At 38.4% G+C, this 144,179-nt stretch overlaps 3 protein-coding genes across 11 annotated transcripts; 2 read left to right on the forward strand and 1 right to left on the reverse strand.

Annotated features, from left to right (window-relative positions):
- Window positions 1–5,344: 5,344 nt before the first annotated feature.
- On the reverse strand, window positions 5,345–31,630 carry ZBED4 (zinc finger BED-type containing 4). Its single transcript, XM_082310374.1, has 4 exons — window positions 31,483–31,630; window positions 30,333–30,477; window positions 25,511–25,588; window positions 5,345–10,632 (listed from the first exon to the last, which is right to left on the reverse strand). The coding sequence occupies exon 4, from the start codon at window positions 10,228–10,230 to the stop codon at window positions 6,712–6,714; it is 3,519 nt and encodes a 1,172-aa protein (XP_082166500.1). The 5' UTR covers window positions 10,231–10,632; window positions 25,511–25,588; window positions 30,333–30,477; window positions 31,483–31,630; the 3' UTR covers window positions 5,345–6,711.
- A 206-nt stretch (window positions 31,631–31,836) lies between these two features.
- On the forward strand, window positions 31,837–52,082 carry LOC309589150 (uncharacterized protein). Of its 5 annotated transcripts, XM_082309050.1 has the most exons (7): window positions 32,286–32,413; window positions 37,973–38,067; window positions 38,684–38,942; window positions 43,655–43,758; window positions 44,324–44,433; window positions 46,054–46,220; window positions 47,770–52,082. In XM_082309050.1, the coding sequence occupies exons 1-4, from the start codon at window positions 32,382–32,384 to the stop codon at window positions 43,668–43,670; spliced, it is 402 nt and encodes a 133-aa protein (XP_082165176.1). In that variant the 5' UTR covers window positions 32,286–32,381; the 3' UTR covers window positions 43,671–43,758; window positions 44,324–44,433; window positions 46,054–46,220; window positions 47,770–52,082. The 5 variants fall into 5 exon arrangements, 1 of the variants encoding a protein (XP_082165176.1); XR_014227876.1 differs by lacking the exon at window positions 32,286–32,413 and adding an exon at window positions 31,837–31,887 and having other exon boundaries at window positions 37,973–40,268; XR_014227877.1 differs by lacking the exon at window positions 32,286–32,413 and having other exon boundaries at window positions 33,974–40,268; window positions 47,770–48,991; window positions 51,315–52,082.
- Window positions 52,083–52,508: 426 nt separating this feature from the next.
- BRD1 (bromodomain containing 1) lies at window positions 52,509–116,879 on the forward strand. Of its 5 annotated transcripts, none has more exons than XM_082309966.1 (13): window positions 52,509–52,875; window positions 57,214–58,594; window positions 72,174–72,330; window positions 77,332–77,463; window positions 81,176–81,304; window positions 82,138–82,450; window positions 83,259–83,519; window positions 86,417–86,905; window positions 101,973–102,108; window positions 103,832–103,959; window positions 110,182–110,288; window positions 112,064–112,218; window positions 114,979–116,876. In XM_082309966.1, exons 2-13 carry the CDS (start codon window positions 57,228–57,230, stop codon window positions 115,160–115,162), a joined length of 3,558 nt encoding a protein of 1,185 aa, XP_082166092.1. In that variant the 5' UTR covers window positions 52,509–52,875; window positions 57,214–57,227; the 3' UTR covers window positions 115,163–116,876. The 5 variants fall into 5 exon arrangements, with proteins under 5 accessions (XP_082166092.1, XP_082166091.1, XP_082166093.1 ...); XM_082309965.1 differs by having other exon boundaries at window positions 110,179–110,288; window positions 114,979–116,875; XM_082309968.1 differs by lacking the exons at window positions 52,509–52,875; window positions 72,174–72,330 and having other exon boundaries at window positions 58,507–58,594; window positions 110,179–110,288; window positions 114,979–116,879.
- The last annotated feature ends 27,300 nt before the right edge of the window (window positions 116,880–144,179 follow it).

The following is a 144,179-nucleotide window of genomic DNA, read 5'->3' on the forward strand; positions in this document are numbered from 1 at the left end:
GGGCTTGTTTAGTGTATTTGTTCGGGGTAGAGAAAGGTAAAATACAAGGAGACAGGAAAGAGGGATTGGATTGCAGTTTTGAACAGTGTTTGAGGTTTATTTATGTCCTGTTGCTTCTTGCTCTCCATATGTGGTTCTTGGAAAGTGCTTCATGTTAAGATCTGCAACATGGTTGCGTTTGTAAACAAGGGGCTAGATCATGCCCCATGCAGTGCCTGCAGCACCAGTGGCTGTATGACTTCTGTGACAGCACGGGTAACCTCCCCAACATAGGGCACAAGTGGTATGGTAGCCCACACCCTGAATAGGAGCGGGCATCTGTCTCAAACTGGGATGAAGATTACTGCAGTTTTTCCCCAAAGGCTGCTTTCAATAAACAAACAGTCCTTGGAATAGAAACTAAAGCCATCTCTCTCTTAAATGAATCTTCTCATCTCCAAGTCCTGTGTTGTCTTTCTTTAGCTCAACAAGACACATAGAGCTTATTTTCTCCTTTAATATAGATTAATATTCAGTGTACTTGCCTGGAATAAAGTGTGGATTTAAGTTCCCTTAGATATAAGAGGGCATTTAGGAAGTCTCTCAGCCCATCTACAAACTTGAAGTGGAGTATTACAAATTTTTCTGCATTTGGGGGACATAGGGTGAAGCCTCAAGTTCCTGCATGAGTGGTGCAAGTAAGGGAGACACTCTGAAAAGTTACTTAGTGGAATTTTTGAAGGGACTTTAAAGTAATAAATTGCTCATGACTATTCAAGTTCTTAAAAGAATTCATTTTGTCTTGACTGATTACAAATGACCCTAGCTTAGAGTATAGCTTTTCTTAATAAAAGCAGAAATAGGCTGAGCATATTCAAATAATCAAGGGTTGAATTAACCTGAATAAAGCAAAAGACAGATAGTACGGTCCATCTATAAATTATATTACATTTATGCCATTTAAACACAGAACAGAGTTGTAAATAATATGCATTTAACATGTATAATGCTGCTGTAGAAAGATTTATTTTAGGATGTCTTGTTAAACTTGCCAAAGGTCAAATGTTGCATAGCAACATGTGTTGCCTTCTGAAGTTTGACTTCATTTCTTACCAGCAACATTTGTTCCTGTAAAGAGCAAGGCTAAAAAATGATTTGGAAACAAACATGTCACCATGACATTTCATGTCAGAGATGGTGAATAATCACTGTTTTACAGCATGAGATTTAGGACACCCTGTGTTGTAAAACTAAATAAAGTAATTGCATGAAAAAAGTTGTGGAACTCACCGATAGAGGACATTTTTGGATGCTGAAAGTAAAAGCAGCTTCAAAACAGGGTTAAACAGATCACTCTCCCATCAAGAACTAGAAGAACCAAAGATCAAGGAACAACTTCCAGTTCACCAAGGCTCTAAGTAACAGAGCATTCAGAGCTGAGAAAAAGTACCAGACCGTATTTACCTTCTTATACCTGCCCTAAGTACTTGCTATGGGTCTTCTCTCTCAAGAGTGCATGTGGGGTGAGGGGATCTGCAGAACGGTTGTATTGGATCTAACGTAAAATACATTTTATCTGTTAACACTGAGAAAAGCCAGAGCGTGCCTCAGGTTCGTCCCTTTGCCTTCTGTTTCACTCCAGCCATCAGAGCACAACCTCAGCGCAGCGTAACTGCATAACACATTTTGAAACACTGATCACACCCCTTTTTCACACTCCCTGGCCATTTCACATACCCTGTTGGTGAGACTGGGTACACATTTGGGCAAACAAGATTGAGATGGTGCTGCCTCTCCTACAACTGTTCTAGGACGATTCCTGTCTTCCCAAATACTTCTAGTTCTTTCCGTAATGCTTAGGACCTAGAAAAGTGATACAAGATTTAAGCACTTGTTTGCTGCATCTCAATTTCAATGCATGTGTCCCTTGCATCCGAGAGCACTTCTCCATCCATCACAGACGTTACACAGAAGTCTAGTCCTGCCTTCCTCGCTTTATTACCTGTGCTCATTTTTAAATGCCGCCCTTCACCACCTCCCCTGAAAGCTTTCCTTGTAACTTAGTATTCAAAAAGTCGTTCTTGTACAAATGACTTCGCTTTCTGTTTGCAAGAAAGGAACAAAACCACAAGCTGCGTTTATCACCCATGTAAGCAAGTCTGTTTAGCCACAGCCTTCTCAGTTAGCTGGTTACATAATTAGTTTCAGCTGTCTTACATGAAATGTATCACTATCTGCTTAACATATGACACAGAAGATTAAAAGGGTGTTTGCAAAAATTCCTGAAGTGACAATGAATACCTCCGTGAAGGTTTTCTGTTGTTTTGGGTTTTTGGTTTTTTTTATTTTTATTTTATTTTTTTTATTTAAATATACATGATTCCTAAACGTAATCGATCCATTTCGCATGCAACTACTTACTTTCTATCAGCCCTTCAGATCAACATGAGCAACTACAGCTACTTTTGATTGTTCATTTCAGACCTTTGTTTAGGATAGCAAGGACAGCCAGTGTTTTTTTCTGAAATTCTACATCTTACTCTCACAGGCAGTCTTTCACCAGTTCTGCTTTATTGCAGCTGCAGCTGCCCTTGGTTCTGTACCAAGGCTTGATTTGTGTCCAGTTATGTCGAGTGTAAGGTAAAAATGCTGTCTGAAATGGAGTCCATCTTTTCCTTCAAAACTGCCAATTTAAATCAAGAAATTGGAAGAAGGAATTGGTTCCTACAGGGGAAGGGGAAGAAAAAAAAAAAAGGCAGTGACTGCTTAGGCATAGATCTAGCCCTTGGAACCCAAGCTGATACCTCAGCTGGGGATGTGGCTGTGGTTACTATTTCTGGTTGGCATATTCATTTTATGATACAAAGCAGTTTTGGGTCAGTTTTGCAAGGAAACCAAGAAGGTAAAGAATCACTCTTGTCGCTAAGAATAAAGCAAAGGATGAATATATTTGTGGAAAGACTAAAACAGTTTATAAAATCTAAATAATCTGTAATTAGAAAGTATTGTTTGCTAATTGTATGTTTATTTTTCCTGTGCTTGGAGATACCTAAATGCAAGTTTGTTACGACTGGTCCTGTGGCAGAAGAAAAATGCTACTTTAAGGCACAGATCTCCCAACAACTGTAAACATCCACTTTGAGCTTGTCATCTATATCTACATTTAATCAATCACATCCTTATGCTAGAATTTAAACTGTTCTAGATTGAGATTTTGGTTCTTTGTAAATTCAGAAGCTGCTCTCAGGGAGCAAGGAGAAGCTATGAGTATTCCTAGTAAATGCTCACTGGCCAAATTCTGGAGTCAAACAGGTTTACTTCACCTTTTCTGGGTGGGTAGAGAAAGGGGGCAAATGGAAAGGTGCAGCGTGGGGGGAGCACTATCACAGGTTTCCGGAGCATAATGATATCCATAGATAATATACCCTTCAAGACTGGAGTTCTTTGAAAAGGCTGTTACAGGTCTCTACTTCTTCCCCTTCCTGCCTTTAGTACTACAAAATATTTCTTGCAGCAGTGTGTAATTAGTGCCTACTCTTAAAAGAAGCAAAAGCTGTGAAGATCCTTACAATGACACAAAGTATCATTGTTAGTACCATCTACTTTTTATGCTACGAGGGGGGGAAAAAAAAAGTCTGCTTTCTAAATTTATTTCTAAAGTTGCTAATGTACTGAAATTAACTGTTTACATAAAATAAATATCACTGTTGCAGGTTCACCATATCATTATGCATTAGGGAACTGTCTGCTGCTGCAGGGATTGTTCCAGCACAAATTCAGCTTGGTGAAAACTCCTACTGTTAAAAGAACTTGCGCTTTATTACAGTCAGAGAGGGTAATGTAAATATAAGGAAGTTTTCTATACATTACAAATATGAGAAGGGTTGGAAAAAAATGTAAGTTTTAACAATCACTAAGAATTTATATTAAAAATAATAAAGTAAACCCAACACAAACCCCACCCACTCAATAACTTACCTCAATACTTCAATGAAAGCTTTCAGCCCTTCTTTTGAAGTCATTCTTTTCTCAAAGGCAGCAATGCCTGAACTGAAGATGGAGATGCTCCTGTAACTCCTATAGAAGCATCAAGGCTTACATCCGAAAAATAGCAGCTTTGTGCTTTCAGTCTCTCCTATTTTTATTTAAGTTTTTAAGAATTAGGTGTTTCAATTTTAAGGCCTTTTGGGCCTACATATTATCTTTAAAAAAATTTCTAACGTAATTAATAATTCTTAGCCAAACTGATACTGAAACAGTGTGGTTTTAAGAACTAAGCCCTTCAAAAAAAAACAAAAAGGAAATTGCAGGTGCCAATAAAGTAGACTAACTGATAAAATTTTACTTTTAAAAATAGTGACTAGTTCTCATGCTCTCAGGAAAAGTTTTAACAAAAAGCATGGCTATACAATTAAGTATCTATATGAATAAGATGCAAATTTGGGGCTACACAATGCTATACTTCAACTTCCCACATGAGAGTTACATAGGAGCTACAGTCAAGACTGCCTTCAGAGGAGCCAAGCTGCTTGTTTCCAGAGAACTGGCATTTTCAGGTACGTTTGTTCACTGCCAGTACTCCTGCTGGTATAATGCAGCTCTACAATGCTTTAAGCCAAAGGCCGTATTTACATTCAAGCCTTGAGTGAAAATTGTATCTTTTATCTATATATACTTGTTTAAAAAGAAAAAAAAAGAAGTTTCTTCATCCTCTGCCTCCCTGTCTACTGGTTAGGAGAGATTAAACATCTCCTTTACAAAGGTCAAGGTTACATTCACAGTTAAAATGTAGGGGAAAAAATGGAGATAATAATTAACCAGTAACCATTTAAACATGTTTCCCAATAAGCTGCTTCAAACTCATCTAGTTCAAACTATACATAAACTAGAACAAATTGTTTTATTACTGCAGAAAAAACACATGCTGTTCTCATTTAACCCTAGAAGAACAAAGAAATGCTGAGTGTTGATAGAATTAAAAGCTACCTTTTAAAATACTGGAGACAAAATGCAGTATTAGTTTTTCCCAAGTACGCTATATAATAATTTACTTAAATAGTAGAGGTGTAAACATAACTGATGGAATAACAATTGAAATACCTGAAACCATAAAATGTTTAGAGAAATGTGACATGGAAACCAAAGCCACCTGGGAAAGAATTCAACAAATTTTCCTGAGGTTGAATAGCTTGAGTGAAATGAAAAGAACCAGAATCCAGGCTTAAGTCCGAAGAGCTAGATGAAAAACCAATCCTTTCACATAGCATGTTCCGGGGTATATTTATGATTACAATTGTACCAATTAATTTTTATTCAATGGTTGTCTTAAATCCATCTGAAAATAAAAGGCAGTGTTGACTACCACTAGAAAATTGCAAATAAAATGTTTAATTTCAGAAACTGAGTTCACCATTTATAAATACACTAAAACATAGTAAATGCAAAATTAGATTAGGCATAGGTACAGTATTTTAACAAAGCTACAACTTTTCTAAAAGGTCATAGGCAAATGATGACTTGTTTCCCAAAAAGTATTCAATGAAAACTGAAATGAGAAGATTAATCTTTCTAGAGTTAAAAAAAACATGGAGAACATTCCTTTCAAATTAAAATGCTGGCTATTTTTTTCCAATCTTATTTGAAGTTTTGAGGGCTCTATATCCCATTTGCCTGATGGACACCAACAGTTAAGAATCAACCCTACTACATAAAATTCTAAGCAGTGCACCATATCCATAAGGCTATTACTGAAAATCAGAAGATCAGTTATTTCTGTACTAGGAGCTTTAAGACAGGCTGTTCTACACAATTGAAATTACATTAGGAGTAAGGGCTCAATTTTTACAATAGGGAACCTTATAGTTTCGATGCACTAAAGATTAGAAAAGGCTTTAGAATGACATTAGAGTCTTCATGGTAAATTTTTTGCCTTTTTTTGTACACGGCATTAAATAACAAGCATTGCTTCACAAACTTTGATAAGACTTCCAAAGAGCTTTTATAAATACCCAGAATATTTCTGTAGTTCAGTTAAAATGTAAAACCTGAACAGGAGAACCCAGAATGGGAAGTTTTATTACCGATTGCTGTGTAGCTGACATTCCGTATCATCTCAAATTTAAGATTTATTTTCAGATACTAAGTCAATAATCTCCTGTAAACACATCTTCCTCAATAACTCTTCTTAATCCTTTAAGTACTTTAGGGCTTGCAGTTAAAAACACCACATGATAAAAAGATGGCTTGAACCCCATCTTTCATGTACAGCTTTCTTTTGACAACTACAAAAGCTGTTTTGTTGCAATTAAAGCAATGTTCAACTAAAATACAGTACCTTTATGGTTTTTTACATAATAATTGAATAAAAAACTACAGAATAGAACTGTTTACATCTTTTTTTTTGCCATTCTATTAAAACAAATGACTGAGCTTTTTTAAAGTTCATTTACAATTATGGATTAAAACCTACGTAATTTTGTATATTTGACAAGACAGGCTATCTCTAGTGTGAACTTTTAAAAAACATATATACAATATCTGGCCTGAAGTACTATGAATAAGGCACATGTAGACATATTGAAAGCTGAAAAAAATGAAACTAAAATTTGGAATTATAGTCACTGATTAGATGTCATACATGGCCCCTATTGGAGCAGTTTAACAATCCAAGTTATAGATAGTTAATATCCAGTGAGCAACAATAGATTTAGTCTAGCAGTTTGTTCATTAGTTTCAATACTGGAAGTATATTAAAGGAAGATTCACTTTCAAAAAGATAAGCTTTTCAAAGTGTTCAATCATTAACCTTGACTGACTAAAGTTGTTGCTTTCATTGGATGTACTGAACAATCTCTCTGAAGGAACAATGCTTGGTGGACAACCCAAGAACCTGACAGCCAATTTTGACAGTACTGGCCAAGATGACTTCTTAAAGTTCCAGTAAGTTAAAGGATCACAGTTATGCTCAAGCACTTCTTCCTCCAAGTAAGAAAGCACCATTTCCTCTGGTAACTTTGCTCTCTCTTTCAGGTCTTTTGTTTTCTTCATGTCACCCATGAGTGACCAAAGATTATCTTCTCCATATGAATTTGTAGATGGTGAACCTATATCACATCCATTGGAAACAGGTTTATCATCATCTGAGGTAGAACTCATTATTTCCAGCTCCCTGATTAAGTCTTGTTTATATTGTTCAGCCTCCTCTTCTGTAAATAATGATGTTTTATACCGGGGATCCAGAAGCGTAGCAAAAATGTACCTTGGATCATGAAGCGTGGAGGACAATCTACTCACCATAGCTTCTTTCAAAGATTTCAGCATAGTATCTATGCCCATTGTTTCCTCAAATAGCATTTCTATTTTCCTGTTAAGTATATGAATCATCGGAATAACTTGGCTTAGAGTAGATACGTGTGTACTCATCTCCCTACTTGCAGCTTCGAAAGGCTTGAGAGCATGACACACCGACTGCATGACTTCCCACTGATCACAACTTATTAGCTCCCGAAAGCTGCACTCTATTGACATTTCATCAATTGCTCTTTTCTGTTCAATAAGACGTTCAAGCATATGAAATGATGTATTCCACTTTGATGGAACATCTTGTATTAGCTGATGCTGAGGCAACTCATACTCTTTTTGCAACTCAGCTAACTTTTCTCTTGCTTTTGCTGACCGATGGACGCGTTCACAGATCTTTCTTGCAATACTAAGCAAATTCTGAACCATTCTCTGGCTTTTAATAGCCTCATTTACAATGACATTAACAGTGTGACTAAAACATTGTACACTTGAATGATCACCTTCATTTAAAGTTTTTTCTATACTCTGATTATCAGTAACAGTAATCCCAATCTGAAGGCCAATGGAAGTAATCCATGTTTCCCACCAGTACTCTAACTGCTTTTGAATACTGATTCCATTGTAGTCGCAATCGATCTGTGATACATTTAATAGTGCTGAACAATGGTAATCCTCACACTGTGGTCGAAATGAAGACTCAAATGTTACCCAATGAGCTGTCAGCGTTAGATATTCTCGTGTTTGGTTGCTCATCCATATTCCAGACGTAAAATGGATCACCCCACTTTCAGCTTCTTTAAGATGTGAAATAATTATTTGTTTTACATTATCATACATATCTGGAATTGCTGTCCTAGAAAAGTAAGATGGAGAAGGTAAAGAATACTGAGGTTGCAAGTATTCAAGCAGCCTGTTAAAGCCAATGTTGTCTACAAAAGAATATGGCTGAAGGTCAAGTGCAATCATTTCGGCTACAAGACTTGTGATTTTTTTGGCAACTGGGTGAGAGTCACAAAACTTGTCATTGGTTTCATCAAAATTTGAAGATCCTAGTAATTCTGTGCTCAGTGGCATGTGATTATCCGTAGATGAGGATAATACTGTCTCTGAGACATCAGTTTTCAATACATTGTTATGAAACCGCTGCAAATGTCTTAGAAGGCAACTTGTGCCTAGATTTGTTGGCTTTTTCCCCCTACTTATTGTACGTCCACAGTGCATACATATTACTTTTGTTGAATCTGCAGAACAAATTGAAAAGTGATTCCACAGTTTTGAGGTCTTCTTACTATTAACAGGAAATATAATTTGATTATCATGTGTAACCATTGTAGGCAAGTCACTCAACTTTGAGGATGAACATTCTGCAGAAGCCAAAGTGGCATAAGGAGAATTTGCCAAACTCACATCAAGAAAGCTCTTTTGGTTTCCAATTACATCGGGATGGCGTCTATATAGATGTCTCATCAAGCAGCTTGTGCCCACATCTCCTTTTTTACCACGACTTATCATACAACTGCAGTATCTACATACTGCTTTTAGACTGTCTGCAGGTGACAGTGAAAAGTGATGCCAAACTTCTGATTTAAGCCTTTTCATAATCCTTTTATTTTGCTGAAATACAGCAGTAGGTTCAAATATTAGCGGACCTAATCCCTCACACTGTTTCTCAGGAGAGGAAACAAAGGAGACTTCACCTATATCATCAGAAGATGACAGCATTGAGTCTTCCACTAGAGCATCTCCAGAAGAGAGATTAGTATGGATCTCCTCAGAGATTCTGTCTGGAGAAGAAGAAACAGAAGTTGATTCTTTCATTAGTTTTCCAGGAGAGGATGACATAGAATTCAGATCACTATCTGAGGGTAGTAAAGAAGGCAACAGAGTTGGAGGTGCGGTGTAGAGAGGTGGTATGCTGGTACCACCCCCATTCTCTTGCAGAACAATGGAACGATGGGCTCTCCACATGTGTCTTATTAAACAACTCGTTCCCAGGTCTTTTCCATTTTTTCCTCTACTGAATTCATTCATGCAGTGGATGCAAACAGCTTTAGAATTATCTAGAGGCGACAAATAAAAGTGTTTCCAGACAGCAGATCTCCTTCTGGAACCTGATGTGCTCTTTGGAATTACAACAGTTTTTTCTGCTACATTCTCCACAGTGTCATCATACTGGTTGTTGGGTAGCTGTGGAGATGACCCAACCATGACTTCTTCTTTGTTGCACTTTTCAGAAACTGAGAGATCTGATATTTCTTCAGAAGAAACAATAGAAACAGATTCCTCAATTATTCGATCTGGAGACGGTATTTTAGAAGCCATTTTCTTGACCAGTTTTATAGGGGATAACATAGAACTCAGATCTCCAACATCTGTGGACTGAGGTGGCAGTAACAATGTAGGTGAAGAAAAGGAGGCTATACCCGGCATACTTCCGTTTTCTTGAATTAGTACAGTGGGATGGGCTCTCCTCACATGTCTCATGAGACAACTTGTACTCAGGTCCTTTTCATTTTTACCCCTGCTAAATTCTTTCATACAGTACATACATATTGCTTTAGTGCTATCTCTAGGAGATATAAAAAAATGGTTCCAAGCAGGTGACTTTTTTCTGGAGCTTATGTTTCTGCTAGAAAGGAGGCTTTGTGTCACAGCTTCCATTGCTACATCATACAGCGTACTACTATACTGAGAAAAAAGAGATCCATAATCATCTTCATTTTCTGTAGATATATATTTGCCAGGGTTGTTGGTAATGAAGTTCTTTTCTTTGTCTTCTTGTTCATCACTGCTGTCCACATGTTTGAAATCATCTTGTTCTGTCTTGATATCCATTCTTTCTAGAGTACAGTTAATGTTGTCTTCCTCTTGCTCTACTTTTAAGTTATTGATTTTACCCACTACAAAATTACCATCCATTCTGGGGGAAGCAGCTTTACTCGTGTCCATGGATGACAAATTCTTGCCAAGTCTTCATTTATTAATAAATATAGATAATTTAAAAGATTATTTAAAATTTGATTAAAATGATGTATCTTGTATACTGAATGCACAAACACAAATGTGCATATGTGTTAAAATAACTTCTGGTTTATGAATTCTGTATCCATGTTGTGAATAAGCAAATATGATTAGTCATAAAAATGCATTTAAAAATTATAGACTTAATTAATGGAATCTCTTTTTTTCCCCAGGATCAGGACATTTCAGGTCATAGATGAATGTTCTCAAAGACAGCTACTCTTAAATGCTTCATGTCGTAGACATAATCCTAAAAAATGGATGTTCTGTTTTCTTAAAGGAAGTCATTCTGTTCATCTTGATCGGGCAACTGCGATTCTTTTGCGCCATCTAGAAATAAACAAAATCAGAAGTCAAAGTTAACTAACACACTGTAAATAACTACAGTAAAGGTAAACTGAAAACATGCACTAAGTGTTCTGTGTTTTGTTTGTTTTTTTCCTTTGAGATAAAAACAATTCAGTGTACTATTGAAAAAAAGAAAAAAACAACATTTACTCAATACATTTATTGTAGGCAAATGCACATCTACACATGCAGCTCTGGTTCAGCTTTGACAAAATCAAGAGTCCAAGCATCACTTTTGTATTTGCTTGGACATACCTATGCCTCATCCTAATTCCACCACTGCATAATCATAGAATCATAGAATGCTTTGGGATGGAAGGGACCTTTAAATGTCATCTAGTCCATCCCCCCTGCAATGGGCTGGGACATCTTCAACTAGATCAGGTTGCTCAGAGCCCCATCCAGCCTGGCCTTGAATGTTTCCATCATACATACACACACATATATATAGAAAAATATACCATATAGGTGTCTATATCTACAGATACATATGAAGTCAAGCATGTATTTAGTCATGTTACCACAGAAATATGCACTTAAAACCAAATGTTAAGTTATAGTTTTGTACATGTGAGCCCTTCATTACCGACAGCAGTGTTTAGAAATACAATATTTTACAAGAAGCCTCTGTAAGGGTGTCCAGCATTTAGTCACATGGTTATATTCATGCCGTATATGGTTTAGTCTCACATGGTTATATTCATGCCGTAACACTCCTAGACAACACCATACTACAGAAACAAGCTACTTTTAGAGTTTCACAATGAAAAACTGAAATGCTTAATTTAGGATAACTGGGCTATGCAAATGCCATATATACACTGAGGTCTCCCAAAAGCATAACATCACTCAAAAGCAAAGATACATACAGCTGCAGACACTGGTGCCTGGTGCAGCACAGCCCAAGGGTTACACTAGAAAGCCAATTTACACCAAAATAGTTCATTTCCCTCATGGGTAAAGATTTCCCCCACCAACAATTCCAGTACAAACAGTAGGTTTTTGAAGTATAGCTGCATATAAATCACAGGGCAACACCACGCTCAAAAACCAGAACCCCCCACCGGCCCCGCACAAACCTGAAGAAGCTGTTTGCATTTGTCAGCCACTTTTTTTTTTTTTTTCTTTTTACTATCAGAATCCTAAATTTTGCCAAGCCCTTTCTCACTTATTCTCTTGTGTCATTAACGTAGTTATTGGTACCTTCATTCAAGATAAATATTTTTTGATCACACAGCTGATGCTACACTATGCACTCCAATTTGTACAAACTGGATTTTATGGAAGTCTTTCTCCCCAGCTGAAGACAAAACACAAATTTGAATTGGTTATTTTAAAAACTTCTCACATAATTTTCAAGTGTTACTCAGACAGAAGAAGGGTTTCAACAGACAAAAGGTGAAATTAGCCATAGTTACAAGACACAAAAAAAGTCTAGGTTGTACTCACACAGACATTTCCCCGCTGTATCAAGACCAATGTCATATTAGCTTTGTAACCTCTTTTAATTAATGTTTCTCTAAGGTCTGTTTACAAGAGAGATCAGAAACACTTATTTTCTGTGGATTTCAGACTTCTGGAAAGCCTACTGTAGCGATAACTTACTTTCTTTTCCAGTGCAGGGGAAGGGGCAGGGAAAAGGAGGGGCAATCAGCTTATTGCAGCTATTTTAAGGAGAGGGAGATGGAGCAGTCAGAACTTGCAAAGAGGAAGGCAGTAACTGGTTTTCCTTCTGTGAAAGTTTTAGTATTTGTGCTCTGCCTTTCTCTCTCCTTCTCAGGAGAAAAAAAAAAAAGATGTTTTCAGACACCAAAATGTATGAGGGTTGAGTATGAAGAACATCAGTTCTAACGAAGGGAGAGACTTGAATGAAAAGAAAAAACATAACACACTACACAGTACTTTCCACAAGTCTGTGAAATCACATCTAAGAACAACTCTGGCAGCAGAGACTAAATTTACATCACTCAGTATAAAACTGAATGAAACACAAGTTAGCGATCACACACATATTGCTGATATGGAAGCATGTGCATCTGGGACAAGAGAGAGCATAAGACAGTCAACATTTTTAATAGAAATCAACCTAAGAGGGTTTTTTTTTTTCCATCTTTATTTCGATCCAATCTGTGAATTTGGAGCTTGTACTGCAAACAGGAAAAGCAAGAATATATAATAAGGTGTTGTGACTTCGGATCACAGAACAGAAAGGCTCACAAGCAAGTGACGCCATGCGGAGCTTACAGAACATAAATTATGCATGTAAGTGCCAAGTTACAGTAAGCACATTACAGATTCCTAGCTAGATTCGTACAAAATGCATGCATCCATTGGCATCAGGTTCTGATGAAGCTGTGCACAATTTCTTTGCCTCAAAACAGGTAATCACATCCCTAGCCTGCAATTGCTGTAATTTCTTATCTATGTAAAACCAGTTCTAGGCTTTCAACAGAAAAATCCATGGAGATGCTTCACTTGTCCCTGTCCTGATGAGCAGTTACTGCTTAACACAGCTAAGCAAAAGGTAGCCCTGATGGGAAGATTTGGAAACCTGATAAATGAGACCAGTTGCACAATTCATAACAATACTTAACTAGATTGACATTCATTAACAATACACATCGCCAATGGTTAAGTTCTTAATCATCAGCAGCCATTATCACTACATATTCAAACAGTTAGGCCCTAATCATCTCATCCTAAATTAGCTTTGAGCACACAATACCACTGAGCTGATGCCATGTAGTTAAATACTGATGGCTATGGTCCTTGACGGCTGAAGTTGAGGTGAATGGGTAAGAGTGCTATTTGGACTCTGAAGGAGGAACCGTGGTGGTTCTTTCTTCAGACTTCTTTCTTCGCTATTTCTCCTTGCTGCCGCTGGGTGTTTTTAATGCTCATAATCTCCTCCACCAAGAAAGGCTGTGGGAAGCATTCTCATCTGCTCCTGACATTATTTATCTTCTTTTCTTTAGGACCAGAAACTATTCTGGTTCCACCAGAAACCTCTCCTCCTTATTCTGTATCCTTTGTTTTTGCTTGCAGATTTTACTACTTTGAATTGTTGATCCATGTTTTTCTGTCCCCTATTTGTGCGATTAAATATAGGTCTCCCTTTGCAGCTACATATTATTTCTATAGTTATGCTTAGCTGTGATATAAAATGCTTTTATGCTGTTAGGAGGGTTATGCTATTAGCAGTGTTACAAAGCGCTTATATACTGTGGCTAGTTACACTACTTTAGTGTACTTATGACTGAGTTTAGGACAATAAAACATGAATTATATCTTGTCCACTTTATGGCTGTTAGAGGTCTCTGGCAACATAGTACAGAATTTTCTGAGCATTGTTGCTGCCTTCTAGGAACGCAGAATAGCTGAGACTCTTAGAGGAGACTCGTTAGGGCTGCTAGACCACTTCCTGGGAAATCCCCAAAGTTGGATGCCCCTTAGATGATTTTGCATGAATTTTTTTCCATTTTCTCTCAAACATCTAAGCATGATCTCTATTACTTTGAGTGTTAATACATTGTAGTGTAAAATTAAGTCAACCTCCCTCCCTTCAAGCACCCTTGAGGGCTCAACCCAAATTTTCTTTACAATACAGTCCCCCAAATGCTCAAGGTTAGAAAGATAGATATGTTTTTCATCTCCCCCTCCCATGCCAACTCTATGTAAGAGTCAATCTGTTTTAAAAACAAACAATACACTCCACCCTATTTTAAAATTTTATAATAATCTAGAACAAAGTATGAATTTGGTTATGACCACCTTTACATAGCTTATTTACCCTTGGACACAAGCTACGCAAAGTTAAGGACAACTGCTAAACAAACAGGATATTCAAGGAGAAGGAAAATGTTTTCAAAGGTACAAAAGGCTACAGGCAGTGAGCTCAAAATTAAAATGATCTATGCCTTTGAAATCTCCTCAATTAGATACAGACAAGCAGCAAAACAAAGAGAATGAAGAGTCACCTTGCAACAAAAATCTTCAAAGAAAATAAATGGAACTAGAGAACAATTATCTACTCAAATGTACTACTCTAGACTATTAGCTCTTAAGCAGCTGTAGACAGTGGTTTACAGTGGTTTGCTGCGTTAAGAAGCCTGGAGAAACATTTTATAGGATTTTCCATTCAAAATGGGATTACTGAAAGTGTATGGTGGTTGACAAGAAATGTCAGGAGAATGTCACTGATCCAAAGAGTGCCACAGTGGACTGCCATGACCAGGAGAATCACTGGTGAAGGAAGGGGGGGGGAAGAGAGAGACAGAGAGAGAGAGAGAGAGGGAAACACTGGTGTCTTGGGATTGCAGAGACATACATTAACATACAGAGAAGTATGAAAAGTATGCAAGAACACTGAGCCACGAGCAGATTATTTGTTTCTAAAGCAGATAGCGGCCTGCAAGCCTTAAACAATTTTAGATTTTACGTTGTGTAGTCAGGCAGTAATCATGGACTTGATTATATTACAGGATCTTAGTGCAAATAATGGTCTAGAGAAAGTAGTTTAAAACAAAAAACTTGAAACTATTATACAAGTGCATATAGTGTAAATACAAACACACACACCTGCAAAATACAAGAGTGGTTGTTTCAAGAAAGATGCAAAATGTGGAGACAAAGTGAAAGCAAAACTATTAACTAGTTTGAAAAAAAAAAAAATCAAGAGTAGTGACAGATTTTGAGTGTAGGCAGTACACAAAAGCACATTAAAAACCATTTGCACAAACGGATGTCAGTTTTAGAATAAATAGTGCTAATCTTGTTTATTTTTGGAAATCTACAGGCATCATTAAGAACATTAAGTAAAAAGAAAATCCCTAAAAGCAAGCAATACAAGCAATAAGGAGGAGATGTTTTAAGAAATTACTATTAGCTTCCACTTCAATGGCAGGTATTATGTTACTTAAAGAATATTTGCTAAAAAAAACCAAAAACAAAAAAAACCAAAACAACACACACACAAACAAACCACAAAAACCCAAACAAACAAAAAACTCCAAAAAACCTGAAAACAAAACACACATCCAAAAACCTGTAACAAATAAGCAGAACATATGTTTATAAATATATAGCCTAGATGAACCTTACCACTTTTCAAACTTACAAATCCCTCGAAGAAGGAAAACTAAGAACAGTGACATATTATTTAATAGAAATTTCCTACGACAAAGTATCAGTACTAGCTCACCCATAAAGAACTGCAGAAGTTTGCAAGATACTAAGTGATTAAAATGTGATATTAGAAGAGACTGCAAAATTAGCATGTTAGTCACACTCTGAAATTAGGTGGGTCCTATGCTCAAGTCTCACTGAAGCTCACAGGAGTCTACACAGCCCTACAAGCATGAACTAGTGGATGCAACAGTGTAATTGGGATCAAAGTACAGAAAGTTAGGCTTAACAAAAGAAACAAGTTGTTTTGGACCTCATGGGAGGTATGATATGTAGAGGACTGTTGGGAGAGAAAAAAAAAGCGGGAGGTAAAGCCACCTTTACTATTCCCTTACTTTTCCAGTCACCTGAAAGGCAGATCTTACATTAATCGATAACTGTTGTACTTTTACAAAAGTATTCTCTCCAACTTGCAAAATAACCTCTCGTGTCCACGACCCCAAACACTCCATCTGGACACAAAAGAGTCAAGCGTGGAAACAGCACCACCAATACTGTACATTGCTCCTTGTTGACGGGAATAGTCTTCACCCTAACCGAATACTGGAACAGAATGTAACAATTAGGACAAGTAATAGTAGCCATTTTTATTAATTTTATATGAAAGAGTTGAAGTTTATAGGAATCTGTGTACTTAAAAGAAAATATGTTAAAAAAAAAAAAATCAGAGAAGCGTATGTTAATGGAAGGGGAAACATCATAACCAAAATCATATCTAAGTCAATTAAAAAACCAACCAAACAAAAAGGGCATACACAGAAAAAGAAAAAAAGACAGAAGCTATTACTTTTAAGTGTTCTCTTTTACTGGAGAGAAAAACCCTGATGTTAGAAACTGAAAGTATTTTTATTTAAAATTTCAACTATTTACTATGCTTTTTTCCCTACTCATATCTTAAAAAAGTGATATATGGAAGTAATAAAAATACAGCATTTTTGAATATTGGCTGAGAAATAATATCTAGGTTTAGCTCTTGTTCTGTCATAAACTACTGGTCTTGCAGAAGTCTAAATTTCTCCCTCCATGACTCCCTCCCAGTTAGGAGGGCTGTAATATTTTATCTTTCATCTTTTGTTTTTGTTCCATCTATTCCGCTATGAGTTTTACAGGGTCATCTTACTACATGGCTTATCCATCAAGGTCTCACTCTCACTACGGCTCCCTCAGCACTCCTGAACCACCTGTAGAATGAAAAAAAAAACCTTTTATAATTATTTTTAAAGTTCCATTTTGGAGTGAGACAAACATTTACCAAAATCCTAGTTTATACATAGGGAACATTCAGGAACAGTTTTATATGTTTCTGTAAACAAGAAAAGACTGATTGAGCTCTCGGACTAGCGCTGGTGGTGGGAAGAGAAAAAAAAAAAAAGGGGGGGGTATTATTTCCTCCAAGGCTGGAGCATTTCACAGATGTGCGGCCAGCCAAGCAGGATGCCACACGTGGCAGCTGTAACAGGCTGGGAGGCAGGAACCAGGCAGCTCCCAAGGATGCTGCGACTGCTGGGCTTCAGCTGCTGGAAGAAATGGGGCAGCATCCTGGCAGGGCAGCTGATGCCCTCAACTCTCTCATCCCTGAAGAGAAAAGAAGCTGGGAAAAATTACAAAGAGAAAACAACATATCCAGAGCAACGCACAAGAAAGGAAATGAAAATGTGCTTTGGAAAGTGATGGGACAAAGGTACATGCTCAGAGGCTTGGGAAGTGAAGCAGGAAGAATGAGAGCCCTCCAAGAAAGGTATGTGAGCTCCCTGGTGTGCTCATGCTACTTGTCAGGACACGACACTGAGACCTCCAATTTATCCAAGTATAAAGATCATTCACGCTTCTTCACGTTGCTGAAAAACTCAGTGCTTGGTGTAAGCTGGGGCCTAAATCAGTCCTTCCAGACAGAGAAAAAACAAGGTGTGGAGAGCTGAGTATTATAGTTTAGCTAAAGCAGAGACTGAAAAGTTTAAATACTACCAGCTAAATGCAAATATTTCCCCCTTTCTTGCCTCCTGTCCCCTAAAATATCAAATAATTTTACTGTGAACATGTTTTAAGCAGTAAAATAGACCTGCTAGTGCCAAGTTATATATTTTTTTTCTTTAGCGGTCTCTGGACTCCTCTCTATCTACTATTTTCCCCACCACCACTAAATTTGCAATAATGCAGGAAGATAACCATCAACAGCACATCTCAGAAGTGACAGTTTTAGTCTTAGACTATTGTTAAAGGGACAGTGTCAAGATAAATATCTAATCAGCACACAGAAAATGCCTAACATTGCACAAATTCGAACCCCTCAAACTCAAACTTAACTTCTTACTCTTTTAAAAGCCGGTTTATTTTGTACGTATGTCTTCTCCCCTTGCTGTTGTAAACATCAAAAAGTCTACGGGACTCTGTTTACTGATCATTTTCAGATATTCCCTGAAACCTCAGGGAAGATTCAAGAACTAAAAGTCCCAGCTTTGTAAAAATATCTCCATCTCCAACCCTAAATCATCTGCATCACAGTGTATGGAAGAAAGTGTGTGCACCAGTTCTCCCTTTACAAAACTACACTGGCTCTTATACTGATGAGTAAAAGGAGTGAAATTAATTAATGACAATGGCAAAACTGAAGAGAAAACGTATGATTTCCAGATTAGCATGATTTAAAAACATACTTTGAAATAGACACAAAGCAGAAATGAAGTAAGATTTCGTTTTAAAAATTAATATTTTTTAAAAAAGAGGGTCTGGTTCTTAGTTCAATTTTTCCACCCGTATATCCTCAACCATAAAACTTCTTAAAAAGATTGAACTAATGCTTTTTAAATATTATACATTTCATATTCATTACTTTTGAAGTTGATATAAATAAGGATGTTTATGTTAGCATGTGTATTATTCACATCTGGCTGACATTTAGTTCTGGCATCCCTGTTTAGCGCTCAACCGGATTTGCTAAACATGCTCAGTACCCAAATGTTTCATCAGACCTCAGTGATACAGGCTGACTGCTCAGCACGTTTAAGAATCAAGCAGATGTCTGATATACGGTAAGGAGCCAAAACTCAAGCTTATTTCTGGAGAAATCAGTCTTCATAATTTATTTGACAATTTATTAAGCATGTATCTATTTGAAGCACCATTCTCCACCACCTAGGCTTAAGCAGCACTGTTAAACACTATGAAGCCTATGGCACAGAAATCCCCATTCCACATAATTCCAAACAGCATTTATCTTAAAAGTAAATTAAAAATGCAAAGCTAAAACAACAACAAAAAAAATCACCTCAGCCAAAACAATGTCAACTCCCAAGTTTTATACAAAAAATAAAGAAATGTCAGTGTTGCATGTACCACCATACATTATATATATCACCACAAATAGTAACACTACTCACACCTACAACTACCTGATAAGCCTTTAATTGTTGCTATTTTTTTTTCTTAGTGCACTAAAAATACCATCAGATCTCAAACGGGACTTTCTTCCTTCACATGTCCGTTGCTAACTTCCCATAGCAGCACACTATAGGAAAGGAGGGGAAGAAAAAACAGGTTGTACACATGCTAATCATTTCTGTCCCAGCTTTTACTAAGAGATCACTCAGAAAAAAACAGATCCATCACAATAAGTAAATTATGTCAACATTTGTCTAGGATCCAAACTGTCTCTTAAGTGTTGAAGTGTTCTTTCTCATTATCTGGTATGATACTACTGAAGCAATACTTGCAGGATATGTTTCTATGCTATTGTTCACACCTACCAAATGTCAGATCTGCCTGTCATTTGTTAAAATGCTGATGTTTTAAACAATAATTTCATTAAAACTTTAAGCAGGATTTTCCTAAGTCTTACGCATCAGTTCAATGTTGCTACAGGAGATTATACTCTTATTTTGATATTTTTATCATTTGCAACTTTTGACAAACAAATATTATATGCTAATAAGATGGGGCAATTCTTAATGTTACAAGAGATAAGGTGGTTTTCTTAAGAAAAAAATTTAGATTTTTTTTAAAACAGCTGAAGTATGTATTGTTTGGCTTATAGCATTTTTAGTGCAGGACATGAAAGCTGCTTTTAGTATCTCATGCTGTGCAATTTGGGGCTGAGGGGAGATGAACGAAGGTTGCAGTAACACAACACGATGGTAAAATGCAGGAGAAAAAAATAAGAACAGAGTAGGGAAGATGCATCAGTATTATCATGGAACAGGAAACAACACAACCAAAAACACAGTAACAACAGATAAGCTCCGAAAGAATGAAAGACAAAAGACAAAACATGTACTCCATGTTGCTAGAGAACAGCAGCCTGCTTTCAGAAAAGCATCAGAAATTCAAAGCAAAGCTCCTCTGACACTTCTTTTCCCCAAGTGATAAATTCCTCTGCCTAGCCTACTACACTCTTCTCTTCTTCCTCCTGTGCAGTCTATACCTGACAAAATAAATGGGATAGGACTAGGACAGGAGATTTTTCTGACTAGTCCACCTTCCTAGCCTGCAATGTACTAGAAAACATGCACTTTTGTTATTTTTTTTTAAATGTCTATCTTTAAACTCGGTAGAAGTGAAACCTTAAGCACTTTAAGGATGATTTCAAACAGTTAAAAATGAAATACCTGTAAAGGAGAAGCCTGAGGGTTACAAAGCTGAATAGGCAGGATGATGAAGAATGAAAAAGCAGTTAGGAGAAGCACGCCATGTCTTGTGTACAGCGAGTCTTCTTGGAACTCTTGCGGAAAACATCCATGTAAGTATAAAGTGAGAAAACCCTCACAAAATGTAAAGGGTCCTTTACAGAAGGTAATACCACATTAACCTGTTTGAACTATAATTTTTCTAAAATAAAAAAAAAAATTAAACAATATCTGTTGAACTGCTAAGACTATCATACATTAGAATCTTTTTTGATACTAACCACATCAAGTCTGAAGAAGTCTGTTTTAAAAACCCTTCATAGCTACCCATTAATCCAATTCTGTGTTCATATTGATGCCAGTTAGTTCCATGTCCTCAGATAGTTTCACTTGTGCTATAGAGAGGTTTTCCATGATTTACATATGTCGTATTCGTATATGTGTAATCTGACATAGTACTATGCTTATATTATAAGTTTGTATCCTGGAATGATTGTGCACATAAAGGCAGGTTAGAAAGAAAATGCAGATCATAGTCCCTGAAAAGACAAAAAATATTTTCAAGAGGATAAACAGTAGTTTAAATACGTCGAAGAGATTTTTTACAGCTAAGCTTAATCATTCTTTTGTCACAAAAAAATTATTTCAAGTAAGAAGATACCCTCAATTGCAAATGATTCTCCAAATAAATGTTTTTTCTCTGTAGCAGATATCTTTTCCTCATGTAATAATTTGGAGAAATATGGCTAGATTTTACTTGAAGCAAGGAAAAGACCATCTCTTTACTAAATATATTAAATATAAAAGAAAATAGTAGTCACAATCCCATCCAAGATAATTTTCATAGAGTTCAGAAATACTCAGTTTCATCTTGCCAACGAGCACAAGAACTGCAACAAAAACAACGAAGTAACTTTAAAGCCAAGCTTCCATATCACATGCAGGCATAATCGATTATGTCCATGATAGGGGTGAACTTCTTATGCTCCTTTCAAGTATTTTTTTTTTCATTTGGTATTTTCTAAGTAAATTGTACAATCATCAGTAGCATCTGACATTTTCACCTGATATCCCAGTTTAAAAAGCAATGACCTCAACTCTGTCCCTTTCAAAACAAACATTCCTATTCATAAAATGGGAAAGAGGGAGAGAGAAATTAGTATACAGATCTCCCTATTCACTTGTCCACCAGCCTGTCTCTAGTCTCCATGACAAGGGGTCTTTTCCCTCTTAACCTCTTTTAGGGATATATTCTCTTTGCTTTCTTCAAGGCAAGGTGAGACTTTGCAGCAAAGACCCAGCTGACACGGACAACCAAGCCAGGAAAGCCAACATTGTTTCCACTAGCACCACATTGAGCATTAACAGGAAATCCAAAGAGACACTCCTGTCCCTGGCAAACAAATAGGTCAGTCTTCTTCTCCTGAAGGAAATGGTTTACAGGAGAACCATCCTACTGCCATAGACACAGATTTTAATTTGAGCAAATAAGGTTTTGCTTGAGGAGCTAACGAAGAATACAAGAAAAAATTTAATTAAGAATGAAGCTTTTTGTAGTACCTATTCTAACCAGTGCAGTTCACAAGTTTTAACTCATGTAATGCAACCTGTAATTTAAATAAGTTTTACAGAATAAGGTTACACGGATGTTTTATTCAGAGCAGGATCCACAACATTTTTAGTACAAGAGCAGGTAAAGTAAAGGATAGCCCTTGCTGTTCCCATTTGCTTGATTTCTAGTATTATACAGAAGCCATAATAGTTATTTTAATAAACTGAATATTTTGTGAGGTGTAGAAAAGGGAAAGAAAAAAACATTTAGAGAAAGGAGAAGGATCAGGAATCTCCCTGTTCTTTGTGAGCATCATTGTATTTCCTGTCATAAATGGATTATGGTCTCCTCATAATATATGAGGCTCATAAGCCACAGAAGACAACTCAAAATCACTAGGAAAGGAAAAGAAGAGTGGAACCTCAATTCCTTCTGTTTCCCAGTGTCGAAGGCAAAGATGCTGCTGACAGCATGGTCTGTGCACTGTTTGACTGACCCACTCTTTCTACTGTTTCAGCGGCTACTAATGTAAGTTGCAACAAGTGAAAACCTTTCACGTCATGAGTATTACCCTGTTGTCTTTTGGCTGGTTTTTCTGCCTGTCTGTAGATATGCTCCCACACTTAACTAGCATATCACGTTCCCACCTTTAATGCAGAAGAAAGAAGAGGAGCCACAGAGTAAAAATAGAAAATATATGATATGATTGCTATTAATCTATGCCACATTTTAGCCAGGATCTGCAGTCCCAAATCTTAAATAAGAAAAGCTCTCCAGAGCTGGGAGCCAGTAGTTGGTGGGAGTTAGAAACAGGCAGCAGTTTCCACACTGCTCTTTCCTCTCCCACCTCCTCATGGCATGTCTAACACTGCTAGATCCCTTAAATCAGTAACTAGATTTTCTTCAACAATCTAAACTGCACATAAAGGCTACCACATAGCATATGCACTGGAAGACTTTAATTCTTACAGTAGATACTAAAGGATGCAGACTTAGAACATTTCTGACCTACCGAAACTTAAAATTTTAACAGAGAAGATAAACCTGGACAGCAGAATATTCCCATCTTTGTTCTCAGGAGACTCCAGCTCTATGTAAGTACCCGTTCTACCAAAAGAATGCCTTCTTAATCACAAATGCAAAAAAGCATCATGGACAGAAGCAACATTTGCAAAACGCTAGCTCTCGGGGCCACACTACTCAACTCCAGGAGCTAGTATGCAATAACTTGTTCATAATACGCTGTGTGGTGCAATCTGTACTGGTGAATACATCACATATTGCATATTGATACACTGAAACACAGAGGAAAAACAAAGTCAGTCTTCAACTACCACGCCGTGAAGGAAAAATACCCCAGCAGGAAGTAGTATGAGATCACTTATAAGATTATGTATTTGATATATTCCTCACATTTCCCAAAATTATTTCCCAAAATAAACATGTAAAAAAGACTGTGTTCTATAAAACCTTACAAAATATTTAAAGAAAAAAAATTGTCACAAGGAACTCAAAATACGTTCTATAAATGCATTTTTGAGGCTGACCAAAATTATCTAAGCTCTATTCCAGAGCGCTTACAACCTGAATTTCAATGAAGCACATAAATATGACAAAAAACAGGTAATAAAATATATATTTTTTTCTGTTGGAGCTCATATTGGCATTTAAATTCTTTAAAACTAACCACTTACAGATTCTATTATCTATCAGAACAACTGAACTTGAAGTCAACAGTTATTTCCTCTGGGATTATAATTCAAGAAACAGTTCTTGAAGATACTAAGACCAGATACTCATTGTCAGTAGACAGGTAGTATTAAAGTTGATATTTTCATTGAACACTTTTAACCTTGAGAGCCACGTTAGAAAGGCACTTTAGGTAGAACTATAAAATGCTACACTGCTTGACATCATGTAATGAAATGGTGCAAAGCATACAGTGACCCTGAGATGAGCATATTAAAATTCAGCATTAAATACATGAGAGTGAACTTTTGGATATTCTGGCAAAAGCAAAATTGTCCCTTTTATCAGATTTCTTTACAGTGGTCTAGAACTGACTCAAAAGGCTGCTGCAAACGACGACTACTCTTTCCTGCTCTTTTGCTACACTATGGACTTGGAAAGCACTAGCAGTTCGTTTTTGCTTAGACTCTGATGAAGAATGATCCACAAGCAGATTTAGTATGTAACAAAATCCCCCACACCTTCTGTATGTGTCACCTAGGAAAACTTTCCTTCCAGAAATGAATCTGAATCATGTTTTTATTTTTCTTTTCCTACAGAGGCCAGAGTCTTAAGAGGAAAGGCTGAGAGAGCTGGGGTTGTTCAGCCTGGAGAAGAGAAGGCTCCAGGGAGACCTCATTGTGGCCTTTCAATACTTAAAGAGGGCTTATAAGAAAGATGGGGACAGACTTTTTAGCAGGGCCTGTAGCAACAGAACAAGGTGTAATGGTTTTAAACTAAAAGAGGGGAAGAAATTTTTTACGATGAGGGTGGTGAAACACTGGAACAGGTTGCCCAGAGAGGTGGTAGGTGCCCCATCTCTGGAAACATTCAAGGCCAGGCTGGATGAGGCTCTGAGGAATCTGATCTAGTTGAAGATGTCCCTGCTCATTGCAGGGGGGTTGGACTAGATGACCTTTAAAGGTTCCTTCCAACCAAACTATTCTATGACCCCACCAAGACTTCCTAGCTCAACATTCTACCTACCTTAAACATTTTGTCCACCTAGTGCTAACACGCATGTTACCCAATAATATAGGCAGCTTAAAAGTTAAACTATTTTATTTAAGGCAAGAGGGGAGAAAAAAGTAAACAGAAAGCTCTGAAATACTATACAAGATAATTATATAATATATAAAGTACAAGATAAATATATAATAATTATTATTATAATCATATAATATAACAACTATTGTTAATCTACATAATGCTGATCTGCATATGAACTTTTTTTTCTACTGCATCTTAGTCAGGAATCTCAGGCTTCCGAAATATCTGTATTCAACAGCTCAAATTGAATATATAAAGAAAAAAATGTTTCAGACAAAAACCCTAGAAGAAAATATTAAAATTTACTCTATCAGTGAGGGCATGAAAATCTGAATAAGACAGGTGTAATTTGAGTATAGTATGAACGTAGCATGTAACTTACTTCCCCCTTTTTAAGAGGCAGACTGCAGGGTAAGGATATATATAATCCAGCTCTTACCAGAGAGTAAGAGATGCCCCACAAATCATGAACTAGTTACTATTACCATTACACTGTAAAGATATCCAGGCTTCCAAACTTAATTTTTAAGTCTCAGGCACTCGTACAAACCTACTGCTAAATTATTAAGCTCCATACAAGTCAATGCACAGGTATACAATTATTCATTACCTTTATCCATTGGCTTACTCTAAATTAGTAACAACAACGATACAAGTCCCAAAACAAACAAGCTGCCCACTAGTTTATTGGGGCGAAAAAAAACAACCAACCAACCAAAAAACTTACACATCTGCTCCACTGCATGCAGGTAGCTTCATTTGAGGTTAAATAATTGTTGCTCAAACTTAATGATGATGATTGTATCTAAGGAAAGAAAAACAAAGTAATTCCTTTTAATAAATTTTCTTAGTCATGTTAACTGTCACAGTGGCAAGACATGGGATGTTTCAAGTTTCTCTTTAGGCAATGGACACTTTCAACTCTAGAGCTCCAAAGCAAAAAAACAAAAACAAACAAACAAACAAAAAATCAAAATACCTCCCCCCCCCCCAAGATGAGTAATAAAAAGATTTAAAAGCCAAATTTTTGTACTTGTCTTGGCACTGCTTCATTTTTTTTTTTATGCTTAGGGGTGACTACATCTCATGATGAATGAAACCAAGTCTATACTACATGTAATATTTCAAAGGAGCTTGCTGACACCTTTGCACTGCAGGATTCATCTGGCAGCTTGTTACACCTTCTCTTCATGAGGTAAACATACTGCTTACACAGTGCACACAGCATGTGTATTAATCTACATGCAATAGCATAGGATCAACACAAGATTATCATTCCCCATGTATGAGAAAGGAATGATTGCAAGTGGAGCATATTAAGTCAGATATTTTGACTTAGCAATAAAACAGACCAAAACAGTCTATCGCAGGACATATTTTTGGAGTTTTGCAACTTCAGTCCCACTGACCATTATACAGACATGAATGTCACTGTGCAGAGGACCCAGCTGTTTCACTGTCCCAGTACACTAAAAAAAACCAACGAAGCAAGAATTTTGCCATCTTAAAAAAATCCGGAAAGTAAACTTTGCCTCCAAATCCAAATTCAGAAAACACTGGACTCTGCAATGCTTAGTGGTCAGGATAGTACTTTGTCCTCTTTTCTAAACTTCTTACGGACCAAGCATCAACAGGGATTAAATCAGCAAAGCATTCACCCCACCAGTCAGTACTTACTGCTCTTACTCAGATTGTGAGACAGTGATTGATATGTATACATATATACACACACACATATACATATACACACACACACTTTTTTTTCTTCCCTTGAGAAGGGGAAAACCTCTCAGAGGGTGGAAAGTCCTGATTGCTGGCTTACTGTGCATTATGGAATGAATTACATGTAACTTCTTTTACTGACATTTTCACTTAAAAATACTTCCATACTCCCTCTTAAGCAAGCGAAATCATCTCCAGAGCTGTGCGGCTGGCTAATTTGACTGTTAAGATGAGACACTTCAGCTGTCCCTACCACAGCAAACATTTAAATAATGTACACAAAGAGGAAGGTGTCAGCCAAGGAGACAGAGACCCACCCCACGCAGGGTGCTCAGCAGGAGCAGTTAGGGAACTCTCCCGAGATGTGGATTCAGCTCCTCAGGCAAAGCAGGGAAGTGAACCTGGCTCTCCCACATTCCTTGCAAGTGCCAGAGCCATCAGACTACAGGCAAGACAGTGTACAAATAACGCATCTTTATACTCCACGATGTCTTTAAAAAAACTACACCAAAACCCCACAACCCTTCCATTCCCATTTTCCCATTCTTTCATTTGTTAAAGATGACTATAAAATAGTTTCAAGCCGGGCCAAACATTTTATTCAATTCAAATTAATATTTGGGTTTTCTCAATTGTTTATTTTAGTGAGAAGAATAACAAAGACAAAGTCATTTTAGCTCGATCTGAGCTTATTTTCTTTAGAGGCAAACACTGCATCAGAAAATAGCATACAGAATTACAGCAGCATAATTATTGAAATGCTAATTAAATGAACCTATTTGGGGCAAAATTGGTACAAATTCTTTGATCATTGTCATATGAGACAAATATATGATTAATCTTAAATAACTTTTTCCATATGTTTTGTAAAGAATTGCAAAAGAGTATTGCTAAGATATGTCACAGCTGTTTAACCAAGCCTACTTTCAGCCATAATTTTCAAGCCACTGACTACTGAAATCCAGAACTGGCTTTTGTATTAAACATACAGAAAATCTGAGCACTCAGTGCAAAAATTACTCTAACACACTAAGGGAAAAATATATGTATGACACTAGTGAATGTAAACTAGCAGACATGACTCAAAAAAAAAAAAAAATCCAACAAGTTTTCAAACAGCTGTAACAGTGAACTAGTAACCTTCTAAACCTTCAAAGAGGGATTGTCCAGCCCTACGTGTCATTACAAAGCAAAGGGGGAAGGGAAAGAGGTGAGAGATGGAAGGGAGGTAAGTGTGCAGTAATAGTTAAACAGAGCACACAGGTTGCAAGTTTAAATAAAGATTATGGTAATATCATAATATTTCCTATGTCAACATCCACTGAAAACCAGTCTTACATGGGTTATAGGAAAGATTGATACTTCACTTTCCAATATGTTGTTCAATATAAAAAAATTACAATTTGTTCTGAATTATCATACTGGAATGAAAATAAGGACCTTAAAAATCAAGCTATTTCCCTGTTGTTGCTTTAACAGACACATTATGCTCCGTCTCATCACAAAAAAAAACCAAAAACCAAAAAACAAAACCCAGAACAATACTACTATGGTTAAAACAATACTAAACAATACTACCATGGTTAAACTATGTATCACACTAATTTAGCATAGAAGTTCCTCCACTTAGGCAGAAAAAAAAAAAAAACCAAACCTATAAACGCTTTAGTTGTTCTTACTTCTTGCTGTGTGTGATTTAAACTCTAAGCTTCACTTGAAAGCTATCTTTATGCCACAGAAACTACTCAATTTTTTCACTAATTGGTTGAAATCAAACAATCTCATAGTTGTGATTTGACAGATATTGATGATGCCAGTAGCAAATGCAAAATAAACAAAGTTGTACAGAAAACAATGCACATCTGCCCCATGCAAGAGAACACTTTTTTTGTGAAGCCTGTTTTGAAAGTGTACACTAGAACAGATAATATTATGTCAATTACATTAATTAATGTCAATACTACTAAAATACCTAGATTGTCCCTACTTAGGAAAAAATTTGATGATGAGTTAAACACTGTGGTCTACATTGTGCAAAATCCCCAACTAAACTATCTATAATACTGTCTTCTATCTAAACCTAAGCCAATATACATGTATCATCACACCCATATGCATAAAACTGATTATTTTAACATACAGTGGCAACCCCATAGCACAACATGCTCATTCTGAAGATGAGAACTTCTACAAATTAAAAGCAAGCCTCAAAAGACAGGATTTACAAAATCCTCTTATCCATTCACTGTGAATAGTGGCAAAATGCAGCAAGGTGTTGGGAGATACATCATCTGCACTCCTTAATTCAAACTTTCTCAGATCCACAAAAAAGGTCTAAGAAGTTACTGTATTTAGGGTTCTAAAAACCAGAAGAGAACAAATTCAAAGAAAAACGGGAGGGAAAAAAAAATACAACGGGCTCAAAGGCCACATAAACCAGCAACTATTCCCTATGACCTAAGAGTTTGCCAGGACTTCCTTCTGTAATACCTAGCTCTCAAGAATCTTTGATAGGAGGATATTCTACTTTACGGGGATAGACAATTTTAAATAAACGTGTGAAATTCAGTTGCCATCCTGTATTTCCAAAGGACCTGTTATAAGCCTTAGTGATGTATTATGTGTACTGAAGTAGACCCCCTCTGCACTAACCACCAGTGACCCCATGACACTAGCTGTTCTGCAAACACAATTCTTGCTCAGGACATTTGCAGTCTAGATTTAAAATGAGCCAGAATAGATGAAAACAGCAAACAGAGAGGCTGTAGCAGACAAGGTAACAGAAAGACAGTAAGCATTACTCTAAACTCATCCCGTGTAGCCTTCTGTTATTACATACTTCGCCTTTCACGTTATCATTGAGGATGCTGTACCTGTCACAGTTTTGCTTTATATAGAGTAACAGAGTTACAGTTATTCAAAAGTACAAATGTTTAGAAAACTTTTCTCTGAGATGCTTAGTTTAGATATTTCATTTTACTTTCATTTTATTTATTCTCAATCAATTCTTACATTTGTCTGCTCTGGAGAACTTCTATGGAATAAATTCCTCAACATCTGTTAAAGTTGGAAGATACTAGCAACACTTTAAGTACTAAAGTAGACAGACATCCAACCGTATAAAAACTTGCAGCACCTTGCCTCTTGGTCTTATACCTAGCAGACAGCACTCAAATTTCTTAAGAGTCCACAAAAGAATTTCTGCTGCTTTTAACATACAATGAAGAGATGTAAGATTTTTTTTTTTTTTCTCCACAAAACCCATCTCCATAGTAAATAATAACTAGAATGCCCCTGCCCAGTATTTGTACAAATACAGGCTTTCTAGTAGCAGTGTGGTATCTTGCGGATAGTAGATAAAGTATTCCAGACTTCACTACCCCCAGTATGTTCTCCACAAACATCCTCCCAAGGGTGCACGTCTGCGCTTTAAGTGAAACTGCGCTTTAAGTGAAACGTTGCTTTACTGAAGATAACCTTTAGAAGAAAAGAACTGCACTCACTCTCTTGAAAAGCATAACACATGCACACAGATAGTGGGCCATACAGACAACAACACATAAGGAAAGCCTGAGAAGTATGTTTATGTTATGGGGGCTTGAATGACTTTCTCCGCTTGGGATTATAGGCGTAGCATGACAGCTCACGCTAAATTATTGAAATCTCTCAAAGATACCCCCCAGAAATAAGACACAACTGCTTCTAACACATAAGCACGAGGGAAAAAGGATTGGGAAAGAGGACCTTTTTCTACACTGCAAAGCCAAACATGACTAAACTAAGCAATGATAATTAGAATCACTATTAATGCAAAAGAGGTCTTTTACCTTTCATTGCATTAATAAATCTTTTTACACTTTTAGTAGACTGCATGTGCAGTGGACAACTTTAAGTGTATCAGACACCCTCCGAAATCCAGTAAGCATTGTGACACAGCCGGTCTCTACCATCAGCAGCTGTCTCAGCGTAGATCTAGAAGTTACAGAAGACATTTTTAAGCAAGATTACCGCGTCCCGAGCAGAAAACGAGAGAAGCAGTACACGACAGTTAAATTCTGCAGCTTTTCCATATGCACCTCCCTTCAGCGACTCTGCCCAAGACAGACGGGGCTGGGAACTTCACCCCACACAGGAAGAGATGCGGTGTTTACGCCACGGCCGAAGCCGCTGGCGGGCGCCTGCCCCCCTCGTGTCCCGTGTTCTCGGGAGGGAACGATTCTTAGGATTTCCTGGGCTTTTCAGCCCCGGCGCCCGGCTGCCAAGCCTGCGCCCGAGAAGCCCGCCCGCCCGCCGGTCCCCGCGCAGCCCCGGCCCGCACCGTGCGCCCTGCGCGGAGCCGCGGCCGCCCGCTGCGGGGGGCGGCGGGCTCTCCGCCCCCGGGGCTGCCCGGGCCATCTTAGCTCGGGATGGCAGCGGCCACATGGTCACCGCTCCCTCCGCGGGCCCGGCTGCCGCGGCCTCCCGGCGGCGCGGCCCCGCCAGGTGGGAGCGGGCGCGGAGCCCCGGCGGGTCCCGCCGGCCCGGCCCGGCCCGCGCACAATGCCGGGCGGGCTTGGGGCGCGGCCAGCGGGCTCGGCGGGCACCCCTCCCCGGGCTGGGGGGCAGCAGAGCCTGCCGGGCGGTCCGGGCCAGCACCGAGCCCCCGGGGACCGGCGACCCCCGCCCGCCAGGCCCCCTCCCGGGGCCTCGCAGACAATGGAGCCAGCACCGCGGGCCTAGTCCCCGGCTTCCTGCGCCGCCCCGCCGCCACACGCCCCCTCCCCGGCCTGGCGGCGCTGTCCTGCGGGCGCTCCCAGGCGGGACGGGGCGCCGCCGGGCCCGGGGCGCGGGGCCCCGGCCGCGCAGGCACCGGCGCCGCTGAGGCAAAACCCGGCGGCGGCGGCGGGGGGGGGGGGGGGGAGGGCGGCGGGGGCCGGGGAAGGGCGAGCCGGACCGCCCTGCCCGGCCCCCTCCCGGTGCCGGAACGGTGCCACTCACCTCCCCGGGCGGCCGCCGCAGGGGAAGCCGGAGGTCGCCGCCGCCGCCCGGCCGGGCCCGAAGGAGTTAAAAGGAAGGGCCGGGCGGGACCGTCCCATTCATTAGCCGGGCGCTTTGTCTCCGGCCGCCGCCGCCGCCGCGGCGCTGAGCAGGCTGCCCCGGCTCGGCCGCCACGGGGCGCGGTGCGCAGGCGCCAGGCGCGGGGGGCGGCGCCGCGGACGAGCGGCGGCACGCACGACGCGCAACATGTCATCCGGGCCGGGGCCCGCAAAATGGCTGCCCCCGGGGCCGTGACGCCCACGGGGCGGCGGGGCGGCTCCGCGCCCGGATCCGGATCGGGGCGGCGGCGGCCGCGGCCGCAGGGAGCCGGGTGTCCTGCTGCGCCGCCCCCGTGGCGCGGCCGGGGTGAGACGCGAGCCTTCTCCGCAAAGGCGCAGCCGCGGCGGTCGCTCGCCTCCGCCCGCTTCGTTTTGGGGGCGGCTGAGGGGGGCGGCGGCGGCCGCCGCGGCTCCGAGGGCGGCGGGGACGGAGGGGCGCCGGCCTGGGGGTTTCTGCGGCGCCGCAGGTCTCGGGGGGCTGCCGGGGCCTCTGCCCGGCCGGCCGCGCCTTCCCCGGGAGGCCGCGGGCGGGCGCCCCGAGCTGCCCCGGGCCGGCCGCGATCGAAGCGGCCGTTCCCGTCCTCGCAGCGGGGGCCGGCGGGCGGGGCAGCGCGGGGAGCTGGCGCCTGGCGAGCGGCGGGCTGGCAGCGGGCTGCAGGCAGGGCCCCGGCCTCAGGGAGGGCGGCAGCCTCCCCGGCCGAAACCCCGAGGAGAGGCCTTCGTGGGCATCGCTCCGCTGGAGCGCGGGGATGCCGCTAGCCTGAACACAGCCCTCACCTTTTCAGGGATTTCATCTTTATTATGCATAATTGTATTGAGAAAAACCCACCTTGGTATGTATTTGTGGTCTAATGCACGCTCGACTTATTTCTGGGCTCTGTTTCGCTGTACTTGCAGCCACTGTCTGCCTCAGGAGGGGCACTTTACCTGACACTTCAGTCTGATCTCCTGTGTAGCCATCACAGGGAAGGCTGTTCATGGATGAAGGATATGTGTTTGTCACGGATGAGTGGTTAGGTGGCTTAAAGAATTACCATCAAAGATATTTGCAAAAAGTGATTTTAATAGAAATTTATAAAAGTGGGATTTAACAAAGTTCAATGGCAAGGTTCACTCTTTTACTTACTAAATGAGTGGAATATATATAAAGAAAAAAAAATCGAGGTAGGTGCGAATTAGAATGATTTATACAGAGACTGAAAATACAAGGGGGTAAAGGAGGCTCTCCCGTTGAGTCACAAGGTTCAGAATGGATCCCCTTGCTTTCTAAACTCCTTCTCAGAGAGGAGCCTAGGTGCGGCTGGATCCAGACTTCGCCTTAAACTTTATCAATGGTTTATGTGTGAGGAGTATACATGTCTAGCAACAGTTTAAGGTTTTTTCACAGTTAAAGAGGGAATCACAGGAATTTAGCAGCAATTAGTCACTGGTTAATTTTGCATTTACAAAGGGATTAAACAGGACTTACTACAATATTTGGATCAATTCACACACACACATATAATATGCATATAAAGGTACCTGTCAAAAATCCCCCTTGAGCTAAGTGAAATACTCACTTGAAATGGTTGTCTCAACGGGCGAAGGTCGAGCCTCAAGGAGTGAGGAGGCCCCCGGAGTTCAGCCCAGGTCCTGTCGCCAGGCCTCTGAACTTCCCAAGCTTGAGAGTTCGCAGACTCTGAGAGGCGTCCCGCTCGGAGGGAGATGCTGAGTGCAGGCTGCTGCGGTCCAGGAGAGCTCAAAGGGTCTCCCTTGGTACCGCTGTTTGTAGGGTCGCGAGATGATTGACTTTAGGCATCAGTAAATTTCCATCCTGGCCACGATTCGGGTCAGTTAATTACTGGAGTTCTCAAAAATTCCAGTAATGCTGGTACGATCCTCCCGTACAGATCCGCCTGAGTTACGATCCACAACGATACATTGCAAGGCTGTCGGGGGATGGCTGATTATTCCCGCTCTCGTTCCCCACCTTGGCCAGGCAACCGGGGTTCCTGGTTACGGTTAGTGCTACTCTCACCTTAGCCATGCAGGAGTTCCTGGTGCGGTCAAGGGATGTTTAACTGCCAAACTCATTGCACAAAGGTCAAGTCGTGATGGGAATTCCTGTGATTGTAAAGCGGTCCAGGAGAAGCAGGGGGGGAAAATGCACCACCACAATCGACCCTGTGACTAAAGTCAATCCATCTCTTTCCCACAGAGTGGCAGTGTGGTTGCCTCTTGCCTGTGTGTCTATGAACAGATAAATGTTATACTCCAGTTGTAATTTGAGGGAAATTTTTGGTTGGTTCCCTTGATTATTAGGTTTTTGTTAAATGTGACTAAGCAATTTCATATATGTGAGGAGGGTTTTGTAATAATGCTATTTGTCTGCTACACCCCACCGTGATTCTGTTGGCTCTTGATGTTTAACAACAAGCATAATATAATGAGAGCCAACAGAATCGCGGTGGGGTGTAGCATCTGGTTCAGTGTCCCAGTTGCTGTTGGGGACCATCCAAATAAGGTATCCTACCCGTGATGCTCTCCATCCTTCTTCACTCTTTCTAGAACATGGTGTATCTTCTCTGTATCACGTTGGACAGTAATTAGGGTTCTTTGCCCATTAGCCTGAATTTGTTTCAGCAATTGATTCAGGTCATCATGTTGTAACAGTTTTCTTACCAATGTGAGATTCATCCCATTAGGGGTAGGTGATAGATCTTGATATGATGCATAGTTGGATTTCAGCAATTGTTGGGTTGTGACAGGAGCTGAATAGTTGAAATCACATCCTGTAATTTTAGTAAAATTACAAATACAGGTATTTCAGTGCTTATATATATCTACAGTGGTGTTGTCTATAAATGTAGAATCAAAGAGGGTTCTCATGCAAATACATCTATTTCCAACATATATGAGTATAGTTTCAGGGGTTTTGTTAGGATGTATCTCAAAGTGACAAATACTTTGTTCAGTGTCAAGACAAATGTCTTGGGCCTTAATGGTATTACTTTTACAAATAAATCCCTGTTGTTCCTGCACAATGCTTGCATCAACATTGATAGTTTGCCATTTATTCCTCTTTTGTTGGGCCCATACTCTTAATTCTAATGTATAGACTACAGTTCCATTGTGATTTAATTCCAGTGCAATTATTGGGTATATAGTATATACCGAAGCATTGTTTATTGTCAAAACAAAAGCTGTGGTTTTACTGGTAGTGGGATCATAGGTGAAATTAACCAGTTGCCACCATGATTGGAATTCCCTTTCAAATTTAGTTGCATTATCCCAAATTATTTTTTTAATTTCAGCGGATAAGGTGCCTTCTTCACCTTCTCTTATAGTTGCTGCCATAGTAGATTGTACCCACAGTTGAGCTTGAATACAGCTAAGAGTGGGAGAGACATTAATTTGGGTTGCACCTAGTGTGTGCAATATGGCAACACTTGCTGTTGCCCTGTGTTTTTAATTATGTAGGGACCAGTGTTGTAAATATGAGGAGACAGTTTGATAGGAGGTTGAGTTGGTGAATATAATTATTCAATATAAATTTTAAATTGAAAACCGAAGCTGGAGCGAGAGTTGAGACCTGTCCAAAGGCACATTATGTGTGCTGGATGCGGTATAGTGAGAGTATACCAGCATTTGTGTTTGAAAGGACAGGCATGTATGTGTTGTTTACCGTCGACATACTTTACAACAATGTGTAAAGTTGCTGTCATGCATTTAGTGTGATTTCAATTCGACAACCTACCAAAATGGTGTCTCCTTCAGTCCCCTTTAAAGATGGAATTTATTCATTTTTACTTTCACCTTTAATGCTCTATTCTTGTCTGAGAAAGGTGATGTTATTGTGTAATACTGTTGCAGACAAATTGAGATCAGGAGCAGGTACGTCAAAAAGTACATATGCTTCATCCCATGGCCACCCCGTTGTACATGAATTCCACATCTTGCACTCGGTAATCATGACGTCAAACAACAGTTCAACACCACGTTTACCCCAGAGGCAGAATGAGAGTATAGGTCGTGTGAAAGTGAAATTGTACCAACAATCTGGTTGTGGTATCTTATAGCAAGATTTCTCATTGTTTCTTGGTTTAGAAAAATTGGTATAGCATATTTTAATTTCAGTGGGGTTTCCATGGGTAGACCCATTGATTTCCCAGCACCCTATTTTTACTTCTTCCCCTGGTGTGGCCTGAAGTGATATTCGATGAATGTCATTGTTATTGTGAGATATTCCAATTCCTGATTTGTGTAATGTTTCCCATTTCCATTCCTCCTTTAGGTATGCCTTGTCTCCATGCATAACTACAGTAGCAAGGTTTAGGTTTGCCTTATCTTTTGGTGCGATCCCAGCATTTCCAGTATAATTTACTAGTGCATGGTCCCAAGGGTCTTATGTGTGAACTGTCCAAGGATTTTGTGTTTGCACTGGAAGGGTTATACTTATCCCAATTCAGAGTAAGAACAAGGTGGGGATACACTGCTGTTGTCACTGTCGCCATCAGTGTAGATTCAGAGTATCAATGTAGATCGTCTGTAAAAGAAAAGAAAGAAAAGTTTCAGTGGGGAAAGCCGAACAAGTGACACCTTTATGGTATATGATAAATCCACCTAGTAGTTATTCTGTGTTTGGTACCACTGCTATCAGTAGCTTCCCAAGCAAGTGGGCCACAAGGTTTAGTTAGAGTAATAGGCACATTCCCAATTTGTGGTAAGCCTACCACAACAGGTTGTTCTGGTTGTAATGTTAGTGGACATTTTCTTTCATCAGAAGGGGGAGCGCAAGGCCCAGTTTTTGCAAAGAATGCTCAGCTTACAGGGCTCCCATTGGGTCCATATGGATTATTCAGTTGGTGAAATACTTTGGAAAGTTGAGCGTCCCACTGTGTCTCGTGTGGTTTAAGGCTTCTTTTTAATAAGCCATTAGCTCTCTCTACTATTCCATTTGATTGAGGATAGTAGGGGGTATGAAACACCCATTCAGTTTCTTCCTGCTTTGCCTATTCTTGCATTTTCTTACATGTAAAATACAAGCCGTTGTCACTTTGGATGAGACCAGGAGTAGGCAGGCTTGAAAACCAAGATGACAGCCCTCACATTGTATTTCATCCATCAGCTTTCCGCCACTTAGTTGCCATAAGCAAGCCAGAAACTACTTCTACTCCTGTGAGGATATATTGATATCCTGCAGAGGATTTAAGTGGTCAGATATAATCAATTTGCCATGTAGTCCACAAGGTTTTCCTTGATTGATATGTAGAGGTGGTGCTTTAGCAGGGTGATTTGTTTGCAATTTCAATTTACATTGGGGACATTCTGTAAGAATAATTTCACAAGTTTTCCTGTTTAGGGGCCAACCTCGGCTTTGGGCTGCAAAGAAAAGTGCTTTCTTGGCCTGTGTGACCTAATTTCTGATGTAACCATTCCCTTAACCAATACCATTCGGGGTCTAGTATATTCTCTGTTTTTATTCCCCTAATTCTGACTAATTCATCTACCTTTTCGTTCCAGTTTGTGGCTAGTTTGTTGTCTTTGGCACATGCTTTCACCCATCCCATCTTAAGTGGTGTTTTTCTAGATACATTTAGCAATAATTGCCAATCTTCAGTTCTCCAAATTGGGGATCTATTTGTTTCCCAATTTAGGACTTCCCATTGACAGAACCATTGGGTAGCACCTGCCCATACAGTATAGGAATCGACATAGATAAATTTTGCTCCATTTTGTGCTGCTGGAACAACTGCCCTTAATTGTCCTACTTGTGCACTGCCTTCCCCTTCTTCTATTACTTGTTTGTCAGCGTTAATTTCTAATGCGACAGCTTTGTATTGCCACCTGCCATTTACCATTTTTGCTGAGGTGCTGGTAAACTAAATGCCCTCAGTCAGGATTTCTTCAGTGAAGGGGGGTGCATCTAGAATCAGTGAAGGTTTAAATGGCTGGTTTAGTGCTAGTGGGTCTGCATTTATAGGCATCTGAAATTTGGAAAGTTTTGTATGTCCTTCAGTCAATCGCATTTCATCTGCTGCTCCCACCAGGTGGGCACACCATTTCCTGATGGTGGCTTTCTGTGCAATTCCTTCAGGAGGAGCAGTTCCTTTTAGGACTGTTTCTAGTAAATTAAATGGACCTCTGGCTGGTACAGGTTGTCCCTGGTGTATTTTCTCAACTTGTTTAACTGCTCGGACTAAAGATGGAAGTCCTTTTCCCCATTCAGAGTATCTCTGTTCTGTGTCTTTAAATGCAGTTGAACTGAATAATAGTGGTCTCTTTGGTCCGTCAGGGCCAGTTTGAAATAAATTATGATAAGTACCATGTTCCGCAAAACCCCATTCCATTATAATAGGATTGCGGGGGTGTACTAGTCCCAATGACTGATATGTTTTTAATGCTTGTATTAGGGTCTTGACCGCCTCCTCATGCTCTGAATTCCATTTCCATGGTTTTCCCTTTTGTAAAAGTGAGTACAGTGGACGAGCAACGATAGAAAATCCAGGTACGTGTTTTCTCCAATATCCTAAAGTACCCATAAGCTGTTGTAATTCTTTCCTAGATTGGGGCATTTGTAATTGTTCTGTTTTACTTAGGGTGTCTAGTGGAATTGCTGCACTACCTGCAATCCACCAGGTACCTAAAAATTTTACTTCTTTGCTTGGTCCTTGACATTTTTCAGGTGGGATTTCAACTTCTGCTTTGTGTAATGCTTGCCACACTGCTGCTGCCGCTTCCCCCACCTTTTCAGGAGAGGTCCCTCTGATTAGAATATCATCTATGTATTGGTATATTGATACAGTTTTACATCTTGAGGAAGTGAGACTGTAGAATTTCAGCAAGCGCAGCATGAGCAATTGTAGGTGAATGCTTATATCCCTGTCAGAGTCCGTTGAAGGTGTATTGTACACCTTCCCAAGTGAAAGCAAATTTTTCTTTATCTTTTTCCTGTAATGGGACCATAAAAAACATATCTTTTATATCTAATGTTGCCATCCATGGGTGTACAGCTGCTTGTAGTGTGGCAGTTAAAGTTGCAATATTAGGTACTGCAGCTGTTAGTGGGGCTGTGTTGGCATTTAAACTCTGGCAATCAATTGTTAATCGCCATCTCCCATCAGGTTTTCTGGCTGGCCAAACCGGTGAATTATATGGAGAGTGGGTTCTGGAAATGATTTGTCATTTTTCCAAGTCAGCTATTACTTCAGAAATTCCAGCTCGTGCCGCAGCAGAAATTGGATACCGTGGGACAATAGTAATCTTTGAATCGGGGAGTGCTGGAGCTGTGCGGAGTAAACGCACTGTAGCCTCCCGATGTTTGTTTGGGTTAGGATTGATATCTGAACCGAAGGACCACAGGCTGCCGTTCGCAAGCACCAGGTTCGTCCATTTCAAACATCGAATCTTAAAATATTTGCATTGTGATCTTTAACTGCAAAGCAGTAGATGACATAGGCTTCTCACCAGGGAGCCATAAATTAACTTTTGCAGTTTGGCAAATAATACTTGCTCTGTTTACTCTGGTAATCTTAACTCTTTGCCATCCGGGTTGTATACCCAGCTTCTCAGCATCCTGTTGTGTTAATATTGAAATTTGTACTCCTGTATCTATTAGAAATTTTATTAATTGTTGTCGAGGTCCAACTGGGATTAAAATATATAGGCTATTATTATTTATCCATTGATGGGATTCTGTTTGCCTGACAGAAAGACCCAGTTGTCATCCAGGCACTATTCATTTTCTGATCTTGAATTTTGGGGAAGGAAAGGGTTATTATCTCCTCTCCAAGTTGGTGATGGTATCTGAGTGTTTGGAATGTCTGGAATGTTTTCTTTCTGATTGTGTCTCTGAAATGCATGAATTAGACCCTGGATAATACTGGCAGGTTGTCTCTGAATTACAGCTCTCAGAATGCCTAATGTTACTGCTCGATTATATAGTTCCCTCCCCCTCTGAGTTTTGGATTGGTGATCAGTGGGTTCTGGTTCCTGGGAATTATTTTGGGATAATTGTTTAATTTGTCTAATGTTATGGCTTGCGTTTTTGGTTTCATTAGATAGATTATCCCATCCCATTTCTCACCCGTGATTTATGATGTCGTGCATTAATGTTGCCCAGGTGGGGAGATTTCTGCGTACCGGGACTTCTTCCTGGTCATGAGCGACTTCTCTTATGGCCAATAGGGCATTGAAATCTTTGTCTTTCCTAATTTCATCTTGTTTAGCAGTGAGGCAGGGTTTGAGTACAGCAGGGGCTCCTTTAATTAATAGTTTTAGCATGTCATGATTTACAGTTGCCCATTCTTCAAGGGATAAAATTAATTTCCGAACCTGTACAATGTCAGGGGAATTGGGAGCTTGCATTAGCATCATTTCAACCCTGTCTGCCACCCTTTGTTTTTCTTCCCTTTCCTGCTGTACCTGGTTTTGTAGCTGTTCAGTTCACAGGGATAATTATAACTCAGCTTTCTTTCTACCTTCTATTTCTTCTCTCAGATCATGTTTCTCTTTCTCAGATATTTTCCTATCCTGACAGGCAGCTTCTAAGCAGGTACACAGCATTTTGCCAATAACTGCTTTTCCTTTACCCTCCTTCACATGAGCCCTGGCCACCTGTAGTTGTTTTTCCACAGCCTCCCCGTCATGCCAGTTATCAAGAACCCATTCATCCGAGAATTTGGGAAGTGGACTTATTCCATTTTTTTTGTAAGTAACCATTGATACTACTTGCCATCCTGCTGACTACGCCAGTTTGTCACGGATGAGTGGTTAGGTGGCTTAAAGAATTACCATCAAAGATATTTGCAAAAAGTGATTTTAATAGAAATTTATAAAAGTGGGATTTAACAAAGTTCAATGGCAAGGTTCACTCTTTTACTTACTAAATGAGTGGAATATATATAAAGAAAAAAAAATCGAGGTAGGTGCGAATTAGAATGATTTATACAGAGACTGAAAATACAAGGGGGTAAAGGAGGCTCTCCCGTTGAGTCACAAGGTTCAGAATGGATCCCCTTGCTTTCTAAACTCCTTCTCAGAGAGGAGCCTAGGTGCGGCTGGATCCAGACTTCGCCTTAAACTTTATCAATGGTTTATGTGTGAGGAGTATACATGTCTAGCAACAGTTTAAGGTTTTTTCACAGTTAAAGAGGGAATCACAGGAATTTAGCAGCAATTAGTCACTGGTTAATTTTGCATTTACAAAGGGATTAAACAGGACTTACTACAATATTTGGATCAATTCACACACACACATATAATATGCATATAAAGGTACCTGTCAAAAATCCCCCTTGAGCTAAGTGAAATACTCACTTGAAATGGTTGTCTCAACGGGCGAAGGTCGAGCCTCAAGGAGTGAGGAGGCCCCCGGAGTTCAGCCCAGGTCCTGTCGCCAGGCCTCTGAACTTCCCAAGCTTGAGAGTTCGCAGACTCTGAGAGGCGTCCCGCTCGGAGGGAGATGCTGAGTGCAGGCTGCTGCGGTCCAGGAGAGCTCAAAGGGTCTCCCTTGGTACCGCTGTTTGTAGGGTCGCGAGATGATTGACTTTAGGCATCAGTAAATTTCCATCCTGGCCACGATTCGGGTCAGTTAATTACTGGAGTTCTCAAAAATTCCAGTAATGCTGGTACGATCCTCCCGTACAGATCCGCCTGAGTTACGATCCACAACGATACATTGCAAGGCTGTCGGGGGATGGCTGATTATTCCCGCTCTCGTTCCCCACCTTGGCCAGGCAACCGGGGTTCCTGGTTACGGTTAGTGCTACTCTCACCTTAGCCATGCAGGAGTTCCTGGTGCGGTCAAGGGATGTTTAACTGCCAAACTCATTGCACAAAGGTCAAGTCGTGATGGGAATTCCTGTGATTGTAAAGCGGTCCAGGAGAAGCAGGGGGGAAGTGCATCACTGCAGCGTTGTGCTAGTTCAGCAAAGCGGTGGCCTGCTATATGGTTGGTATCTTGGAATTTTTCTGGATAAAGCTCCTCCAGTTTTGGTGTTCAGTTGTCGGTCAGTGATTGTTTTCTGTGATTGAGAAAGATTAGTCAAGGTTGTCAAGTGGACTGAGGGATCCAGGTTTTTCAGGTGGGGTGGGGGTGAAGCAGGGTGGTTTGTTGGTTTTGGTTTTTTTTAATGTATGTCGTTTCTACAGAGAGCTGGGTAAAGAGATGATCTGGTGAGACTTTGACATTTGTTGTCAAATTCCCAGTGGCAGTCATAGATTTCTGCTTCTTAGACTTCAGTGTCTCTGGTCAGAACATCTTGCATCATACCTTTGGGAGTGGAAGCGGGAGAAAAACACTAACAGCACTGGTTTGAAAGTAATGCTAAGTTTTAGATCAAGACAGTGTTTAGAGAGAAAAACAGTGCTTAAGCAAGTACTTGTTTTTTGATCTGAGTTGTTTTCATCAATTGACTGATTTTTTTTTTTTTTCTTTTTTTCTTTTTTTAATTGACAGATTAGTCAAAAAATGTTTTGGTGGATATATGGCAGTATATGAAGAAATCAGTTGTTCACTTTCTGATTTGAAATAGTGGAGCTCTTGAACATTCTTCTATAGTACTTTTATGTTTGTACTTCTATAGTACTGGTGCGGTCTTCTAAATGGATGGTGCCAGTCAGCAAAGTAAATGATTCATTACAGTTAGTGTTTCCTTTGGAAGATTTTTTTTTTTTTTCATTCATATGCTACTCAATATCACAACAGAATAGCTATTACACTGTGTGCTGGCAGTCCTTCTTAGTTCCATATCATAACTTTGTAACTTGCAGTGTATTTTTACTGATACAGTTGAACTGCTACTATAGATGATTGAGGCCAAGTAAATGAGGCCAAAGTGATTTGAGGTGAAGTTACTTTGACTTGCCCAGTTTCCACTGTTAAAAAAGTGCTTTTGTATGAATACAGCTACTTAAAAATGAAGTTTGGCCTTGGCCAGATCTGCCAACTAGACTCAGTAATAGAGGTGTGAGAGCTTAGCTAAGAAGCCTCTATCACCAGTTTGTTGACAGGTAATTACAGTGACTGTTCCACATGCAATAATAATAATAAGTAGAAATATATAATCTCATAAAGCATCTTTTAGAGAACTATAAAATTGTAACAGGTATGTTGAATTTTACTTGGAATTACATAGTTACACTCACCACACCACAGAAAGCATGATAATATTAGAATATCTGGCTCTTTTAACTGCCCTTTTTTTTTTTTTTTTGAAACAGCTATGACTTTGAAAAGTTTCCCAATTTATAGTAAAAAATCGTACAGTAAATTAAAAAAGGACTGGAAATTCACTTTTCTTTCCTGCTGCATGTTGCTCTTTCTGTATGCATCTCTCTGTACCTCTTCATTTTTTTCATACGTCCTATTCCGAAAATTTCCGTAAGGGTTAGTGAAAGATGAGATTGATGAAAGTTGTTATTTCTTTAAATTATTTTCTAAGTGGCTTGAGAACCAATCAGTGGTTCAGTATATAACTTATAGATGTATATCACAGATTGAGTGAAATAGCTGAAACTTCTTTCTGTTTTAGAAATATACACCGGAAACTTAAGAAAGTAGGTCTTAAAAATCTGAGCAAAGCTGGGGCCAGAAAGTCTTTTCACAAACACCCAAGAATAAAGCAACGAGATGATGGTGATGTGGTGACATGACTGCAAAGGAAAGAAAAAGTAACTGCAGTTCTAGAGAAGGCTCCAGACTGCCAGCTTGTGGTGAATGTAGCAGCATTGGTGTAGTGATAGTCTAAAGACAGAGATTGTCCATAAAGCATGCAGTCTGAGGTGTAAGTATGTGAAAGAACATAGTAATTTGGCAAGATGAATACAAGGAAAGTCTGCGCAAGACATCTTGACAGAAAGAAACCAAAACTTTTCTTGCTTAACTTCAGAAGAGGTTCCTCCCCCCCCATTTATGCCTTTATAAACTTGTTATCTGTTTCAGATATTGTGAATAAACATCTTTATTTGCATGTTTAACTGAACCTGGCATGAATTAAAAGTGATCTGATATTAAATGAATATAAAAAAAGTAATTTCTCACTTCAGTCCTTGGAGCAGACTGCAAGTACCTGGTTCCCCATTATGTTTTGTAGAATATCAGAAAGCTAAGAGAGCGTGCTCCCAAAGAAACTGTGTGGGTTCTCTGCAGAATAGGTGTTACAGGTCCAGAGAAGAAGGAAATGTCACTACAGTAACCGTAAGTAACCAGCTCTCTGTCATTCTCAATATTGGTGTGCACATTGAACTCAGAAGGCTCCCAGGGAGACTAGAACAAGAGCCTAAAACCAGTCAGAAACTAGGTGAAATCCTTGTATCCCTTCCTACTGTGACAGAATTTAAAATATGCCTTAAATATACCTATTTCTCTGTCAATATTTTGTTACGTTATTAGATGACTGTAGATGTTCAGTTGCTACAGACAGAGCTTTGTGTTCTGTGGTCCCAGAGTCTGTCCAGACACTGAGCTGTTCATCTTAATCTGATTTTTTCCTTCCTTCCACCCATTTCTTTGTTGGTAGTAAAGATAACATTGATACTGCAATGATAAATTGATGTAGTTCTGTCTTTCTGAATTTGTATACCTTTGGAAACATTAAGTGTTATAACAGCATATTGATAATTCCAGGGTTGGGAGTGTTAACTATTTTGCTGCTGTTACCTTGTTTTAGCAGAATTAGGCAGTTAATGTATTGATCTCGAAACCTGCTCTGATAAGATTATTTTCCTTACTGAATCACTCAAACCTTTGGCTTTACCTCTAGGAACTTCTGCATCAGTGATGCATTTTCCATATGAAATCATGAAGACTACATCAGGAAATAATAGTTCTTAAGTCAAGCACAAAGAATTGCTGCCTTTTGTATGCACTGAGGTAATATATTGAATAAAATGATCTCTTTTCCTCCTCGTATAGACTCCAGCCTCTTCCAGGACCCTGTCTAGACAGTGCCAACTTAATGATCAAAACCTTAAAATAGAGGTCAGAAGTACTAAATTTGGATGTCCAATTTAGTATCACAAGGGTACGATTTCTAAGAACACTTAACATAGGGGAGTACTTATATATTTAGCATACATACCCCATTAACTTCAGCGGGCACTTGGCTCTGCTCATCAGATCCAAGGTGTCAAGTTGGGTGCTCAGAAAATAAAGAATGAGCGATTACACAGTAGTTGTGAGCAACTTTAAGCAGCATTCACTGCCAAAACCATGATGCCTTTGTGCTTTTATATCATAGAATCATAGAATAGTCAAGGTTGGAAAAGACCCTTAAGATCACTGAGTCCAACCGTCAACCTATCACTGCCAAGTCCATCTATACCATGTCTTCAAGCACCGTATCTATCCGTTCTTTAAATACCTCCGGGAATGGAGACTCAACCACTTCCCTGGGCAGCCTGTTCCAATGCTTGACCACCCTCTCGGTGAAGAAGTTTTTCCTAATGTCTAACCTAAACCTCCCCTGGTGCAACTTGAGGCCATTTCCTCTCATTCTATCACTCGTTACTAGGGAGAAGAGACTGACCCCCACCTCGCTACAACCTCCTTTCAGGTAGTTGTAGAGAGCAATAAGGTCTCCCCTCAGCCTCCTCTTCTCCAGGCTAAACAACCCCAGCTCCCTCAGCTGCTCCTCATAAGACTTGTGCTCTAGACCCTTCACCAGCTTCGTTGCCCTCCTCTGGACATGCTCCAGCACCTCGATGTCTTTCTTGTAGTGAGGGGCCCAAAACTGAGCACAGTACTCGAGGTGCGGCCTCACCAGTGCCAAGTACAGGGGCACTATCACCTCCCTGGTCCTGCTGGCCACACTGTTCTTGATACAAGCCAGGATGCCATTGGCCTTCTTGGCCACCTGAGCACACTGCTGGCTCATGTACAGGTGGCTGTCAACCAACACCCCCAGGTCCTTTTCAGTCAGGCAGCTCTCCAGCCACTCCTCCCCAATATGAATTACTTCATTTGTTACAAACACAACTGTCTAATTTCTTTATCGTCCTGGATTTCTAGCACATCAGAGGTGTACGTCAGTGATTTTTGACTTGGAGTTGAGCATATGATAGGATGTTCACAGGATTTTTTTCATACTTACCCTTTATGTGGAGTGAGGATGGTGCTGGAATTTGTCTTTCAGAAGTGCTCAATTTGAAGTTCTCATTCTAGCATTTTTTTTTCAAGCCTACTGAGATTCTGTCTGCATTATGAAGCCATATTATATATCAGAATTGATTTATATATGCATGACTTTGGAAAATCTCTTTATTAGCCAGCATCAGGCAATGGCCGAGGTGGTAGGCATGTCTGAGACAAAGCAAAGAAAACCTGCGTAGGGCTCATTACTATTTGTTAAATGATACATACGAGTTGGGTTTCTCTGAACAGGGGAGGCTGTGAGCCATGTCTGATTCTCTTGTTTGTTTGGGTTTTTTTGTGGATGTCATGTATTAAGTCTTGCTTCTGACTTATTTTTTTCACTTTATTTTTCCTCCCCAGATTTTGATGTCATCTTGCTTTGTAGTTCTTCCCCATGTAAATGAGGAGACAAGGTTGTAATTCCGAATGAGTCCATCTATTTTGGGATTTCTTCCGCAATAAATGACTAGGGATTCTAACAGCAAAGCTTCCTCCATTGCATACCGTCTTAATCATCTGCAGACCAGGTTTGTCCTCTAGAATGAATGAGGAAGAGGTAGTAAAGTAATTAAGACTGGATTTGTGTCTCATTGCTGATTGAATTTTAACTTAATTATACTAAGGCTGAAGTATTAACTCATTGTAAACATTGGAGATTGTTTCTTGGAGATACGTGTTTGTGAGTGACCTAACTAGGAAAACAACTTCACTCGGCATTTATACTTCATCACATATTACATTTGCAAGTTTTGATACTGACAGCAAGGAATTGAGAATAGAGAAGTCACTTTAAGGGATTTAATAAATAAAATAAACTTTATATATTATTAAACTTTATGAAGGCAGTGAGTAACTTCTCTTTGTTTGGATGAAGGCTGTTTCCAGGGCAGGGGAAAGGATCAGGGAGTAGGAAAGGGTTATGAGAGAAAGTGGTAATGTATTTGTAGTAATATTGTTTACATGGGTTATGCTGGCTTAAGCAGTTACCTGTGTTTGTGCTAAATGAAGTACCTTCTGAAATCCAAACCTGATGAGGAGAACAACCACAGAGAGAAATTAGAAATGAAAGTACTGAAAATGATGTTTAATTTGAGAAATATATTGTGTATCAGATATTTGTGTGGAGAGCACTTTGTTTTCCTTTTGCTGTGGCTGCCTTTGACAAAAATCTTCAGTTCAAATAGGTGCTCTTTTGTTGCATTAACTTTCGATGGAATTCTGTCTTCATCTGCTGCTGAGGTTTCCTCAGCATGTCTTGCAAAAAAAGAAGTCAAAATCCAATGTAAATTGTTTAGCCACAGTGTTTGGCAATTCTTTGCTATGCAAGTATGATATTTTTAGAACTTTTCACATAGCAATTATTGTTTTGCTTTTTGAGTCCTACCCATTACCGCTGACATTTTGTCTTTGCCCATAACTTGGCTCAGTTAGTTATGCTACGTGAATTGACAGACACTCCAATTCTAAACATGCAGCTTCTTTTGATGGCTAGTAACTAGGGATGCTGAAGGGGCACTCCCAAACCCTGGATTTACTTTCCTGCTGCCTCCCTTGCGCCGGCAATCATTTCCATCTGATCGTGCAGCGAGGCAGTTCTGGGAGCTAAATAGAAAATCGGTGACTTGTTTATGAAGGGCTATTCTGATGGCAGTTACCATTTGGCAGGGATAGCTTCCCATAAAGACCTTTGCAGGTGGAGTTACTATGCAGAACATAATAAAGGTGCCAAACTGTAAACACTAGGAATTGAATAATTAATGCCAGAGAGGCAATGACGGGAGAGAAGGGGAATACTATTCCCTTGGTCATGGCTCTGTCTGCTCTTTTGTAAACAACAATGTTATACATAGGAGTGCAAATAACTCTGCTCCAAAGGTTTGTGCTCAATAAAATAGTCTCCAGTAGATAGTAGTTTTGCTATTTAGAAGATCTAGAGGTGAGTAGATGGGCAAGCTTTGTGCTCTTGGTGCAGCATTTTGTAATTTGGGGAAATTTTTTTTTTTTTAGTTGAAGTGTAGTTTACATAGGGTTTCATGTATATCCTAATACTGAAGATTTTTTTTTTTATCTTTGCAGTGTCTGTAGGGGTGAGCTCAAGCCCCACCTTCCATCATGCAACAATTATGAGGACATATGGTAGAGAGTGCCTTGTAACTGCAAAATCACAAAGGTACACAATGTTAAAGGATTCAGGCTAGATAGTGGAAGGGTAAGAAAGGCAGGAAGCAGATTTCACTGTCAATTGTGTATCTCAACGAACTGCTTAACATATCTTTCAGTCTGCAAGTGACAAGTCTACATACCTCTTCTTGCAGTAGGTGACTCCAAGCAGTAGTACCCACAAATGCTTAAATGGAAATGGGGTAAGGTCCTTTGCATAGCAGCTGTACAGCTTAAAGACCACTCTGTCAAATAGTCTTTAAGTATTATCTATAGATAATGTTCCATAGGACTGCTTAGCAGATACAACTCACTGAGGTATTACTTAGCAAGCACGCTGATGTAGCTTGAGTTCTGGTGGAGCTCTGATGATAAAAGGGCTCTGTCTTTATCAGTACCGTAAAAGGCATTGTCACACCCTCCAGTCTGTTTTAAAACTCATATTTTGGTGAAGATCGTTTGTTTGGATCAACATGAACTGTTCTGGAGATCTAAAGGGTCATCTTACCAATTTTATAAATAGAGAACCCCTTTGATTCTGAAGATGAGAAAGATGGCACGTGCAGGAAGTAACAGTGAGGCCAAAAGAAGCAAAAAAGTTTGATTCCTTAGCAGTTCGTGAACGTGGATGAACACCAATATTATTTCATCTTTACTCACCCTTTTGTCATAATATGGCTAAAACTTCAGGATAAGAGGAATGAAAAGGAAAATGCAGAGAATTCTTCCTAACCAGAGAACAAGGAAGATATTCATTAAACATGTAGGGGTAAAAAAGGCCAACACTTTTCTTCCGTATTTGAAGTGAAAAGGTTGATTCCCATTCTGGAATTGTCATCTAGGACTTTGGACCATATATCCCACTCAGTCTAGTATGAAAAAGAAGTCAGCCTTTCTGACAAAGTATTAATGATAACTAGGAGATGGATCAGCGGTATGTGGCATTGTCTTTAAATGTAGTAGTTCGCAAAGATCAGCCAGAAGAGGTTGGAGGGACACTACGCCACCTCACAGACTGAAGATGCGTGCTGTTCTGGCTTCTGTGAGGTTTGGGAACAACCTTTCTTTTGTGAACAACCAGCCTTGCACATTCATGCCTGCAAGTACTTTGCCAGCACCATACACCATGACTGATGAGGTAAGTGAGATCAAAAAGCACTCCCTTGCAGGATGCGAGGACCATAGTAATGTTGTATCTTATGAGACCATATTCTGGGAGGGGAATATTCATCATGCATAGATGAGTCTGAAGGTGTAAACCGTATAGTGGGGAAGCCAGACTTGAAAACTTTATAGGGATAGATTGGCTTGAGGTATCATACAGAGGCATCACATGACTTAGCAAGGTTAGGCAGATTTGTCTTCGTGATAGGAAGAAGACCCACACACACATGGGACAGCAGTCTAAAACCTATCTTGAAATGGAAAGATTCTTGCAGGTTGTAAAGAACGTGGTGTGGGCTCTGCCTCTTGCTTGTCCTTTCACCAGCCAGCTGTTCAGACTGGGACAGGGATACAGAGTTCTAATCAGGGAAGATCAGCACCACTGCCAATATTGAAGTGCTGCAGCAAGTCTGAGTTGATCTTTAGTAATCTGTAAAATAAAGATGATACTATGTCGGTGATACACTTTAGCAACGTAGAAATGTGTCTTGTGAAGTTTGATTCTGCAAGAAAGGAGGATGCCAAAGCAGATGAATAGCATTTGTTTACATGATTCTTTTTCAATTGTTTCTCTGGAGAATTGTAGCTAGTGCAGGTGAAAGCTGGTAGACAGAAAATATTCGTTCTGTGGAAGTCTTCCATGCAGGGTGAGTCAGCAGTGGCAACTTGAATAAAAACTTGATGCTGCCAAGTAGGGGTGTGAAGATTCTCATGGACTGGGACCGCAGCCCCATGCACATGTTGAGCTGGTGCCAAAAGAGGTGGTGAGGGTCCTGTTGCCATCAAACTATGGTTCAGAGGGACAGTTATTTTTTGCTTGAAATGGTACAGTATCCCAGTAGAATTGTTTTTTCCTTGTCCAAAAATAGAAAGAATACTATTTTGAGGCACCAGGTCTCACCGGTGAGATGGAAAAGGCACAGGAAACACATCTTTGAGATTATAGAAGTGTGTGCTGAGGACTGGTCAAATGCCTCAGACAATACTACATACTGTTGCATTTTGAAATAATTTGGGCTAACATACTAATATTTAACATGAAGGGTTTGAGGATTCTGATCTGGTAGCCTGTCGTAAGGTCAATGAGAGAGGATTTGAAAGTGTAAGGCTCCTAATACTGAACTATGTGTTGAGCCTGCCCTGATCTTTGTGTCGTTGCTCTGAAGTACCATAGCAACGAATGGCATGCATTCTGTGCCACAGCCTGGACAGTCCATAGCGAAAACTCCTTGTAACTTCTTACTGAGAGGAACTGAGAGGATCTAGAACACTGCCGAGCCCTGCCTGCGTGTTAGTAATTTGAGGTAGAGACACAGTGTGGGCACCAGGAAATGAAGCTCAGCAGTTCTTTGAAATTCTGTAGAGAATCTGAGGAGCAGGGAGGCCTTTCTGAATTAGGCTAAAGTGGATCAGAAGCTTTTCATTTCAAATCTGTTAGGAGATCAGATCCTGGCACCATAGCACGCTGTCATGATTGATTCAGGCTGTGCTACGAGTCCTTGGTCAATAGGTTGTGGGAATCAATGCTGCTGCTGCTGTCATTTTAATGAAATCATTTTGGAACTGCCACTTCCTGTTTTTGTCAGCGTGATGTTTAAGACCTTACACCTTATGGATGGAGTGTTTTTACCAAATGTGCCCTGTGCACAGGGCAGGCAGAGCTGGAAGATGAATCTCAAGAAAAAGTCATGTGAGTAGAGCTTACTAGAGAGAATAAAGCTTGAGTTTAACAAAGATGGTTAAATGATACATACACCAGTAAGGAACACTGCATTGTTGAAGGGATGTCCAGCTGCGGAATGCTGTAGTCCACCTGGCAGAAAAAAGAAGCTGGAAAAGTGCCAGACTGACTTGTGCATCAGACATGTGAGAGTATGGACACCATCAAGTTCTCTGTGGAAAACTTGTTTCCAGTTATAAAGCATTTGTACAGCTGCAGGGCAGATACACATGTGGATTATCACTTAAAAGATAAAACAACATGTTTTCTATCATAAATGAGATTTTATTATACTTATTATTAGCTTCTTGACAATATTTATCATTTCTAGTCATTTTTATACTTTGTGCACTAATGTATATGATTTAGTATGCTACTCCCTCTTTAATATCTTTCCCTCACAAGCTGAACTCCAGTGCAACAACATTACCTTAAATCAGCATGTTGTAAGACTTCTGAGACTGATGGTAGGCTCGCTTAAGCAATATAACCAGAGAGTAATTCCTCACAGGCAAGTACACAAATGACCAGATGGCCTCTATAGCTCATACAATCTTTTTTTTCTTTTTTTTATTAGAAATTGAAGTTAACTGGACCTATCTGATCCTAAAGATCTATTTCTACACCGAGTGCACTGCACAAATGTTAGCTGTTTGAATAGTTTCTATTTTGTTAAGAGTTCAGTGTGCTGCATGGTACCTGATGGGGGGAAAAAGGAGTTGGAAAGTCCTTTGCCTATTCTACAGGATTTCCTTAGCAAAGTTACTTAAGCTCTCTGGACCTTAATTGACTTTCTACAAGTAAGTAATGACAGGTGTATCAGTTTCTGACTTCCTAGTCATGACTGTATTGTAGGACTGACTACTGTTTGAGGCAAGCAAATAGAGTAGCACTAGAGAAAACGTAAAAATGAATTGACAAGTCATTTTTGAAGAAAGACTTGCTCAGTGGATGGTTGCTACAGATGGGCAAAGAGGATCATACCTACTCTTGACTGACTGCTGCTTACTACGCATAGGACATGTTCTGTATGATCAGCAAAGGCAAGGGTTTGTCTCGGGCTGGGCTAGCTAAAAGTTGTTTTTTAAGCATGTGGGTACAGCTGCCTCGCAGAAATGTATTGCAGTGAAATCCTCCAGATCTCAAATACGGCTGTAATGGCGGTCTAAAAATAATACATAACAAAGGGTGTCCTTCGCAGGGAGAGCCAGAAATAACTTGCTTTTGCTTTGTCAAAATGTAAGGCTATGATCAGTTAATTTACAAGCAGCAGCCTGACCCGGAGACCACGCAAGAGCTAACCTTCAAGCAGATTTTCTACATGCGAATCTCGAGCTTGGACTTCCCCCAGAGAAATAATAAATACCACTCGCTTGTAGTTTCGAGCCTTGGTTTTGTAACAAGCCGCGTCCCGCCCCCGTTCCCCCTCCTCCACCGCTCCGTTCACCCCGCGCTGGGGCGTTGAAATGCTCTCGCGGAGGGGGCCGCGGCGAGGCTCGGTGGCCCGCCGGCCTGCCCGCCCGGTTGCCGCCGGGCCCGGCCGGCCCTGGGCGGGAAGGCGGCGGCCGGAGCAGCGCCTTCCCGCCCCGTCCCCCGAGGCGCGGCCCGGCGCGGCCCTGCCCGCCGCAGCGCCCCGTGCCGGCTGGTGCCAGGCCGCCCGGCCCTGCGGGGGCGGGGGGAGCGGCGGCGCGCAGGCCCCGCCCCGCGGCGCGGCGGCAGCGGCAGCGGCGGGTCTGGGCGGTGCCTGGCGCCCTCCCGTCCCTTCCCCTCGCTCGCTCCCTCCCTCCCGCCTCCCCCCGCCGGCGCAGCGCTGTGGTGAAGCCGCATTGTTTGTGCCGAGGGGGGAGGGGAGCCTCTCAGCCCCGGGAGCTGAGCGCCGAGCCCGCAGCCGGACGGCGACCTGCGCCGCGCCTCACGAATGCGCCGCGCCCGGCTGCAGCAGCAGCCCCGCACCCAGCGCCGGGTCGCCGCCGCCGCGGGCAGCGCGGCCCTCTCAGCGCCCGTTCGCCCGCCCGCGGCTGCCGGACGCGGGGCCAGGCGGCAGCACCGGCGGGACCTCCGCCATTAAACCGGCCGCAGCGTCGGCCGCAGAGGCGGAGCGGGAGGTCTGTCAGCCGCGCTTCGGCGGCTCCCACAGCGTGAGTGAGGCCGGGCGGGCGGCGGGGGCCGGCGGGCGGGGGGCGGCGGGGCCGGGAACCGGCGGGTCCCGCCGCGGCGAGACGGAGACCGGCGGGGGGAAGGGCAGGGCAGGGCGGGCTGAGCACGGCAGCGGGGGAGGGCGCGGCGGGGAGAGGCGGCCGGGGGCGAGGCGGGCGGGCGGGGAGGCTGCGCGGGGGGGAGCCGAGCGCGGCGGTCTGGGGGAGGGCGCCGCTCGAGCTGTTTTGTCAGCCGCCATATTTGTGGGCCGAGTATTTTCGCGGAGGGGAGGGAGGCGACTGTTGGGAAGGGCTGGAGATGATGGGCCTGGGCAGGAACCATCCTCCCGGGGGCCGGGAGGGGGGAATGCCGGGGCCGGGCAGGAACCATCGGCGCGGAGGGGTGTGTGCACGCTGGAGGCTCCCTGGGCGTGGGCAGGAAGTGTTCGCGCAGAACCGGCGAGGGCGGGCCCGTGGGCGTGGGCCGGGCCCGTGGGCGTGGGCAGGCCCGGTGCGCGGGGCGGCCGGGGCGGCTGCGGGATCCCGGGGGGCGCGGCGCGGCGCGGGGGGCGGCAGGCGCTGCCGGCGGCGCGGGGGAGAGCGGCTCCGGCGACCCCGCGCCGCTCAGCCGTCCGCCGGCCGGTTCGCTGCGCGACCTGAACCCCCGTTCTTTGCATTCCCCTGAGGGGATTGCTCCTGCTCCACAGCTGAAGTTGTGGGCGGTGTCCGCCCCGTGTGCGTGTAAGCACTGTTTGCTCACCCTGCCTCATTGTCTAGGGCTAAAGAGCATTCCTGTGTCTTTCTCTTTTTAATGGTCTGCATGAAAGTGGCCATTGAGAATAGAATTCCCTTTTCCATTGAGCAGGGGATCCAGGGATCAAAGGCAATTTATTTGAAGAGGAGGAAGGTAACTAGGACAGAGATTATAAAAGGAATTTGCAATCAAAAAGTATATACGTTATCGTACTTTTCCTGTTGGTTTTAGCTATCCTGCACTTCGATAAAAAGTATTTTTCTCCTCATACCGTGCATTCCACACAAACAGCTGACTTCGGGTGCTTTTGTTGTGGTGAGGGAAAGCGTCTGCTGGTGACTTTCTTCCCAAGCAGCTGATGTAATTCCAAGAGAGGAAAGCTGTGGATAACTTTCCTGTTTTATCTCCTGCAGCCTTTGAGTTGTTGTAAGAGACAGAAAAGTGCTAACAGAAGTACGTTAAAGTAATTTCATTTTCCTGTTGGTGTGGTATCTCTATTAATATTGAATAAAAACTGTCGTTGTTTACTCTTCCAAACTTAGGTCCATGGTCTTCATTCCTATGGATCTACGGGGGGGAGGGAAGAAAGATGTCTGATAATTGACTAGGAAAAGCAAACCAATTGCCAGTCGTGAATTTGCTGTGCAGAATCTGGTCTTCCTCCGGAATATTTATAGGACATTTGCAGACAGAAGAGTTTTGGAGAAACAAAACAAAACAAAACAAAACACTGTTTTGGCTTCTGGAGCATTTAAGTTATTCACACTAAGTTTCTATGAAATTTGGCCAGAGTACTACCAGTTCCAATTCTGTGTTCATTGCATTGTATTTGTAGGGTAGCCATTCTGCATTTAACTGTGACTGTAATTTGCTTCCTAATTTAGCTTTATTTGCAGTTGAGTATTATAGGGAGGATGATCAGATGTTAGCTCAATCGTTCTTAATCGTTCTGGTTCGTACAGTGTATTCGACTTTCATGACAGTAGTCCTAAATCTTAAAGCAAGAACGCTTGTGCTTTTGAATATTTTCTTCCTGTTCTTATTGCCTGCTTGCAGTCATGCTTAAGAATCTCAGGAACAGAGGGGGATGGAGAGCTTGGAAACCTAGCATTAATGTGTTCTTCTGTGGTACTGGCTTAAGTTAGCAAAGTGTGGACAAGTTCCACATTTTTTTGATATCTGAAGGCTACCTCTCATCCTTCCCCCAGTATTTTGTCCCAGACAGTCACTATCCTCATGAGCCACTATGAACAAATTCACAACCAGCCAAGATGTAGGAAGGGATATTTTAAAAAAAACCAAAAAAACAGATTTTTACATTTAGGCAGAATTGAAGTGCGATTATATGAGGTAAACATAATGTAAATTATCTTTTTTTTCTTGATTGGTGACTAAATGAAAGACATATTAAAAAAAAAACAAACAAACCAAACATAAAATGAAACCATTCTGATGTGTAGTAGGTTGCTGTACGTTGACACACCAGTGTGTTTTAGCTGAAGAATCCCTCGTTATTTGTTCACAATAATAAACAGAAATGGGAGCCATTGTGTTATCTTTGGCCTCTGAATTATAAAAACTATTGTGAAACTGGGAACTAACTTTTAATTTCAGTTAAATCATAAGTATGTCTTCGTTTCTAGTTATTGGACCTTCTATAGCAGTATTAATGGTTTAAACTTTTCCTGCAGTTAAGAAATGAGTTGATTTAATCCTATGTTGTTTTACACAATTAAATGATCAAATATTTCTTCCAAACTTTTTTGAAGAGGTGGAGCCTTTTTTATTCATCTGTTTATATAGATCAGAGGTCTGTCGTGATTAAACACTGACTGTCTGGTCTTGTGCTTGCGCTATAAAAAGAAGTAATAAGAGTTAAGGATTATTTGTGTAAAAGTCGGATCTAGGAGCAACTCAATTCTTGCATGAATAATACAACCAGCTTAGTTTCGTCTTTGTGATTTCTCTGGGAAAACAAGGTCAGTTTGTGAGAGCAGATAGATCAGACCCTCTCAAGAACTAGTTTTAACGCTAGCTGCTTAAATTATTTAGTCTTCCTGTGAAAGGAGTTCCTTCAGTACTTTGAAGGTGTCCCTTTAGAGATAGGCATCATAGACTAAGCAAAAGGCAGGCTACGTGGAGTAGTTTATGTGATTGTTTCAGTCCTTCCTATTTTCTTCATGATATAAATATACCAGTCTTTAACGATACTTGTGTTTTGATCTCTATAGTTCTCTGCTATTTTGGCAGTACGTGCTAACACTAGTTGCATTATTTTAACTAATACACAACACTGACGTGAAGTGCAGAATTTCTGATTTGTCAGAATTGAAACAGTGAGGCCTGATAATACTTTCAGCAAGTGATTAAAGATCAAGAGTTTTTCTGTAGCTGAGGTTGAATTTTGCTATTTATTAATGATTTATTAGGAAGAAGGAAGGAGGGGGACAGAACTTTTAAACTTGACGTTATCAGTTGGTTTTGTAATATTTTCAACCCTCATAGGAAAACAACCCCAGCATTAAAATGTCAGAAGGCATAAGTATGGAAGGTTTTAATTAGAAATTTTGTGATCAAAATGCGTGCTTGTCCTAGTCATCGTGCTTGGGGGTGGGGGGAGAGAGCTCTGTCTTTGTGCAGTATGTGGAACAATTTTTTTCCAGTAAGTGATAAACTTGAAAATTATGTTTAAGACCTTAGGATTGGATTTAAAGACAGGGAAATTTTTTTATCTACCCCGGTTGCTCTGAGAACAACTCTTGAAGAATCTGTTGAGGGACAAGGGTGTGCATACACTCACACTTACATGCAGGGAGCATGTTTTCGCTATAAGTCAAATCTGCTTCACAGGTGGAATATTTCCTAGTTGTAGTCTGTATTGCACCATATCGAGCTTGCAAGTTCAGTTGTGTCCTTGTGATTTTGTAAAGAATAATAGGGTCACTAAGAATTGAGAAGAGAGAATTAAAAAAGTAAAGGGCTGTCAAACTGCATACTTGCCAAATTTGGAAGTATGCATGTTTTTCTAGCTTTAAGTATAGGTGTAATAATTGACTTGTTAACATAACTGTTTCAGTTTGCACTGGAAGAAATTGCAGGGAAACTTGTTTTTCTGTCACGATTATGTTAGTTCTTTCGGGGGCAGATCTGGAGAAAGTAATCTGTAGCTGTTGAAAAAAAATTGAAACTGCAGACACCCTTAAGGTATTAGGAGACATTGTAAGAAAACCTTTAATAGAATATAACAGGTGTAATTTTTTTTGTGGCACTTCTGAAATGTTTTTTTTCTCATGCAGAGGTCTTACAGATAGCTTTTCTGTAGGGTTTTTCTATCAAGGATTTTGTATAGCTATGTTTGCTTAGAGAAGCTGTTATTTAGGAGATGTATTTGTCATTAGGTTAAATTTGTGGAAAACAGTGTGAGCCGTCCTATTAAGTAAGGGTGACAGGCTTTTTTATTTTTTTTTTTTAACGGAGTAGATAGCTTGGGGGCTATAGAACTGATGGGTTTTTTCTTGCTATAATAAAACTAATATTTTAATATGAATGTTTGGAGTTCATAATATTAACTGTTGCTCTAATTTTAGGTAAACATTACCAAATGAGGAGAAAAGGAAGATGTCATCGAGTATCGGCAGCAAGGCATTCTTCTTCCCCATGCAGTATTAAGCACTCCCCCACACGAGAAACCTTGACATACGCTCAAGCTCAAAGAATGGTTGAAATAGAAATTGAAGGTCGCCTGCATAGGATCAGTATCTTTGATCCTTTAGAGATTATATTAGAAGATGATCTTACAGCCCAGGAAATGAGTGAATGCAACAGCAATAAAGAAAATAGTGAAAGACCACCAGTTTGTCTAAGAAGCAAACGGCATAAAAATAACAAAGTGAAAAAGAAAAATGAAGCTCTGCCAAGCTCACATGGTATACCTGCTACAGCAACTCCTCTTCCAGAACCAAAAGTACGGATTGTTGAATACAGTCCCCCTTCGGCTCCTCGGAGACCTCCAGTGTATTACAAATTCATTGAGAAGTCAGCAGAAGAGCTTGATAACGAAGTTGAGTATGACATGGATGAAGAAGATTATGCATGGTTAGAAATAATAAATGAGAAGCGGAAAAGTGATGGAGTGTCAGTTGTTTCACAAAATATGTTTGAATTCCTTATGGATAGGTTTGAAAAAGAGTCTTACTGTGAGAACCAAAAACAGGGTGATCATCAGTCTTTAATCGATGAAGATGCGGTGTGTTGTATATGCATGGATGGTGAATGTCAGAACAGCAATGTAATCCTGTTTTGTGATATGTGTAATTTAGCAGTACATCAGGAATGCTATGGGGTGCCATATATACCTGAGGGCCAGTGGCTCTGCAGACACTGTCTGCAGTCCCGTTCTCGGCCTGTAGACTGTGTGCTGTGCCCAAACAAGGGAGGTGCCTTTAAAAAGACTGATGATGATCGTTGGGGACACGTGGTGTGTGCTTTGTGGATTCCAGAAGTTGGATTTGCCAATACAGTTTTTATTGAGCCAATTGATGGTGTCAGGAACATTCCCCCAGCCAGATGGAAGTTAACATGCTACCTCTGTAAACAGAAAGGTGTTGGTGCCTGCATCCAGTGCCACAAAGCAAACTGCTATACTGCATTCCATGTGACGTGTGCTCAAAAGGCTGGTCTATATATGAAGATGGAACCTGTGAAAGAACTAACTGGCAGTGGGACAACATTCTCTGTAAAAAAGACTGCCTATTGTGATGTACATACTCCACCAGGTTGTACACGGAGACCTCTAAATATTTATGGAGAAGCTGAAATCAAAAATGGTGTTTGTAGAAAGGAGGGATCAGTCAGAACTGCTAGGTCTACATCAAAAGTCAGAAAAAAGACAAAAAAGGCCAAGAAAACAGTGGTTGAACCCTGTACAGTTATGCCAACAGTATCTGCTCCTTATATCCCCCCACAGAGGTAAGCAAACTATGCGAGTGAGAGAAACCTTTACTGAATTATCTGTTTAATTTTAAACCAATGCTTTTAGATGCCGACTTGTTTTTTGTGCATTTCTTACATGCTTTCCTTAAAGGCCATACTCAGAGGATTAATGTAAATTATGTACATGGTGCTTTTGTGAAACTGCGTTAAAAATGCAGTAACTTACCCAGAAAAATTAGTAAGTGGTCAAATGGTCTGTCTTGTCTTCAGAAACCTTTTCTTTTATTATTTTTTTTATTTTGTCAGACCAAATCACATGGTGTGCTCAGTTGTTGTCATTCACTGTACTTTTGAGAATTAACCACTGAATTCAGAATAGCATATGTAGTTGAACTTCATATTAAAAAAAAACAGCTAAGCTCATGGTTAACTGTATTCATAGTTTGGGAATCTAAACTTCTTTTCCGAATTTTAAGACCCACAAAATGAAAACTACATTTTCATATATAAGATATGAATCTTGTTCATCTCACCTAAGTTAAGTATAAACTCGTACTGTAAGATCTATGTAACTAGTACAAAAAATGCTCCAGGAAGTGTTTTCCTTGTGGGGCATAGTAACTTTTCAGGAGGCTTTTCCTAAATTTGCATTTTTCCTTTTGCAAATGCAATAGTGTTTATCAAGGCCTGGATGAATGTGGTACCTTGCAGACATTTTTTAGAAAAGTTAGCAAGTAAGTGATGGTAAGTTAGTTGGTTAATATATTCTTAGTCATGGAACCTGAAATGGATATGCCCTCCCGTTCAATGGTGCTATCAAATATCTATCCTGTAACTTCAGTAAAATGTTTGTGTTTGAACAAATATGAATTAATGCATGCGACAAAGAATTGTAATCCTAATCTTGTCTTTGCTTATGAATTTATACTTTGTAAGAAGTTCTCTTTAAGCTGATTTTTGTATTAGTGTGTATTTTGCAGTTCTTGCAGGAGCTTTTGTTATGTGAGTGCAAATATAAAGCATGAACACCAGAACTGAAACTGCTCTTTACATTTAACATGCCATATTTTTGTATTTTAACAGTGGCGATCGGGGGGGGCTGGCAGATGGCTCTAGATCTGGTGAGACTAGTGAAGTGGCGCGTCAGAAAGCAGGGGTGTTTCAAGTGGTATTTTCATAAGTAATAACAGAATTGGAGCAAAACAGAGATTTTTAATATTATTTCAGGAGTTCAAAACCTCAGCATGAACTTGAGTTAGCTTAGAACAGTAGCACCTCTTTTCAGATTTCTTCCAGTTAAACTGAGTTATAATGCATTTCAGCAATGGAGATAATTCATTTCTGGAATTCGAGCAATAAGAGAAAGCTCTGGGGTAGAAAGGTACTGTTTTGGCTTTGCTGAACCTTTGAGGCATAACATACTGGGCTGAGAAATGCAAAATTGGACTGTTGGGACTAAAACTAAGTTTGTCTTCATGGAGTATTTGTTTTGTTTCTAGCATTTACAACATCAATATGTTTGTTCACCCCTTGAATTAAATTCTTACTGATTTAACAACAGTAGTTTAGAAAGTTTCTCAAAACAGGCACCACTTCCATGTGCTGATTCATGGTTTGTACTGTGACAGGACTCTGAATGCTCAGGACAGTGAGAGCTCTTAAAATAATAAAAATAAACCATGCTTTTTTGAAAGCTGAGTCCCAAATCTCAGGTAGTGGACAATTAAGGCTGGTTAAATTAATCTAAATAAATACATGTTTTGAGACTGCAGTCCTTTCCCGTAATAAGTTTTCTTAATGCAAGTAGCTGCTTATTGACTGACTTTGACAAACAGCCTTTAGCTCCTGTGTGGTGTTCACAAACATCAGATTGATTGCACTGTTTCTGTTATGATTTGCTTGGGAAAATGGTATTTTTGTTTAGTGATGCACTGCAGAAAAGGTTAAGTTGGCAATAAGCAACTAATACTGTTATTTAAACAGGTACTGTTGTCTGTGAGAGGGGGGAGTTCATATAAAAGAATTTGGCTTTGTCTTAATTAGGACAATCCTGATTGGTGGTGTAGTGTGTTTTGGTTTTTTAAGACAAAGTAAGAAAGAACATGAACTAAGTGAGAGCTGAGGATTAGAATGAATGTTCTCAGTTGTACCTCTGTCAATTCTTTCCATTGATAACTTTCATAAAAGCCAGACCCTAAAAGGATATTGTAGTCAGATATTTTTTTTTTTTAACAATGTCATTAGATGCCAGGAACAGCAGTACAAAGAGTTTTTTTTGGGTTTTTCTTTTTTTTAAACAGCTACTAAATTTCTTCTCAAGACTGCAGAGAGATTCAGCTTTCTTCTGTTTGCTCAGTTTCATGTTCATGGACACAAGTATAGTTCCTATATTCTATGTCAGAAGTGTAAAAAATGCACACAGTTTAAAACTATTTTGAAGTTGAGCTTTATTGTAAATAAAATTGACAATAAAATAACTAACTAAATAAATAAAATTGTAAATAAAATTGCTTGTCTTCATCTAAAGGAGACTCTTGCTTAAGTACTCTTTGTAATGTGAACGTGCTTAGTCCTAGAAAACTAAAACCTGAAGTAAAACAGAACTGAGCATATTAAAAGGAAAAGTGATTATGCTGCAGACCCAAATCCCAGTTGTCTAATAGTCTTTGCTATTCTTCCCCCCCCGCCCTTTAGAAAAACTCATGTCTTTGAGTTAAATACATACCCATAAAGTAATAATGAATGATGTGGATCATTTTGCAGCATTCTTCATTTAAATGATCCCTTTCCTCTAATCTGTTTTTTAATGCACTTTTTTCCCTTGGAGCTGAAACATGATTTGCCTTTCCAGAGATCTCGAGGAAGAGTAATTAAGCTATTTAAATTATCAGAGAAGAAACATATATGCTTAGTGTTTAAACACTAGTGCTTTTCGCCTGAAGAATTTGAAATGAACGTGTTTTCAGCATCTCTGGAAATTGAGGCACATGTGGAGATGTTTGGTTTGGGGTACTTTCTTAATCATTAATAACTAGAATATATGTCTCCTTGGCATATAGCTGGTTCTTTAGAGTTGGTAGCTGGAGAATATAGAAATATGAAGATGATAGTGAGGGGGAAAATACTTGGTGGATGTAGCCCCTGAGCACACCTGCTGAAGCTTGAGGAAAACCCTCTTGCCATTTATGTTCAGCTTAAGGCGGAAGGATTTTATGCTGTTTCCTTACCTGGATAGTGAGTGTATATTAAAGGCTGGGCATTTTAATAACACCATTTGTAATAATTCTGTTTTCTGAAACACCTATCTTAATGTACAGGATATGTTAAAGAGACTGGTGTAGAACAACATACTTCATAATTTCTACTCTCTGTAGCTCATGAATTTCTGTATCAGCTTATCTGCAGGTCAGGCTTCTACACTACTGCCTTGAATGATTTTTAGAGCTGAACACTTTTCAGTTACCAGAATTTGTTTCACAGATGTCATACTGCAAGCTTTTGCTGTTAAATTACATACATAGTGTCATTCAGTAGGTCATTTGTAATCTAATTATATGGCCTCTCAGACTATCATCTGTGAACTACTGATTTAAGGGTGTGGGATCAGAAGTTTTTAACCATTGATGGTAGGAGGAGAATGCTTGCTTCTCCTGTCTTTTTTTTTTTTTTTTCTTTTTTTAGTAATGCTGAGCATCTATCTGTCCTGTTGCCTAGGTATTTTAGAAAGTCTGTACCTAAGTATCCACTTCCAAAGGTGCAGTAGGTCATGTTAGAACCTTCTATGTTAGAACCTTAAGGTGACTTCAGTTTTCAGTGCTGACTTCTTAGTAACTTGCTTAGCACTGGGAATAGCGTATGGGACCACTGGGGAACCTCTTACATGTGTATGATTTGCATCAGGCCTTCTGGCTACAGAAGTGTGGTGGCTCTTTACTAGGAAATTCCATTCAATTTTTCTTGAAGTATAGAACTGTTGAAGATTGTTGCTTACGTTGTACTGCTTGCATTCATCAGCTTTTTGTTGTTGTTGTTGTTGAAAAGGCAGAAATGAGCTTAGTCTACAAGTCACATGTTTCTGGGAAGTGTCAGAGCAGCTGTGTTACGTGGCGGGGCGAGTGGGGAAGGACGCTCCCTCAAACTGTACCTCCGTATGGGAGGGACAGGCAGTACCTGCACTTTTTGGCAAACGGTCATCAGAAAAGTGGCCTCCCACTGCCGCCAGCTAGTTTGTCTGAAGACAGTGGCAAATTTGTTCTTGCAGTGTTCGTTCTCCACTGATGATGTGTGATGGTCGAATTTTGCTTAGTAGATAAATGGTATTTTTTTTTCCCCCTAATAAAATACTAGAAATATTTTATTTAGATTGCATGTCCAGAATTTCCAAGTTAGGAAATCCTAACTTTTAGGGCTGACCTGGCAATCTACATCTAGCTTCTTGTCTGTGTGAGTTATCTTGTACTGGCTCTGTGCTCCATTTCTTGTGGATCTTCCCCCCCCCCCCCCCCCGTTGCTGATCATCCTCGTCCTTTGTAAGGGAATAGGATGGATACACAAAGGAGAAGAGTTGCAGTGTTAGCTGTGAAAACTATCTGATTTCTCTTACTTTTGAGTGCTTGATTCTTTAGTACAAATATCATCCTTTTGGTGTAGTCTCTTGATCTTGTGTGTCAAAAGAGGCATTGAAAATGTGATTGCTTGATGAAAAGCAAAGCCAGTCGATATTCGTGTTCTTAAAAAATGTTGGAAACTAGGATATTGTGGCTATATACTTGGGGGTAAATTTAATGTGATATAAAATATTTAATCTTAAATATGTTCAAAATATACACTGAGATACAATGTCATCTGCTTTATTAAAATACCATTCATGCAAGTATTGCTCTATTAAGTGGAAGCGGATATTTTAAAGTATATAAATATTTGCTTTCATCTTTAGTTTTGGTTTGTACATGGTATATTTATAGTGTCTGAAATTAAGAAAGTGTTTGAAATACAATACTTGTACAGAGAGCAAAAAATAAGCAAAAAAGGCCCCACTTTCATAATAAGTAGGAACGAGGTGTTATCCTTGTTTTCCATGTTGTATGGATCAGTTGTTTTGCATCATATTATCGAAAGAGGATTAAAAGATCCTTATGAAAGTAGGTAAGTAGTGGGCAGATAACTGAGAGCAAAAATTTCTGAGACTCTTAAATATTTTCAGCTGTCTTTAGAAATCAACATTTATATGCTGCAAATTAATTGATTTTTGATCGCTTTTATTAGAAAGTGTATTGCTTCTGGTGGTAAAACTGTATTTCTGTTACTGTATGTCTCAGCGCAGAACCAGTGTTTTCTTTTGTTTTATTATTTATCCAGTTGAACTATCCTGAACTGTCTTGCCAAATAATTAAATGTAGTCTTGTTATCTTGACACAGGAATCTTGATTGTCTCTAAAATGAAGTATGGACCAGAAAAATAAATGAACAGAAAGTGATGAAACGCAAAATAAGCAGAAAGGAACATTTACAGGGCCTTTGAGACACTGTTAGTCTGCATTCACAGATGATGCTTCTTAATCATACATGTGGCTTGTGGGTTTCTTTTGTTTTAATGGTTTTTTAGGGTACTGGATTTTTTGTTTTTTAATACCTTCAGAAAGTTTTTTAAGTGAGGGGAAAATAATAAGAAATGCTGCTTAAAATTCAGCATAAAAAAAAAAAAAACATTGAAACATACTACTAGAGCTAGTGTTGCAAAAAAAATTGAAAGCTGAATAAATCCAGACTAATGTTTGTTAGCTGTCTATCCTTGAGTATACATGTATGTATACTTCCACACAATTATGTAGAAATACTTATTTTAATTACAGGAGAGCATTATGTAGGTATGCCTTATGGCTGTACCTAATAATTAGATGATGGAATCACCTAGGTAAAGTGGAAGGGGATGCTAGCAGTCATTGTTCACTGATGTTTCTTGTGAGATTGATCAACTTTGAAACTTTCTGATACATGTGGAAACCACTGCTGATGTCATCCTGACTGCTTTGCTTAAATAAAAAAAATAATATTGCCTAAATCAAACAAAAAGCTACTACAGTGTTCACTAGCTTTGCCTCAGTGGTATTTAAAAAAATAAGGTAACTTAGAGCTTTATTTTCAAGCGAGTTCAACTTGACTCTGGTTGACTTACTAAATAAGAATAATTAATGTGTTTGAGAAAATGTGACTTATTTAATAAGTTGTAAAAGTGGATTTTGGTTTTGAGTAAAAATAATGGGGAAGATACTTGTATACCTGGTATTAAAAGCCATGTTGATTGATGTCCGAGGAGTGATTCACCCCCCTAAAAATCCAGAGGATGGAAGTGCTGTCTCATATTTAAATATGCCCTTTTTACAAAATGGGTATAGGTATGTGGTGTACATAATTTTTTTTTTTTCTGTCTTCTGTTTATTTTGCATGTACAGGGCAAAGAACATTAAAACAGCAATTAATGTTAGTTATTTCTGTAAGGTGCATCGTAGTATTCTGTGCATCCTCTAAGGGTTTCAGTCCACAATGATTATATATGTGATAATGAAGTTATGAAGATCAAAATTCTTGTGTTTTTATTTCTCAGTACTTCTGAGTTTCACCAGTTATGTGAACTTTCATTAGATTTTTTTGGTGGCAATTAGAAGGTGTTGTATCTTTTAAGTGCTGTACAAAAACATGATTTTCAGAACGCATTATCTGAAGAACTGTCTCCCAGCAGTTTTTTATTCAATAGTCAAGTCACAGAGTGCACAAAAATGAGTAGATAAATTCTGATATTTCTTCTGTTACAGATAAAAAGGCGATTTTTGATCAATACTTTATCTTCTGCTGATGTGAATTTAGCCTTTTGAGATTAGATTTCAAAATCACGTGTGGTATGGTTCTGACTACTACAAAGAAAAGAAGCACAGAAAAATATTTTGAATAATTTTAAGGAAAAGTCATGACTCAGTATTATGTATAGGAAGCAGCAGAAGTAAATCTATGCATGTGAGTTTTCTGAGAAGACTAAGGAGGTTTTCCAGTATGGCAGGGTGGGGGTTTTTGATTGTTTTTTTTTTTCCTTATCCAGAGGTTTGGAAGATCACAAACTTAATTGTTAGAATAGGAATGAAGTAACCTGTTATAACTAATGGAGAATTGATTGAAATAACATAACATTTTCTGAACTATTAAGTTCAACTTTCTACTTTCCTGTCCAAGAAAAATTTTACAAGCTGTTTGGTCAAGTAGAAAAATAGATGCTTGGTTTCACAGTCATGTGCTACCTACATGTTCAGTCAAAATGAAATATTATTTAAATACTAATAAATGTAGAATAAAGAATAGGAACCTGGAGAAACGTTTAGGCTTCAGAAGATATATCAGTAGATATACTGTTAAGATTCTCAACCTAGCAGAGAAAGGCAAATTCAATAGCTAGAATTTTAAGACATACAGACAAAAACGAATAACTGTGAAGATGATTAAACACTGCTTTAGACTAGTAAGGGCAGTGATTCGGGAACAGGACATTCCTGTTTCTTCAAATCTTCAATGCAAAAGCTGGACAGTAGTTGTAATTAGGAAAGTGTGTATTCGCCACATGGGGATTCTGCAGGCTTGTGTCGCACAAAAGTTTAAGTGAAATCGTTGTTAGTCTTTTCAGGATTTGATATATACCCTGTTGGGTACATAGCTGACTTCTGCTAGTTACAAAAGAAACCTTATCCTTATCCTTTTTCAAAAGGAAATAGAGATGTGCAAATGGACTCCAATTTTTGCATAGTTATTCATCTTACCTGTGTTGTCTTTAAAGCTGATCAAAAGGGTTTGTTTGTTTTTTCTTTTTAGTTAAGAAATCATGTAGTAACTTGAGCTTTTTATTGAGGGAAGGGATAACGTACAGACACAGCAACAAAACTGTCTCTCTCCACTGTGTTTAAAAAAAAAAAAAAAAAAAGAAAAAAAGGTATATTGAAAGGCAAATTTTACAAACGCTGGTTGATAGGCAGCTGCTGCCAGAGGTTCTGTGTGGGAAGAGTAGGGTTTCATCTGTCCAAGCAGGCTTTCTCATCTTTGAAAGCTGAAGTTTTTTGGATACGGAGCTAGGAGGAATAGTTGGCAAGGCCTCAGAATTAATTCCAGTTCCCAAAATAGACGCTTTCATAGCTTTTCATTCTGTTTTTCTGCTAATTCTCTTCCAGTTAGTGTCAATGGTATTACTATAATTGTCTGTAGGTAATTTTTATGTCATTCCTGCTTCCTATGAGTCTCAGTGTGTTCTGTGGAACTTTGCTGAGCAAGGCTTGAAAATTCAAATGTTCTTGAAACTCAGTTTACTTTGTTACGATTTGTTCAATTTAGATTTTTTTATGTTTTGTCCTGACAGGTTTTAGAAACATATCTGCAGTCTTTGTGTTGGAAAATAGAGGTATTTTATTTGCCCAGTAAAGTGGAACATCATTTGGTTGTTTATGAGTATTACTGTAGGTCAAAAGAAACTGGGATTTTAGTGATACTAAATACAATTTTACAGAGTATAATTTAGTTTTGCTAGTCTTTTGCATGTACCTTTAATTACAGCTATGTTGGATAAAGGAAGATTCAAAATATCAAATTGATGAAACTGGAGGCTTAGAACAAGTATAGTAATTAAAATACTAGGTTTAGTTCATGTTTAAAAATGGATTGGTTTTAGTGGGTATTTGATCTTACTTAATCTTACAGGTTTTCATATTAAGTTCCTTCTGCCTGAGTTACTGTAGCAATACTGGCAAAACCACATACTTGCTTAAGGAAATTTTCTCTCCAGTTTGTATTTGGAAAACTTGAGAATGGAAAGATGCTGTAGAGGTCTTCATATATTATGATACTAAAATGATACCTGTGGGGTTAAAAAGCACGTATGGTCTGTGGAGGGGTTAGTGATGATTAATAGAAAAGTGGCTGATTCTGTCTCATTGGCTTTCTTATGTTAAATGGCTGCATAGTTAGTCACCAAAAATACTGTTTTCACTTTTTCTTGTAACCAGTTGCCATAGTTGCCACAGTGACATGTAACTGAAACTGGGAGAGGAAGGCAGTCATGAATAGGAAGAAGGAAGCTGTGAGATTGCTGATATGACAAGAGCACATGTCTTATGTTGACAAAAATTATTTTATGCATTTATCTAAAAGATGAGGAAACACAGGACTGAGTAACATTCAGCTTTCTCTGAATGCTTTGCCATTAAGAGTATTGCCCTTTGTGGGGTGGGTTATCCATCAAATGCCTCTGTGTGAGGAGAGGGTTGGTGTAGATCAGCTGATAAATTACAGTTTCTCATCAAAGCTGTTGTATATTAACTTTCATTTTAAATTAAATTATTTGAGTCTGTCTTAACCTTTCAAAACAAACCAGTTTCCTCTCCTCATCCTTTTGTTGCTTTTGTAAGTGCAGTGTATTTTTAATGCCATAATTTACACTTCAGCCTAAAGTATGGTTTCAGGCTGGGAACTGCAGGTGCTGTTTGAAAGCTTCAGCTGAAAAGCGGTCTTTCCCTCTTTTAAAGACAAGCAGGGAATTGCATGATACCTCTATATCATGTTTGCAGTGCATGTCACAGTGTTTTACAGTCGGATACAAGTGGGGATGGGGAAGGGAAGTAGTACTGGCTTTCTCAGTTGCCTGTGGCACAAATAAAACAGTTCTGAAAAATGTTTTGACATCTGTGTAGTCTTGGAATGTAGCCCAAAAAAAAGGAAAAAAAACAAGAGGGTGTATGATGGGTGGTGCCAGAACATCAAAAGGCTGCAGTGGTCATCAGGTTGAAATCTAATGCTTCTTTTATGGGACCCGTTATATAACAGCAGCTACTGAATTTCATAGGAACGCAGCCACCTTTTTAAGAATTTTCAAATTCTTCTTTCAATGTACTTTATTTTAAATAACTGATAAGTTGAGGGAAAAACAACATGCTGTGAGCCACACGAGCTCTTCTTAAGGCCTCAGAACAGTGGTTCAGGCTGCAGCAAGTTAGAGTGTAAGAACTGTTCTGCTCTTGGTTTAGCTTAATTGTGTTAATTGTTTAAATGTTCTGAGAAAAACATTTAGCACTTAACATGGTCCATTTCAGTATGTTCCTTGGAAATTTTGTCTTAACAAATTCTCTGTTCCTGGACAGCAAGAACACTTCTCGTCTCCCTGCTTGCTTTCTGTAGTCGCTATAGTTGTGGCTTTCCCCGCCCCGCATATCTAAAGTCAATTGTGAAAGGGAAGACAGTAACTCTGGTAGTATCTTCCAGAGGTATGTTCCTACATTCTCTTCTTCATAAGCTGTCTTCAATAGTAGTCTCGCACTTACTTGGCAATCTTAACAGAGATATGAAAAATTATTAAGTAATGAGATTGGTCTATTTTTTCTGAAGAGGAAGCACAGGTTTAATTGATACATTTGTGTTGAATGTGCATTTCAAATATCTGATATTTTGTTTCTCCCGGGACTTACTATGCTTGACTTTCCATTAGAAAATAAAACACTACAGAAAGCTGTTCTTTCCTGATACTCTTATACATGGAAAAAGTTCTAGGGTGGACCGATACCTTAGCAAAAAAATGCCTTTACTGAGGTGTTTTGTGTAGTTCTGGGTGGTGACCTAAGTTCTGTAAGCCTTGCCTCTGTGTGGGGGATTTGTCAGTGTAGTGTAGCAGTTAATCCTGTCTTGTGCAAGTCAGATCCTGGATTGCAGAACTATCAAGTCTTCAAACAGCTCTCCCTTACCTGCCTCAAATATATAAATTTGTTTACTCTTCAATGATTTCTTTTGAAGTACATCGCTCTATTGAAAAAAAGGAAGTGGAATGTGCAGAAAGCTCCTTTAAGACCTCAAAGAATTTCAGAATTCTGGTTTGAAAATTTAGTTTCAACATCTACAAATTTAGTTCAAGCTCAGGTAACAGAAAGGAACTTGCTCAAGACTGGTGCATACTTATGTGCCTTATTTCATGCCTGTGTTTAGCTTTGCTGCAGCTGATTGTACCTTTGTGAGTGAGAACCTCTTTCCCAATATGGTAGTGCTCTCAAGGGTGGGAGCTTCAAAATCAATACCCAGTCTATCCTACTTCTAGGGTTCTACAGCAGAGGCTGAATTGTGTCTTATTTCCCCAAAATGGTTCTATTGTCTGTCAAAGTTTAAAGTGTTTTGGACAGTAAAAGTCTACCTGGGAGTATCTGACTAAGCAAAAAGATGATCAAAGAATTGTGCTATAGTTAGTGGGTTCTTAGGGTCTAACAGCAAGTGTAACATCATTGTATCAATAAGCTCATAGTGTAGGGGCTCTGTAGATATCTGTCATGTGAAGAGCCTCTGACCTCTGTATTTTGAGAAATTAAGGGGGGGGTGATTGGTGGTGTATTGCCGCTACCGAAGTCTGGTGTCTAAATGAAATATGAGTAGCCAATATTTGTTTGGTTTTATTTGGAGGGAAGGCAGAGAGGAGTAGATTCCTACCCCTTGTTAGGTAGTTTCTGCACTCCAAATTACCTTCTGTTTATTTGTGTTTTTAAAGGTGGAGAATATCTTCTGTGAACATCTTTCCTAAGCTTATTCTAGCACTTTACTATTATAATTATCTATGAATAGAATGGTTTGTTATGTGAATGGGCAAATGTACTTAAAGCTGTAATTAAAGATGTTTGCTTAGTCTTGCCACATCTGATGGGCATGAAGCCAAGATACCTTTCTTCATGTTAAGTTATGATTCTCTCATCTTTTCAAATAGGTATATATTTGGCTCTGCTCTTTTTGACTCTGTTCAGTAGGTTTTGTTCTTTCCAAGAGAGAGATGTGAAAGTAATTTGATTGTGATTGCATTCTATGATTAATTGTAATTCTGTTGTGTTTGAAGTTTAATATGGTCACATTAAGGCCTGTTCTGCATTGAGTAAGTCTTTGTGGAGCCTGCCTCTGCCCTTCAGTGAAAGAGTTACGAGACAGTCCTAAGTCCATCTGCAGACTTTCTTAAAGCTTTAAGTTAAGGTAAAATTTTTCAAGAATGTCTAACTGGCTTAGTTATTCATTGAAAAACAATGTCACTGAAGAACCAAAGGACACAATAGCACTGTATTTTGGAAAAAAACTGTGTTTGCTCTGCCTTTACCCTGTGATGACTGAAAGCTCCATAGCTACAGTTAGCATAGCACTGAGTAGGCCTATTGCACCTTACCTTCTACGGAGCCCTGAAAAAACAACCAGGGATAGATGACCTTTGGTGAACTCACTTGTAGAACCACTTGTATGTCTGTCTGAAAAAGATCATTCATGTTTTCCAGCTACTCTTAACAATTATTCTAACCAAGGCTTATTCCTAATATTAAAAGAATACTAATATGTATATACGTTCCTGATTTTTATTTAAACGTCTCATGGTGGTGGTCTACAAATCAGGCACTTCTCGAATTTAATTTTGCCTATTTTGGTATTAAATTTTATTGGCGAATCTCTGATAAACCTCCTACTATCCATTGTAGAGTTTTTCTATGGGTACTAGTATACTGAGTGAAGAATTAACAGGTTTCTGTTCATTGATATTATCCTTTCTCTAACTCTGTCTTATGTCCAGCTGGGGGAAATCCTTTTCTCTCTCTCCAGCTCACCACTGCCCCCAAACAAATGAACAAACCCCTTAACAGTACAGGTGGTTGGTGCCTCGGGGCACCTCGTGTTAATTTTGCAAGGGCTGCCACCAGTGACAAATCCCTGCAATACCATACAAAGACAAAACCTTTTTTTGAATCTAAGTTTTGAGAGGTTAGTGTTGTGTGTGAGACTTGGACATTTTAATGTGTCATTATTTAAAAAAAATAGTAGTCAGGTTTGGTACATGTGATGTTCATATAGCACTTTCCTAGAGTATTTGTAAACAGAGTATACATAAACAGTATTTCCATCTGTTAAAATATAAGTTTGGAGAAAATACTATTTATTTAATCAACATATTGTGCTTAACTGTTTGTATTGTCCTTTCTTGCATCTTTCCTGTGTGAATATTTGCATCATATGTGTGGCGTAAAATCATAAGTGTTCTTCTGTTTTACATTTTTTGTTTGCTTTGTTTACCAAGAATTTAATATTAGTAGATGAGTAATACAAGCTTTTTGTTGTGTGTTTTTATGTAAAAAGTTTGAAGATATATTGTCTTTAAAATAAACTACTAATTCTGTGTGGAGACAGCAACAAACGATCTGAAAACTTTTGTAGGGCTTTACAGCTTTATTTCTGATTTTATTTTCAACAGGAAAATTATTCTAAAATGCACATAATACTTTATTCTCAGCCCTAATCTGGGATTGCTTTTGAGGTAATGATCATGAAAAAATTGATGCCCTTTGGCTTTATAAAGTACCTTAACGTATTTGGTAGAAACTACAGTGTCAAGCAGCTGTGTTTGATTGTAACCTACTGCTCAGAAATAATTGTACCAAAAGGGATGTCATTGAGAGAAAATAGTAATATGGTGATCACTGCTGTTGTTATGTTATACATTCATATATATATGATGTTTAACTTCCATAGACAAATATGTTTTATGCTTTGCTGTGAAAAATACAATATCAGTTTTTCCGTATTTTAGATTAAATAAGATTATGAATCAGGTGGCCATTCAGCGGAAGAAGCAGTTTGTTGAACGAGTGCACAGTTACTGGTTGCTTAAAAGACTGTCTAGGAATGGTGTTCCTCTGTTGAGAAGGCTGCAGTCCAGTTTACAGTCACAAAGAAACACACAACAGGTATGTGGCACACTTTTTACTTATAAGAAGAAATCAGAACATCTATTTTATACAGTAAAAAATTAACCAGGAAACATAGCATGGAGTAAAAACTTTCTCTTGTTCAGCACTGAGTAAATTCTTTTCCTTATTCTTAAGTAATATGACCTGTATTGGCAACTGAGCATTATCTAATCCTTTTTAATTTGTGAGGTATGAAAAAAGTATATATTTGTGTGGATTCTTCTTTTGTTTCGCTTAAATGTTTCACAAAAATGCTGTCACCAAAACTATCCTAATACCGTTGTTCATTGACTAGTATTGTGTCTTTTTGGGACTCATTCCTCCATGTGCTATGAGTTAGTAAGATAGAAAATAAATTTGATTTTAAATTCGTCAAAAGACGGAAAGCAAATGTTGTCTTCGACACTTACAACTGAGAAAAACAGGGATTTTTATAGAGTAAAGGTTAGACATGCTAGTTTACAGTTTTCGAATTCAGGTCCTTATTGCCCACCTTGTTCAGTAATAACAGAACAAAGAGCAAGTTGTTGATGAAGTTCAAAGACCTGTTTCAACTTTTAGTTTCACTTTTGCCATAGTTAAGTGGGATTGTAGACAAGCATAAATTTATGCTGATATTTTGTTCCGGTAAAACTCATCCTATCTAAAATACATCTAGATTGGTTGAAGTTGTACACATTTACCAGTCAGAATTGCTGAAAAACAGAAAAATAGTCACTCCAGATGTGTATCAGATTCAGAAAGCGGTACTCTTCTGCTTCCCATTTTTGTAATACGGACACTGCTTCCCATTTTTGTAATATTAACAGCTCTTCAGTGACATAAGAGATTTTGGCGGTCTCTTGTTGTTTTGGTCTGAAGTCACTGGGTGGCTTTGAAAATAATTAAAATTTCTTTTCTGTATTCTGTATATCGATCCATGTGTGTAGACCTTGAAATGCTGTGAAGCATCATTATATGGAAATTATTACTGCATCTCAGTTAGCTTTTTAACTGCACTGAAAATGTAGATGGCTGTGTTCTTTCCATTCTCCAGGTGTTTGACTTCCAGTGGAATTGTTCCTGCAAAATAGCCTCTAGAACTCAAGAATGCATTTTATAGTCATTTACTTGTATTAAATTGAATTTTTTTCCCTTTAAAGCTGAACTATTATTTTTGTTTGAATTGCGTTGCTATTTGCTGATTAATTCATTAATTGATGTAATCATAAAAATATCATGGTCAACACTGCTTCCTATTATTTGATCTGTCTTTTTTGTATGTGTTTCTATTTTTAGCTTTTAATGAAAAAAAAAAATCTAACTAATAATTCCCAGAACAGTTGAGGTTGGAAGGGACTTCTGGAGGTCATCTGGTCCAACCCTGCTGCTCAAGCAGGGCCACCTAGAGCCAGTTGCCCAGGACCATGTCCAGACAGCTTTTGAATATCTCCAAGGGTGGAGACTCCACAGCATCCCTGAGCAACCTGTGCCTGTGCTCAGTCACCCTCACAGTGAAAATGTGTTTCCTTGATGTTCAGAGCCTCCTGTGTTTCAGTTTGTGTCCATTGCTTCTGGTCCTGTTACTGGGCACCACTGAAAAGAGCCTGGCTTGGTCATCTTTGCACCCTCCCTTCAGGTATTCATAGAATCATAGAATACCAGGTTGGAAGGGACCTCAAGGATCATCTCGTCCAACCTTTCTAGCACAATCTAGACGAGATGGCCCAGCACCATGTCCAGCTGAGTCTTAAACATGTTCAGCGTAGCGGAGTCAACCACTTCCCTGGGGAGATTATTCCAATGATTGACTGTTCCCATTGTGAAAAATTTTCCTCTCGTGTCCAATCGGAATCTCCCTGGGAGTAACTTGTACCCGTTACCCCTTGTCCTCACCATGTGACTCCTTGTGAAAAGGGAGTCTCCATCTTCTTTGTAGCTCCCCTTTAAGTACTGGTACATGGTGATGAGATCACCTCTAAGCCTCCTTTTCTCAAGGCTGAACAAACCCAACTCTCTCAGCCTGTCCTCATACGGCAGGCTTCCCAGACCCTTGATCATCCTGGTGGCCCTTCTCTGGACCCCCTCCAGCCTGTCCACATCTTTTTTTGTACAATGGGGACCAGAACTGTACACAGTATTCCAGGTGTGGCCTGACAAGCGCCGAGTAGAGTGGGATAATGACTTCTTTATCTCTGCTGGTGATGCCCTTTTTGATGTAACCCAGCGTCCTATTGGCCTTCTTGGCCGCAGCAGCACCCTGTTCACTCATGTTGAGCTTCCTGTCCACCAGGACCCCCAGGTCCCTTTCCACGGAGCTGCTCTCTAGCCAGGTGGATCCCAGTCTGAGCTGCAGTGTCATCTGCGAACTTCTTCAGGCTACACTTGATCCCGTTATCCAGATCACTTATGAAGATATTGAATAGCATTGGGCCCAATATCGATCCTTGGGGGACCCCACTTGTGACGGGTTGCCGGTTTGAAAAAGAGCTATTTACCACCACCCTTTGGGTGTGGCCCATCAGCCAATTCCTCACCCACTGCACAGACTACTTGTCTGGGCCATAACGCATCAGTTTCTCCAGGAGGAGGCCGTGGGGAACCGTATCGAAGGCCTTGGAGAAGTCCAAGTAGACAATGTCAACCGCTCGCCCCATGTCAACTGAGCAGGTCGTATCTTAGCTATTATAACCATGTCTGCCAACATTACTTTGTACAGAAGTGTCAAAAAATTGGAGGCTTGCTATTAATCCCCAAGACAGCGTGATGTTCAAGAAGGAAGTGTATGTGTGCACAAAAAAAAAGCAAACAAGGTGCTTTTGATACTTTGGGTCACATCTGCATATTTACACCTACCTGCCTATTTTATGGAATGAAATTCGTCAAACAACTGATTCAACTAAAAGAATAATCTTTTTTTTTTTTTTTTTTAAAAGTGCAACTGCACCTTCAGATTTAGCCAAATACTGAAGTCTCTGATGAACTACCTCAAGACCTGATGTAACAAAGTAACGCTTTTTTTATTGCTGTATTTAAGTTTCCTGGCCCACCCTAAAACTGGTATGGTTTTGTTGACTTAGCTTTCAGCAGGGTTAGTTCCCCAGTTCCATGAACTATGCAATTACATAGGGCAAAAGAGCAGACTCTAAATGGCTGCAAGCAAAGGGAGGGCAAACCTTCCACTTTTAGCAATAGCCACAACTTAATTTTGGTCCTGAAAAACAGTGTAACTGTGAAAAAATTGTATAGCTATGTCAGTTAACAGTTAGGTTGCTTTTCCACACATGGGATCTGTACTCCGAGATGAAGGGATATAGGAGAACAGCAATTAGTGGCAGTGTAGACTTTATAATTCAGTGAGTCTCTGGGAATTTTAAGGAATTGAAGATGTGCATATTAATATTTGTTCTGTCAAAATTTACTTTGAACTATTCTGACCCTCAACGGTTAAATTACTATGTGTCTAAGTCAAGACTTAACTCCTTTAAAAGAAATTATAACTGTCAGTAGTAATAGTCATTAGGAAAGGGAACTAGAAGTTTCTAGCGACAATTTTTTGATCTTCTTTTGTGGGTGGTTTTTTTTTGTTTTTTTTTTTTTTAAAGAGGAACGAACTGTTGTTTCCAGATTGCTATATTGTAATACAGTGATAGTTGATAGTTAAGGATTTTCAAAACTTCAGTGAAGTTAGAGATTTGAATAAAACTAACTTCGTAGCTTGTACAGGTACTTGCCTACAAAGTGTATAAAGCAATAAAATATGATGCAGATCATAGAATCTTAGCACTTGCAAATCTATTAGATCTTTTTTTTAAACTTCCAGTTTTTGCAATTCTATTTTTAGAACCTTCTGTCTGAAAAATTGCACAAGCTTCCTTTAGAGGACCTATGATATTTCTAAATTATCCTTCTGTTAAGGAGGTTTTCGCTTTGAGTGTAACAATTTGTAATGTTCATTATTGTTAATCTGCTTAGTTAGTTTTTTTTATTTATTTATTTTGTATTTAGTCTTCTATTTTTTATAACTTATAGAATTTATCATTTGTTTGTTTTAGTTTAAAAAAAAACCACATTACCATTACTTATCAAGTGTATGTTGCATTATGCTAGTTACAGGCAAGCATACAAAGCTTTGGATATCTTTCTCAGATTCTTTTATAAAATACTAATTTTAAATGTAATAATTTTCCAACGCAGATGTTTCTTCTGTGTACTTGATTCTAGTATCAGGACTTTTATGGCCTTGTTTCTGGCCATAAAAATGGTGTTCTTGCCAACACCATTTGAATACTATAGGTAGTATTCCAATATCCTTCTTTTCCTTATGAAAAATAGTAAAAACAAACAAGAAAGGCTCTGTTTTCTGTATGTACAAATCAAACTAAATACTGCAAGTGTTTAAACACTACTTCTTTCTAAAAATGTGTGAATTAAATTATTTCATCCATTCACTGACAGGTTGTATTATTGCATTACCCATTTGCAGTACCATTTGAAGTTACTATATTATTTAATAAACTGATTTTCGTTTCCTGTCCTCAGAAGTCATAATGATTTTGTTTGGTTACAAATGTGTCCTAATTCTGCTGGGTGCTGCGGAGGTAGACTGTGTTGAGCACAACAAGAATTTGTTTCTACCAGGCTTGAGTTTCTAAGGAAGCTGATGATGTTCACCTGCTTTGGATTTTGATGTGAAAATACTGAATCTTATTTTGCAGCTTGTTATACTGCTAGGTTGCTGTTTGCTATATTGCTTTTTCTGATGTAAATAGCCTTCACCATAGGACTGCTTTCCAGTTTATAGATTTTTTTTTTTTCAGCTAGACAGTTGATAAATTCTAGAAGATACCCTGACCAGAGGTTTTCTTTTGTTGCAGTATGACTCTTATGACCAAGTGCTGTAACTGTAAGACAGTAGTTTCTCCTTTTCTGTGAATATGTTCTGTAATTGCATAAAACTAGCTTATAAAAAGAGGTTAGTGTTTTTCATTTCATGAAAACATTTGATTCTTTTCTTAGAGAGAAGATGATGAAGAAATGCAAGCCTTAAAAGAAAAACTGAAGTACTGGCAAAGGCTGCGCCATGATCTTGAAAGAGCGCGTTTGTTGATTGAGCTTATACGTAAGCGTGAAAAATTAAAAAGAGAACAGGTAAATGAAGTACCTTTTAATTTGGTGAAACTTTTCTGAAAGAAAGACAGTTTAAGTATTCTCATACACAGTTTTTGCCATAGAAAGACTGCCATGTTTGTCTTTTAATCCTCATGTAGGATCAAGAAACATATGTGCGTGCATGCACTCAAGCGAACTGTTTAAAATATATAAAATTATCATAGAATCATAGAATGGTTTGCTTTGGAGGGGATCTTTAAAGGCCATGTAGTCCAACTCCCCTGCAGTGAGATCTTCAACTAGATCAGGTTCCTCAGAGCCCCGTCCAACCTGACTTGATGTTTTCAGAGATGGAGCATCTACCGCCTTTCTGGGCAACCTTTTTCAGTGTTTCACCACTCTCATCATGAAAAATGTCTTCCTTATATCTAGTCTAAATCTATTCTCTTTTAGTTTAAAACCATTACCCCTTGTCCTGTTGCTGCAGGCCCTGCTAAAAAGTCTGTCCCCATCTTTCTTGTAGGCCCCCTTTAAGTACTGAAAGGCTGCAATAAGGTCTCCCTGGAGCCTTCTCTTCTCCAGGCTGAACAATCCCAGCTCTCTCAGCTTTTCTTTATAGGAGAGGTGTTCCATCCCTGTGATGATTTTTGTGGCCCTCCTCTGGACCCACTCCAAGAGGTCCATGTCTTTCCTGTGCTGAGGACTGCAGAGTGAGGTCTCACCAGAGGGGAGCAGAGGAGGAGAATCACCTCCCTTGACCTGCTGGCCACTCTTCTTTTGATGCAGCCCAGGATGCAGTTGGCTTTCTGGTCTGCGAGTGCATGTTGCTGGCTCGTGTCCAGCTTTTCGTCTACCAGTGCCCCCAAGTCCTTCTTGGCAGGGCTGCACGCAATCCCTTCGTCCCCCAGCCTGTATTGATACCGGGGGTTGCCCTGACCCATGTGCAGGACCCTTGTTGAACCTCATGATGTTCACATGGGCCCACTTCTCGAGCTTGCCAGGTCCCTCTGGATGGCATCTCATCCCTCAGGCGTGTCAACCGCACCACTCAGCTTTGTGTTGTCTGCAGATTTGCTGAGGGTGCACTCAATCCCTCTGTCTATGTCATTGATGAAGATATTAAACAGTACTGGTCCCAGTACGGACCCTTGAGGTACACCACTTGTCACTGATCTCCATCCGGACATTGAGCCGTTGAGCACTACCGTCTGGATGTGACCATCCAGCCAATCCCTTATCCACTGAACAGTCCACCCATCAAATCCCTATCTCTCCAATTTAGAGAGAAGGATGTTGTGGGGGACAGTGTCAAAGGCCTTACAGAAGTCCAGATAGATGACATCCGTAGCTCTTCCCTTGTCCACCGATGTAGTTACTCCATCATAGAAGGCCACTAGGTTGGTCAGGCAGGACTTGCCCTTGGTGAAACCATGCTGGCTGTCTCAAATCACCTTCCTGTCTTCCATGTGCCTTAGGATAGCTTCTAGGAAGATCTGTTGATGATCTTCCCAGGGACAGAGGTGAGGCTGACAGATCGGTAGTTCCCAGGGTCCTCCTTTCTACCCTTTTTAAAAATGGGTGCAATGTTTCCCTTTTTCCAGTCCCCAGGGACTTCACCTGACAGCCATGACTTTTGAAATATCATGGAGAGTGGCTTGGTAACTACATCAGCCAATTCCCTGAGGACTCTGGGATGCATCTCATCAGGTCCCATAGACTTATGTATGTTCAGGTTCCTCAGGTGGTCACGGACCTGATCTTCTCTTACAGTGGGAGGGACTTTGTTCCCCCAGTCACTGTCTTGCAGTCCATCCACTTGAGAGTTGTGGGAAGAGAGGTTGCCAGTGAAGACTGAGGCACAAAAGTTGTTGATTACCTCAGCCTTTTCCTTGTCTGTTGTTATCAGTTTGCCAGTCGCATTCATTGTGGGGGCAGACTTTCTTTGACCTTCCTTTTCTTGCTGACATTCCTGTAGAAGCCCTTATTATTCTTTGCATCCCTTGCCAAGTTCAGGTCCAGCTGTGCCTTGGCCTTCTTGACCCCGCCCCTACACAACCAGGCAGCATCCCTATACTCGTCCCAGGATACCTGTCCCTGCTTCCACTGCCTGTGCGTTTCTTTCTTGCTCTTTAGTTTGACCAGCAGGTCTCGACTCATCCATGCTTGTCTCTTGCCTTCCTTCCCTGATTTCTTACACCTGGGTATCAAGAGCTCTTGTGCTCTATGGAAAGCATCCTTAAAGATCTGCCAGCTCTGTTCTGCTCCCCTATCCCTGAGGGCAGTTTCCCAGGGGTTTATAATGACTAACTACTTGAAGAGCTGGAATTTTGCTTTCCTAAAATTCAGGGTTCTGACTTTACTCTTTGCCTGACCCATATCCCTCGGGACTGTGAAATCCACCAGTGCATGATGACTGCAGCCCAGGCTGTCTCCAGCCTTGATGTCAACGATCAGCTCGCTTGCGTTGGTGACGAACAGGTCCAGTTTTGCATCCCCTCTGGTAGGGCTGTCTATTACCTGGCTTAAGAAGTTATCCCCGATGCACTCCAGGAGTCTCCTGGATTGCCTGCAGTTTGCCATGCTACTTTTCCAGCAGATGTCGGGATGGTTGAAGTGCCCCAAGAGGATGAGAGCCTGTGAGCATGGTGCCTCCTGTAGCTGGAGTAAGAAGGCTTTGTCAATAGGCTCCCCTTGATCAGGCAGCCTGTAGTAGACACCAGCCACAAGGTTCCCTTTGTTGCCTTGGTCTCTAATTCTTATCCATAAGCTTTCAACCTGCTCGTGGCTATTCTGCAGAGACAGCTCTTCACACTGTATCCATTTCTTGATGCAGAGGGCAATGCCTCTGCCCCCTCTTCCTCGCCTGTCCCTTCTGAACAGCCTGTAGCCGTTGACAGCCACACTCCAGTCATGGGATTTGTCCCACCAAGTTTCAGTAATGGCAAGTAGGTCACAGCTTTCTAGCAGCATGGTGGCTTCCAGCTCCTCCTGTTTGTTGCCCATGCTGTGTGCATCGGTGTAGAGAAATTATTTAACAAGCCATTCTGTTAGACTTGCAAAGACAATTGGTTTCTGAAGAAACTGTAGAAACTTTGATCTCTTCAGGTTTTCTGCATACATGTGCCTATATTGAGGAGCACTTTTGCTCTTCTGTCACCAAAAAGAGAAAAAAAAAAAAAAAAAAAAGCTGCATCTAAGTCCTACTACATGCTAGAGATAACGTTGCTGGGAAAAGAGATTTGAGGAAGTGATAATGCAGACAGATAACATTTTATATGAAAACTGTGAAAACAAAATGTTTGCACTTACGAGTCTTTAATTGTCCTTATTTATGAAAACACCATTCCATTTTCACTTTTTGCAAGCTGTGAACATTCATTGCAAGCTAATACAGTTTGTAGTTCTTCGGTGCTTTCTGGAATTCCATGCATCATTCCTGTACATTCACATATCACTTGCTATACACATGTATTATGTATTATTATTTATACACGTGTGTGTGTCTATACTTTGTTTTGTGTTTTGTGTGTGTGTGTATACTTTGTTTACATGTTTATATTATATGTATATACACACACCATTAATGTGTCATTAAGAATTCATTTTTGCCATAACAAGACTGTTTCAATGTTGGTAACTCTGTAAATGTCCTATGTGTTTCATACCTAAAGTACTTCACTATTGCTACAAAACAACTTTAAAACAGTATCTTAATGAAAAATGCTCAATTGGATAATTACTACTTCTTTAGGTCAAGATTGAGCAGGTTGCTATGGAACTTCAGCTTACTCCATTCACTGTACTTCTGCGATCAGTTCTGGATCAGCTGCAGGAAAAGGATTCTGCTCGTATATTTGCTCAGCCAGTGAACCTCAAAGAGGTATGTTTTAAGCTGTATTTCCTTATGTTTAGGTATGACTTGATGGCACTTAAGTACAAAACCAAATTGTTACATGCAGAGTTGGGAGCAGCGTTACCTTTTAATCTCTGTTCTGATAATTTACGTTATGAGTTATGACTTACTGCTATGAAAGTCTATTTATGCTGATATACCAAAATAATTTCTGGGAAATACTTGTATGGAATCACATGGGTACATATTGATCTTTTGTTATAAGATTATTTGATAAAGCAAACTCGAAAGGTGTCTTAAAAATTGAAATGTAGATCCTGTCTTCCTACTTGCAGGTGAAGTTCTTTTTCATTCAGTGGGAAACCAGATGAACTTAGAGTATACGTGTGCGTGTATGTGTGCATACGTACATATGCAACACATCTATACATGTGTATAAATAATAAGTAGACATGTATACATGTCTATATAAATTATATACGTGTGTGTATACTACATACACATGTATATATTATACATATGTGTACATAGGTATAAATACATACATTTAGAAGTATGCATATGCATAAATACACGTATAATATGTATATAAAAACACAGAATTCTAAAAACCATGTAGTTTCAGCATCTGTTAATAGAGCTCCAACTTGTTACCCAAGATGCAGAATCTTGTAATATGTAAACTTCTGTTGGCATGCAAACGTTTGCAATATCAAGATGCGCAATTCTAAGCTACATTTTGAAGTTCTCGATTGAGGTGTTACAAAATATGTTAGAAAATGTGGATCAGTTAATAGTAATGTTACTTTGTGTGTAGTAATGTAATTTTACCCATTCATGTTTTAAATATTTATTCAAAGGTTCCAGACTATTTGGATCATATTAAACATCCTATGGATTTCTCTACCATGCGAAAACGGTTAGATGCTCAAGGCTATAAAAACCTCAGTGAGTTTGAAGAAGACTTCAATCTTATCATAGATAACTGTATGAAATACAATGCAAAAGATACAATATTCTATAGAGCTGCAGTGCGGTTAAGAGATCAAGGAGGTGTAGTTCTCAGGCAAGCTAGGCGAGATGCTGAAGGAATCGGTTATAATAATGAAACTGGAATGCACTTACCTGAACGGCCTAAACTTGAGGCACCCCAGCCTTTCTCTTGGGAAGATGGTAAGATGTTTTTGGATTATTTTTAAAAGTTGCATTTGACATTACACACGGTGTGTACGTTCCATACAGATGTTTAAGATTATTGCTGTTCATTTTTCTGACTAGATCTGCCCCCCCCATTAAGAACATTGCTTGAAAGATTTGAGTGTTTCTATTCTACTAGATCTGTCATTAGAAAACAGTGTTAGCCAGATTCTGATTTTGACAATGCCAGAGCCTAATTTAACAAGCTACATGAAAAAGGTTTTTAAATTGAGTGCTTTCTTTCACATGATTGTATATGCTTGTAAGTCATGGAAAATGACTACCAGTGTGCATAAACTTAAGCACATTCTTAAATAACCTACTGAATTAAAAAATCAAGTGAGTTTGTAATACTAGGAATTAAAATGATGACTTTAGACATACATATAAGTTTTCTGAGGTTTTGGCAGTAAAGGAGAATAATTAACACGTTTCTTTTATAACCATGATCTTGCCCTTGTCTTTAACAAGAAGGAAATCATCTGTTAGGATGGGCAGGATTAATTATGTCTTCCTTCTGACCTTTTAATTCTTTGCTCTACTACTTAGTTTTCTTGAGCAAAATGCTGATCAAGAAGAATAATAATTATATAGTAGGAATGTGTTTCAACATTTCTTCACTGGTAACGGTGAAGCTACTAAGACTGTAATCTAAGTAGCTTTTTGATGACATGTTTTAATTTTGGCAAGTGAATTTTTTTTTTCCTCCTGTTGGTATTATTATTACGGGAAATATTCTGGGAAACACTAACACATTTTTCCATTATGTGTATTTTGACTTCAGTGGATCGGTTACTGAATCCTGCAAACAGAGCACATATGTCTTTGGAAGAACAGCTGAGAGAGTTGCTAGAAAAACTTGATCTCACCTGTGCAATGAAATCCAGTGGGTCAAGGAGCAAAAGAGCAAAGCTGTTAAAGAAAGAAATCAGCATTATTCGCAACAAACTAAGTCAGCAACACAACCAAGCTCCTCAAATAGAATCAGGTATTGGAAGTTTTGAAGAAGAAAGTGCGGCATTAGAACAAGATGGAGAAGAAGAAGGTAAGATTTTAAACCATGTTTAAATCAGTACTGTTCTGAACCTCTTCAGTCAGGTGCTTTAATCATGTGAATTAAAGAGTGTAATTAGTGAGTATTATATTTAATTTTTAAATGGACAAATAGCCACTTCAATCACAACAAATATTTTAAGAATATGAGAAAGATCTTTTAAAACAAAACCTCGCTCCATTATTTTTCACAGTAGCAAGACTTATGAAAGTACAGTCAATCTCATACAAAAAGGAATCGGAAATGCCTGAGTGGAAAACATCTTTGTACTTTTGGAAATCCACTTAAATGCCAAAATATGTATTAGGGATCATGTGAGCCTAGGTCAATGGTGCTGAAAACTCTGGCTGTTGCACTGTCTTTCCTAGTTTTTTTTTATTCTCTGCTCCAGACTTTGGGGAGGGTGGAGGGTAGCTTTGGGTTGGGTTTCTTTTTTTTTTTTAAATAAAGCTAACTATTGATAGGACTTAACAAACTTCATGTCGTAGAATCAAGTCAGCCGTATCTAACCAGCCCTTCCCCTTGCGCTTCTCTTCCTCCTCAAAACATTGGTGTCAGAACTGCATCTACTCTTAGCTAGTTCCTATTGATTTCAATGAGAGCAATATACTAGAAAGACCTAACTTTATATTTCAGTTGAATATTGTATTTGCTTTTTTAGCTTTTCAATCAGTTACTGAGGTCTTTATTGCTCATTTTTAAACGATGCAAAGAAAATCTAGTCTCTAAAAACAAACAAACAAACAAACAAGTTCTATTGAGTTTGCTTCACGATCAGCTCTTCTCTAAAAAGCTAGCCTGTTTTTCTTTAGAGTTAGAGACTTGTTTCATTTTGAATAAGTGCATTGAATGGAGGAGTAAAGAGCTCAAGGGAAAGTGGAAGCATGGTAATAAATAAAACAGTCTGTGTCTGCTGCAGCTTGATGCTATCAAAATTTTTGGAAGTTGAAGTCAATAAAATGACTTCCCTTAACTGCCATTCAAACAGAACTTGGTGTTTAATTTTTAGTGTGACTAAGAGAATGCTTTTTAAACATATAACTTGCTTGAGATTTGAACGACAATAGCAGAAAAAGTGTACATGAATCAGCATGCTTGTTCTGAGGCTGTTAAGTATTCTTAAAACGTTCAATTTTTTTTTTTTTTTTTAAATTTGGGAGGTTTTTTTTGTTTTTAATTTTCAAGGGATGATGCTACTGAATATAGTTCTTTAGGAACGTAGTTTCTGGCAGATAATGAATACACTAACTTTTTTTACTTGTAGCTTAACATGTTTATGACACAGCCTTTCACTGCAGCTGTTGTGCAAAAAATAGTCCAAAAGTAAGCAGTAGCGCTTTTTTTATATTTACAGTACGCTTTTTAGAAGAAGCATAATGAAGAGCATGATCCAGAGTCGATTGGCATTGTTGTTACAATTCTACTCTAGTGAAGAGTAGTAGTCCTTAGTTCAAATTCCCATTCTGAAATTGAAGGCACTTAGAGGAATAAAGACAACAAATTGCCAAAAAGGATGAGGAAAGTAGTAGAATCCTGTGCCCAGGATCTCTACAGGAGCTGACTTTAGAAGAGCTGTGAATTACCCCCTTGCAATTCTGTTTTCAGTTTCTGATCATGTGAAATACATGGTAGCAGAATAACACTGAAATTTAGGTTTTGGTGTCTAAATGGTTCTCAGGTGTTTTTCTGTGCTTAAATCTTTTTGTGAATATTTTCGAATTAATTGTAAGAAAATCAGAATTTGTTCGCAAAGAACAGTCACCTTGGACATTCTAAACTACTGGCTTTTTTAATTGGTAGTACTTCAAATGTGCTTATCTGACTGTAAATTTAATTCTAAATGTCTTCCAGCAATATTATTTACCAGTTGTAATACTTACATACCTTCAAAGTATGTGAGCATAGTCACACTTTATTTTAACAATATATTTTTAATATCAACTATGCTATTGTTTGATTAAACCTTAAACAATAGGGCAGATATTTTTCTGCACTTAGAAGTCATTGATTTCCAAGTAAGCATTGCTAAGCGAAAACCAAAACAATGTAGAGATAATATTTAATCCACTACAGATACTGGGCTTAAACCCTTGGGATTTTTACACCTTTTTTTCAGGTGGCATAGAAAAATTAACTAAAGAAATTGTAAAAAAGGGGGAGGGGGAAGGCAGAAAAAATGTTAGAGGGTGGTTTTTCTGATTTCTCCTAACAAGTCTTCATTGTCAAGTGTGTATTTGCCAATTAGTGACTAATCAAGCTGCAAGAATTTGGGGGTGGTGTTTTTTTTCTCCCCTTTATTTCTTTTTGATAGATAAAACTTCTAGCCACAACTGTAAAGCAGATTTGCAAATCTTGCCTTTCTGTAAATTTTATAACACATTTTAGCTCACTCTAGTAGATCAGGTTACAAATACTTTTTTTTTTTTTATGCTTATCTGATAAAATTTGTCTTAGGCAAATAAGGTGAATATTGATAAGGTGAAATACATAAAAATGTATATTATCAAAAATTTTACTTGAATGGCAGTGCAATTGCATTTAACAGATAATCATCCACCACCCCAAATTTCTATTTAAAAAAATAGATTTCTTAGTTTTTAGTTAATGAAACTAACATAACTGCATGAGAAGTAAAAAGTATTTATCCAGGTGTAAATTGTTAACACCAACTATAAACACCTACTTTTCTATCCCTGTTACATTCCCAGTATAAAAGTAGGAACTACTAACTAGGACAGATTGTTGCTAGACAAGGTTTGTTTTTAAAATGTTATGCTTTGTTTCCAAACAACAATTTATTTGGTGGGCTGCACATTTATAGTGAGTTTTATAATAGACTTTATAACTACAGGTTTTCAAAAATCACACTCTATTTATAATTTTTTCAGGAGATAAATCTCCCCCTAAACTTGAACCATCAGATGCATTACCTCTTCCTTCAAACTTGGAGACTAATTCAGAACCACCAACCCTCAAACCAGTAGAACTCAATCCAGAGCAGAGTAAGCTTTACAAAAGAGTAAAATTTGATAATGAATTATATAGCACTTCCATTCAGAAAGAAATAAATGGACACACTCCAGAACACTTACTTGACAGTAATCTCAATGAGTCGACTGTTTCTTCTGTAGCTGAGTCATCAACTGATGTAAACAGACGTACATCCATTCTCTTCTGCAAATCGAAAAGTATAAGCCCCCAAAAGTCTGCAAAGAACACTGAAACCCAGCCAACTTCTCCACAGCTAGGGACCAAAACCTTTTTGTCTGTAGTCCTTCCAAGGTTGGAGACACTTCTGCACCCAAGGAAAAGATCAAGGAGTGCATGTGGAGATTCTGAGGTTGATGATGAGTCCCCTGTAAAGCGCTTGGATACAGGTAAATGTTACAAAACTTACTTGAATGGATGCATCTCGAAAGTTAACATACCTGTTAATTTTTTGGCATACTTGTAATTGTTAATCTTTAGATTATAGCAATGGAACAGTTTTTTTTCTCATAGTTGAGTTCAGAAAATTACTGATTCATTTTTGTGTTGGCCCTATACAATTAGACTTAGTGAACCAAGTTTTACTTTTTTCACAGTTTTCACTTTAGCAATGGAATCTTCAAGTTTACATGTATGGGTGGGTGATTTTTTTTTTTTTTTAAGATGTTTTCTATTTTGTTGCAACCAATAGGAAAGGTGAATCAGCTGCTTTTTTGGAAATTCCCTGTTAAATTACATGGAAACTTCATAAATGGTGCCAAAACTAGAACTTTTATAAGGAGGAGCATGGAAAATACATGTTCTATGTATGACTTCATTTTGCTGTAGTTTTGCTCCAACCATATTTTCACATTGATGACTGTGTATGAGGTGCTTTGTATACACGTGTATTTTATGGAGGTGTTAAAATCCCAAAGTATAATTACGTTTCCTGTGTTTCTTTTCTTTAGTCTGTGTACTTTAAATAAAGTTGAAGAATCTAAGTGTAAGATTATGCTCTTAATGAGACTTCTCTAAAGAACATTTTTAAAAAATGTGATCTTGATACGTTGGTGCATTACAGTATGCAGTACGCGTTAATTACACCTTTTCTTAGCAAAGTTCTATTTATTGGAGAAGTTTGAATAAAACCCTCTTTGAGGAAGAACAGTAGCATAAGAAAATTACTTAAGTGTATTTCCTTAACATTATTCATGGTCGTTGCTATGAGTTTTATATTGCCTTTGAAATAAATACTCTGTTTCATTGCCATGTTGATAACCCATATGCAGGTATGAAAACAGCATATGGGTTTTTGTGTTTTTGAATGAAAAATATAGGAATTTAATTTAAACATTTATTGTGAAGATGTGTTCCAAAAGCTGTTTGTGGTTTTGGTGGGGGTTTTTTTGCAGTTTGAGGAGGGAGGAGGGTTGATTAGCTTTTTGTTGTTGTTGGTTGGTTGGTTTTTTTGGTGTGTGTTTTTTTTCTTGAATGATAAAGTGAGGAGGAAAATTATTCTAATGCTGGAATCATAGCATAAGAAAATGATAAGTAAGATTTGGTATTGGGGGGGGGGGGGGATGTCTTTCGTTCGTATTTTTATTTTTTTGTTTTGCTGCTTTGGAAAGCCCCAGTTTCCATTCCTTTTCATAACAGCTTGGAAAGAGCATGTAGGTTTGATCTGGTACTTTCGTTCTGAGGTAGGAATTTAGGAATGACTTAATCTTCATTAATGATGTCAAAAGTTTTGGGTTCCAAATATTCCAATTTACCAGTCTTTAATCTAGATAATTTCATGATGTACCTTTATCCAGATTGCATTTTTATCACATGCACAGTGAATCATTTTGTGCTAGATCACACCAGGAATTAGTACTAATTCCTTGACATTTTTATCTTAAGCATTGTGAATTGATTCTTTGGGGAAAAAATGTTTTTATTGTGTAGGAAAATTGACTTAATTCTTGACCAAAAAAAAAAAAAAATCCAAACACCACCAGATTTCTGAATATGTTTAAAATCTGTCATTTTGTTCCTTTTTTCCCTCTGTGGAATTAGGTGTATGTGGGGCAAATATGCTTTTGATTATCGTCAAAACAAAAAAAAAAAACCAACAACCCAAACAATTACGAATAGTTTCTTCTAATTTTAGTACTCTTCCCATTTCAGAATTTCTAGGTGTGGTTTTTTTTTTTTTTTGATGTAATATGTAGGCTAGTAACAGGAATAAAATCCAAAAGGTTAAAAGAAATATTTTTTTAAATTAATTTTAAAGTAAAATTCTGTAGCTTCTTCCTGAAGCTAGTGAAGATATGCATAGAATTAAACTTATGTAGAACTAATACTTAGGGGGCTTTTATATTTAAACTTTTTATTTGTTTGTTCAAGAAGGGACTGTGTATGTGAATTGCAGTGTTTTAGCCAAATTAAATTCACCTGAAGGTGTTCTAGTTGTTCTTTAATAGTGTGCGTTTTTTTAAGCATATATGGTTCATACAGATGTGTCAGCTTATCAAATCTTATTCCTGTGATTCTTTTTCTATTTGCAACCAAACATTTTGCTTTCACGTTGGAAATTTTACTCCTCGTGTTATTTTCAAACTTGTGTTTGAACTAATTTAAGCAATTTGCAATTGGCAGCTGTTTTGAGCTACGATTCAGCAGGAAACCAGCACAAACCTCAGATGCTTTCCAAGATTTAAAACCAGTTTAATTGTTTTACTTTTGGATATGCAAGCTGGTGACGATTCATGCAGATGTCTGTGTTCTGATAAAAATAAATGAGATGAGGTATACAGTAATATTTTTTTTTTTTTTCTATTTGGATATTTTTCACAAAATTTTTATTTCATGCTGCTGGTAAAAATTTTTTTATTCAAAAGAATTCAGCAGGCATGAGATTTTCCCTCCAAAGCCATACCACGATAGAAAAGGCATGCTTTAGGCTTCTTACACGCGTTCTTGTGAGTTAGCAACTTCATGAGCAATCACTGTAATTGAAAATGAATTCTTATGGCACAGTTTTCTTTGACTGGTATGAATGTTAAATATCCTCAATTCTAGAGGGTATAAGAAAAAAGTTATTAAAAGGGACTTTGCTTAATGTACAAAGCATTGACATTTTTAAGTGGTCGAGAGCTGGGCTGTCGCATCTTTTTTTTTTTTTCTTCCTTAGCTATTCATAACCAATATGAGTTTTCTGCTGTTACTTATGGATGCGTTGTTATTTTGTCCCTCACCTTACTCAGTCTCCTCAATGTTTCTCCCTTTCATGTCATTCATTTGTATTCTTATATGAAGAAGTTCAAAGAAAGACTCTAAAGCTTACCTAGTTAAGTAAAACCACACCTACTTTGATGTTTCATTATTCTCATAGACCGCCTTTTATTATGCTCTCTTGAATTATGTTTGAGATTGGTGTATTTGCCAGTTAGTTTCAAGACAGACATATACAGGATCCATTGGCACACTGCTTTGTAAGTATGGTGTCCCATGTGTTGTTGGTTTTCATACACAAAATAATTGCTGAAATACTAACTTTTATCAGAAATAGGGAACTATTGCACAGCATGACTTAACCTTCGAAGAGGACTGAAAGCAGTTCACTTTAATACTCTGACCTCCCTTCATATGTGAATCTTTGTTTAAAAAATATGAAGCAATAGTGTAATGTAACCTTAAATTTTAATTTCATAGTGTTCTACTAGGGCATTATGACTAACATATATAGCACATCTTTCTCCATACTTTGTATGTGGAAACTGACAACTACATAGTGGAGAGACGTGTTTAAAAATTTCCTATAGATACTTGATGTATCCTGGTTTTGCTTCATATGATATCTAGCAAATTCAAAAAGAAGATAGGTTGTTTTTACTTTTGGTCACATGAGAGACTGATGTATGATTCTTGACGTTCAGGCATGTCAAATCTTAACTGCAACAAGTTCAATGACCTTTTCAAAATATCCATTGTATGCTTACCTTGCTCTTTTGTTACAAAGATGAATCCTTTTTTTGTCAGGAAATTAGTTGGTGCAGTTATTACATCTGAGAAAAATAAAGCTGATTAATGGATAGAAGGTAGATTTTACCGACCATTTAAAAATTTGCCTCTGTCAGTTGTGTATAGGTAAGATAAACTCCTGGAACAAATGACTGTTTTAAGAACCTTTTGAGCATTGTAAAATACTAGACTAGGTTCAGATTAAATTTTCATGTTGTTCTTGGTTTTATCAGTCACCTTTTAAGCTTTCATAAATTTAGGGTAGTAATTCACAGTTACTGTGTTGGTACCCTCTATTTTAATTAGAAACTAAGTATTTAGAATATACTATCCTAGAGCAATCACTTCAACTTATCATAGAATTAGGATTGCAAATAGTGATTATTATAGTGCAGTGTGTTGGTTTTCTATTGTTTCTTAGCTAGATAGCAGTAATAGAAAATTTCAGTGAAACATATCATTTGCTTAATAGTCTTCTTGCTTCCAGCTACACAGACTTTCTTCAGGCACTGAAATGGATGTAAACAAATATTTGTAACATGGATCACTGAATTAGAGTATTTAATACAATAAAAAGCACAGGGTTTTTTGGGAGGCAGGGGAATTTATCATTTATTAATATATACTTTGCATGCAGTTGTCAATGTAGAACAAATGTAATTATACTTTATTAAATCTATCAGTAAATGTTGGGCTGACCTCGTTTCTGCCTGATCACTACAAAATGTTTGACGACACTTAAGAACTGTCCGCAAGTAACCTGTATGTGAATTCCACTTGCATTTGATATAATTTAATATTGTAGCGATGACCACTTTTACTTAATTTTATTTGGTGTGATAAGGACAGACATTATATCTGAGGTCTAATAAATATTTGGCTTTCTGCAGCAGAGGCCAATTTGATTAAAAGTCAAGCTTCATATGTGCAGCATTCAATTACCATGCTCTAAATGGAAAAAATGAAAGTAAAACATGCCTATCTAAGAACATAACTTATGTCCTCTAAGTAAATAACAAACTAAACTAGAGGTTGCTCAGTGAAAAAACAAATTGGTATAATTACTCTTCTGGTTAATACAGACAGGAATGATAGTGTATACATATATTCACGAGTAGCATGCAGTAATTTGACTAAATCAACTGACAGATCTGGAGTTCTTATACTTTGAATTAAAACTATTTTTTTGTTTTCTTTTTTTCTTTAGATGCATAGTGATTGTTTCCTGTAGAATCTGATGTGAAATTTAGTTATTTAAGCACTTAGCAATGTTTAAAAACTTGAGCTGCCTTCCTTCCTTCAGGAAGTTTCAAAACATAAACATTTTAAGGTGCATGTGCAAACAAACAAAGCATTGGAGATTGTGAAGGCCTAAAAGGAATTATCCCCTGGCTTGTTGAATTTATAGACACACGGGGACTACAGGAGCTCGACTGCTGAGTTGTCAGGATAACAGCAGGCTGCACAGTAGCCCGTAAGCACCGAAGAGGCTGAGAAAGTGAAGTTTGGATAGAACACTACCAAAAAGCTAGTGCATTTTTGCTTGTTTTTGACAAGTTTGGTTGGTTGTTTTTTGTTTTGGTTTGGTTTTTATTGGGATGATAGGCCACTGAGAAACTTTGACCATTTGCTAGGAAAATCAGGAAAATTAAGGAGAGAATTTGGGGAAAAAAAAAAAAAAAAAAAAAAAAGAATAAGAATGCTGCATTTCTTTATTTGTATTTGGCCCGCTCAAGCTTTAGACAGGAATTCTGGCAGCCCTACTAAAATTTTTGCCAATTTAATTTCTGGAAAAATTTTGAGAAATACTGAGGATTTTTGTAATACATGTGGAATAAAATAAGTGCATAAAGCAGAAAGAAGGGGCAGGAATCTATTTTATACCAGTCAGCAATTGCAATGACATTTAAGAGAATAAATGTTCCTTTTGTTTTATTTCATCTAAAGAACCATAGTATTAACTTCCTCACCATTAAAAATCCTTTGCTTATTTCTTGATTTATGTTATTAGAACAGAGGGAGTTTTGAGCAACATAGTCAAGAACGATGGGGCTTGATGAACAAGTAGGTAAATGGGGGTTTTGTCCTTTTTCAAGGCTTGTCAAGTGTGTGCATGCATAAGATATGCATTAATATTTCAGAAGTTTTTCTTGGGTCTTAAACCTCTTAATTTCTTTGAAAGTACTATCTTTAGGGTTATTTTTAAGATATTAATTATTAGCACCCAGCTTACAATTGCTGTGTTTTCTAAGATCAGTATAACTGAAACTTCTGTAATAATAAAAAAATATTTCTAGATGTCCTTCTGTTTTTCTTGGTGCTGTAGGAATTGTGGAGCCTTTGACTGTATTCTGGCACTTCATTTTTTTGGAATGCTTAGCTCATTTCTTGGCCCAGGTTTGGCTTTCTAAAAAATAAAATGTCATAGTCCCTTATGTGCTTAATCTGTGGCATTTAACACTAATTTTTCTGTGTGGTGCAGATGGTGAACAGAGAACTGTGGAATTTATTGAAGGTATTAAAAAAATAGTGGAGATCCATACTATGCTTATAAATAAGAACATGCTTGCCATGGTGTTGGGGCTGAGTATAGATGACCTACCTTCAAATTCACAGGCTTAGATACCCTTGTATCAGGTTCATAAGGTACCAGAGCTGATCAAATCACCATTGCATTTGACCTGTTTGGAACATCACAGAATCATAGAATAGTTTGGGTTGGAAGAGACCTTTAAAGGTCATCAAGACCAACCCCCACATACTCACCTACAGGTCTGATTTAAGAGATGGATGGTCATAAAAATGAATCCAGTGACTCCAGCACTAACTTCAGGCACTAAAGCTGGAAGTCAAAAATACAGGTGACTTAGGGCTCATTCTGCTATGAGTGGAGAGAGAGGGAGACAGTTTCCACAATATGATTGACTGCAAGGTGAATGTCTCTCAGAAAAGGTTTGTGTGGGGGTGTGTTTTGTTTTCTTTTTCCCCCCCCTTTTTCCCCCTAGATGAGAATAGATTATGTAGTTTCATGCATAGAGGGAGGTCTTCCATAAAGAATAATTACGGGAGTGTGTACTCTTTTACTGTATCATACATGCAGTCCAATATTTTGGGACATTTTTAATTGATAGCTTTCTTCTGTTTCCCATTGTAGTACACAGACATAGTTTCTTTGGTGTGTGTAGAAGTGTACACATAAGAAGGTATCTTATACAAAGGAACATGTATTACTCAAGAATAGGTAAAATACTTGAAAAGTAGTTGCTTTTATTTTGTTGGTACCAAAACAGTGTTCATTGGTCATACTGGCACTTGGACTTTGTGAGGCCATGCTATCGTAACATGGTAATGCTCCCCCACTTTCATTTTCCTTTCTTTCCTTCTTCCTTTTTTTCCTCTTTTCTTCCTTTACTTTTCCCTTTTCCTGTCCCTCCAAAGCTGTAATAATACAGCTGTCACTCAGAAATGACTTTCTAACAACATGTCATTGGAAAAAAATGGAGACGAAAGCAGATGTTGAGAACTAACCGTCGGCTGGTAAGAATGGCTAAGTACTTCTGAGTTCTATAAAAATATTTTTTTTGTTGAAGATAAAAGTATTTCAGTTCGGGGGGGGGGGAACGAACTTACTATAGATTCATCTGATTAGATGCAAAGATGTGAATATGCAAGTCAGCCTTATTTTAACTCTTTGTGTTCAGTGCTGCCTAAAAATACCAAAGCTGGGTTGGTGTTTAACAGCCCGTGATTATCTTCACTTGACTGACACTTCAAGTGCTGTCAGCTTGACTGCATGAGCAGTGAAGCATCTTGTTTTGTCTCTGCAGCTCCTTTTGTTGAAGCCAGGAAGACACTCTTAGGATTGCAAGCACTGTTAATTTTTGCTAGGCTGGAATAAATTTTTAGTATGATATTATGGTCTCTAAAAGGATTCAGATCATGCTCTTCCTCAAGTACAGTACAAGCTATCATAGAAGGAGGCTGTTCCATGCCTTTAGTGTATGCACTGGGTCTTTTATACTGACTCACTTGAAGTGTTCATCTCCCTGTGTGAAATACCTCTCAAGGTACAAAAGGCCTGGAAAATTAGGTCCAAAAATGCAGCTGTGTAACTTAATTAAGTAACTAGCTAATTCAAAGACGTGCAGTTTACGGTGTTGTCCTGTGTGTCATTTCAGGAGTGGCAGATCTCTGGTAAACATTTCTACCTTCGTCATTTCAGATGGCAACTTCAGTTTCAGTTTCTGTTCCCTGTCTTAGAATGGGGCACAAATTAAGAACTGATTTTTCTAAATAGCTGTAAAAGGCAAATAAATGGTAAATTATTTGTTTCCTTTTTAATAGAGTAGGATTGCTGGACATGCTTACATAAGAGAGCCCTGAAGTTCACCTGTCTGCCTGTTTCCTTTTCTTTGGATACCATGCCCAGCAATTGTATTCTCACAATTACAGGGAAACATTTACTTTCAAAGAAGAAAAAAAAATGTGTTGGTAAAAGCTCTGTATAAAATCCTTTAGATAGTAATTTAAGAAAAAGAAGTTAGTTCCATTTAGGAAATGGAATAGCCTGCCTTTGTAGGTCCTGCTGGGCTGCTCTGAAAGAGTGCTAGGCACTAGGTTTTTGATGCAATGTATTGATAGATAATTATCATGCTTTTTCATGATAGAAGTTGAGAATGAAAATAATCTTTATTGATTTAATTTTTTAATAACTCTAAGTTTTTTCTTTTAATTTGTATCAGGATTTAGTAGGTGAGAAAATAGAAATCTTCAAACGGAAAATGTGTAAGAAAGTATTTTTTGCAAAGGGTCTTTACTGTTTGCTTTACTCCATAATTCAGAAAAAACGTTTGGAAAAAAGATTCTGATCTTAAATACTCATAAGTAGTCTTTGCCAAGATAATTAGAAGCAAATGGTCCTAAATATTACTGACTTTCTATAGTCATTATATTTCTTGGATCCTGAATGACATACCATTGATCTATGTGTGACTCAGGCACTTAAATCTTGTATTTTACAATCATCTGTGTGTGTTTTACATGTCATAAATCATATAAACTAGAGCTGACTAAAGAATTCAATTTGTAAAGTTAGTTTTAAATTCTTCAAGTTTTGTGCTTTCGCTTTTTAATAGCATTTTCTACTATACTACTACTGTCATCAGTCTTTTCTATACCACTGGAACAGCTGGTACTCTCTAGAAGAAGTTGTAAAACATTTTTTTTGAGAAACATTTCTGCTTGTATGCTATTTTTTTTCCTTTCAGATTTTTCTGGAATGTTTTCAAACTCCTCCACTAGTGTTGCCTCCCACTTATATATTTTAAAATGTCTTGAACAATCGTCCTACAATACAACGATCCTATTGTTGTAGTGCACAGAGCAACAGACAATCCTTATCTTGTGGAAGTTGTAGTTATTAAATGTTGATTAGTTTTCCTTTCTGTTGTGCAGTTCAGATTCAGCTGTTTTAGTAGACTCTCATCTGATTAGCCATAGACACTTATTTCCAGATTTCAAAGAAAATTAGTAGTTACAGGATGAATTCTTAAGCATTCTTTGAAACATATCAAACTTTGACTATTCGGTGAGCCACCAGACTGTATTCGTTATGTGTTACTTAAATGGACAAAGACGAAATTTTTCTGTTTAGGATCTTGAAAGCTGCTGCTGTTCAGCGCGTAGGTGCCATGTCATGGGCTCACACTGAGCTTTCTTTGCTCTCTTTGGCCGTGACCAAATTTTAAGCAAGTTTTAAAAGCTTTTAAGAACTGTAAACTTTGACGTGCTCAGATACTCGTCTGTGTATTCTGTAAAGAAGGATTGTGTCTAGTATTCTTACTACACTTGAGAATTTACTGTTGGAAGCAGACATTTATAGGGTTAGTCTAAGGTTCACTTTTTAAAAAACTTTGTAGATGCCTTCCTATTGCTGCAATACGCCCATTTTCAAGATTTGCATATTTAAGAATACAATAACTTCTGATTATTTGTTACCTTACAGTATTCCTTTATCCTGTCTGTGCATACCTGTATATATAAATCCTCTTAAATTAGGGTCATCCCCCTTCTTACTCTTACTGGAGGGATTTTCAGATACATTTCAAAGCCATGTTCTTGATGCATATCATGCATGTGGAAGTTGTATTCTATGCTTTCAATGACTTGCATATATTTTCTTTTTCAAGAAAGAGGACTGAATCAAAGTGAAACTTTTAATCTAGTTCTGCCCCTTTTGAAACTTTAGCTGAGTATTAGTGTTAGAATACATGGAACACTTGTATCATTCTCACTGTCTCTGGACACTGCTGTAAGGATGGCTTATTTATTTGAAAGCTCTGTTTCCTTTCAGAGAGACTTAATGGCTTTTTCACTGTCTTCCAGGTTCTCATATTAACTAATATCATGCTGGGTATTTATCTCTTTGGATCCTAATTATTTTCTGTTATCCTCAACATGGAATGGAATTCAATTAAATGATCATTTTGGAACGCAGAAAGACAATTACATTTGAAGTAATTATTTTGGATCATGTTGGAGACACCAGCCATCCTTAAAACAAAAAAAAATATGAACACTGTTGGAGGAAGTCTTTGACATATATGAAACTATGCTCTTCATTCAATATATTGCCCCATTTCCGTAAGTTATAAAGTTGTACATGTTGTAGTATATGTGACACAAATTGGTCGCAGATTTTTACCAGTCCCAGTGTTCTTATTCCCAGAACATGCTCTGTGAGAGCAGATTAGTTAAGAATGTTCCATCTCCATCCTCTTCCCTTCCCCAAAAAACAGCCTAATATTCCTTGGAGAAGTGTACAAAAAACTGTTTTACCTATTTTTGTGCATTCATGTACTTTTAATAAAATACACATTTTTCTTTTATATATATATTTTAATGAACACTAATGTCACTGGTGCTGGGTAAGTGCACAAGTCAGGACTTGATTAGCCCTTGCTTGGTAAAATGAACCTAAATAGTGTTATGTAAGTGCTGGTGTGCCATGTGCAGTTGTTTTTTGAATGCTCCCACTTTTTAGTGGTTGAAATTATTTAACAGTTTTCATTATTTCTCAGCTCTTCAGCCGTGGTTTTAATACAGCACTTCACCTTACATTTGGATGTGCTTGGTTTTGCATCAAGCTATGCATAATAAAGTTTTAATTGCTTTAGAGTAATTTTATACAAGTTCTGCTTCTTTATTTTTGTTTCAGCAGAACTGCAAGATGCAATTACAGTCTGAAATGCACAATTCTGTATTCTGTGGCAGCATTTGTACATTCATGGAGCATGCTGCTTCTTGGACTATCCTGAGTTTTGTTCCTCTATCATTTTTTCCAAACTTCTACTGTCTTTCCAGAGTTACCTTTTCCTGCTTCCATTAATTTGATATGGGCAACAGGATTCTAACTTGCTTTTTGTAGGTAGTCCGTGAAAGTTCTACTTGCAGTTTAAAAACAGACTGCTATTGTTGAGAAAAAGTTGAAACTTTCCCTGATAAATACAATTTTCAGGGCAGTGAGAAAACTGTGAAAAAGTATCAAGCTGATCATCTTTGGCTTACTTTTTTTTTTCCTTTCTTAGTTTACAGTTGTTAGTTAGCATTTCTTTATTTTTAAAATGGTTACATGTGTTATATGCCATGAATGACATGGCAGGAAACTTTCTATGTAAATTGAAGTCTAGAACTGAAGATTGGAAATGGCAGTAGCCCTGCATTTAAGATTGATAGCAGACTTCACTATTTGTGAATTCTTTTTTTTTTTTTTCTTTAAATGAAAAAAAGTTGAGTTCTGCCTCTGAGAGTGGACTGCAGAAAGCAGACTTCTCTTCAGAAAGAAGAAACTTGGGGGGGGGGGGGGATAAAAAGGAATCATCCACTAATGAAAAGTTTTAGTTTGATGTTTGGGATTTTGGGGGTGGGGGTGGAGGTGTTCTCAGTCAAGGGTGTTGGTGAGGGGGTATGTGTAAGAAGTGCAGTACCTGACCTGATAAAGTTTCTCTCCATGACTGTAGAGAAAGCTCAGTTTATCTAACAAAATCGTGAGCTTTTGGAAAATGTAAATGGCTCATATAGCTTTGTTGCAGGCTACTAAGCTGCAAAAGCAGGATGAGTTACTTCTCCCATGGATTTTTTTTGTTTGACCTTCTTAGTAATATCTTTTGAGCCAATAAAAAGCAAATTCCTTAAAGCAGATGGGGATCTTCTTTAATCTCACTTATTCTAGTAGCTACAGGAGATTGTGTGTTTCTTAATTCATGGGAGAAAGAGTTTTGTAATGATCTAAAAAAACCAAATTTGGAGTTATAGCATGTAAATGTTGTATATCTGTTTATTTTTTGCACATCAGTGATATCATAAAGCACTTATATTTTATTGCCTGCATTTTTCTGTCGAGTAATGAGGTCACTTGGGAACTGCTGCATCTGTGACTAGATATGAGTGTGTTTTGTTTAAAATAAGCATTGAGGTCTCTTCCTTTCTTAATGCCTATTCCTTATAATTTCTGGAAGTGGACTGTATAAACTGAGTCTCATGGACTGTGTAAGCTCATGTCATTCAGGAAAATTGCTCCTGCTGATAGCCTGCGTGTTCTTTGTTTTTCATACTTCCACAAGCAAGAAGGAAATGTGTCTGAGAAGCTCTAAATTTTTTTGCACTTTAATATTCCTTATTTGTCAGAAAAAGGTTGGGTTGTTTTTTGTTGGTTTTTTTTTTTTTTTTTTTTTTTTTTTTTTTTTACTGTTAGTGTAGTGACCATTCTACAGATGGAAAAAACTTCGCTTATTGTAGTCTTAAAAACCTACATTAGTGAATTAAATAAGTCATTAGCTCATAATGTGGGTTATGTTTAAACTAGTATAAGACTGGACTACCACTGCAGAGAGCCGTTTCCATTGCTCTAGTTGCATGTTTCTGTTGCTTCCCTTGTTTCTCAACATCCATCAGTCAGGCAATCGTATGGTTGCTTTGCCCAGTGCATGGCTGAAAACTAGTTCATTACGTGACCACATATTTCTTGGTACTGACATGGTGATGATGAGCAGAAACCATTGCAAGGGACTGAGAGCCAAAATGTCCATTTCAGCGGTAGCACAATCATAAACTGATTGAAGCAATCAAAATGTGAAGCTACTCCCTACTTTTTTTTGTCCTGGGTATACATATACATACGGAACCCATGTACGTAGAGATACATAGCCAAGTCATATTTGGCATACATATGGTTAAACATTTTATGCATACTCTTACAAGAATAAACAGATATTTCCTTTCACTTGCTCAGTCCATTGGGAACCTGAACGGTGCTCTGGTTCTGGTAGCAGTATTTACTTGATCTGTCTTTAAATTTAAAATTTAATCTGTGATCTGATTTGTTTCTGCTGATAGCTGATTTATATTAGCTAGATGCCTGAATGATAATTGAGTAATGTATCTCTGGCTTGTGGCAGGATGAAAACAAAACAATTTCGACACCTTACTTGAAAAATAGGTCTGACAGGGTATCTAAGAATGAAAAATAGTTATTTGCAGAGACCTAAGAGATCTCCTTTTTATCTTCGCAGAATGTTTTTTCAGCTTTTCATTTCAGATGCTATGTGAAGTACTGTGATAGTTTCTATGGGAATTTAAGCTTTCTCATAAAGGATACTCTGTTTTGACAGGTCTTTCAGCATAGTCTAGGACCGAACTCCTACTTAATCTCTGGCCATTTGTACTGACTTGCTGAGAATGAGAAAAAGATTAATAAATAGCATGTAGTTTCGTGCTTGAACACTCAGGACAACGCTACCTTTATCTTTTTTTCTTCCTTGTATAGGAAATCAAAGGCAAATATAGGAGTTACAGATCAGACACTCTTAAATGAATGTTCTACAATGTTTACTAAATGACTATGAAAGAGAATGCTTGTATCTAAATCTTTCAGACCACTGAATTGAATAAATTCTCCTTTTTCTCTTAAAAATATAAAATTGTGTTGATAATCCAAATGGAAAGTCTCCTGCAAGTGGAGGAGGAAATCCCTTAAATCACTGTATGGAAATGCCTTGAAATATGACTGGATCGTACAAAATAACTTGCTATGCTCAAGTTCCTTAGTTGTCAGCCTTCTTTGCAGAGGTCTTTGTAGCAAACAGACTGGAAGAATTGGAACTTAGAATTAGAAATTCTTAGAATTCTAATTCTTAGAATTAGAAAGGGAGTTCTGCCATAGTTGTCTTACAGTATAATGCTCCGTGGAGAGGCACGTGAAGTTACCTAAGTTTGTTTGACTATGTCTGAATGAACAAAGATCATGATGACCTTTAAGACTCTGATAATAGGATGGCTGGGAAGGGTAACTCTGTCTTGCATTATGAGAAGCATGCTGGTCATTACTTAAGTAAAGTACTTAAACACATTACTCAAGTAAAAACTTCAATTTATTGTAAGGAAGTAAGTGTGCTCAGAATTGAATTTGTGTTAAAATTTTGTTCTCTTTGCAGTCTACAGCTTGCAGTAGCTGATTGCAGGCTAGTACCATTGTCTTTAGCCAGTTCATTTCTGTTGATACTCTGGAATCTGTGTTGCATTCTTTCTTTTTCAGTCGTAATTTCTCACCCACCCCCCTCTTTGGGAAAGTCTTCAGAATGCTATCTTAAACCTCTTTGTATCTTTAATCAAATATGGAAATGGCTTAATAAGAAATATACTGTTTTTGAATTAGCAAACCCAGAGCAGGGTTGGTGGCAGCCCATCAAACCAGTAGCTTGTAATATAAAAGCCTTCTGTTACATTTTCATTACAATTATGAAATTAAAATATAATACCCTTGGACATATATACTTGTGCTGGGGAAGCATAGTCAAAAATAGTAGTGTGCATATTATTGGTTGTTGATCCCAGAAAACAGATATGATGCTGTTAGTCTGAATTTACTAAAATGGAGAGACTTTCAGGAAGAACCAGATTAGCATCAGGAGGGAATCCCTACCACTCTTCCAGTGTTTGAAAAGGATTTTCAGAATTTCCTGACTTATGGTTGTGACATTGTATTCAAATGAGTCTTGTGTTGACTTGGTAAATCTGCCTGGTTTGTAACGTTTGGGTTCCCCTCCCCACCCTCCCCTTGTTTTGTTCTACCCAGCTTCTGCAGCCTGACTACCTTAATAGTTGGAAATGTTACATACAGAGATTTATTTGATATTCCATTTGGCATTTCCCGTATTATAATCTTCACCTTTTTTTATGTTACCTAAATTTCCATCCTATCTTTTAAAATCTGGACTACAGGAACCTCCTATTTATAATACTGTGTTTTGAAACGAAATATTTTGTTAATGTTCATGTTCTTTCTTTTTCATCACATCAAAATTCTTGAAGTACGGAACAATAATGATACAATGTGTGAATATAAAAAGTTGTTAATAAAAATAGTGGTGTGGTTTCCAGTTTGATGCAGTTTATTTTTGTGTTATGCTGTAGGTCTGTCAAATGGTTTTGGAGATGGAAGTAAAGAGAGAGCATTAGATGATACTCCGGGAAGAAAAGTTGAACCTCGTCGTCGCTGTGCATCAGAATCTAGTATTTCATCTAGTAACAGTCTTTTGTGTAACTCAAGGTAAAACTGTAAATCTGAAATATGTATTTGAGATTGAATATATCAGTTTTCTATACTGCTTGTGACCTACATCGGAGGATTGCATAAATTTTAGAAAAAAGAGTACATTTCAGTTTTCTCAGTTCTTTGTCAAATCTGAGACACCTTTCAGGTTTGCTCATATTCTTTTGTTGAATTCAGGTTATTGCAGATCTGAGCAGTTACACTTTATACTTGACTATGCTTCTCTTACTCTGTATAGATGCATACACATGTTTATGTGTGTGTTATCTTGTTTTAATTACCATCCTAATCCTGAACACTAAAAATGAGTGTGTTTATTCTTGGTGAGGGGAGGAGAGAAGCAATTTCCAAATTGTCCACAGGGAAGGTAAATTCAGTAGCTGTGAAACTGTAGATTATCAGTCTGTGATTTGGATTAGTAGCTAGTTACTGCAGTGATGATAGTACCTCTATACCAACTATTGACCTTCTCTTTATGAAGTCTTTGTTGAAGGCTGAGGGGAGACCTTATTGCACTCTACAGCTACCTGAAAGGAGGTTGTAGCGAGGTGGGGGTCGGTCTCTTCTCCCTAGTAACAAGTGATGGGATGAGAGGAAACGGCCTCAAGCTGCGCCAGGGGAATTTTAGGTTGGGTATTAGGAAAAACTTCTTCACCGCAAGGGTGGTCAGGCACTGGAACAGGCTGCCCAGGGAAGTGGTTGAGTCTCCATCCCTGGAGGTATTTAAAAGAAGGGTAGAGATGGTGCTTAGGGACATGGTTTAGTGGTGGACTTGGCAGTGATAGGTTAACGGTTGGACTCGATGATCTTAAGGGTCTTTTCCAACCTTAATGATTCTATGATTCTATGAAAGGTGGGACTGTCAGAATGGTTACCTCTGCCACCATTGGTAAATATTTCTCCATCACCAATGGTGCACATCTTCCAAAAGCACACTAATCTCTGGGTAAAAGGTAGCTGTCTCCAGTCCTGGGCTATGAGGATGGGGCATACAGGAGCATAGGGTAAATAGGGGTTTTTTTGTTGTTGTTGGGGTTTTTTTGTGGTTTTTTTTTCTGTTTGTTTGTTTGTTTTTAAAAAAAGGCCTTATTCATGTGTTCAAGATTTGTATTAAACTGTTTAAGGGAATGGTGTTAATGCACCCATGCCAAACAGGCCTTCAGAAACAAAGAGAATTTATTATTGCATCTCCTGTAAATGTGAGATATTGAGGATTTGATCTGGAATAATTGCTGTTCAGATTCTTTGATCTCTTAAAGAAAACTCAAGTGTGCAGGGAACATATTTCCCATTTTGTGTATAGGCATTCCACAATTGAAAGACTTGAATTTGTAGTGAAAAATGAAAGAGAAAATAATTGTGTTTCCTGTGTAATGGAACTGTTGGAGCAGAGGGAACATGTTTCTATTTGGCCAGTATCCACTGTAACACTGGAGACAAAGCAGCTTCTCTCATTTGTGCATGTATAACCGGTACAGCAGTTGAGGTGCAGTTGCATACTGTTTGTCTTTTGCTGATAACCAGGAAATTCCGTGCATGAAAATAATCTGGGGTTTTAGCTTTTATGTAGTTGTTCATGTTTATTATATAAAATCTGTTAGAGCTTGCTGCTCTGATTTTACTATGTACTGATGAATTTTAAATTCTTTTTTCAAAGTCTTGGTTTACAGTGAACAATGTTACTTATCAATTAATGGTTTTAATATTAATGCTTTTGTAGTTTCAGCCTACCGAAGTGTGGTAAAGGCAAACCAGCACTTATACGAAGACACACACTGGAAGACCGAAGCGAATTGATATCATGCATTGAAAATGGAAACTATGCCAAAGCAGCAAGAATTGCAGCTGGTAACTATAAATAATTGTATTCTTAATAATATTGCACAACTATAATTTTGTCCATTTATTTGACAGTCTAACATTCTTATTTTTGCTGCTGAAATATGCCTAAGCATTCTGAAAGTGGTGTTTATAGCATTGTGGAAACTACTGGTTTCTGCTTGTGACTCTTTAAAGACTTCGAAGAGAAAAGAATAGTACCTGATTTTGGTTTTTTTGCTTAAAAAGTGGTGTTTAAAGTGATCAAGGTAATCTAGTAATACAAGCAAAACTTGGACTGAAGTACTATTTATGGTTCTGTCAATATTTTGTTGGGCTTTTTGGTTTAGGGTTTACTCCTCGTATACTGTTCTGCATAAACATGTTGACAAACGGGTAAGACATGGTCTGCTTTGATTCAGGAAAAATTTGAAATTGGAAAGAAGTGGAAATTTCTAGGAATGTAGAGGATAATAACTTACCAAATTTTAGGGAAATAACTATGTTCTGTGGATAAGTTTTCCACCTGTTTCAATATTTTAATTGCGTTACAAGATTTAAGTAGGTCATCTCTTCTGTAAGTAGAACTGTGTTTGTGTAATGTGGCGCTCCCACGCTGAAGTTAGGCATCGGCCTTGCAGTGTCTAGCAGGCCTGTCTTTAGTTTGTGAGCTTGCAACTCTTTGTCCCCTCATCCTGGGTGTTCCTTGTCGAGGGCTCGCTCTTGTCTTTCTAGTGCTTTTATCTGAATCTTTAGTTGCCTTAGTCTGTTCTTTCCTCCCCATATGATCAGTTTTGTTCTTCTTTCTTGCACCTAATCTGTTTTCAGCTATGGCTTCATTACTCTCAGGTTTAGTAACTTTATTATCTGCATGGTAACCTCTTATAAAGGACTTTACCTTTTTCATTTGCTTTTCTGACTCTGTCCTGGGTAGTCTTATATTCAACACTTTCCACTTAGAATTCCTGTACCTGTTTTTTCAGAAGTCTTCTTGTTCTCTCTTTATTCCATCTCTGTTCTCAGATACATTCTACAGCTGCCTAAAAGGAGGAGTAAATGACATTTAATAGCATTATTTTATGTATTACTATACATTCTGTCTAATGGAGCTCTTTTGACTGCCTTCTGCACCCTGTTACCTCAGCAGATCAAGAAGAGGAAATATATAGGAGTGAAGTGAAATCTCCTGCTTACATTCTGTGCATACCTGGAACTTTATCATTATTTACTTTTATTAGTAAAATCCCAGATTTTACAAAGAAACTAGAATAAACGGTTGTTCATTCTTGGCAAAATGTTTCAAACAGTTCTGTTTGACAGAGTATATATGCTTTAGAAACACACCCAGTGCTTAGTTATGCTTTCTTTAGGTCCAAGGAATATCTTGTTTCTATTTACCAGATGCTGTCTCAGAACGTGTGGTATGGTATGTTGTAATACTGCAATTTTGATAGGATGCAGTTTTTCATTGATTAATAGATGTAATCATTATAACGCACACACACTGAAACATGGTAGTTCAAATGCAAACAATGTTACAAGAGTGCTATTGAAATCACAAAACCAAGTGTGCAAGTTAGGGCATGCTGTTTTCTGTAACACTGCTGCCATGTTCAGCATTTTTGACTTGGGAGACTGAGGTATGCTTTAGAACCAGGTCCACTCAGTGTACTGGACAAGTTAAGACTATTATGGAAAAATATGTTCTGTATTGAAATATGAAGATTATACTGAGATATAAATACAGAGGATGAATTAAAGTTTCAAAAGTGACTCAGAATTCTGTCTTAACTTTTGGGGCTTGGACTTGTAGGCTTAATATGGTTTTCTTGGTTTTCAAGTAGAATTATCTGTATGTAACAGCTTGTTGTCCTTGGTGTGCAAGGGCACTGGAAGTTGGATAGACATGTGCTATGAGTGGTTTTCATTAATAACTGTTGTATACAGAGATGTGCTAAGGTTTGTAGGTCTTGGATTCCTTTATAGGGTCAGGAAGTTGCTGTGCCAAAGTGGCAATGTGTTCTTCTGCCTGTCCTGAGCCTTGCCCAATCCTTTTGCCTGGCTATTCCTTGTTCCCTGATCCAGGATTCTTGTCTAGCTCTCCTGTTCCATACTCTCTCATGCTTTTGTCCCAGTTTTCAATTCTTTGTCCCCATCTTTGTGCAGTCAGTTGCTCCACCTTCTTGTCAGATTTTTTTTTTTTTCCTCAGTAAACCTTAGTGATGGTCTTTCCCTTCAGTCACATCAGATTGGTGAGCAAGTGTCGGTAGGGAGAAGGTTGTAGGGGAACATTTTGCTACAGTTGACTCACATAGCTTTCCCCTCCACCTGGTCTTAATTTCAACAGGTAATGTTGACCTCAGAGAGAACACTTTGTCCAGCCAAGAGTTACACAGTAAAAGGAAAGTCTCAATTTATCATTTGTGCTAAAGAATGATCCATCTACTCTGCTGATACCACAACTACTTCTTGGGTGGTAGTAGTTTTGGAGCTTAAATATGCTCAGTGTCAGTGGATTTGTCTGAAGATTAGGTGGTAAAGTTTCCTCTATGTAATTAAAAAAGAAAAAAAAAAGAAAACAACACTGTGCATTGTTAATCTGGTCATCTTTCAGTAAAACAGACTTTCCTGTTTGTGGCTGAAGTTTCTAGTTTAAAATAAAATTAGCCTATGAAGAGCTCACTGTTAAAGGAGCAGCAGCTGCCCGAGCATTCACAGACCATTCAGGGAGTCACACACACCCCACCTGAGTCTTTAACTCCAAGGACCAGAGTCCCTTTGCAACGGGCAGCTCCATTGAGCTGATAGGTGCCCCTTTCCAACTCCTCGCTCACACACATACTCACTCTCAGGCACTTTCTCTGCCCTCAGGCTTGACCCTAGGTTTCCCTGAAGCAGAGCCTCCAACACGACATATACCAGACGAATTTATTGTGTGGTACAGTGGTGAAAAACAGCTTGATCTCAGTGCTTCTGGAGAGGGACCCTGAACAAAGAAATCCCTGGGCAATTATACCCTTACAATTTAAATTCCCTTCCCCTCACACAATGGTTCGGTGCAATAGTAATATTTGGGTCTGGGTTCTTCTTGTTCCTTATTGGATCCTTCCTCTGTCTCCAGGCAGGATATTCCTTTTCTTATCTTAATAGTTGCAGCTTTGGCTGACAGTTGTGGCTACCTTATCTTTCTGGTTTGCACCAGTTTCAGGGCCTTCCTTCATGTAGCTATGTGGGAATTCAGCATACTGACAGCGTATCTAAGTGAAAGTTCACAGCTTGCAGTCTAAGTCTTCAACAGGCCTTGCTACTAACGCTATGTATTGGATTCTATTTGAGCTAGACAGTGACTTCTACAACACTCACATTCCTTGCTGAAAACTATGCAGATACTGGGTTTGAAGTTCTTAGCTCTGTTTTTGAAGATAGGAGGGCCTTAAAGTTTTGAGATTTGTGACGCTGACACGTAATGGGTGTTTTGCTCAACTTCGCACAAAAAAATTAAACACATTGACTTTACTATGAGAATGATACCGAAAAAAGCACTAGTTCTTTTAAAAATATTGTAAGAAGTAAAAAGTCTGTAAGGGGAGAAAAGGTGAGACATCTTTACCCTAAACTATGTAGAATCTTAAGTCTGGTTTGTGGTATTTTGTTACTGTTGGTTTTCAGCTAGTGGGAGTACTGTTATTTAAAATTTTAAGCAGTGTGTTGTCCTGACTGCTAGCTCAAACTCATTGTCTTTCATAGCTTGAGGAAATAAAGGGGGTTTTATGTTGTAAAAGAAAACTACTAACCATAACGTGCTAGTGTATTAACCCCCTATCACCACGTGGAATAAATTCTGACAAGGGAAAATTCTGAAACTTTTCTCTACTACGTATACACCTGAGAAGTCTCTGAGGGAGTCTGGCTGCATGCATCCTGTCAGATTGTATATGACCTTCTACTCGGCATTAAAATATCATTTTCTTTGTTTTGTATCAGCTCTGCAGCTGAGAATAATGTAGGTTTCTTTTCTTTCTTGTTAGCTCCCCTGAAGAAGAGGACTTGTATGGGTTTCATGTACCAGATCCAGTTCTATATATATTTTTCAAAATAGTCTGTATATGAAGGATACATTAATCTAAACCTTCATGACTCTTTATAACTGATGTGTGAAGACTTAACATACTGGTATTAGCAGAGCAGAGAAACAAAGAAGTTGCCCATATTGCTTTTTCTGTTGTGTTAGCAGTTGCTCTGTTTGTTTTATTTTGAGATACTACCAAAATGGTTCATCTGGATTTAACATGTCTTTCCACAATATCCAGTATTTTATGTATTCAGCTATACTCTTAGAAGTATAAGAATGCCTGTATGTGTTATATTTGTGTGTATTTTATATTTATAAATCTGAAGAATATTATTACGGCTTTTAATGAGAAAGTGAAGAAAGTCCTAAAATAACCTCTCTAAAAATATACAGAAAGGAACAAACAAATAAACCAGTAAATAGATTTAGTAACTGTTTTTCCAAGGTTATGTAGTTCAGTAAGAAATAATGTAAATAAGGCTTAAATTATTTTCATGGTTTTGTATAATGGAATCCACTGGTTAAACATCTCTGTAAAGCCTGCCGGGACTGATGGCAAAGATCTCTGTTTTCTTTAGAAGACTCGTTCTAGGTCTTAAAGACATTGGAAAAATGGCATTTGTTTCTCATTCTCTTATGTTACCCACACCTATAATAGAACCTGTAACAACTTCCAGCTTCAAAAACATCTAATGTCTTCATTATGCTGTGATGGCAAGTTATTATGAACTATTGCATTTTGATAACTGATGTCACATAGTTGTGACTCTCTAAAGTTAGACTTCCCAATGAAGTATTTTCTTGAAATGTTGATACCATTACAGATTAAAAATAAATTATAATTGAATGAATAGCCTATGGCTGAAAATTGACCTAGAATATATTGTGGAGAACAATTGCCCCCCCCCCCCCCCCCCGCCTTTTTTTTTTTTGTGATCACCTTAAACACTTTTCCCTTGCTATTTCTACTCTTACAAGGTTTGAAACTATTTTTTTCCCAGTACTTTTTCTGATGTTGAGATGGAACGTATATCTGCACACCACATCTGATTATAAATGAGCATTGCCCATTTTAAATGGGAGAATTGAGGAATAAATTGTATCAGATTGGGAAGAATTGAGGAATAAATTATATTTTGGCAAGTAGAGAGCTACTTCTATCAAGTATTGCTTTGATGCTAAAAGAAAGTGCAGCTGCAACCTCTGAACTGTCTTATGGTACCACATTTCCCATACAAGAAGTGCCTCCTCATCTTTACAGCTTGTGAACTTTCATTACCTTCTTCCTCCTTTTTTCACCCCCAGCTCTATCTTGAGGGGATAACTCACTGTCTTCTGCCCAGTCTCTTGATCATATCCCTGTGTGTCTAGGGGGCCAACTGCGATTCTGGTTGACAGAAAGGCTTAAACTTGTCTCATGCTTCAGTCCAGTGGTGAGCAACAAAGAAGACAACAGAGGATTCTGGTAGAAGCAAGCAGTAACATAAACTCCGTTTTCTGTTATGCTGCCTCCTGAGAAGGAAAAAAACCCACTATTGCAGCTGCTTCCTTGAACCCTGTTGGTCTTTTTGAACTTTGCTGCAGGAAAGGGCTGGGCAGAGAGACCAAGAGGGCTGATTATAAATAAATAAATAAATAAATAAAAATTAAAATGCAGATTAGAATTTATGCATAAGAATAGAAAGGTATACCAGACAAGCGTTGTAAGTTGTCAGGTACTAATTCTACTATGTTATATCCAACACTTTGGAAACATCCATGCAACTTGCATCTTTAATACCATCACCTCCTTGACAGGATTGTTGTAGTAGTTTCAAAACTGGTTATTCAGAGTACCATAATTTTACGTTTTCTTTTCAGCTTTTTCAAAGGAAAAGGATTATTAGAATTTGGCAAACACTTGCTTTCTGAGAATTAAGGTGTTTTAAGGCACGCTGTTTCTAGAAGTGTCTAAAAACTTGTTCTTTATCTGTAGGCTTTGATTAAAGTACTAGTATCATTTAAAGAGCTGTTATGAACAGTGCTTGCTTTTTATTGCGATGTGCATGAAAGGTGGTATTGGTATTTGGATTCTAATGATCATGAGAGATTGATGAGGAAACGAAGAACTGCAGAAGATTTGTCTGAGGTTTCATTCTTTAACATTAATTTTATATTTAATTATTATTTGTTCTTAGAAGTTGGGCATAGCAGTATGTGGATTTCAACTGATGCTGCAACATCTGTTCTTGAGCCTCTAAAAGTAGTATGGGCCAAATGCAGTGGATATCCCTCTTACCCAGCTCTGGTAAGTACACAGCTTCCCACCAGTACACTAGTGATACTGTCTCTGGTCTGAGAATATTGGTGCGTGAACTTAAGGTAACTGATAAATTTCCATTCCGGTTGAATAAAGGTGGATTATTCTGCCCTTTTTACCATGTGTCCAGTTTGTAAAATTATTGCAATATCAGATGTTGAGTCAATAATCTCTACTACTCTACCCATCTTTTATATGTGCAATACCTGTCTCAGTAGTCTTTGTTTCTACAACATATATTATTGTTCAAAGGATCAACTGAATAAGCATTTAACAGACATCTTGTTAGTGTTGGAACTATAAAATATTTTTTGCTGCAAAATGAGTATAAGAATATTCTGATTCTGCGGTTCATTAAAGAAACAAAAATCTTGGTAGAGTTGGAATAAATTGAATGAATGTATCCAGTTGTGAATGATGCACTGGAAACTGAAAGCTGTTGTGCCAATGTTATTTTAGGAGAAATACACACATTTCTACTTAAAGCTTGCAGAGAAAATGTTGTTGATAAAGTGTTTGGCTTCAGGCAATTGGGTTTATAGAAACAGTTCATACTCTATGGCTTGATTTATGTAATAGACTGGATAATCATGACTGGTTTAATATATGTTGCTGGGGAGATCAGGAAACGTAATCATAGAGAGTCAGGTTAAAACCTGTGGAGGTGAGATTCAGAGCACTTGAGTTTAAGTGCCCTCAGTGGGTGACCCAAACACTCCTGGGTCAGATGCTGAAAATTTAATGATTTGCTTGTCTCTTGAATGGTGTTAGCACTTTAGTGTTAGATTTAAGATGATCATAACCAAAGGGCTGCTTTTCTGCCCCCTCCTTTATGTCAGCACTGGTGTTTCTCTGAGTGTGTGATGAGTTGATTGAGGAATTAAACCTCAGTCAAGAGAAGAAGGTTGTTCTCCTGATTTGTACAAACTCCCCACAGTGTTAGTTTTCTGTTGATTTAGTTCCCGTAATCAGTGTACTGTGTATTAAGATTGGTGCCAGCGTGGATGCTAGAAAAACAACAGGAGTTTGTAGGGTAGGAGATGGGTGGAACAGGCATGGAATAACATAACCCCTCTTTGGTGGAAGCTGAGCACTTGATAATCCTGTGATCTGCCTACAAAGGAGTTTTTCCATCAGCCTGATGAGTTTAATGTTAGCAGCATCTTCCCCCCTCCTCCAGCCTTTGTTTAGGAAGAATTTGTGACTGTAACTGCATGTTTTACTGAAAACTGAGTTGTTAAATTGGATATGCAAGATATTTGAAAGTTACTTCTGTTTTCTTTTTTTCTGTTTTGTTGGTTTTTGGTTGTTTAGAGGGTGTTTTGCTTCAGATTTTGGGTGTGGGGCTTATATTTTGCAGAAGCAAATATTCATACCTTAATAGAGGTTGTTTCTTTAAGGTATCTGAAATTCAAAACCCAGAATTTGAGGCCAGTTATGAGTAGTTACTTTTAGAAATCCTGGTTCAGCTTTCTCATTCTGAAACCTGCTTGTCAGTCTGCAAAGTTGTGACTTTAAGAAGAACTGATATGGGTGAAAAAATGCTCTAGGGATAGTTTTTTCAGTTAAATTTACCACCATGCCTCCACTCTGCCTATTCAGCTTATGTCAAGAAGTTATGTAAGTGTGTAACACAAAGCCAGTTTATACACAGTGGCTGTTAAATTTATGATTCTTTTTCCATTAACTTTATTTGTAATAACTCCTTAAAATAAATCATGTAGTTTTAAAAATTGGGAACTGTCCTTTCTTCTCTTTTACAGATTATTGACCCTAAGATGCCTCGTGTTGCTGGCCATCACAACGGTGTTACTATACCAGTGCCACCTCTGGATGTACTGAAAATTGGAGAACAAATGCAGACCAAATCAGACGAGAAACTATTCTTAGTACTATTTTTTGACAATAAAAGAAGTTGGTATGTTAGTGAAATGTATTGTTTGATGGCAGTGACTTAAAATTTTAAAAGCCTGTACCTTTAGTCTAAAAGAAAGTTGAAACATTATATTTCCACTAATATCTTTACTATGAAAGTATAAACTGTAATATTAAAATTTCATATTTTAGTCTATTCTTGGACCAAGGTATATCATCGTTGGAAGGTACTTATTTATGGTAAATTTGGAAGAAAATAATATAAGTTTCTAAATAGTCTTTTGGTTTGATTTACAAGCTGGTTTCATTTATTGACCTGATAAAATTGCTTCTTTGGTTAAACAGATTTTTTTTAAAGGTAATAGTCTTTATCTGTATCAGCCTTCATCATTGCTTTCCAAATGACAACACTTTTTTTCCCCAGTCTGCTCCAGTACATTTTCTTTAAATTTTTAACCTCTCTAGTTAAATGCTTTATTAACACTCTCATTTGGTTCTTAGCCCTTTCTATATTTTTTTCATGAAACCTTCCCTTTTTCCATTTCTTTCAGTATCAGCAATATGCTGTGTGAAGCCTGAAGGGATAAGTCATGTAATAAAACATTCTCTTCCCCTTCCACTAGCTGTTCTTTTGTTGTTGTTGTTGTTGTTAGGTTTTTTTGGTGTATTTTTGTTTGGTTGGGTTATTATTTTGCCAGATATGGAAGCTTTTCATCTACCTCTCTTTCTTCCTTTCATCAAGTTATGTATTTCTTTCCTGTGTTGTTCTTAATCCTTCTCCTCTCCGGATTTCCACACAGGTCAAGCTAGCTTTAAATCTTCTTATATCTCTATTTTACTCTTGAATTTGCTTACACTTTCAGATATAATTTTCCTTTTTAGCTGATTAAACATGATGTCTAGAAATGCTGCCATTCTCCTCACTCTCTCTCTTTGTCCCAGTATACTATCACCTAAATAACTTCTTGCCTGAAATTTAGAATTGATGTTTGCTTTTCTGTCCCTGTAAATCCTTTGGCATAATCGCGGTTCTTTGGCTTGCTCTCTCTGTTCTTTGATTCTTTTCATAATTAATTGGTACTTCTTCATGATCTTCTTTGTTCAGTTGAGCAGGATTCCATGAGATCTTGCATTCTTCTGCATTTGTTTGTGGAGAACATCCAAATTTAAACATATTCAGTATTCTATTTCTCTTTTTTCTATCATTGGAATCACAAGTGTAATGCATGCTCTGTCTAGCCACTTTCTTAATAATTACTGGGATTTGCTTCTTGATCTTGGGAGTCCTCTGCAGCTAAACCTTTCTGATTCATCACCAGATGCAGGTGGTCCTAAACCTTACAAATATTATCCAAAGCTGCCTCTAATGGATAGTCTGCATAAATGAACAGGAAAGGCTACATATTTTCCAGGCCCCCCCCCTTTTTTTTGGTAATGGTTCTTTTATCCTGATTACTTTGGCCATTTTGGTACTCATCACGCACTTTTGTCTGGGTTACTTCTGAACTCATGTCTATAATTTTAATTCACTCGCAGGGTATATATCATCTTCAGTCTGTGATACCAGCTTCTATCACCTATAGATTGCCTTTTCAAACAGTCACATTTGTTTCTTCTCCTTCACCGCTTGCATCTGGAGAACTTGGCAAGCTTTCTGTTAAAATACCTTCTTAAAACTTCCTTCTCATCTGTATCCATCTGATAATGGTTAGACTGCTGCTTATCATGCTGGTCACTGATGTTACTGTTCTTTACTGTTTTGTCTGTATCCTTGTACTGACTTTTTACATTTTTTTTTTTTTTAAATTTCAGCGTGTGTGCTCAGTACAATGGGGTTGTAGTTTAGAGTGCTTTAATAAAAAATGTTTCAAGAGACAATTTTATTTGGTTAAAAAAAAAATTGATGAAAATGTTTGATATCATACTTTACTGACTGATTTGCAGTTGATTCGGCTCCAAATGGGCTGCCAAACTGAAGTTTTTAAACAGAAGCATGGCTTCTGCCATTTGCAGGGCTGGGATTGCAGACTACAGTAACATACTTTAATTAGTTTACCTAATTTTTATTTTCCTTAATACCTGTAACTTAAGAAAACAGGATTAAGATAAACATTTGTGGAAATAAAGTAAATTTACTTCATACTTTTTTAATTAAACATTTAAAATGCTTTTCCTTTAACTAGAAAAAAGGAGTTAGAGCTTTTTTCATTATCACTCCTCTGTGCCCAGCAATTAATGACATTCATGGAGCTTAAAATGGAAAAGTACTCTGAATACAGAGTTCGTGGGATTTCATACTGCAGGGTAAAAGCATAATAAGCAGAACTTCCTTGACAGTTTAGCTTTCCCCATAAAGACCAAGATGAGATGTCTTAAATGTAAGACGAAAATTCACCATCTGCAAATTCTTTGTAATAGCGGAAAGGAAAGAACGAAGCCAAACAATGCTGTGTCAAGTGAATCTCAAGTCACATTCACTGTTAGTTGCTGCTGCCTATTCTTAAACTAAACTCTATCAGTATTTCATGCAAATTTTTTTCAGTTGATACTTAATACCAGTCATTAAATAAGTATCATTGAACTGGAGTGTATTCTTTGTTTTGTGGAAGAGTCTTTCTTAATATTTCATGTTCTTAAAATACTTAAGGCAAGTAAGTACTATCTTAAAAAGCATTTTATTACTTTATTTAAGATGGTAAATCTGATCTGCTATATGAGAAACACTGTAGCAACCCTGTCATTTCTGGACAAACTTCTTGATTTTATTCTATATTTAACATACTTATTTTACCCTTTCTTACAGGCAGTGGCTTCCCAAATCCAAAATGGTTCCCCTTGGGATAGATGAGACCATAGACAAGTTAAAAATGATGGAAGGCCGTAACTCAAGCATACGAAAAGCAGTAAGAATTGCTTTTGATCGTGCTATGAATCACCTGAGTAGAGTCCATGGAGAACCAGTCAGTGACTTCAGTGATATTGACTAACAGAGATTCTACCAAGGCATGACAAATACCACACAGACTTGAACTCTACTAATGAACCTCTTTGTCTAAAAGAATGTATTGAAGATACAACCCCTTAATTGTTGATTCAGTGGCTGAGTTCTGCAAACTTGAAATAGCTGAGCAATTCTTCTAAATCACCATTGCCATATTGATTAATGATTTTATCGTGTTGTAGTTTGGAGGATTTTCCACTAAACCTGTTAAAATGTCTTGTTCATAGTGTTCATAGTTGTACATAAATGTATATTCAACACTTAACTTATTCTGATTTTAGAAGTAGCTCCTTAATTCCTTTTATAATTTTGCTGGGGAGGGAGTTGGTTTTTGTTTCCATGCTTTTTACTTTTTTTTTTTCTTTCGTTCTTTCTGAGGTTAAGTTACCTAAGCACCATCTTCCAGCTTAAGGTGTTTAGCGGATCTTAAAGCCTAATATCAAAATGGCATCAAATATATGTTTGCCTAAATCATATACAATATGGTGCTGCTTGTATCATTTCTTCCTTGGTCTGTAGCTTCTGAAGAAGACTTCTGAATGTTTGTGTAAATCGTTGCTCTTTGCACAAAGTACCACATATTTAAGATTGATGTAAATTTACAATTACAAATATGTATTTTAAGAAAGGAAGTTGCATTATTTTGGAGGGTACTTTGTGAGAAAGACATCAAGAAAAAAATTATACTATGTACATCACTTGCAAATCACCAAAAACACTCCATTGTTGCCCAAAATAACTTAAGATTGTTTTTGTTTTAAACAAACCTGGCTTTTAAAGCCTGCAAGCACATTATTTCTTTCAAAACCATATCCCATTTATCTCCCATTGATTTAATTTTGTTGATGTGTGTGCCTCCCTGTGTTTTATTTATTGTAGAAAATGTATTAATTTGCTTTATAATGAAAAATAAAATTGACAAATATATTGATACGCATTTTTATACAGGCACATGAGAAGACAACTTGCTTTGGGAGAAAAATGTATTGGAAATTGTATAAAATAACTTGATGGTTTGTGTGTAATTTGATTTTTTTGTAACTTGTAATCTTTTGTTTCCAATGAGGGGATTTATGTAACTTTTAATTTAGAACACTTTGGTAGCAATAGAAACTTTGGATACATTTTTGTATGGTACATGTGATGTATATAGAATTAGTACTTTATTTTTATTTTTAAGAAGTAAAGCATTATGTTTGGGCAGGGGGAAGAAGGAGGGTGGGTTTCCAGAACTGCATTTTTATATTAAAAAGAAAAAAAATAAAGTCAAGATATTGATTGTTGTAGCTACTTTATTCCTACCTTCACTGAGATTACTGAATTTGTAACAATGAAAATGGCAAGGTATGTTTGCAATGTGATTTATAATGACTCCATTATTTATAAATGCACTGTGTTTGAACTCTTTTGCAGTGATATCTTAAATACTGTACCAAGTTATATAATATGAAACACCAAATAATGCATATGAATGCACGAAGTATTTATGCCCAGCTTTTTTATAAAGGATTAGCAAATACAGCAAAACCAATACTTTTAAAACCTTTTTTTAAAACTTCATTGAATAGCATACTTCATTGTTAAACCTGCTTGAATCTTTATTTTAAAGGGACAATTACTTTTTAAATAGTTTTTAATGTTTTTATTCTCTATTGTTTGTAATACCCCCTTAGAAGCTTGAAATAAAATTTCTTTCTCAACTGTTAATTTTGTCCTGAATTCAGCCCCTGAGATTTTGCTGTAGTGCCCGTTTTCTTACTCCACAACTGAGCTGTTACAGAGGCGCCAGTTCCAAGAACCTGGTGGTTTTCTTGCTGTGGCATGCAGTATCATCCTTACTGAGCCCTCTGCATGGTAGGTATTCTAGTTATGCCATGCTAGCTGAGACCAGTTGCCTATAATGGACTCTAATAATTACAAAGATTAGTTGGATAAATTTCACAAATGATCATGCAAATAGTTTTCTCAGTCTTGGCAGTAAATACAGCTTTGTGGGGAGTAATGATGGCAGGTGTCTTGTAAGGACTGTTGCTGAGGTGTGCTGCTGTGATAGAAACAGCTACATCAGGCAGAAAAATAAAACGAAAATTTGGTTGGTTGCCTTAAATAGAACTTCTGTGTAATGACTTGAAGGATCTGCAATATAGCCATGCTCATCTTTGAAGGGGATGTAGCTTAATTTGTGCAATTGAGACAGTAGAACCACTTGTGATGTTAGGACTGCCTATTAAGAGTCTTCCAAAAAATAGCCTGAATCAGATTGTATTTCAGACTTGTTCCACCAAATATACTCAAATTTGGTGTGTGTGGAACTGGATAATGATTCACAGCCGCACTGTGGCAAGCAGAGAAAATGTTTTTTTTGGATCTGTCAGACCTTGGAAAGCTGAAATTGCGGTTATAATAGGAGTAGGAAGATGATAATTGGGTACTTGTACAATAAGAATTTTGATCTCTGTGAAGTATGAAGTCTCAGTAAAAAAAAAGTATGCACACAGTTGCAAAATGATTCATTGGAAGGCTTCCCAAGTCCTCAACTGCTTCTGATGGTAGCAATATAGGAGGGGGAAAAAAGAGCTCCCTTCTTGAAAATAAGAGCAGAGCATTAATTTCATTATTCTGTAACAAATTGTTTGATCACATCTTCAGTTCAAAGCTTTAGTTTGAATTTTGCTCAGGCTTCCAAGTTTCATTTTCTGGCTTTTATCTTCAGAGACTGCTCCGTCAGTTCTTGGAGAAGGTAGATGTACTGCCTTGATCCCACAGGTGTCTGTATGCACTTAAGAAACTTCTGAGCTGGGAAACTTTACTGATTAAAAGAGGCCTGTTAAGCATCCTAGGGAACCACACCACATATTCTTTTGATGAAACTAGCATGAAAGGCTATGTTGTTTTGTGTATGTGATGGAAACTGTCCCGGCAAGTCTTCCCAGGTTCTGTCAGAGAGGAGGCTGCAGCAGTGGCTACGGCTGTTACCATACTCTCTTATGCCGAAGTCAAGGATCATCCGGTGGCTCTTCAGATTGGGTTAAAGTCTAAAATAATTTCTCAGACTTGTCAGTCTTCAGTGCAACTTGTGCATTTTTGAGGGATTTCATACCTATTTAGGAAAGGAAGTCTGAGCTCTAAAACAGCTTTATTTCCAAATTCTAGGGCCTAACCAGGTACAGCAGTCGGGTGACTATGTACATATCAGAATGTGCTTCACCACATTTCAGACCAAGTTCTTCTATGACACCATTAATAACTGTAACATAATCATAGAGTGGAAATTAGTTTTTTAGTGGAGGGGATGAAAAAGGGAACACCACATTGTATCTTACTGGTTTCTTGGGGAACGTTACTGCAGTAAATACAGGGTGTAGATTTGCGTATTCACTACTCCATTCTGCTGTGATAATTTCCTGCTAATAAAGTGTGAGAAGCCTGGATCAGAAGCTGAAACTAAATTAAAATATTTCTTCTCTTGTATTACAATGTGAGAAATCATGTTATAAATATTTAGGGAAAAAATGTGGATAGAGAATGACTTTTTTTAAAAAACAGTTTGTTATCAAACTCAGTGATTTTTTTTTTTTGAATGTTTGTTGATTGTGATTTTGTATTTTTTACACTAGAGGGAGCAATACACACACAGACCATCAACATTCACAAAATTAATATTTTATTTTCAAAATGCTGCTATTAAAACTTCTTGCTGCAAGTGGGCTGTTTTGGGAATGCTTATTTTTAATTGTAGAGCTAGTACATAGAACAACAACTCTGGATTTTCTGGCTCTTACTTTCTGTCTAATTGCTAGTGACAGGCGAATTACTTCTTACACTGTGTTTTATTTAGCTGTTGATTTTCTTTTCACAGGTGTATTGCTGCGGGTGCATTCTGTAGCGTTATAAACAGAAAATGTCTGAGCTGCTTGCTGCTAGTAACACAGTACAAGTAAAACATGCTGCAATCACCAGTAAAACTATTCGAGTTTGGAGGTGAAGGTGCGAGATGAGACAATTGCTCTGTCCTGCAGGCGGGCGAAGGAAGGTTGTCATGAGGATATTCACAAGGGAATTCAATAAACTTAGCTCTGATGTGTGATCGTGTGGGTAAAGGTTGTTATCTATAGAAGGAAAACACTTTTTTTTTTTTTTTGACTTGTAAGTCTATAACACGAATATAGAAATTAAATGTAAATGGAGGAAGCATTCTACTTAACACCTTTTGGTTATCTTGTTCACATTTTTGTATAGCATCATTCAGTTATTATGACTTACCTATTTTATCAGTTCTTCCTTGAAAGATTTATTTCCTCTAAAACTTCTCTTACAAGGTAGAAAAAGAGTAAATTCAAGTTAATGAAAGTTTATAAAGTTGAAAATATTCTTTTAGAATAGCATGAAATTGATAAGCTTTTTAAAAACTTTTTTGGAGATTGGTATTTGATGGGAGGGGGCTGTAAATTTATTTTTATCTGCCTACTTTATTCACCTTGCTTTCATTGCCTCTGTACAGAAACTGCTATCGAATCTCTACTGGTCAGGGAGGAAAATGCAAGATCGCAGCAGCTGTACTTTAAGGTTATTCGAGATCCTTTTCTCTTAGATTGTTTCCGTAGTTTTAAAAATCTAACGCTGCAGTCACCTCGTTCTATCTTCTGCTAAAACTACATGGAGAGAGGAGACAGAATAAGGAAAATTTAACTTTGTGGGTTTTTTTAAATTTAAATTTAACTATTCTTTAAAATTTTAAAATTAATCCCAGTGTGATCACATCTCTTAGAAAACAGTCCTCTGGTCAAACTGCTTCTTTGTTGCCTGTGTTGATTGTTTTCAGAGTTCCTCCAAGCTCCGCTGGTTTTTTGTTCGTCTGTTTTGATGTCTCCACTGCAGCAAGTCGGCACTGCCGGCAAAACAGGCAAGTCTCAGCTTCCTGGGCTAATGTCTGGATGTACAGAGGTCTGTGGTAATGTTTTCATGTCCAGTCTTTGGTTGCTCTTCTTTATACAATGAGCCTAAGTATTAATACTACTTTTCCCATTTACCCCATTAATCTGCATTTTGGCACGTTTTCAGTCTTACTTAAACTGTCCTTAGCCATTCTCTACTGTGAACCCAAGGGAGGCCTAACTGAATTCTCTGTTCAACTTGCCTGGCAACAGCCCAAAATAATAAAAATTTGGTTTAGCCTAAGAAGATGGGCTAGGAGAGCTCACACGTCTTTCTCATCTATGTTCAGTTATCATGTCCTTCACTCCTCCATACTTGGCTCTATGAGGATGGGAATTTTCACATTTTTATAGCATAAAACAAAACAGAAAAAGCTTACCTAAATACATGAACAATACAAGGAGGGCAAAGGAAATTCTATGCCTGTCATTTTAATGGGAAAACAGTTGCTAATATATGATGCAATGATGAAGGATTGGAGTTGTTTTGATTGATTTCTTTGCTTCATTCTTCACAAAGAGTTCTTTTGAGATTATGAGAATTCATTTTTTCGTACTCCTAGTCCGTGATAAAAAGAAATTGAGAATATCTTCCTTGACTCTTCTTCAGGGTTGTAGGAGCTTGATGCTCATGCTCAAGTAGATGGGGAACTACAGGAAGAACATTAGCAATTTTTGTCAATAAGACAATGGGGAACTACAGGAAAAATATTAGCAATTTTCATCATGAACTCATGAAGGACTTTTGGGCTTTCTGAAGAACTAGAGAAGTGCTAAAGTAGTGTCTTCATTTAAAAAGGGAGATTTGGAGTGTTGTCCACCAGCCTTGCTAAAAGATAAAGCCACTGCAAGGACATGGTGAGAAAAGCAATGGTGGCTGGATTTTAGGTGGAAAGGTAATAGCTGAGAGATGGGCAGAGAGAGTGCAACAGTATTTTCCTACTTTCCTACTTACGCAGATACAATTTATGTGGATTTACAAGCAGTTAAAGGATATGGGGAACTTAATTTTTAGTTAATTAAAAAAATTTTATTATTTGTGTAGGATAGGATAACAGTCCTAATAGTGGATAAAAGGGGAGGTAACAGTTGGAATTACTTTTGACCTCACCAATGCTTTTGATGTTCTTCATCATATTTTCTTAGGTGTATAAGAAAAATATCACCTAGAACAAACAGGTTTTTGAAAAACTGTAGCAGTTCACAAAGTAATTGTCAATGGTTTGATGCGAAACTGGGGGAACATTTTCAATAGTCTGCATTTTGGGTCTGCACATTAGTGAATAGTATTTAATACTTTCATGCTAAATAGCACTGCAAAACTCTAAAGTACTAGTCCAGATTTTTTTTTTTTTCCTCTACATCTATGTTTTGAATGAACTTCAGTAGTTCTTTGGCACATACTTTGCTTCCTACGTGGTGTGGCTTTTCTACCTATGGTATGTATGTCCCAGAATTAGTTTCTTTACAGACTGACATGTAGACTTCACTGAACTAGCCATAAATGTGGTGCCTGAATACCAGTAGGGTTTTTTTCTCCCAGCACAGGGGGGACTTGGAATTAAAGAAGTGTTATTTGTCCAAACCAGGACAAGATGATGCATTTGGGCAGCAGTTCCTTTAGAAAGTAAAATTAAGACTGGTATTAAAGGTGTCATCTTTCTTTTTCCTTTCAGTGGAAAAAGCTGTCTGCGCACAAGGAAAATGACTCTTACAAGATAAACAGAAAGCAAGTAAAACTACAGTCAGGTTGTACATGGACTTAACTGGCAATCTAAATGTTACGCCTTTTCTGTAGCTTCCATATTTATGATGGTGAAACTAAGTAATTTTTAATTTCTACATTTTAGAAGAAAACTGAAATTGAAGTTACTCCTCTGCACTTCTGCCAGATGTTGATCATGGGGATAATGTATACAAGATGCCAGTAAGATGCTGATAAACCATGAAGATCAATTTTTCGGATCAACTTCATCAAATAATTTGAACCAAGCTAATCTAATTTGCTGCATAATTGTCTGCTTGTTTCCACAGATGTTTATTTCTTCTGAAAATGGCTAATACAGTACTTGTCAGAAGGTGTTTCCAGCTGAGAAAAATATGTTGCATTGTTGATTTCATTAGAAAATAGTCCTAACTTTTAAGAAAAATGTTGCTCTAAAAGGGGATTTCAGCAGTGTAGAAAAAAGGCTTTTTGTAGTGTCTGACCGGCAGAAGAAATGTACGTATACATTCTGTGTGGTATTCTTGAAACTCACAAATTGGTATATTTTTTCCTGAGTTTCCATTACTCCCTTTTCAATCAAAGATCATTAAACCAACTTACTTTGTACTATAAGATCTCTTAAAATTCCTGTGTTTAAGGGTGATTTATTACTAGTTATTTGTTTTTAATACTTCAACTGACATAAAAGTGTTGAAGTGTATGTAAATAAATTATAGTCTTAGTTGGTCTTTAATAGGTAAAAAGACATTCATAGTCTTTGGTACTGAGTAGGATCGAGCAGCCCCGTGCGTGCCTTCCTGTACCACAATAGGTTTCATCCATATTCTTTGGTGGTTAATTCTTTCATCCACGAGAATGCATAAAGGCATCTCTTAAGTGAACCTATCCCAGACTTCTTCATTTTTCTTAAGCATTCTCGGATCTTATTCAGCTGGCAAATTAATCTGGGTCAGAATAGGCTCCTTCTCAAAATCTTCTGAGCATAATGTTATATTTCATAGCTCTAGTTTGTTGACAGACAGCACTGTTGAGCTTTTACTTCTTTTCATTTTGTCTGCCACCATACATACTCTGATGATTACAAAGGCTTTTTTACAATCCTCTGCTGACCATCAAATTTACAAATCATGCCCATAATAATTGCTATTCAATCCATTTCCCTGACTGTAGGAAGTGAGCAATGTAAAGTAAGGAAAGGCCACAAAAACGATCAGAGGGCTGGAACACCTCTGCTATGAGGAAAGGCTGAAGGAGCTGGGGTTGTTCAGCCTGGAGAAGAGAAGGCTGCGGGGAGACCTTACTGCAGCCTTTCAATACCTAAAGGGGGCTCATAAGAAAGATGTGGACAGACTTTTTAGCAGGGCCAATAGCGATAGGACAAGGGGTAATGGTTTTAAACTAAAAGAGGGTAGATTCAGACTAGATATAAGGAAGAAATTTTTTACAATGAGGGTGGTGAAACACTGGAAAAGGTTGCCCGGAAAGGGGGTAGATGCCCCATGCTTGGAAACATTCAAGGCCAGGCTGGATGGGGCTCTGAGCAACCTGATCTAGTTGTAGGTGTCCCTGCCAATTGCAGGGGGGATGGACTAGATGACCTTTAAAGGTCCCTTCCATCCCAAAGCATTCTATGATTCTATGAAAGGCAAATTTGAGGCACCTAGTACTAAGTAGTTACACTAACAATGTTTCATTTTTGGCCTTTGACACAGGGTAGATCTGGCAGTGAAGGATGGACCTCTGTAGAGTAGATTTAAATTTCTGGATATTACATATTAGTGTGCACAAGATGAGTCCTGTTTCTTGGAGCCTGGGTTGTTGACTCTGAGGGTTTTATGTGTGGTAAGTGGAGGATTGTGTTGTACTGCTAAAAACATGGCAGGTGCTTGTGATGTCATGGAATCACAGAACAGTTGAGGCTGGAAGGGACCTCTGGAGGTGTCTGGTCCAACCCCTCTCCTCAGGCAGGGCCACTTAGAGCGAATTGCCCAGGACCACATCCAGATGGCTTTTGAATATCTCCAAGGATGGAGACTCCACAACATCCCTGGGCAACCTGTGCCAGTGCTTAGTCACCCTCACAGTGAAAATGTGTTTTCTGATGTTCAAGCAGAACCTCCTGTATTTCAGTTTGTGCCCATTGCCTTTGGTCCTGTCATGGGGCACCACTGGAAAGAGCCTGGCTCTGCCTTCTTTGCACCCTCCCTTCAAGTATGAGTATACATTGATAAGATCCCCTGAGCCTTCTCTTTTCCAGGTTGAACAGTCCCAGCTCTCTCAGGTTTTCCTCATAGGAGAGATGCTCCAGTCCCTTAATCATTCTTATGGCCCTTTATTGGACTCTCTCCAGTATGTCCATGACTGTCTTGTAGTGGGAAGCCCAGAACTGGACCCAGTACTCCAGGTGTGGCCTCACCAGCACTGAGTAGAGGGGAAGGACCACCTCCCTCGACCTGTTGGCAATACTTGGTTAATGCAGCCCAGGATACCATTAGCCTCCTTCCTGAAGATCATCTCATTTTTCCGTGTGCAGAGTTCGCAGAGGTTTTGTAACACTTTAAATTAGTATAAATTATGAGGCACCTTGGGGAGGGTAGGAAGTTGTGAGGAAACCAATCATGTCTTCTGTTCTTTTCTTAGTACTCATTTAAAAAATTAATTAAAGATTATGATGGTGTTCCTAAAGTGCAGCTTCTAAAGGTTTTCTTTAGCACATTTGTATGTACCATTTTATAAGGAAAATAATTAAGACCGATAATATAATTTTATTTTTTAAAACAAAAGATCACTTAAAAAGAAAAAAAAAAAAGGGCGCCAGCTTTATTTACCACAAGTTTTTCTTTTACAATAATTCTGATTTTTAATGCTACCATCAAAACCTGTTCTTCCTCAGCTGTTTCTCTTTCACTGAAAATGAGTATTATAACAGCAAACCAATATATGTTAGGAAGCATGAAAACAGAGCAAATCACAAGATATGTTACACAGAAGAGGGTAGACGTCCTGGGGTTTGGACAACTGCTATCAAGGTGCTCTGTGCAGCAGTGTGTGATTCATGCAGTGCATTAACGCATGGGCAAAGAAAGAAAAGGTTTATACAATGGATTTGACATGCAGCCATTGAAGCAGTAGGCTAGAGGCAGCTGAGCGTTAAAATTGAACCGGGCAAATCAACAAAAAAGGTAGCTTAATAATTTTGTGACAGGAATTATGCAACTCAATTGTTTGCAATATCAGGTGATTGCCCTTGATGGCCCAGAAGGTCTCTTTAAGGCTTTGTTGCTACTTCCTAATTGTTAAGCTGCCCCATGACAGGTAAAGATGATTTGGTTTTGGCTTTTTAGCTAATTTTCATAAGTCTAATTCTACTATGAAAGATTTTCGCCCTCTCCCCCAATTCATATGTTAAAATAAAGCCAGAATAAGTCATCAGAATTAATGTTCCCAAGATGAGAAATGCAAACATGCTGGTTTTTTTGCTCTCCTTTTTGTTTATTTACTTTCATGTTCATTTTATTATTTACTTCATAATATTGTGCATTCTTCCAAGGGTGGTTGCAGTGGTGTTTATACAAGGCATATCATTAAAAGGTACAAAAGCTCTAGTTTATTAAAGATAATGATATTTTAGGTAAATAAAAGTGTATAAATCAATATTGTGTTTTTTTCTGTTTTCCAGAAGATCATCTGGAACAGAGTGAAGACTTCTCGTCAAAATAAGCAGTAAAAGAGAACTGTTAGCAGTTAGATATGTTAATGAATTATTTGATTTATCAGAGATGATGTCTGTCAACCAGAAAGTAAAAAAAAGACAAAACTGAATTTGACAACAGTAGAACAGCTGTTATTTAATCAGGTCCTGATTTCTAGGTACGGCAAAGAAGGCTGCATAGAAAATGAGGGCAAAATTCTCAATTTAAAGTTGGAATAAAAATAAATAAGGTCAAAGACAATAGCAGCAGTGGATAGTCACATGACTCCTCTTCCAGAGCCTTGTACGCCAGGGACCCTGCTCATGCTGCTGTCTTATTATTGCAATTGCTCAAAGTGCCTATCAAATCTTCCATGCTTTATATCAGCTACCAACGTAAAAATAAACCATTAACATTTTAATACCTCAGCAATAAAAAGTTTTGGCTTTGAAAACTCTGGTCTTGTTTCATATTTAACATTCAGTATTTTCGATAATCTTAGTTAGTGTGACACTATCTTCTATGTCCAAGGTTACTAGAGCTGACAGTGATATATTCAATCAGTCCTAGGGTTAGGAGTAGTTAATGAACTATACAAGTCTGTTTTATTAACTGTCTAAAATTAGTTTTGGGGACAGTCTGAAGTTCATATTAGCTCTTGTATTCAACTGTCTCTTTAACGTTAGCCATATGTGTACAATTACCAGCTAAAGAACCAACGGCCTTGGGAAGTCAAAAAACAGTTACAAAGCTGAAGATGAGCCCGCTTAGCCGTTGTGTTTGCAGTGAGAGAACATGTGAAATCTTTGCAGTAGATGTTAGTCCACTCAAGCACACATAATCAAATTACCACTATCTTTTCCAGTCTTCGTGGGATCTGTTATAAAATGAAGCCAGAGGCTCTATGGCTATAAGCTTAGATAACCACTTATTGATTAATTTGAATGCAAACAGGAGGGAAACCAGTTCTAGGGCAAGACAAAAGCAATACATGGCTTAGTGCTGCTGCTGACATTAATTTTTGGTAAAAATAGAAATCTCCTGTTGGTGGAAAACTATTTAGTTTAAAGGATTGAGGGAAACTCTGCATCTCACAGGATGGGAAGAAAAAAACTTATGAAAAAAGCCTCCTAACTGGGATCACATGGCCACATGTTGGCCACATACAGAACTGTGCAACAACCTATGAATACTGCCCGTAGCTGACAGCACAGGTGAAATTCTCTTTACATCGTGTATGTAAGTCTGCCGCAAAAATTACTGGCTGAGATGGCCCCATACTTGAGTCACATATGCAGAACTGATCAATAGAGTATCATGTATACTTGATGTGTGCATAGACAAATATGTGTGTATTATGAAGGTACTTACGAAGGTATATATGAAGGTACTTTTAATGATTTAATGAAGGGAAATGCACTTCCACTGCTTGTGTTCAGTTACATGTGGTATTGCTTACCCTTCTGCTTCAGCTTCTGATCTCTTGCTTGTGTTTGGTCTGGTATTGTACCATGACCCACACCCTTCTGGGGGCTTGGCTGTAATTTAGATGTGAGAGAAGAACATAATAGGAAGCGTTGTTATCTCTGGCTAACAGATAAGGGAGTGAAGCAGAAATTCAAGTGAATTGTCTAAGGCCACAGAGGAAGCCTGGGACAGAGCTAGGAGTTGAACTGAACACATTTCTGCCTCAACTGCCAAATTATGGCTTCTTTTTTAATCAGCTGGTAAATTCGGAACTTAATCACCAACTCAGCTGCTTAGTGAATTTTGTTAGAAAAAGAAGTGTGGTGGGCTGACCCTGGCCAGTGGCGAAGCACCTGCACAGCTGCTCGGTCACTCCCTGCTCCCAGCGGGATGAGGGAGGGCATAGGAAGAGCAAAAGTGAGAAAACTCATGGGTCGAGATAAAGACAGTTTAATAAGTGAATATGGGATATGCCTTTGGCCAGTTCATGTCAGCAGTCTTGGCTATGTCACCTCCCAGCCTCTTGCCCAGCCCCAGCCTACTCACTTGGAGGGACAGAGTGAAAAACAGAGGTGGCCTTGACGCTGTGCAATCGCTGCTCAGCAATAGCCAAAACACTGGTGTGTTATCAGCACTGGTTTAGTCACAAACCCAAAACACAGCACAATACGGGCTGCTGTGAAGAAAGTTAACTCCATTCCAGCCAGACCCAGTACAAAAAGTTTGAGGTTTTTCAGTTTGGTTTCATCTTACATCAGCATCAAAGGTCTTGTTATGATGAATTTTTCAATTTATTTTTAAGGCAGAAGTCCTCTAACCTCCTGTCAGAATAGTCAATAGTGCTGTAGTTAGAGCAACGCCATGGGATATGGGACACTCAGATTTAAGGCCCCGCTTTGAACTTGGCACAGGTACTTACCTGTGAATCCTGTGTCCCATGCGCATCCTGCGGACACTGAACTTGGGCTCTTGAGACCCCAACTATCCATCCTGTAAATGGGAAGCCTTCTAAAAAAGCCTTGTTGAAATGAATATGCTCCAGTGAAAAATTAAAATTGTTACAAAAAATACCTTAATACTTTTATCGAAAAGTTTCTCATCAGTATAATTATTTATGTCAGCCTCTTATCTACCCATAAATCTTGACTCTACCTAATCTCTACTCCTGTGCTGCAGATGTGAGGCACAATATAAAACATTTTTTATAAAACAGATACCAATTGATCCTAATCTATTTACTGCTATATTGACTATTGGTATTAGCAGTCCCCAGTATACAATCTATACAGGTATGCCATGACGGGATTGAAATAAACAGAAGTTCTACTGTGCTTCCTGGGAATGCATTCGGGGACTACCAAAACACATAATTTGTGCATGTAGTCAAAGAGTTTAAACTCATCTGTACTGTGTTTAAAGTTATGGGGTTTTACTCTTCTGTTTCATTTAGAAACTGTATTTCCATTTCTTTACCTGCTGATTGAAATATGAATGTTTTAACTTTCTGTGGAAGTTCATTTTATACTGCTAGACCTCTACACAAAAAGATGGCAGGTTGTTAAGTATGATTCCCGAAATGTATGTTAAAGTAGTAAAAAGAGAAAAAAAAAAGCCTTATTTTGGAAAAGTGGAGACACTGAGTATTAATCAAATGATAGCACTAAATTAGCACAGTGGTCTTTAAGGGATTTGAGTACTTCATCCTGATGGATGAGCTGCTCATTTAGTACAAATATATTACAAAGACGTAGGAGAACTATGGTAGGCATAATTTTTCTTGTGGAAAACTTTTCTCATTAAGACCAGCTTCTTGTGAAAACACAGTAAAATTATAAACTGCTTATATAGCTTTCACAAATATAATTAATTTTCACTAAATGAGTACAACCTTAGTTAAATAGTTCTCCCTCAGATGTAAGATATAAGTACCTTCACGGTCTGAATTTTGCCCAAACTTAAGGTTTAGACTAAAATTCATATATTACTACTGAAAAATTACAGCCATGGACCAAAATTTTTGACAACAGAAGACTAAATCTAACTCTTTTACTCTGTTAAGGTTGTTTACTTGTTTGTTTGCTTGTTTTACAGTAGTTGTGGAAATACAAGCACAGAAAACTCATTCTCAGCCAGTTTGCTTGATATAAGTGAACTGAATTATGGAGATGCTAAAATGCTGAAGATACCCTAATATCTGGGAAAGCTTTATCCTGATGCACAGTAGACCTCCTTTGTTAGTTAATCATAAGAGGTATTATGATATACAAGGGGGCTGCTCTCAGGTAAACAGAGCCGCTGCTGGGCTGCTCCAATGCCTGCTGTTCTCACACTTCCCCAGGCCTGAAGATGAAGATTGGTCTGGACATAGGTTATATATGATCTTGCTCCCCCTCCCTCCTCTCATCCCTTATAATTTCTGACAGTCTTTCTCAAGAGTGGAACTGAAAGGTAACTGCCTAGAGATGGATATGAAGAGGATCCATTTTGTCTGTCTTCCTAAATCTTCTAGATGTCTTACGGGTCTCTCTTTAAGTGTCCAGCATTTTCAGTTTTCGCTTTGGTTGATTTTCTTTCTTCTTCTCCACTTTGAGAGAGGAAATGAAAATGTTAACCCCAAGGGAGGTGAACAAACTGAGCAAATCTTCAGCATGGGACTTTTGCCATTACACAATGTGAGATTAAGAAGGTGCACAAGACACAGTTTAGCTAGATCCTACTCTGTACACCACAACAGGCCTGCTGAAGTAAGCGGTCTTAATTTTTAAGACTAATGCTAAGGCATTTATGACTGCATGAAAATACATATCAAATAAGAAGTTTTAAAGTAGCAGTTTGATTGGATTTCTTGTATTAACTTTTTAAAAACCATACATATTACAGACAAATACTAGGCTGGAAAGATGCTGATTTCCAGACAATATACTACAACTATCAGTTCAAACACAACATATATACACAAATAACATAAAGGTAATTAAAACATTTTATTGTTCATTAAATATGCCTGCAGTCTTCAAAGTAGAACAGTTTCATGTTCAGTTTGTTTTGGTAAATTTGTTTTTTTTAGATTAACAGCTCTCTTTGGATTATGGAACACATGTATGAAAATACTATATTATGTAAAACCAGTTGTCTTTCACTCAACTTATTACTATTTGCCATGGTTTAATTCACACAGTCCAGAAATGAGAGGCAGTTTGCAGTGTCCTTCAACTTTAACTGAAATCACAGAGTGGACTTACTGCTAACAATGTCTAAGGATCATATAGATAATAGCAATGTCAATAGGCCTTTGGCAGAGAAAGCTGGTAATGTTCTAAGACTAAGTTATGAAAGTTAACTATTTACAAGATCATGGGAAGCCCTAGGATGTGACAGAATTAAATCCTGACTTGTGCTCCAAGGAAGGTACGCTGGCAAAGGATAAGTCTTTAGGGCCTAAGTGTTAAACAACTTTTCCATTTAAAAAAGTTAATTTTATCCAAAAAGATCGGTTTGCTGAACCTCAAACTTCCATGAGAAATTTTAACACTGATTTTGTAAATGAATATTCTGAGGTCCAAGATAGACTTTTTAGTTAACTTATTGTATTGGGTTTGTGTAGCAAGGTTTTGGTAGCAGGAGGCTACAGGGGTGGCTTCTGTGAGAAGATGCCAGAAGCTTCCCCTGTGTCCAATAGACCCAAAGCCAGCTGGATCCAAGACGGACCCATCGCTGGCCAAGGCCGAAACCATCAGCGACAGTGGTAGCACCTCTGTGATAACATATCTAAGAAGGGAAAATCTGCTGTGCAACAGCAGCCAGAGGAGAGGAGTGAGAATATGTGAGAGAAACAACTCTGCAGACACCAAGGTCAGTGAAGAAGGAGGGGGAGAAGGAGATCCAGGTGCCAGAGCAGAGATTCCCCTGCAGCCCATGGTGAAGACCATGGTGAGGCAGGCTGGCCCCCTGCAGCCCATGGAGGCTAATGCTGGAGCAGATATCCACCTGCAGCCTGTGGAGGACCCCGCACCGGAGCAGGTGGATGTGCCCAAAGGAGGCTGTGACCCCCTGGGAAGCCTGCGCTGGAGCAGGCTCCTGGCAGGACCTATGGACCCGTGGAGAGAGGAGCCCATGCTGGAGCAGGTTTGCTGGCAGGGCTTGTGACCCCGTGGAAGGGACCCACGCTGGAGCAGCTAATGAAGAACTGCAGCCCTGTCGTGGTTTAACCCCAGCCAGCAACTAAGCACCACACAGCCGCTCGCTCACTCCCCCCCGGTGGGATGGGGGAGAGAATCGGAAGAGTAAAAGTGAGAAAACTCATGGGTTGAGATAAAGACAGTTTAATAGGTAAAGCAAAAGCCGCGCGCACAAGCAAAGCAAAGCAAGGAATTCATTCACTACTTCCCAGCGGCAGGCAGGTGTTCAGCCATCCCCAGGAAAGCAGGGCTCCATCACGCGTAACGGTTACTTGGGAAGACAAACGCCATCACTCCGAACGTCCCCCCCCTTCCTTCTTCTTCCCCCAGCTTATATACTGAGCATGACGTCATATGGTATGGAATAGCCCTTTGGCCAGTCTGGGTCAGCTGTCCTAGCTATGCTCCCTCCCAGCTTCTTATGCACCTGGCAGAGCACAAGAAGCTAAAAAGTCCTTGACTAGTGTAAACTCTACTCAGCAAGAACCAAAACATCAGTGTCTTATCAACATTATTCTCATCCTAAATCCAAAACAGAGCACTCTACCAGCTACTAAGAAGAAAATTAACTCTATCCCAGCTGAAACCAGGACAAGCCCGTGGGAAGGACTTGCATTAGAGAAGTTCATAGAGGACTGTCTTCCATGGGAGGGACCCCACACTGGAGCAGGGGTAGAGAGCGAGGAGAAAGGAGCGGCAGAGACAATGTGTGATGAACTGACCACAACCCCCATTCCCTGTCCCCCTGCACTGCTCAGTGGGAGGAGGTAGAGAAAATCTGGAGTGAAGCAGAGCCTGGAAAGAAGGGAGGCATGGGGAAAGGTGTTTTTTAAGATTCAGTTTTATTTCTCATTACCCTACTCTGATTTAATTAGTAATAAATTAAGCTAATTTCCCCAAGTTGAGTCTGTTTTTCCCGTGACAGTAATTGGTGAATGATCTCTCCCTGTCCTTATCTCGACCCATGAGATTTTCATTATATTTTCTCTCCCCTGTCCAGCTGAGGAGGGGAGTGATAGTGCAGCTTTGTGGGCACCTGGCGTCCAGCCAAGGTCAGCCCACCACACCGATCAGGGAAGCAACTCTCGTGGTCCCAGTGGGCTGGCAGTAACCATCCGGGATGGATATGTGACATCAACTCTGTGCCCTGCTTGAGTTTGCCAAGGAATCTGAATGCAGTTGTGCTGCATCTACTGCAAATGTCTTCATTGCTGACTTCATGGCTACAGTGCAAGCAGATAGTTTTGGTTTGGTTTTCTGGTGGAGCTGCTCAACTCTGGCAAATTTTAAACTGTTTCTGCAAAGGCTCACTCTATAGGCCAGGGAACAAACATGAGATATAAGATGTCTGGATTCATATTCCCTGCCTGATAAATATTCACTTGCTTATTTAAAATGGGATAACTTCAGCAGCAGTGAGAAAGACCTTTCTCACTGTAGGCAAAATAGTTAACCATGATGATTTAAGCTTATCTGTGTGACTTTTTGCTTTGGAACAAGGCAGCAGTGCTGACCCAGACAGATCCTCTGCTCAGCTGGCAAATGCTGTTCGTTTCTGTCTTTCAGTCCTTATTTTATGTGATATATTGTATACTGGAGAGCCTAAAGCATGCTGGGAATGGACAGGTCTCCTTGCAGACCTTCTGAGGGTTTCCAGGGTGAGGATGGCCTCAGCTAAGCAATTAACTCTATAGATTTTAAGAGACTTCAGGTGAAAAACTTAGGTTTAAATCAAACATGTAATTTAGACATGTTCATTGTTTTCATTTCTTTTACATTTTCCAGAGTCTTGGAGTAAATAACTAAAAGGCAATTTTTATCTCAGATTAAAGATTTCAATCTTCTTCTGAAATAACTAAATTTATTTATTGTAAAAATGTTAGTTTTCTTCCTAGCTGTCATTTTCCCTGCAACAGAAGTCCCATCTAGGTATCTATAAAAGTATTAGAATCTAATACTCTAAGCTGCTACACCTTAAATGTACAGCCAGTTACCTAAATGCTCTGGTATATTTTCATCCCTGTTGGATCACTCCTGTTGCAGAATTAGCATAGTTTGAGGATGCTATTTAGTAACTTTTTTGTGTGTTTTCCAAATTTGTTTTGTTTAGACCATTTGCAGAGCGCTATTATTCCCTGCTGTCCACAATCTGACTAGCTAGAACTAACTTCTCACTTTCCCTGATTCCTGATCATTAAGCTGCTGTTTCTACATGCTGATTCATCACTGCCTGTCTAACATATCAAAATACATTGGCTAGAGTTTCTTCTAACATTTACTGAAATTATTGAGTGACTTTCCATTAAATCAGTATTTGCTGGGGTGATGGGCTGCAGATCCACCAGTCTGGAGTATATATGACCAACATAGCACAATTTAGAGGAATCTGATGCTAAAACAGATATTTTAAGACAGTTGTTCTACTGTTAATGAGCACTTTAAAGTGACAGCAAACCTCAAAGAATGAGCAGTGACTGTTTCATCAGATTCAAAAAAGTACAGCTTCTCTTTTGTATTTGAATAATCAGTTGGAGTCACAAGGCTACAGAAATAGGTAGTGTAAAAATGATTCCGACTTCAAAGGGCACAGAACAAGCAACAATTTCAGATATCTTGAGAGTGTATACCAAATGAATCTATACAATACAGTTTTTTGCAATTATTTGCAGCTCTTCTGTTGATATGAGTCTGCAGCAAAGAATGAAAACAGTTCATTGAGGTCTAGGAATAAGAAGCAGTATCTAATTAATTACAGGAAACATTATGATGAGTCCACCTGTACAATTCAGCTTCTATGTGTCTGTATACATGTATAGGTAAACCTGTGTAATGTAATCCAGTTCACACAGGGACCATTCATTCATTCTAAGTGTTCTCTATGTTGCACAGGCATCTGAAGTCTATCAAAGCTAACAAATGATTCAGGTGATCTCTAGCCATGTCCCAGGACCCTTAAATGAGGCTGAAGCATTGCTGCTGTTCCCTATCCTTCTTGCACATTGCAGTAAGGAAGTGTGTATTAAGACATAAAGCTACAGAGAAAAGCCAGCAAGGAATAGTTTAATTGTTTCATGCTCTACTAAGACTTTTGCATACACCTGACAATTTTTGCAGGGTTTTGACGCTGCTGGTCTGGATGATGGCCATGGTCCTACTCTTGCAATGTGTATTACAGGAGAAGTCTGACTGCAGGATTCAGGCTCATGCAAATAAGATTTACAAAAAAAAAAAAAGGTATATGCTTAGCACATACATTTTTAGTAACAAGTGGGTGAGAAACGTTTGGATCCAGAAGGGTCCAAAGACTATTTTCCTCTTGTGATGTTACTCACCTAGTCATTTCTTTCCTGTTCCTTTCCTGCTCTTAATTCTCCTAACATCAGCAACAGAAAACGACAAAGCATCTTCATTGTTCAGGAAGCTTCAGGCAGGGTGAAGCTGGCTCTATTTTTCAGACAACAGGACGGATTTCATTTTCAACTTAAAGAGAAATGTCTAGTAGTACGTACTGCTGGTGGTGTTTAATTCTGAGAAGGGAAAAGTGAGCCTTCAATATGTAAAAAGTAGCTAAAAAAAGGAGCTTCTTTCTGCGACAACTTTTTTGTAGGAAAAGAAATAATGGGTTTTAATTGCAGTCAAGATGGTTTAGGTTTGACATTGGGGAAAAAGCTCCCTAATAGTAATAATTTCACAGCTCAGGTTTAGACAGCTGATGGATTTTGTGGAATTTTTGCAATTTTCTATCTTAACAGAGAAATTAATTTAAACTATTTCAGGATAGATTTTTCTTTTTTTCTTTTTGTACAACAATATTTTAATCCCCTTTTTCTGCAAATTTTATTGTGATTAAAACTTTTACCTGTGATGCAAACCATTTTTGTATTTTCCCACTTGTAGGGAGTTAAAAATAAGCATAGCAGTTTCTGAAGTAAATGTTTCCAAGTGGAAAACTGAAATGGCACACATCAAAAATGATTCAAAGTTCTTAAATTTTTCCAGCTGAAATTTCAGTCTATATGAGTTCACAAATATTTTTGTTGTAAAAAAAGACAAACCATTTTATGAGATGAAATTGTTATCGTTATCAACATTTCAGTAATCAGTGGAGAGTTACACAAACAAGTAATTTTCTTATTTTTCCCGGGTTTTTTGTTTGTGTTAAAAAAAATGAAACCAGAAAAGCTAAATTAGTCTATTGAAACTGCATTTATTCATGCTCAAGATGTTTCATGTGACCTATTAAACACAAATACATTTTAACTTGAACAATTTTTGCATGTGCAAAAATATGTTATCCATATTATAATATTAGTATAAGTATTTATAATGAGTCTCATCACATTTCTTAGTCTTTTAAATGTGAAATACTTAACAGTACTGACATTTAAAATTACATTATCAGTATTAGAATTAACAAAACTGGAATTAATAGAGTCATTGAAACTTTAAGAACGTCTTTGTTCTACCACGGCATTGTGTAGCGCACTGTATTATAACTTTAATAAAAAATTATTTCTTTATTATGGGTTTGCTATCATCTGAACTCTCATAAAAGTGCTCTGAACAGGAAAGCTGTGTGTGGTTGAGGCGTAAGTCTTTTTATCCTCACTTGATAATGTAATTCTGATTATAAACGTGATAAAGAATGTGCCCAGAAACATGTTGGAGGCTTACAGACAAAGGAGAGCCAAAATGTCCTACAAATCTAGTTTAGGTGTCACCAAAACCTTATCAAACCTTTTCCTTTGTAGGAAGTTTCTTACATCTTAACATCCATATCTTAAAACCAGGAGGTTCCTCTGTTTTGTATCAGAAATCAGCGCAATGTAATAATTTGTGTTTTTCTTCCTGTGTCAGTCTTGATTTAACTTCACATCCAAATCCTATTTTAATCCTTTTAATGAACATGCCCATTCTAATTGCACCCAACTTTTACCCAGAGAAAATTCCAACTATTATTTGAATAAAACCTCAAGAATATTGACAACTTTGAAAAGAATTGTGTGTTTTCCCCCATGAAGTCTTGCTTTTTATGCTGCAGATATTCTCTTTGATGGATGACGCCACAGGGACAGTTTTGTTTTAACATAACATATTGGTGTTAAAATAAATCTAAAAGAATACGGAGGTCATACTGAGCTGGTCCCAAATGTCCCTATAGACATATGTACAGACAGGTGGTTAACACAGCCTCCTGTCCAAAACAAGATCTGGAGGGATTTCTTCTTATTCTTGACAGGTGGTCAGCTCTTCTCAGAGATCTCTGAATGTGTCTGTTTGAAATATTTACGTGATTTTAAGATGGAACTATGGGTTCTTCGGGTGCAAAGCCACTATCCGCCTTCCAAAGATGGTTTACTTGGGACTTTGAAATTAATTTCCTTTTCAAGGAAAAACGAATACAAAGTGCTGAGGACAGAACTTAGGTTTTTTAGCGGAAAAACAGCAGAACTTAGTCACATTACATTACACATTTCTACCTTTTTTCTGGAAACATCTCGGGCACTGCTGAGGTGGTCCTTGTACAACTGACTCACTGCCTGAACGTTTCTGCAAAGTTGCTGAGCAAAGTTGTTTGAGCATGTTAGATGTGGGTATCTATCCATCGTGAACAGAACACAGACAAAACTCCTCTTCTGCAGCAGCATCAACACAGCGACAGCAAATCCCTCCATTTCAGCTGTGTTTCTCTGGCCGTGGCACATGCGCTTTGCTGCTGGGTCGATGCTGTAGTCACACTTTGCTGTTTCATGCAGTCTTTCACAGACACTGTAGCAGTTCCTCATCCTTCAGCGCCTCCCTTCATCAGAAATGGGGTCTATGGGAGCAGGCTTCCCGCAACGGTTAATTCTGTGGGAATGCAGCTGATAACCATTGCTATGACAGAAATCACTTGCCTTAGGGCTCTGGTCAGTTTACTCATATTATTGGCCCCAAAAGGATGATGGAAAATAACACCCACAGCTTTAACTTCTTTTCTCTGTGAAGTGACTTACAGCAATTGAGAGGAGACCAGAATCTTGTTTCCCCAGAAGAGCCCAGCAAATGAGTTGTAAGAATGTCTAGCAACAAAGTACAAAGAATGTATATCGTCAAGCAGGATTAATATCTTTTCATCTTTGGGTTATGGAGAATTCCCATAATGTGGTAGACCTGTGGGTAATAACGGCAAGGCTCATTTTGTTGCATTGCTTAAAATTACCTCTGTATTTCCACCAGGATTATCTACTTGTACAGATAGAGAATGTAGGTACAAAAATATCTGAGCTCAATTTTCATCATGAGAGAGACAGACTGAAAATACGTTTCTTCATAGGTATGTGTGGATACATCACAGCCTTTAGCTCTTTAGATCTTGTATTCTGGTATACAAATGTCTTTTCAAGCCTGTTCTAAAACCACTAAACCTTAAAGCTGGTTTGCAAAGAGATTTTGCTCTTCTGGCTTCTGCACAATGATGGCTCAGTGTCCTTGCAAATACAGGGGCTCTGTTAAACTAAAAGTGAAGCAGACCAAGTTTGTCTTTCCAGAAAAGTAGATTTCTGAGAAATGGCTGTGACTTTTTTTAATCAAAGGAAATTTTAAAGTGAATTTCAGCATATGGTTGCAGCAAACATGGACCAGCAGGTGATTAATATGTGCATACAGAATTTCCCAAGAAATCCCTATTGCTTTGATAGATGAAAATGACTCCCAGTGAGCACAAGGTTCTAATCTGTGCTAAAATCAGTTTTTTAAAAAAATCAATTTGCATGAATAAAGTATGTTAGCCCTAGAAAGCTGTAACTGTTGATGTGCACAGCCTTAGAATTAACGTTATTGATTTCAGCCTGGAGAAGTTTAGCCCTTGCTTGAAAGGTAAAATACCACGGGTGTATGCTGTTGATGACCAAGATACACATGTCTAAATAATTTCTATTGATGGTTGATTTTTTCCAAAGGACTAAAACCCACCTAAATTGTTGTCTGGTAATAGTTTAAACTTTTGACATTTGCCGATTACTTTTCACACGTACAAACAGTAATTCTGCCCTCACTTTCCTATTAATTTAATTGAGAAACTATTAAGTGTGGTCCACAGCAGGATTCCTTACATATTTCTCTTTGCAGCACCAGGCAAAAGGGCCACCATTTTCATTAGCATAGAATTTTCTATGCCTATGTCCATTTTGATACAATAGTGATTAGCACTGGAGCAGATTAAATGCTTGTGTCTGTAGTGTTAGAAGTTACTTTTAAAATTTTGGATTTTGTCAGCTGATATATCCAGGGACATTAAAGAGTAAATGGACTTTTTAGCTATCTATATTCAGTTATTTTCTATAGGTACAATTATATTTTCCTTTTTATGATGTCTGGTGTCACATCTGATGTTTTCTTCAAAATTGTGATTTAACAGAAAGGTGATAATGTAAACGTAAAAATATATCACATGAGGAGATGTATATTTGTTATTGTGACTCAAAATATGTTTCTACTCCCATACTTCATATGAGAAATTTGATGATAGTAAAAAGTTACAAAGTTGCAGAATTTGAACAAAAGATCGAGTAATAAAACTGACAAGCTTACTGTAACAGCAAACACCAAAAAGAGATGGATGTTGGTTTTGTCTTATCTCTGCTTATGGCATTTCTATTCTGTGTTTACAGCCTCAGTAACAGCTGAGTGGAGGTCTGTGACTTTTATTCTTCTGAGATATGATTATGTTAGCATGGGAGTGCCTTTTGTTAGCGAAATCCACACCTTAGTGTCTTGTGGAAGGGAGCTGGCCTGTTTGCTTGTCTGTCTTGTTTTAAAGGACTGAAATATTCTACCCTGTTCTTTGCTCTAGAGAGTGCCTTTATAGACCTGAGCCTTTTAGACATACACTGATGTTCCTTGAGGCATTATGTTGTATGTTTTCAAATACAATGGTCTACATGCCCCATTCAAGACATTCAGGATTCTTTTTTCAAAAGTGGAGCAACATTTCTATTCATTTAATTTAGACAGGAGAAAGTTAAGAGCTTCTGAAAATCAGGTATGAATAATTTCTACTTGGAAAGTCAAAACGATTGTTCACTGCTAAAATTAATTTGATTATTATGGACACAAATGGTTGAACACATTTGTATTTTTTCAACTTCTGTGATAGAAGTTGTGTGTGTTAACTTAGAGTCTCCTCCATGTATTACTACACCAAATAAATAGCAGATTAAATAGAGCAGAGACAAAGTTAACTGAGAATGAGTGATTATTATATAAAATATTATAGAAAATTACACCAGAACTCTGTAACAGTTAACTAGCTGATATTATATATTTAACCCATCTTTTAAAATGACTGCAATACAGTACAAAATATTAAAGGAAAGTTTCCATTTAAGAAAATGAACCTGTAAATGAAATGCAAATCAGGCCGATAGTAATTGATTAATGGATCGCTACTATGTGATTAGATTTCAGACTTGTTATTGTTTTTCATTTGTATCTCCGAACTAAAGTGCAAAATGTTTAAAGAAAAATAGTATGCCTTTATTAATGCCCCAGTTTGATACCTTCCATATCACGTATCTCCAATATATTGTTAATATTGATCAAGGAGCCCTTTCAACATGTGCTCATTGAGTTCTCAAACGAATTTGGCATTTTGAGGTCTCATAGTAAGCTGCATATTAACAGTACAAAGAAGGAGCCACACATACTGCAGGGCTTTGGAAAACATAAAACAATGATCTTAGCTTTTATCTTTGGATGAAATAGTCTCCTTGATAGCAGATGACAGAGCAGGGAGCAGGGCTCATCGTTCCCCATAATGAACCTGCATTCTCCAGATGTGCCCTGCTGTTGGGAGCATCTGATTGCCTGAGATTTCCAAGCCCAGCAATCAGACTCCGGGAGGACACTGTGCTTACAAAGCAGGCAGTTTGAAAAAGTGTGGCAATGGTAAAACTAAGTAAATCATACACACAATGCTGCATCATATATATTGGATATATATGCTCTCTGATCCAGACAATGGTGCTTAAAATTTTCCCTTATTACGCTTGTCTTTCTTTCAACACTGAATGTTTTTTTTTTAAATCAGCTTTCTAAAATATTTTTAACTAGGATGCAGACATATTAAAATATTTTAGATCAAAATATGGAGTAAGTAAAATACTTTATGCCCACTAACCTCTTCAAAGAAACCACACTTATCTGGGTAACTCAGTAAGAGAGCAATTTTCCTGTATTAAAGCTGCTTTCCTAGCTAATGTCTGTTGGGAGAGCAGATTTCTTTACCAAGCCACTCTCTCTCTAAAAGATTTAATTAAATTTTTATGTCTGAATTTATAAACCATTAAATTATATTGAAAATTCTTGCACATAAAACTGTTCCCTGTAATTGTAAAACATTGCAGCTTTTAAATATTTATTATTAGATATTATTAACTTTTTTTGTAAACTGCAATTTTTCTGATTGTTTCAGGAGTACTTAACATCCTTACCTTGCTCTTAAAGATTCATTAAAGAGTCTTTAAAAAAATAATCAATTTTTTTGGAGTGCAATAAATGAGATATACAAAATTTGTCTTCATCACTGATCACAGGATGGCAAGCCTAGATTTTAAAAATTTTCTTCTCCAATTGCAGTCCACCAGATGGCAATCTTGGACTGAGAGTGCCTCCACAAATTATTCCGTTAATAGTCTTGCTGCTGTTTCCAACTTTGGGAGCAGGTTTGAAGCGTGGTGTGCTGTGTTCATGGCTGGTGCTGTACTGCAAGCAACCCCGAGGCACTTTCAGATGGGCCTCAGTACCCTCAAAATTGGCAGCTCAAGTAATGCAAAAACATGCTCCTTTGCTCTAACCAGGTTCCAGTGATACTCACTCTAATTCAAGCAGCCAGTTTTGAAATAAACTGTTTAAAAGTATAGAGGCTGTTTAGTAGTGTGACTACCTCTTAATGGCTTCTGTACATTTAATGCAAACAAAAGCCTCAAACAAAACCATATACTGTACATTAACAGCTGGATGTAAATGTTACCTCACTCTGTCCCTACCACAGCATTAGAACTTCTGTCAATCTATTTAAAAACATATATCCTCTCAGCAATTTATGAACTTGGAAGTACTGCTGCTTGTTTTTACAAGTGGTCTTTCTCTCTCAGGAAAGCTTAGGAGAGACGCATATGGACAGAAGTTTCTTGCAGACTTTCATCGTGTATAGGTCCGCTTGTCTAGCCGTGCTTCTCCAAGGATGTAAGGGAAGAAAGACCTGACAAGTCACTGCCCTGGTGGCAGGCAGCCCTTCTACTCTTGTGAAAATGGCTGAAGAGTAGGCAGAAACATCAATTCAGGTATATAATACTCTTCACAGACAAGATATTCAGGGATTTTTATACTGCGGACCGCTGTATCATTCAGATGGCTCTGCACTGGGTACAGCTCTGCAGCATAAACAGCAGTATGGTTGCCCACTGCTGTTAGGTACTTAACACTTCACAGAATGAGGAAACATGCATTCAAGTATCTAAATCCCACCACAGCTTCACTTAGGATGCACTTTTGGACTAACCAGAGCTGTAAAAGTCTGCAGTAGAGCTGTACTGACTTAATATAAGACCATTGGTATTAGCAAGTCACCACAGTTGTTGCTTGTCAATTTTGTGAACTAGCGTGGCTTGACTCGATTCAGCGTAATCACCGTGGTGTACACTCTGGAACGAGTTGCCACCTCATGGGGCACTCAAAGATTTAAAGGCATTATGCCAATTTGAATATTAGACTATTTAACACGGTGTAGATGTTAGTGTAGTCCTAGGTGATAGTTCAGCCTTCCTGCAAATGGTTTCACAAATGGGCAGCAGAAGGCCCTGAGAAGGTTTTTGGAGGAGGCCATGCAGAGCATGAGTGTCACAGTCATGTATCGTCCCTGGAGTTCTGGTTGTCTAGTTGTTTCCTCCAGCTTAAAATGTGATTTCAAAACCTGGAGAATGACAAACCCTCAGTGAAAAAAAAAATTCATTTTGTAATTTATTTGCATTCTTTCAATGAAAAAGCTGTACCTATGCATTACTGTTCAGGGCATCTCAACTTGTCAAGGCTTGAATTTGGGATATGGAAATGAAAAAATCCCAGAATTAAGTATAAAAAGAAAATTATCTGGGAGAAAGCCAAGAAAAATAAGATGAACAACTTTCTCTTTTCTTGCATTTGATTTTATTTATATTTTCTGAGTTACTGAAGGATTCTGAGGATCCAAAAGAGGTGCTACTACCTTTTTTTAAAGCATAAAGTATACAGAGACCATCATGACTTCTTTCTCACTGGGCTTAGTTAAAAGAATAAACATTGGTGGGAGCCAAAATGAAGAAATTCAGCTTGCTCTTCCATGTCCTTCAGAAAAAGAGACAAAAGCTAAGGTAGCCATAGAGAACTGTATTAGCTGAGGCCTTCCTCTGACCCTGTGCTCTTCCTCTGTGCAAATGGACAAGAGCTCATCTGGGCAGCTGTAGTCTAGGCTTTGTCCAGAAAATAATGGTGTACGCAGCCTGGCAGGAGCTGATGCTATCACATAGCTATAGGAAATTGCCATCAGCCTGACCCCCTCTGATGTAATTGCTTTCCTGGCTTCTCCTCTTTTCAAGTTTTGATCTACATTAGTCTTACTCACAGGTATGAGGCCATATTTCCTTAAGCTGTACCACTTTTTGATATCACATTTCTAATTTCCATAGATATCTTTGTTTTATTTCTCAAACCTCCTATTAGCATCATGTTTTACTCCTACTTTCCAGATCTGACAGGGAAATATTAAACAAAACTGGATCTTCAATACTTTTGTCCACAAGTCAAAACTTTGATATTTATCACTGATGTGTATTTATGGCTATTCAGATAGTTTCCACTTTGTATGATTGTCTTTATTACTATTCCAATTGAAGTTAATTTTGGAGATATTAAGGTTTTATGAAACATTATACAAAGTGTTTTAATAAATCTATCTCACCTCTATTCATCACCTACAATATTTTTTTTGATTATGCACGTATAAGAAAAATTGTATTTTGCACATTTCAGTTAGTATTTCTGGGAAAAAAAATGAGCTTACCAGAATGTAATATTAATGTAATATTACTGAATTATAGTGTGTTTCACTGACAGATTGTGAAATGAATTTAGAATAGTCTACAATAATTCTCCCTTAGTATCTCATGCTTATTAAAGAAAGGTCTGATCCAGAAATACTAGTAGGAAGGTTAGACCTGATCCTGTGTATAAAGCTCATAAAAAAGGTAATCTAAACACTAAGAAAACCTACCCATGTAATTTCTCATTTTATCTCTAGTGACAGCAAAAACCCAACACACTTAACAGTGTAGAAAGTGACAGAAAAATTAAAGGTCTCATTTAAGTCTTGTTACATAGTGGGGAGTTTTTCAATTGCTTTTAATAAGAGAGACATCAGGTATTGAGAATGTAAACAGTCAACAGTTATTTGTGTTAATTGCTTTTATTCTTAAAATGTTCCAGCAGGAGCTCTTTTTTAACCCAAACTGCCTGAAGAAACATTATAGTGTGTATACATGAGCTGAGTTTCTTCTCTTCTTCTACCATTTCTGATAACATTGTGTACACTGCTAGTCTGTATTTCTACAAGTAAAGCTGTATTATTTGCAGAATAATTAAAGGGAGAATATTTCTCTGCAGTAAACACATGCATGATCAATATTATCTTTTCATTTATTGCATACACTAAGAAGCATAAGATAAATTATCCTTAAAATAAAAACACATTAAAAGAGAAATCACTTCAGAGGGCATGAACTTCCTAACTGACTGGATTTGTAGGTTATCACAAAAAAACTGTTACAGAAAGCATTATAATTTAAAAAAAAAAACAAAAAAAAAACTTTTCTAAAATTAAGTACTGTGTAAAAAAAACATCGTATTGCAAACTGAGATTTGTATAAGAACAACATGGAAATCATTTGTTCTTCTAAACTCAAACTGTAATACCACTTTGTTTTACTTTGAG

The sequence above is a fragment of the Platalea leucorodia genome (genome assembly GCF_965183815.1).
Source record: "Platalea leucorodia genome assembly, chromosome: 4".
NCBI lineage: Eukaryota > Metazoa > Chordata > Aves > Pelecaniformes > Threskiornithidae > Platalea > Platalea leucorodia.

Excerpts from the sequence above, each read along its gene's own strand:
- ZBED4 (XM_082310374.1), bottom strand. The coding sequence starts at position 10,230 with ATGGACACGAGTAAAGCTGCTTCCCCCAGAATGGATGGTAATTTTGTA.
- BRD1 (XM_082309965.1), top strand. The coding sequence starts at position 57,228 with ATGAGGAGAAAAGGAAGATGTCATCGAGTATCGGCAGCAAGGCATTCT. Across the intron at positions 81,305-82,137 it reads AGCCAGTGAACCTCAAAGAG|GTTCCAGACTATTTGGATCA; the intron begins GTATGTTTTAAG and ends ATTTATTCAAAG. Across the intron at positions 103,960-110,178 it reads AGCAGCAAGAATTGCAGCTG|AAGTTGGGCATAGCAGTATG; the intron begins GTAACTATAAAT and ends ATTTGTTCTTAG.
- LOC309589150 (XM_082309050.1), top strand. The coding sequence starts at position 32,382 with ATGCATAATTGTATTGAGAAAAACCCACCTTG. Across the intron at positions 32,414-37,972 it reads ATTGAGAAAAACCCACCTTG|GGTCTTGACCGCCTCCTCAT; the intron begins GTATGTATTTGT and ends TGCTTGTATTAG. Across the intron at positions 38,068-38,683 it reads AGCAACGATAGAAAATCCAG|GTTTTCTGGCTGGCCAAACC; the intron begins GTACGTGTTTTC and ends ATCTCCCATCAG.